At 42.2% G+C, this 144,179-nt stretch overlaps 1 protein-coding gene across 3 annotated transcripts; it reads left to right on the top strand.

Annotated features, from left to right (window-relative positions):
• Positions 1-24,953: 24,953 nt before the first annotated feature.
• On the top strand, positions 24,954-111,769 carry ELAVL4 (ELAV like RNA binding protein 4). Of its 3 annotated transcripts, none has more exons than XM_004438528.3 (7): positions 24,954-25,244; positions 60,144-60,384; positions 85,597-85,700; positions 102,125-102,278; positions 103,947-104,172; positions 105,765-105,803; positions 108,773-111,769. In XM_004438528.3, the coding sequence occupies exons 1-7, from the start codon at positions 25,236-25,238 to the stop codon at positions 109,140-109,142; spliced, it is 1,143 nt and encodes a 380-aa protein (XP_004438585.1). In that variant the 5' UTR covers positions 24,954-25,235; the 3' UTR covers positions 109,143-111,769. The 3 variants fall into 3 exon arrangements, with proteins under 3 accessions (XP_004438585.1, XP_087302100.1, XP_004438587.1); XM_004438530.3 differs by having other exon boundaries at positions 24,956-25,244; positions 108,815-111,769; XM_087445974.1 differs by lacking the exon at positions 105,765-105,803 and having other exon boundaries at positions 24,955-25,244; positions 108,815-111,769.
• Positions 111,770-144,179: the final 32,410 nt, after the last annotated feature.

Below are 144,179 nucleotides of genomic sequence, written 5' to 3'. Positions count from 1 at the left end.
TATAACTATGAACAGACTTTCCTTTCTCCTTTCCTCCCTCCCTCCCTACTTTATATCTACCTACCTGTCTACCTGACTGTCTACCTATGTTCCTTTGTACCTACTACCTCGTATTTATGGATCAACCTATGCTCTGTGCCTTGTGCCTAGTGAACCAACGTGAATCACAGGAAGAGCCAGCCTTTTGGAACAGGGTTTACCCTAGGATTTTGGCATTTTTGATGGAGAAAGGTGAAAGGCAGCCAGCCCTGGTGGTCTAGTGATTAAGATTCAGTTCTCTCACCACTGTGTCCCAAGTTCATTTCCAGTCAGGGAACCATACTAACTTGTCTGTCTGTTGCCCTACTGTGCTGGCTGTGTGCTGCTGTGATACAAAAAGCTATGCCCCCAGTATTTCATATGCCAGCAGGGTTACCCACAATGGCAGGTTTCAACAGAGCTTCCAGACTAAGATAGACTAGGAAGAAGGACCTGGCCACCCACTTCTGAAAAAATTGACCTTGAAAACCCTATGAATAGCAGTGGAGCATTGTCTGATACAGCGCCAGAAGGTGAGGGGATGGAGCAAAAAGACTGGGCGGGGTTCCACTCGGCTGTACACAGGAGCGCTACAAGTCAGAATCGATTCTACGGCTCTAACAACAAAGGTGAAAGGCACTGGCCAGCAAGTAACCTCCCTGGAGAATAATACCAACTACCATTTCTTGAGCACCTACCAGATGCCAGGAACTCGACAAGGCTTCTTAGGTACATTATTACTAGCCCAGCAAAGTAGTTCACAGATAAGGAAACTGGAAACTTAAAAAGATTATGTAACCAGTTAAGTCATCCAGAGTCATCAAAGGTGAACTATGACTTGAATCCAGGTGTGTCTGACTCCAAAGCTCCCTACTCCCTTTCTCTGGATGAACATATCTCTCACTACCTGCAGGTGGGCACCAACACTCATCAGCCTTTTCTAGGTCCACCAGTCAGTTTCGTTCTCATTAAACATAGAATTTTGGGCAAAAACTCCATTTTCAAGAAAGTAAGTTAGCAAATGAAGAATTTCTCCAGGGCCCTGCTACTAACATCTTCCTAGTTTCTGGGAAATCTAAAAATCAGTTGTATTGAAACAAAACGAAGAATTCTTACTGTGATTTTTTAGAGGTTTCTGAAGGTTGTTTTAGGAGCAAACTCGGCAGCCGTGTATCTTAATTTTCTATTTTGTAGAGAACCTGCGGCATTGTTGACACTCCTAAAAGGTCAGTAACAACTTGTTTGATATTTCAAGTTAATTGTGAGTCTCTGCATGTTTGCATAGTGGAAGCTTTATTGCTAAAGGTCTCTTATAAATGTTGCATTGCCCTCAATGTTTGGGGCTGCCTTGAATGCCTTGCACACCAATGGAAATGCATTTGTTACAGTGGAAAGGCATTTGATTTAACACAGTGTAGTTCATTTTCCTTTAGCCATCAAACATTTTAAAAACTAAAGTTCGTATTTTTCTGATTATGAAAGAAATAAGTTCAAATGTTAAAATTTAGGAAACTATAAAACAGCATAAAGAAGATACATCACCTGTAGTCCTCTTATCCAAAAGTAATGGTAGTAATAATAAAAAATGCTCTTTAAGTAAGGCATGCTTACTGTGTGTCAGCCATTGTTATGAGATAGGTAACATAATTCTAATTTTATGGATTTGGTGACTAAGTCTTAGAAAGGTTAAATAACTGTTCTCCTAAGTGGTAAGTAGTGAAGCCTGGGTATAACATTCTGTTTTTCCTAGTTCCAAAGCCAGTACTCTTTTTGTGCCTCTCCCACATAACCACTGTTAACATTCTAGTATGTTTCTTCCAAGTCTTTTTTTGTGCATATTTTTTCATGGCTGAGATCATACTGTGAACACAATTTTTGACCCTCCTGTTTTCACTTAACATAATGGCATAAGCATTTTCCTTACGTGATCTGGCTCTGCCTCTCTCTCTGACTTCTTCTCATACCTCCTTCCACCTTGTATGTCACACTCCAGCCACACTGGCTTTCTGTCTGTTCCTGGAACAAGCCAAGAATGTTCTTGCCTAAGGACCTTTGCACTGGCCGATCCCTCTGGCTTAACTGCTCTTGTCTCAGCTCTCAAGTGGTTAGTTTTTTCTCATCCTTTAGGCCCCAGCTTAAATGTGTAGGCTTCCCCTAAAGGTCTGTCTCAAATAGGTCCGATTCTCTTTCTTAGCTCCTATGTGTTTCCTTCTTAGCACTCATTGCAACTTACCATAGTTAGTTTTATTTGCCTTTTTACTGTATCCTCGTGTCACCTTCATCTTTGTAGGTCTAGCTTAGCATGGGCCTATACATGATTCTATACTGAACATTTTCATATATAAAACACTTTATTATGATGATGGTTTCATAGGAGTTCAAATAGGGGTTCAAATTGTAAGAACATTTTTAAGACTCTTGCTTCATGTTACCCAGCATTCTAAAATGTATATAACTGCAGGTTCTGTGTGAAGGTGCCGGTCTTACTGCACCTTTGCCAGTGGGATCAGTTTTAAAAGTCTTAGCTAAGTATACATCCATGGAAGCATCACCTCAATAAAGTGATTTAAAAATAAATAAATAAGGTTAAATAGACAAAAAAGGAAAAGTCTTAGCTATTTTGATAGGCAACTCAAATGATGCCTGTGCACTGTAGGTGCCCAGGACATTTTTGTTGAATGAATAAAGGAATCTCATTTGATAAGGGGATGATACAAAATTGACATTTGGCCGGAGTTCCAAGAATGCCTGAATCCTTTTCTGGACCCTTTTCCTGTGAGGTCACGCCGAAAAATGTTAAGTGCAGAGACTAGCGGTGAGCAGACGTGGAGTTGGGCTCCATCTTCAGCCCTCGTAATCTAGGCTGGACATCTCGAGGAATTCCTTTTGCTGGGCCTCGTGGAGACTAGAGCCTAAAAATAGGGTTGCCCCTTGCTCCTTTTCCCCTATATGTGCATCAAAATGATGAGGAAAGTCCGGTTCAGAGCAAAAGAAGACTATTTGCCCTATCATTGCTGGTATAGACCTCTCCAAATGCCATTTCAGTATGATCTCCATTTTTATTCCCATATATCAAATTAACAAAGACTTTAAAAATTGATAATATTTAATGCATGGCGTAGTAAAAACTTGACCCTCTGAGACTGTGATCCAATAAAAAGCTCTTGAAGCTGACTGGATTTACTTCTGCAAGCCTCTTGCTTAGGTGGGCAGGGAAGGGGGAGACAGATACTGAGCTCTTCCTTATCGATGTTGTTTTAATATACATATTTTTTAAGTCATGAGGTTAGATATTTTCCACGTTTGTTAACTAATTGTAAGTCCTCTTTTGGGTAACTTCATGTGTTTTGTCTGAATCTATGTTGATGTCTTTCGTAAAACATTTATGTTAGTGCTTTAAATAGTAAAAGCAATAATCCTTTTTTATATCTGTGGTAAATATTTCTCCAGCTTGTCTTCCTTATAATTTTTACTGTTTTGGACTTACTGGAGTTTTGAATTTACATGTAGTCAATTCCATCAAAATTTTTCCGTGTTAATTGCTTTTAAGCTTAGAAAAGTCCAAGATTGGATAATGGTTACTCATATTTTTTATTTTATGGTTTGATAAGCATGTCTTTTTTAGAAGGTACTTTTTAATTGTATAAAGAAAGGAACATTGACATTGTTTGAGTTGTAAATACTTGGTTCTGTAGTACCTCCCCTAAAATTGGTGTGAACTTTTTTTCCAGTTTGGCTTTGAAAAAATAGATTTCAAAGTGAAGTTTTGAGCTAGATAAACTTTAAAGGTATTTCTTTGTTTAGTTCTTTAGTTTTTTTTTCTTTGGTGAGGAAGATCAGCCCTGAGCTAACATCTGCCAATCCTCCTCTTTTTGCTGAGGAAGACTGGCCCTGGGCTAACATCCGTGCCCATCTTCCTCCACTTTATATGGAACGCTGCCACAGCATGGCTTGACAAGCGGTGCGTCAGTGCGCGCCGGGATCCGAACTGGCGAACCCCGGGCCGCCACAGCGGACCGCGCGCACTTAACCGCTTGCGCCACTGGGCCGGCCCCTGTTTCGTTCTTTAGAATCATTCAGCTTTTTTTTTCATGCTCTCCCTGCTATCTCCTGGAATAGTATGCAGAGGAACCCTTTAGCATACTAACGTGATAAGGATGCTTTTTATGGCTTAAGAGATCTTGGGAATCCTTGGGAAATTGTTCAGTGACTCTGCAACAGAATTAATGTTTTTAAGCCAGAAGCCTGCATTCTATATAAGAGATACATTTTCAGAGCTCTTCTTGCCGTGAGCTCTCCCAACCCCTCCCTCCTGCTGTCTGGGGAGTGATGCACCCCCAGATAATTAGATTGCAGCCAGTGTTCCTATTGTTTGCGTTTTAGAGAGGGGAGGTTGTGCTTTATATTCCGGAAGGGATAGGGGCTGCTGTAGTGTGAGCGTGTTGTCTCAGGGCCTCTGCAGATCCAAGGCCAGTCCTTCATTCTGGGCCCTTCAAGTCACTCCTTGGCCTTGGCTGTTCTTCAACTAAAGAGAGAGATTTCCAAATGCTACTAATTGTTCTCATCTATTTGTCCAAAGGGAGAATGCTACTACCAAGGAAGAGAGTGGACGTAGAGGGACAATCAATTATCTTGTGGGCTTAAAACTAAAGAAAGTGAGCCCACAGTTTAAGGACTTTTGTTTTATCCTCCATTATTTTGCTTATGTAGGCCCCTTTGGGACAGGAGATTCTTTTCCTAATCACTAGGAAAAGAATCCTAATACTGATTTGGATCTTCAAAACAACTAACCAGAAATGGAATTCTGAAACATGGTTTATTTTAAATTAATGTGTTTTCTTGTTTAAACCAGCTTGATATAATGAGGAAACAGAGGCACAGAGAGCGCAGGAGACTTCGCCAAGATGACACAGCTAGTTAGTTAGAGAGTACAGATGCTTGGTGTTCATGCCTTCCACTCCAGTACTTTCCATTGTCTCTTTCCTCACAATCTCCAGAGAAAGATATTTTACAACTTTGGCTATGAGCAACAGGCAGAATACATCTCCTAGTTTGTATTTTTTTAAAAAATCTTAGCTAAAATACATTTTTAATTTGTGAATTTCACCTTAGTGATGTGACTTAAATTGTAACCACCTGAAGTAGATACTGACCTCTCTACATGAAAGTTGCTATGGACTGAATTGTGTCCCTCTAAAATTCATATGTTGAAGCTCAAACCCCCAGTATGACTCTATTTGGAGATATGGCTTTTAGGAAGTAATTAAGGTTAAATGAAGTTGTAAGGGTGGGGTCCTAATCCAGTAGGATTGGTGGCCTTATAAGAGGAGGAGAGAGCGATCTTTCTCTCCGTCATGTGAGCACACAGCCGACACGAAGGCGATCATATCTACAAGCCAGGAAGAGCATCCTCACTGGTACCTATGGCACCGTGATCTTGGGCTTCCACCCTCCAGAACTGTGAGAAAATAAATTTCTGTTGTTTAAGCCACACAGTGTGTTGTATTTTGTTATGGCATTCCGAGATGATTAATACAAAAGTTTTATTGTCTTATTAAATTTTGGTTCCTAGACCCAGCAGACATGCAAATTACAAAATCAGTGAGAATGATGTGTGTTTAGAAAATTGTTATGATGGTTCCTTTGATACTCTAGATACCTTTTGTGTGTTTGAGTTGTGAGCGCTTCAGAGCACTTGCTTTACTTGTAAGAAATAGCTTGTTGTTGACTGGAAATATCCTAGCTGACAAATAGAACTGGTAGATGGAAGCTGGCCTATCCTCTGCTGAACCAGGAATAAAGGATGCGTTAGCATTGTGAAGTCACTGTAGCCAGAGGTCTTTGCTGGGCTGGGAACTCACTTCTGGGCTCCTGAAATCACTTAATTAAAGGCAAATTCTCGTAATACCTGAACAGCGTGACTGTGCTGGTTTTGTCTTCCCTGCCATGCTGAGTTATTCATTAACATTTATGTAAAACGTCTGAATCATAGAATCCTTTTAGGAGGTCATCCAGCTCATCCCTCCTCTCTGTAGACCAACTCTTCCACAAGCACCTCTAACAAAATTCTGAGCCTCTTATCTTGCCCACTGCAGAGCAGGTGCCCTTGCACTGATGGATCCAGCTGATGTCAAAATTGGAAACAAATAATTAACAGTGCAACCTTGGACAAAGTATGAGATCTAAAAATGTATGGCTTTATGCCTCATAAAGTTCTTGAAATAAAAGAAAGCTAGCTGCTGGTCTTCAGGTCTTAGCTGAGTGGTAATGCTAATTCTGTAATGTTAACCACCAAATGTCCTCCACCTCCAAGGAGGGACAGGTTCCTTGGATCACTCAGGGCACCAGAAACCAGGAAACTAGAAAGGGCATCCACCCACATAGCCAGCCAGCACCTCACATCTTCCCACAGACCCTGTTTTCCAAATGCTAGATGGTAGAATAATCAGTTAAATCTTCCAAGTGGCAGTGATGCCTCAGATCCATTCAAATGACTGTATTTGGTTCCTACTCAGGGTTGGCAGTTACTCTGTGAAGCAGCCTGAGTGCAGCCAGAGCCCCATTTTACAGCTGATGATGCTGACCCAAAGCAAGGATGGAGGGCTCAACAGCAAAGGAATTGAGCAGCTCTGTGACTACAAACCATCCTGAAAATGAACCAGCTCCTCAAGGATTATCTGGCACACTGCTGGGCACTGGGATGAAGAGAATCAGACATGGTCTCTGGCCTTGCAGAGCTTTCAATGTAGTGGGAAAGAAAGACCCATAAACTGATCATTACAGTGTGAAAAGTGCTGTGATGTTGGAAAGGAAGCAGAGGAGGCTATGGGAGCCAAGAGGAGGGCACCTAATGCAGATTCTCAAAAACTGCCCAAATTAAGTTAAAGAGATAAGGTATTATTACCTTGGAAGGTTTTCGTTTGATTCCAAGATGAACTTCATAGCTTCTAATGTGATTTAAAAAAAAAAAAAAAAAAACTTTTGATAGATGGTTTTTGAAACTTTGGTTTAACTTCAACATTCTCTCAAGTGTTGGCTTTTTAAAAACATCTTTCTCACCCTTTCTGCAGTTAGAATGGGCTGGGGGGTTGCATTTTCTCAGTGGATGCCAAGAGGGATGGGAATGATGAGGCTAGGTGCAAAACACAGCTGCTTACTAAGACCACTTGCAGAAGAACAGCCAGATGGGGAAACCCAATGTCCAAGGGACTCAGTTGTTCGTTTTAAGAGTCATGTAAAAACCTGGCGTTTGGGGTCCCGGTATGGAAAGCATAGCAAAACAGGGATTCTGAGGTTGGTGTTTGGGCATCATAGAGGCAGGTGGAGGTTCTGAGAAGATCTGTCCGTAGGAGGCAGTTGGAAGTGTCTGGTGCTGAGATCACTGGGAAATGGCAGAGGCCAAGCAGGCTCAGTCAGAGGTTATGTACATCAACCTGCCTGAGTTTCTGTTTAAAATGATGGTGATTCTGTCTATCTCATAGGGTTGCTGTAAGGGTTAAATGAAACTCACGTGCATAAGGAGACTGGTCCTTGAGAAAATGTGGCCTTCCCCACCTCTCTTCCTTCCATACCCCCTTCCCCTGCCTTCCTGAACTATTCCTTGTCACTTTTCAGGAGTTAGTAATACATGGAGCTATATTAAAATATTCTATACAAAGTGTGCCATTAAAGGCTTCAAGGGAGTTGGTGATTCAGTAACTTCTAAGACACTTAGTCTGATATTGCCATTTGAAAAAAACTGGACAAACAGTCTGTGTGTCAGAATAGGTGAATTACTGTAGCAAGCAACCCTCAAAGCTTAGTGGCTTAACACAGTCAAGGTATTTCTCACTCATATTACAGTTCAACGTGGATCTGCAGGAGACTGTGCTCCACACAGTCATTCAGAGACCCAGGCTCCTCCAATCTAGTGGCTCTACTCTCCTTCAGGACCCTGGAGTTCTCCCTTGTACCCTCTGTATCTACTCAGTAGGCAAGGGAAGAAGAGAAGATGGAGCATCATACAGAAGTTGTTTAGGAACCAGGCTTGGAAGCGATGTGCATCACTTCCACCCACATTCCAATGGCCAGAACTCAGTTACCCAGCCCCACTGTAGACTAGCTGCGTGGCCAGGCAGAAAAGGAAACAAGATTTGGTGGACACATGGCAGTCCCTGCCCCATAGCAGAGCTAACCCCAAATTGGGCAAATTATTAGAAAAATAGTGAGTGAACTCCCTCTCACTGAAGCTGTGTAAGCAGAATCCTGTGACCCTATGTTTGAAATGTTCTGCTGGAGTGAGGTGGGAGACATTCAAGCTAGAAGAATGCAGAGGACATTTCTCTCTCTGAGATTCTCTGATTCAGTAAAGTAGCAGAGAATTGGAGCTGAATTACCCAGCCGAACTTCCGGTGCCATAAACTGAGTTCTTGGAGTAGAAATAGAACGTTGAATTTCATTTCATAAATTGTTCTTCCAGCTTGACGTATTGGAGATTTTTAGCATGCACGCTCACACCTGGCCACCCGCCACCTTCTGCCATTGCAGATACGCTTACAGGAAACCGTAAGTGGATCTGCTTTTGATGCTGGCAGCATGGAACAGGAGTAGAATTCAGCTGGGACCAATAATGAGGCTATTTAGAAAGTTCTTTCCTCCACCCCCTGACAAGGCAGATGTGGTGGGGATTTTTCCACTCCCATTCTGTCGATGGTGGCCGAAATTAGTTCAAGGCCATCAAAAATATTTAGACCTCGGGAGTTGAAACCCCACACCCATAAAAAGGACAAATTGTCTTTCTCCTATCTAGCAAGAGAAAAAGAAGCTCACCCCAGAGACTGCCAACACAGAGGTTTACCACCTATTTGTTCTGTCAACAGATCTAGAAAAAGCATAGCCGTGTGTCAGTATGGAAGGAAAAAAAGTGTTGGCCTCCATTAAAAATATCTCCAGATAACATTACCATGCCTGATGCTTTTTTCCCCCTGAAATCATGTTATATTGAAACAACATTTTCTTCTAAGCACTTTGATTTCTATCATCTCATTTAAAACTCCCAGTCATCATCATGTGAGATAGGGATTTCATGCTTTATCCCCATTTAATAGATGAGACTAGTTGAGGTCCAGAGAGATTAAGTGACTTCCCTTAAGTCACTTGATTATATACTCTGTACTTCCAAACTCTTTCACTAGACCACATTAAGTTGTATCAGCTGATGCTTTTTCGGGGGGAGGATGGCCCTCCAGCTCATAACTGACTCAGTCTGTATGTTGATCACTCATCCATCTGTCCATTCACAAACTCTGTACCAGGCATTGTGCTTGAGATACAGTGATGAATGAGGGTCTTTGCCCTCAACGAGTTCATGGCTTAGTAGGAGAGATGAACCTCTAGATAAATAAATGATGGATACAGTTGAGTGTATAGACAGGGTAAAATGCGTATGTATGTGGGACAGGAGCAGGATTGGACACAGAGTGAAAGCATGGTCAGTTCTTCCTGGGAAGGTCAGGGACGGTGTCACAAAGAAGGTCACATTTGAGTTGAATCTTAATGACTATAAGATACACAAGGAGTTTAGGGGCATCCCAGGTAGGGCACCAGCTTGTGCAAAAGCACAGAAGCTTGAAAGAATGTGGCCCCTGTAAGGATATCCTAGCTTATTTGGGGATAGTTCTGCAGAGTGGTGAACCCCAGGGGGCACCCTGGCAGCATTGCTGGGCTAAAGTGAAGGATGATATTCTGTAATACTTGTTTTCACTCTTGTTCCTGGGCCCATGGTGGCATCTCAATTCTCTTAACTCAGGGAAAGTTTTGAGTCTGTCCTACACAATCTCGTCCTTGATTATGTACTCTCTTGTCTTTTTCTCTCCTTGTTCTCATCAGCAAGACTGGGCTCCCTAGTCTGATTATAAATGCTCAAAGGTCCTGAACCATATCACGTTCTTGCTGCATCCCCCATCCTAGCACTAAGAACAGTACATTGTGGATGCCAAGGAACTTCCTGATGATTTTAAAATATTCAGAAATCAAGTAGTGAACTCAGGGGAATGTTAGCAGGGTGTGGCATCATGAGAAGGAAAGTATGTGGCCTTAAGTTCAATTAGGTAACCCAGAACTGTGTCAGTCATAGGGGACATAGATGAAGATGGGTTCTGGCCCTCAAAGAGCTCACAGTCTTGAGTGGAAGGTGATAATTGCAGTTCCATGAGGATTGGAGTGATCTGAGGAACAAGTTCTGTGAAAGGTCAAATAGGGAACTGCTAATTCTGTCTGGGGAAAATTGGGAAGCATTATTGTCTGCTCCCAGTCCAGTGTAAACTCTCAAGGCAGGGGGTTTGTGTGCCTTGTTTAGTGTTGAATCCCTAGTGTCTGGCACATAGTAGGTGCTCAATAAATATTTGCTGAAGGAACTTATGGGAATTAATACTTGAACTTGATTTTGAAGGATGAGTATATGTTCACTAAGCAGAAGCAGCAGGGGAAATTGTGTTCTAGGCAGAGAAATTAGCTCATACACAGACAGATACGTAAGTGTACATTTTTATTTACCTAAATGTTGTTTCCCTGAATGTCATTCCAGAGAGTGTTCTGGTAAAGTATGGATATCAATGGGATTTCTAGATAATGGCCTTTTTTTAGTTTTTGACCCAATGTTCCTCACACATTGCTGTGCTAAGTATCTTAGCAAGGTTGACTTCACCAGTACATATTAGCCAGGGACTTTGTCAACTGATGTCCTTTGAACCACCTGCATAGGGTGGTCGCATTTTCATCCTCTGCCCACTTCCCTTTGTTGAAATCGTTAAGTAGGTATCAGGTGAAGTTGGTCATATTATTGACCATGTAACCTGGTTTGCCTTGGACAGTGCTGGTTTATGCCTGTTGTCTCAGTGTAATTATTGATAGAGCCTCTTTGTACTCTCCAAAGTGTTGAAGTTTGACCAAAAGAAGGAGAGGTCCCTTCTGTCAAGCATCAGTCAAGGAAAGTGGTTGATGTAGAAAGCCCCACTACCAGATTTCAGGAGCACTAATTCAATACTTATTCAGCAGATATTCATTGAACGTAATTCTATTCTGTATACTCCAGGGATCTCTAAGGATGAAGAAGACATGGTTTCTTCTTGACGCTTATTTCGAAGTATGATTGTACATATCTTGTCTTTCTCATAGTTGGTTGTGAGAATAGCATAGTAAACATTCTGTAAATGTTTGTTGAATGATTATAATGAGTCAATGTATGTTATTTAATCTCTCTCTGCCTTAGTTGCCCACATATGTGAATGCAGGGATAACAATAATAGTACCTACCTTATAGATTATTGTGATATTAAGTGAGTTAATGCATGTAAAGAGCTAACCCTAGTGCCTGATGCAGTAAATGCTCAACAGATAGTAGTTATTATGTGAAAGCACTTTGCAAATGAAACAGAGCTACCTATAGTTTTCTGCAGCTTAAAAAAATGAGAAAAGCGACTATTTGGAAGCTTTGTTTAGGGAAGGTTGCATTTGTTAATTTATTTATCCGTCATTTATTATGAATTTTATGTGTCCGACCCTCAAGGAGCTCAAACCTAGTAGGAAAAACAGACATGCAAAAGAAGACCATGAACTTATATACATTTGTGTCATGAGACAATATCCTGTAAACTTGTGGAGTCTGTTAGTGGTCTTCTGGGTACCCCTTAACAGACCACTCATTGAGAATCTCAGCTGAAGAGGGGATGGACATTTATTGATATTAATCAGAAAGCAATGTGGTTAGATTAGAATTTTAGAAAGGCAGTGTGGCTGGCTAATGGGGTTCAGTCAAAATTGGAGGGAAGGATATGTTGATGATAATAATCCAGGAAAGAGATGCAGAGTCTTGAACCAAGGCAGTAGTAGTGGGTACAAGAAAAGTTAAGGAGATAGAATCTACACAACTAAGTGGTTGGCAGGACTCCTGAGAAGCTTACAGACAAATTTTCTTGACTGGAGAGAGGTATATCTTGAAGGACAAGATTAAGACACCAGGTTTATTTTCTAAGCCCTCTCTGGGTACTTGTGAAACCTATGTTGTCACCCTTGGGTGTCCCCACTGTTAGTTGTTGAACTTTGTGTTTCTGTAAGTGAAGAATGATTGGGAAGTAGATTCATTGTGCAGCCTTAAGGTAGGTAGAAAGTATGAGAGGAGAAGCACTATTATTCTGTGTGCTTGGGAAGCCTCAGAAACTGAGGCATTCCATTTGGAATCTTGGATAGCAATTACCAAATGCTTTGAATTAGATGTAATAGATGAGGAGGCTTGGGTAGCATTGGTGCTAGAACCCAAGTCTTTTGACTCCCAATTCACTTTTTTCCCACTGTAGGATCATTTAGAGTAGACTACATGGGTTTCCTTACTGGTTGCTGAGTTCCTCAGTGTGCCCCAAGAAGTGGGTGGGTGTGGGGTAAATGTTTAGTGAGGCCCACTCTTTTCCCAACCAAGAGAGCAACACTCTTTTATTTGTTTATATATTAGGGGTTTTTGTAAAATTTTATTTACTTACTGGAAAAAAAAATTAAAAGTAAATCCTCTGGAGTTACAAACTGGCTAAATAACCTGATACTCCTTTGTGCAGAACTATTTACTCTCCTTTTAAACTACTTATTTATATATATATATATATATATATATATATATATATATATGTATGTCTATAATCATATAATAATATAATTTTATACACACAAACATATATATACATACATTAAATATTAACTAATGTTACTGTCTATATAGGCAGTAACATTAGTTAAATAATATTTAGAATACACTGTTAATTCTCTTAAGCACTGACACTTCCTAGAGTTTTTCCAGAGTCCTGGTAGCGTAGAGTGTGGGAATGTGGGCAGATGATGAATTCACGCTCCAAGTTGCAACATCAGCAGTACCCTCCTCATTTCCATACCTTCCACATCATCCAGGCCTTATTGGAATTCTCTGTGACTGAAGACCTCTCCAGCTATGGAAGCTCACATTCAGTGTGCAAACCCTCACATTATAGTCACTAAATAAGGTTGCAGCTAGAGCAGTGCCTTCTCTGGCAACAAAACAATATTTCTATTGAAAAATCATGGCTTCAGCTCAATGGATTTGTCCTGAAGAACGACTTCCACTTTAGAGTTTCTGATTTTAGTCACTTGAACATTTCAAGAGGGAAGAAGACTTGCCTTTGGCAGAGATTTCTCACATCACAAAAGTGATTCTGCGGAGAGGTAGATTCCAAAAGTTAATTTTTTTTGGAGTCATCTTTGGGATTCATCTATTTATCATTTATTTCTAAAAGAAGCCATATCTTAGCCTGCCATGTGAATGTATTCATTTTACTTTAACAAATATTTACCGAGCGCCAACTATGAGATAGCCGCTGTGCTCAGCTGGAGGGAAACAAAGACAAATAAGAACAGTCCTTGCCCTGGAGTACCTTGAAAACAGCTCAGGAGAAGACCTGTAAACCACTGTGGTACTGCTCTGGCATGAGTTCTATGAAGGCAGGAAGAATAAGCTGCTATAAAAGCTCAGATAATGAAGTAGCTAATTTTGCTTAGTGAAGTTGAAGCTTGAAGGATGAGTATGATTTTCCAGGGAGAGAGGATATTGCAAATGGAAGAAACAGCAGAAACAAAGACATGGGGTAGAAGGGCCAAGCGATATGGGAGAATAGACTGGCAAGTCTAGAGCTGGGTATATGGAAGGGAATATCCCAGAGGAGTCAGGAAGCTTAAATGAAGCCCAGACCGTAAAGAGCCTTGAATCCCTTACTGAATAATTGGACTTGATATAAACAATAAGGATCCTGGAAGGTTTTTTAGGCAGGAGAGTAAAAGAACATAGGTTAAACCATATGAAATTGACAGTATTTGCCTGCTTTTGACCTATGAAGATGATTTCATGTGTTTCAAGCTACTATAAAAAATAGTTAACATTTTTGAGTACTTAACAGCATGTCATATACCCTGTAGTGCATGCCTTACATGCATTATCTCATTTAAGCCTCACAACCTTGGGCATTATTATTGTCCCCATTTTAAATATCATGACACTGAAGTTCAGTGAGTATCTGGACTTAATCTGGACTTAATCAAGGTCCTAGTCAAAGTTGTTGGTTTTAATGATTTTAACCAACCATCTCCAGTTCTGTATTTTATTAAAATAACTCTGATGACTAGACTGGATATTGGAACATGATACTAACCTGGCTCTTCATTTGAGGCAGATTTTTAAATCTCCTTCAAAAGCTTGATTTCCCTTTAGCCAGCATTTTTACACTGTCAAGTCAGTTGACAATTGGAGTTAACCTTACTGAAAATTTTGTTTGCTAATTAAAAACTATTTATTTATAGACTCTGACATATTAGAGCTGGCAGAGTCTTCAGAAATCATCTAGTTTCATTTCTTACTTATTCAGGAAAATTCTGGTCCAAAGAGGAAAAGTGATTTGCCCAAGGTCATAGAATTCTTAGTGGTAGAGATGGAACTGGGCTTGAGGTCTCCTGGCTCCTCCTTGTATGTTCCCTAGTGATTTAAAATGGATCTTACTTTCAAGAACACATATCGAGCACCTACTGTGTTTAAGGGCCATTGCTCTAGGCAAGTTCTTCAGCAGTACCCTTGCACATGGAAATGTGAAAACTTCGTGTCAGGTGGATGGCACAGTTTGGTTATCTGCTGATACCAAGTAAAAGATATAGGAGGAAAACTCTGTCTTTTAGCTATCCATGTCTTGGAACTGGCACACATAGATTGTGTGGTCTTACTTGATAAATCTTTAACAATGAAGAAGCCCATTGAAATTACTGTTCTGAGCCCTGTGCATTTTGTTTCCTTGTACCCCAAGGTACCTATGTGCTAAGAGACAATAAAGAACAAATTTCAAGCAAGAGTTATATTATTTGAGTTGTGAAACCGTTAAGATGACAAAAAAGTTTCAAAATTCTTGAACAAGATGGAGTTTTAATAATATGCATAACATATGACATGTACATTTTACATTCCTAGGGTTTTTGAAGGCTAGCAAAACCTTTTGCAAGCATTCTCATTTCACTGACAACGTAAAACCAATCAAATGTTATGATTATTTGATTATCCTATGATCCATTTTATGGATAATGAAGTGAGCAGGTAGGTATCAAATAATAAAATCAGTAAGTACCAGTTTGGGGCAAAGTTGGAATTCTTTCTTATATTTTTCTTTGAACTGTCCACAGAACCTTAGGTTACATGTAATATAGTTTGTAAAACCCTAATGTAGGTTTTAAAAACTGTGATTTTAGTTCTTCACTCTTCTCAATAAGGGAACAAACTGAAGAGTGAGGTCAATAACAATAACCCTTTTAAAAGAACTTAAGTGTAATTTCCATAGTAACCTAGGATTAATGGTGACTTGATAAAATAAAAGTTATGTATTTGTGAATAATTTCAGAGCAGGCCCAGGGTTTGTCCAGGGACCGAAATTTCACGGGAGCCCAGCATCATTATGGTTACTACATAATATCATAAAGGAAGATTAGCATGAAATAGGTATTTGTAGCCTGCAAGGCTTTGGGGGTTGTAGTGTTAAAACTTCTATGCAAAAACCTTACATTAAAAAAAAATACTCATCTTCGTTAAGGATGTGATCCTTTTCAAGGAGGTATTTTGAACTAGAAGCTGCCGTTGCTAAGGGGTTGCTAAGGGAAACGAGCTACTCAGCACTAATGTGTAACTTTACTCTTCTGCTTAAAAGTAGTTAAATCATTCCCCCAGCTTCAGAGTCAGAGAGGGGAAGGACTAAAAAGGGTCAAGTGGAGAGTCGCCTCTTTCTGACAGTTATATAGCATGCCTCTCTTGTTTTTCAAGTTTTTCTTCACCTCCCGTGGAGAAAGGAAGCAATCTTCCTGGGCATAAGAAGGTTGAAAAGGTAGACTAGGCTACTGAGCAGAGCAGGGCTCATAATGAATGTAGACTGTCCGTAGCTAAGGCAGAAGGAACTGCCTGACCACTGAGAGAAATGCTTCTGCTGATGACCAACCTCGAGAAAGGGCTTTCTATAATAACCCAGCATTAAGGGTGACTTGATAAAGAAAGATACATATTAATGAATAAAGTACCAAATAATTGTGCCCTAAGCATTTTGTTCAAAAGTTTTTCTAAAATATTTGGAATCAATGATTTATGTTCTTTTATTGAGTGCCCATGATGTTCCAGGTACTGATATTCTACGTGCTGGGGTTATAAGGCAAATAACATACAATTTCTACCCTGCAAGCTCACAGTACTGTGTGAAAGTAACAAAGAACTATAATTCATTGAATACAATCTGTAATAGAATTGTTTGAAAATTGTTGAAGTTTAGAATTATGCCCACAGTTGAGTTTTTTGTAAATAAAATTTGGAAAATATTTGGAAAAATTAATGTCTTAGGGCTTTAGTGGATGATTCCATCTGAAGATCAGGCACTCTTTCTTCCACTTCTGGAGATGGAGGAGGGAATAGCACACACACAAAATTTTAGCAGACAAAAATGTGACCCTTGTAAGTCTCGTAGGACCAGGATTCTATCATCCCTTGGTGGCAGAATACTGAAATTGCAGGCATAGCTTAGTTGTTTTTTGTTTTGTTTTGTTTTGTTTTTTAATTGTTATTGTTTTAAATGTCAGCAGATGTCAAAGACATTTCTCTGAATGTTGGTTTCTGCGAGAAAATAAGACTTAAATTTCTTTAGATCTATGCTTTTCTATATAAGGTAGTATTTATGGTGAAAAGAGTGTGGACTAAGGTTGGACATATATAAGTTTGAAACCTAAATTTGCCTCTTACTAGCTGGGGGATCTTCAGAAAATCACTTACATTCTCTAATCTCTAGTTTCCATATTGGAAATCTCAGAGTTGTGAGGTTAAATGAGCTTTGTAGGCAAAGTACCTAGTGCAATGTCTGACACATAGTGGATGCCCAATAAATATTAATTCCTGTTCCTTTTATAAAAGTACTTACTGAATAAGAGGTCTGCTCTCCTATAGTCATCATATCATAGCATTCCTCCATTTTAACTTTAAAAAAATGAAAGAGGTTGGGATAGATTCAAAGGAGACCTCAGAGGAGTCTAGTTAGGATGAGCTGGCTACCAATATCCCCTTCCTGCCCTCCTCCCCGACCTTTATTCTTATATGAAATATCCTGCATTTTCCTAGATGAATCCTATCATTCTTTAAGCCTCGCCTCAGTTCCAGCTTCTCCCATGAAGCTTTCCCCCATCACTCCAGATGGCATCCTCACCATCCACTATCCTTTAGTATTTTATTTTGATGCTGTTATTTTAACATTCTTCCTTTCACACCAAGATTGATGCATAAAAGGAAAGCTCTTTTCCCAACCAGATTGTAAGCTCCTTGAAGGTGGGTATTATGACTTGTATTTCTTTTTATTCTTCACACTAAGAATTTAGCACTGAACTTTGTCCACAGGACTAAGTAAATGTTTTTCTGCAGCCAGCATTTTTCATTAGAACTGGAACAGACCATTCAGGCTTCCTTAGTTATTATTGTCTTATTATCCTCCAGTTGTTTTGAGAATGTTTGAATTGTATCTTGTTCAACAAGATTGAATTAGTACCTAGCTATAAGATAATTCATACAATTTTCTCCTATTCTCCATATTAATAATAAAGCTACCATTTAGAGTGCTGCCTCCACCAAGGCTAAATCTGTTTTAATCCTGGCAACAAACCTTAAGGGAAGTATTATTGTGCCCACTTTACAGATGGGAAAACTGAGGCTTATGGAGCCTAGCATATTATTTTCCCCTAATAGAAGGTGTCCAGTGACCCCTACCTGAGTCAAATGAAATAATCCCTGGGATAGTATTTGAGGTTATGATGAGTGGACCTCTTGGTCTTCATTCCTTCCCCATAACTGAGTGCTGCCTGGAGCCAGGCTCTGTGCTGTAAGGGGCTGAAGACATAGAAGTTCATCTAACCAGTGTTTGCTGAGCAGTGACTCTGTTAGGCGTTTTGCCAGGTTTGGAAGAGGAAGTAGGCAGTGGGGCTGGGGACTCAATCGGGTACTCATCCTGCCTTGTAAGATTTTTTGCTTTCCAGCTTTAATCCTTTGTATCTCTCTTACTACACATTTACAGCCTGGTCATGATGATAGATTAAATGAGATACGTTTTGAGGACATGCCTAGTTAGAAGCACATCACAAAGAAAGCTCTTGGTCATTTTTAGCTGAGAAAGAATTGAGCATGCCTTCTCTCCTCCCTTTGCTTTCTCTTCTAGTCTGTGCCCATCTTCCTCATTCATTCAACAAATATTTACCAAGCATATTCTTCTATGAAGTGCTAGAGGGAATATCTTACTTTTAGATGAGGAAAACACCTTTCTAGAAGACTGCGTAGATATAACAAGTGTCACTGCTGTGATGTTGTGTGAGATTGTGCATGTCAGGTGCCTAGTGCAGTGTTGGGTATGCAGTAGACTCCTGGTAAAAGATGGCAGTTTTTATTTGCTCTTTGTAAGTCCTATTATTTCTTTATTTCTTCTCCTCTTCCCTCTCCTCCCCTCCCCTTTTCCTCCTCCTCCTCCTTCTACAAATTACCTTCCTTGCCTTTTACGATACATCTATTTCTTTATTTGTAGTTACAGAATTGTAAATGAGTCCAGAAAAACCCGCTATTGAATTATTTTCAAAACTGTATTAATCTGGTTAAACACTGTATCCTTTGATGGTTTGAGTAGCTACTCCCTACTTACCTGCTCAGTGGACTTTGATTTGTAAAGATTTATATTTATACTAGGGTTTTTCGTTTGTTTCTTTGTGTTTTATTTTTAGTAAAGCTCATCTGAACTGAAATGAAAAGGCCTCAAATCCCTTAATACAGGGATCTTCAGAAATCTCTGTGTGTTTGCACGTTAACTCTGCTGAGTTTTCTTCGGCTATAAGGAAGAATAGATCAGCGGAAATGCCAGACAGGGACTTCACCTAAATTAGAGTTCTTGGATAAGTGTATATTTACCTTTTTCAAAATTTTGTAAGGTGGTTTTCCTGTCTCTTAAATTTTCTTTCCTGGAAAGACACCCTAGTGCTTTAAGAGTGCGGTCAAAGGCACATTTGAAAAAGCGTACATTGATTCTGGAAAGAAACCTTCTGCTTTCAGCTGCTGTTATAGCGTAAGGCTTAGGAGTATGGAAAGAAAACAGGAAGATCAAGTGTGAATCGAGCCTTAGGTTAGTTTACCTGCACAGGTGAATTCTTGGCAATTTAAGTGGACTAGACATCCATTTGTCACATTTCCCCATATAATAGTGTTCTTCTAGCTATTTCCCACAATCCATAGTAAACAAAACTACTTAGGAAAGAGAAAGGCATCACACGTTCAGGTCATATATCTCTAAGAAAACATCAACAGTGAATTCCTGATGCTTCTGGTAGACTCCGTGTCACTCTGGTACATCTTTCTTGCCTCTGTGGTAAGTTTGCATTTTCCTATAAAATTTGATTTGGTGTTTCTACAGGAAAAAGAAAAAAGACAAAACCAACACCACAATTCATCAAAGGAAAATTAGGCTTTAAATTTTATCAAAAGCCCTTAAATATAGTATACCATTGTCTAGGCACACTGATTGTATTTTCCCTGGAGGAAGAAATGCCAGCAGTTTAGGTTTATTTTTCAAGGGAAGAGAGGGAGGATAAAAAGAAATTGAACCACAGGAAAATGTCAGGTCATAGTCACTGATGACGCTATTTAAATGGTGTGCCATAATCATATTAGGGCAGAGCACATGGAATTCCCGATTTCTGCATGGCAGTGAAGAAGGGCCAGCAATTATCTCCGTGTGTGTGTGTGGATATGTGAGTGTCTGTTTGCTCTACCTTCCCACCCCATTTTGCTAATTCAATTGAGGGGCAAGAAGAGGTAATCCAGACACCCAGAACAGGAGGAAAAGATCTGCAGCTGTGTTCGGAGGGAGTGGTGTGAAGAGAGAGGCTCAGTCTGACTTGGAGTTTTGTGCTATTACACGTGAATGCTCTGGAACTGCCCTAATCGACTGAAAATGAGCCGGCTACAGTCATATGGAGCAGGTCTGTTTCGCCACATCACTGGGTAGCATGGCAGATGGTGGACCGTCAATGGGTGGTATTGATTGGCTGGATTTGCCTTAGGGTAACAAGACTATGGGTCCTTAAAAACCTGCTTCATCTTATTTTCCTTTGTGCAGCTACATACAGTTGTGGTTTTCTCTTCTCACTTTCCCAGCGCCCAATATCTCCTTTTTTCCCTTTTCAAATCAAAAGCCTTCCTTGGTAATCAAAATAGAGAGGTTACCTTGAGATAAACACTCTTTAAATTATCACCAAGACAAGAAAACTCGAGAATATTTTATTTACTAGGCTGATTACATTTTAATGTTTGAAGAAAGTGACATTTTTAATTAATGTTTAAGACATATGGTGAGTGTACAAATTAGCTTATTTCATACAACCAGAATTTGATGAGAGCAACTCCTCCTTCTCACTCCCCAGTTAAAAATTCTCACTTGAAACTTAATATATGCGAGAAGGTTAAATAGTATTAAGTGATGCAGCCTTGACTTAAAGATGAAGGAGACAGTCACTGTTGTGTGTAGCTAAATGTTGCTTGGATGAGCTGGAAAAATACTAGTATTGACATCTGTGTTTGCAAGGGGATGTGGAAGTTCAGGGCTTTAATTTTATCCAGCCAAGAAAACAAAATCCCAGGTATCAGTGTGTGTTGGTTTCTCTTTTAGATACGAGGGAACGTAGAACGGTGCATGCACGCTCTGTAAGTAATAAAATCCTCCTTAAAATCAGGCCATAGCAATATAAGTGATGAGATTTATTTGTCCAGGTGGGTCTTTATCCTTTTAACATCCCCCCTCCATCACTGGGGCTTTCAACTTGGGACATTCTATTTATTCCTGGCAGAGGAGCAGATTAATTGGAATAGAATTGTACAAAGGAGACACCAAGTTTTCTATACATCCCAAATAGTATACGACAGAAATGTTCCACTTCGAGGCAGGTCTTGGCGAAAACGAACAGCACTGGGAGGGGAGAGCTGATTGGTTTGCTCTTGTGGTTGTTTATAACTGTTCGTGTAATTGTGTTTTTAAGAGATGTTTAAGATTTTTTTTCAGTGTCTTTACTTTTAAGCTTTTGCTTATTTCCTATCATGAAAGACCATATCAAATAAACCTAATGTTTTACTCAGAAGAAAAGTTGCATTCTTAAACTCTTGCCTCCATCTTGTATGTGCTTCGTCCATATGGATACTTTTGAATCGGGTTTTTATCACGTGAGTCAATATTTTTCTCTTTTTGCAGAAGGAAAATATTTCCATGGAGTTTTTTGTGTTCCCCCTTGCTCTGTGTTGATTGGATTTTCCTTGTTCATCCTTTGCTGAATGAAACAAAGCTTGTTTGTGTTTCATTCTTCACAGTTCTTATTAGAATTGGTGATGGTGTTTTGTTTTGTTTCCTCTCTATAAGTCAAGAGAAGGAGTTTTATTTATTTATTTTCACAAGATACAGAGAGAGATACAAGACAAGATGCCTGTTAGGATGCTGGCGTTTCTCATGTCACATCCTACACCCAAAAGCTATTCCAAGGGGGAAAAACAGTCTTTTAAGATGGTTCATTTGAATCTGTGCTCTCTACCCACCTGGTGGTTATCTAGTGAACTGTTACTTTAAAGAGTAGTTTAAACACCAGCCATGTTTGGGGCAGGCTGCTCTTGCAAAGAGAGCAGTGCATATAACAGGAGTCTACTGTGTGTGAGATAAGGGGAAAATTCAGCTCACTGACTAGAGGTTTTAATGTGCGAACTCTAGGGAAATAATATATTGACTGTTGCGTGGCGTGCAAGAAAATTGAAGAACCCTTTGCAGACGGAGTGCTTTGCAAAGGATTCTATCTGTTTCTCTTAAAACAAAATCTGTGGCAAGATGTTTGAAATCAGCAGGACGCTTAATGCTGCTTTGTTAAATAATGAGGTAATATTTTGTCACTTTTTTCTGGGCAGCATCTGTTTCCCCCCCCCCTTCATTTTTTTCCCTATGTTTATGAAGGATTCTTTTTTTTTTCTTTCTTTCCTTTTTTTTTTTCCTCATGGAAGTCAAGGAAATATAATTCACGTTTCCATTTCTGTTCCTTCCTTTCAGTGCTTTTGGAGAATTTGGTTGTCTTTTTTATTTGCAGTTTCAGCTGGCTGCTGTTTCCTAGCCCATTGTGCCCCGTAAGGCTTCTCCACTGCGCGGAGTAGGTAGTTATTAACGCTGAATTGGCTTCTGGTACAGTCCATCTGGACTCTGTGTGGGAAAGCTGGCTGCCGGCGACTGATGCTGAGATATCTGCAACCTTTGGGATGTGTGCATGGTGGCGAGGGGCTGACTGATATGAGATTACTTCTTTTAAGGGAAATTGTTATTAATGAATCAAGAAACTGCTCATTTATGGTAAGAGGGATACAGCCGCTCCGGCAGCCCCACAGCTCTGGGATATCATTTTTAGGTTGCCTTAGCTGCTTGAGTGAGACAAGTTTCTTTCTGTGGTGGTGGAGGATTGTGGCGGAAAAAAAAAATCATGCATGACTGGGAGACTCGCCTGCCTGATTCTTGAGATAATATGTTGAGAATCTGTTGCTTTACAAATGTCACACCACTGATATAGTGGTCAGCCCCTCACTCTGAAAGATGAATGGTACTATTGGAAATGCAATAATAAGGTTGACTTTTCCCAACAATAGGATTCTGCCTTTGTCTTTAGAGAAAAAGCCTCTGAGGATATTTGTGCATTTGTTTGAGGATTCTGTTGAAAGACTTTAGAGTGGAGGTTTTTGGAGAAGTGATCAATATACAAAGTGTATGGATTTTTTTAGCCTAGCAAAACCAGCTAATCATTTATACTGTGATATACAGTTACTATTTTGGAAAAGTGGCGAGAATATCTTTTGATATACCTAATGTTAATTTGTGGCTCACTAAGTGTGCTGAGATTAATATGGGTGGGAGAAAGGGGTTTTAAGCCAGCTGTTTTTATTTGTGTGTTTGTCAGCACTGTGTTTATGTTTACTTTTCACAATATTTTGATATTGGTGAGATCGCACTCAGTTTCTCTTGTCTATTTGGGGCACCTGTACCTGCCCTGTGTATATCTGTTGAGCTCTTTACAACACTTAACCTGTGAATTCATCCTTAGTACACAGTTCAACAGATCCTATAGCACTATTGTGACTTGTAGGACTCTATACATTTGCTAAAGAAATTATTTTAAAGTTTCCTTAATTTAGTATTGTTCCTCTTGAAGGGATTATAGTTTTAACATTTCTACTTTCCTATTTTATGTATTTTCATTTCCAATAGCTCAATTTATTTAAATTCCAGTTTAATAGTTTAGATAGTGTACCCAACACACATTGATTTGTGGTGTATCTGTATTTTTTAAAGTGTGTATATATGTATGTATTTGTATGTGTGTTCATGAACTAGTAGTTTAGAAAAAATAGTTTTATTTTTTAAAAATGTAAAGGTTATTTTCTTTTCTAATAATTTTTCACAGACCCATTTATTCTTGGACTTTGAAGCCCAGAGTGTAGCATGATTTCTGGCCTATATTTCTACTCTGCTCGGTCCCATCTTGCTGTCAACTTCAGCCAAAGATTAAAAATTATGTTGAATTACGTCTTCAGTAATATTTGTTAACCTCTGTGTATTTATTGAGGAATAAATTGACTAAATTATGAATTAAATAGTGATAAGTTAACTTTTTGGGTAGAAGTAAAGCATAAACTCCTGAGGTAAACCACTTTAAAACTCAAACCAGAACAAAAAAAGTATCTTAACTGAAGGCTTGGTATTGCAGAGGTTATGAAATGTATCACATAGGCAGACAAACTATATACATCACCACACACTTGCTAAATGTCTCCTTGCAGGTCTTTTAAGAGGCCAAAGGAAGAAAACATCCTTTGAAGGAGAGATGCAAAATCACGTGTTCAGTAAAACAAGATGGGCACTCTGCACCGGTTATGAAATGAGTCTGTTGTCAAAAGCATGTTTTTACCTTTCTCTATAGCAATAGGGAAAGCAAAGAAAGAATGTGTTTTAGTGGATTTTTAAAAATTCAGATCATGCCCCTATCCAAGTTGAGAAATAAATTCATTTAAATAAATCATTCATCATTCTCTGTTTTGAAAAGCTCAGACAGAAGGCAGAAAGGTAGAGGCTGACAGCTGCCCCCTCCTCCCCCAGCTTTTTTTCTTTTTTGTTTATTAGGAAATAGTTTTCTGAAGCAAACTTGTATGAACCTAGTTCAGGGAGCAAGCACAATCTCAAACTTGCTTTCGTTTGAAACCTGGTCATGTGAGCTGCAGAAGGAGCATTACTTGCTAAAAATCAGCAATATTGGGAAATAATAAAGTTAAAATGTAGATGTATTAGCACATTAAAGTGCTTTTGTTGTTGTATCTTTAAGCCTAGAGGCAGATCAGTAAATATGCATTTCGCTAGAAAGCAACTGTCAAGAAAGATAAGATGATTGAAAATATTTTAGATGGGAAAAGCCCTCTGTCAGAGGGGTGGGGTGGTGCAGCCCTCAGGACAGGGGAAAGAGAGGACACTCCCACTGTTAAGGTTTGCAAGCCGCCAGTGACTTGCAGTTGTTACAGTACTTTTGAGCTGGGAGGAGGGAAAAGGTAAAAATACAAGTATGGCTGTTGTTGCTTCAGCCTGGCCTTAATTACCAGACACAAGAAGCAGTTCAGAAATCTGGTCTCTGTTGTTGTAGAGGTCACCAAATCATTAACATCGTCAATCTGGCAGTAGCTAATTTAAATAGCACCTGATGTTGCAACGCCTCCCTTCATTTCCCCAGCCAATCAGATCCTGGCTTCAGCTGACAGATGGTCCCATAAATGGATGTAAAAAGGGGAAGCTTCGAGCCAATTTCAGCAAGGCTCTGTTCAGTTGTTCTTATCTACATCCTAGAATCGGGAGTTTCGGCTCACTGCTCCTTTTCTTTTTTTTTTTTCTTTCTCTCCCCCTCATCTCCCCCCCACCCCCAAATAATTGATTTAATTTACAATCATCCACACTGTGTGTTGTGGATCTTTAAAAATATATAACAATAGTAGTCATTTAAAAAAATATATTCTGAAACCTTTGCAAATTTTAAGAGAAGAGTCGAAGCTCTGCGAGACCCAATATTTGCCAATAAGAATGGTTATGGTAGGTATGACTAGATTTATAATCTGTTGTTTGTGTTGCTGGAGGGAAGAGAAGCATCTACACTTTGACCAGTCTTATGCTTGCACAAGAGTTTAGTTCTCTGCTGCTGTTTGGTTCCTACATTTACTATCTCTTTTGTGTAGAGAGTGCGGGTAGGTCCTTGTATTGAAAAGCAGTGGGGAAATAGATTGTCATTTTTAAGAGGTCATTGTCAATTTTCCCTTCAACATAAAGGAAGTGGGGGGGGTGGGTTAGGGGGAGTTGGGCTGAAATAATTGCTGGTTTGTTGAAAGAGGTTATATTACATGAGACCATAATGCCAAAAGAAGGGTTTTATTTTTGCAAGGGAGTGGGGGTTTGTCTACGTGCCTGGGTTTTGTGGGGCTGGAGGTGGATGCAGCAGGGTTAGGAATCTCTCCATTCCCGTGCTGGAAATTTAAACCTCGAGAAGCAGCTCCTGGATACTGAACGTTGAGATGGGCAGTTGTGTTTCGGGGGACTGCGCAGTCAAAACGGCAAAGAGAGTGATTTATTTGGGCTTCAGTAAATGCTGCATCTTGTATTTCAAAGAGTTTCCTGTCATGACCTCATAAAAAAGAGGAGGCGGCTTGTATGTGTAGCGGTGCCTGGCGTGTTGAGTTGTTGCTTCCTTCTCTGGGCAGCAGCTCTGTAAGGAGGAATGTCAGCTTTTACATAACGTTCCTTTCCGCTTTTGACACACTGTGTGAGGGTCCATCTTCTTCTGATCACAGATGGAGTGGAATGGCTTGAAGATGGTAAGTGAAAAGAGGAAGGCAGCTTGGAGATTCCAGCTGAGTGTGTGTCTATGTGTGTGTGTAAGGATGGTGGACTGTGCATCATAAATCACTGTGCAGATCGTTTGTGTGTGTGTTTATTAGTATTTCTCTTTTCTGAAAACCAGAATCCACCTCCAAGTGTAATGGCACTGCATGCACACTAGGCACACACACTGCCTCTTCCATAGACACACATTTTAGCCAAGCAAGGTTGGTGTCTTTTTGACAATCACAATGTCACCGTCGCTGTCAGCTGGCGTGTCCACCGCCTCTGTGAGCCTTCAACAGAATTACACGACTGTTAAAGTTAAAGGCACATTTCATTTTCCGTCTCCTGCTAAGAGTGATGGGGAAGGCTGGGAATGAGGGGTGGAGGAGGTGAGGTTCAGTACCAGCAGATGTAATTGTGAAACAGGACTTTTGGATGTGGAAGGGGAAAACCTTTCTGCCAAAGTAGTAAATCTATTTTTAGCATCATCTCTTTCTGAAAAAAAAGAAGCAGGGAAACTCCTTGAGTGCCACTCCTGTCGCCTGATGTTGACCCTGAAGATATGGCACAAAATGGCATGATCAGATGCCGCGAGTGCCCACTTTGACTTTGAATTTCACCAGCAATAGCTTTCATGGGGTTTCAAAGCTGGGTATGGGGGGAGGCTGGAATTTCATATCCATCTCACTTATTTTTCACTAGAAAAGCCTGGGGAGGACTTTTCGCTCCGCATAGATGTTATAACAAAGCTGTGGTCTTTTTCCCATTCTTAGAGGATTGCCTTTGTCTGGCTGCTTGTTTTGATGGGTGTAAAACAAATAAGATTAGACCGAGCAGCCCAACTGAAAGCGATAGCTGGGAGGAAAACCCAATGAAAGGTTGCCGGGGAAACGAACAGAGGAAAAGCCGAGTAGGGAGCAGGTGGCTATCATGAGAACACACTGCAAACAGTGTAAAAAAAGGGGGGGGGGGGCCAGGACCTCGATTATCTTTGCTGTTCTTTGTGGCGGGCCCAACTTTAATTATTCTTTATAAATAGGTGTTAATTACATTTCTAACTCTGGTTTACAGTGATTTTTAGAAATCTATTTTTAAGCATCTGTTCTGTCTCCCCTGTTTTTTTTGTTTTTTTTGTTTTTTTGGTTTTAAAAAACAGAGAGAGAGAAGGAGGGGGGAAGGGAGGGTAGGGAATCTTGCTTTTTTTTTTTCCTTTCTCTCTCTCTCTTTCTCCCTTTTCCCTGCTGTGAAATTGTACGTGCGAAAAATCGCAAGGAATCCTGAGAGGCCATTTGAAAAAAATGTAAATTGTATTGAATGAAGTTGATGGAAGCATAATAGTGAACTCTCAGAGCTGATAGGTTCTGCAAATGACTTCTTAGAAATTTCCAGCAAATATCCATAGGAGAAATATAGGTAGAATAGATTTACCCTAAGCAATGACTTTGTGCTAGGTAATACTGGTATTTTTACTAAATCAGATGCTGATACTACAGTTCCAGGGAGTTCATTGTATCTCTCATTTTATATCTTGAGTAGAAATTACTTTTACAAATAATAAATAAAAAGCTGTATTCTAGCCTTTTTCTTCGCCTCCCTCTCCATGCCTTCAGCCACAGGATCTCTCAGGCTGCACCTTGCGACCACCGCCTTCCATTTAGCATTTGGTGCTGGTTCTGGTCTTGGCATAAACTGAGTGAAAAGCTGAATTCTTTTTTTCGGTATCTCTGAACGTCTGGGACCCATGTGTGCGCTGGGTGACAGGCACCTCTCGATTTTCCTCTAAGAGAGCTTTACTAGTCTCTTTTTCTCGTGATGGTGGGTACAGGAGGACTGAAAGGTGTAGTACTTAGGTGAATAGGAGGTAGCGTAAAAACCACTGCAACGATGATGTGTTACGATTTCTTCCTGAGACACAAATCAGATACATGATCAAGTAGCTAATTTTAAGCCCCAAAATGAGAGAATAAAAAATACTGAAATATATTAAAAGGTTATAAAATATAATTGGCTTTATTGAAAATACTCTTAATTTTTACTTTTTCCATTGCAAATCTCCACACCCCTCTCTCCATTCTTTTTTCCTTGCAGATTCTTCTTTTTGTTTTTTCTTCTCATTGGGGGATTTTAAAAATTTGTTTTGACTCTTGAGGTAAAAATAATTAAACTTTTATTTTTTGTCATACACTGGAACCTTGCTCTCATATCTTGAGTGTGTAAACATATGTCGCTATTAAAAATAGAATAGTTTTTTGGTTATCTCCACTATACTTTTTTCTGAGAATTTTATGGCATTTTTTAGTTAGGGGAAAATCATTTCCATAAGAACTGTCACCTTGTCTTGGGTTGTAAAAAAGACATGTGGTTCTACCGCTGACCTTTCTTGCTCCTTTGTCTTAAAAATATTAATGCCTACTACCTGCTTGTGGAGGTGTGCCTTTATGGAAGCAGAAGACTGAGTGTGCGTTTATTAAGAAATGAAAATCTGATTGGAAATATTTCTGCCTGACTATATCTCAGTTTTAATGACCAGAATGTCCATATATCTCATTGTAACATAATGGCTAAATCATTTAATATTTAAATTTTGAAAGGGTAAAATGAACATCAGTGGGGAAATAGCTGAAAAATTGCTTTGAGAATCATTGATTTACAAGACAATTTTAATATCCCATTTAAGGAAAAAAAAAAAAAAAAACTAACAAGCAACTTAACCATTCATTTGTGATCTCAGTCCCATTCATTCCTAACTGCCATTCATTCAAGTCATCCTCCTGGCCGGATACAGATGAACTTGCTTCTGTTTGATAGTTTTCCAGAGTCTTGAAACTTTTTTCTCTTCCTATAGCCCTTCCTTGGTCCTTCGAATTTTCAAGGATTTTGTTATGAGATGAAGGTTCGATTGTCGTGAGGTAATAAAAATAGAATTTTTTTTTAAAGAAAGAGAAAGAAAATGAGCTACACGTTTGTATTTTAGTTCTAAACTCAGTCTTGAAACAGGGTTTGGGACATGTTAGACTCCGGATATTTTAGACTTAGCATTTCTACTGGGGATAATCTATTTGAAATTTCAAATCTGGAAATCATTGCATGAATGGTGCTTTGTGTGTGTCTGTGTTCAATATCTCTAAAAGAATTTGTAGGTGAATGAAGGTGTTTTTCTCCAGTAAGAGTTACCGCGAACAATGAAAGGGTTTCCTCAGGGCAAGTCTTTTTCTTTGGTTTGGTTTCTTTCCTTTGCACATATTTCCTTATTGGGGGTGGATTCTCTTCCTACATGTAGACCTAATACTGTTCCTTCTGTGAGGAGATAATGCTACTTCAATTAGCCCTTGGCATCTTAATGCTTTATTATAATTAAAATAAAATCAAAACAAATTATCTGTGTGTACCACGGGTAAGGAATGGTGGTCTTTATAGAGGTCATTGTACATGGACAGAAATACTTTGGCCTTGATAAATTTCTTCATCAGTTCCAATGATTTGTGGCCACCAGGCATTTAATTTATATGCCTGGACACTTAATATGTACATCAGTTGGTGAGCTGGCCAGCGGATGCTAGACACATGAGTGTGTGCTGGCAAATGCTGCAATGCAGTATTTTTTCCCAGTGTCACTGGGAATTTTGGGGATGTGAAGGGACATAAACATTTTCAAGTTTTTATCTTACTATTCCAGTTGATGGGCCATGTGGTACGGAATTAGCCAATTCCCCTTTTGAAAGTGAAGTCAACCTTTTATTGCCCACTATCCATTCTTCCATCCATTTGATAAATATGTGGAAAGTATGTGTATGTGAGAGAAGGAGACTCTGTGTGTGTGTGTGTGTGTGTGTGTGTGTATGTGCTTTTCGGTGTAAGCGTGTGTGTTTCTGGAATCCTGCACCTGTCTTAGGCTTTCCTTATTTGGTATTACCCAATGTGTATACATACTTGCAAGTATATGTGCATCTGAAAATGGAAAGAAAACCAAACTGGGCTGGCTTCCCATAAGAAGTGGCTTCTCCTTTTCACAAATTTCAAGAGTTCTCTTATTAGAAAAATACAAAACTTCATTAAAAAATAGATATATCCAGATTCTGCAGACTTCCATTAGTAACCAAATACCTTTCCTTAGCTGCCACTAGAGAAACTATAAGTGTGCAATCCGTAACAATATTTGTGAGCTAGAAGCTGCCCTTTCAATCAAGGGGTTGGGTTCAAATTAAAATATATGCTTATGTGGAAGGAGAGTTGTTTTTTCTTTGGGAGCGTTTGAACCTAATCTTTAACATTGGTAAAAACAAGGAGGAGGTAGGGTGGCCATGTTAGCATCTCATGCTTTGTTTTGTGAGCGTGTGTGTGTGTTGTGTGTTTTTGGAACATCCTTGTATTTTTTAAATCTCAGCGTATTTTAAGAGTAGAGGGCTTTTATAGGTCAGTGGCTTTCTAAGGGTAAAAAGAAAGGTGATCTGTGGGTGGGTGGGAGTTGTCACAAGCAGTAGTTGTCATAAATTACCCTTCTAGAAATGGAAAGAAAAAAAAAAGACTGGAGGACAAGAGTGGAGAGGGATACCAACATGTGGATCTACACCTTGCCGGTATAAGAGATAATGAGTGATAAATTTGAACTGGTGCAGTGCGGGATGCCAGATAATTTCTGAGAACCTTGACTTTGCAAGTTCATTACTTCCTTGCTTGCTTGTTCACACCTTTAATTATATCCAGTTCGGGATGCTAGTTGGGGGCACCAAAGATGAGCCATTTTGTTTGTTGTTTACTTCATTAAGTATTCAAGCAGTGTGCTCACAATAGCTTGGGAGCATCAGTGTTAGGAATCAAGCACTTTGGAAATGGAATTGTTACAAAAGAACAAAAAAATGAAAAAGCAATCAGCCAGCTAGCTTGCTTTGGATGCTGACATCCACCCTGCTTAATGGTAATATTTATGCTGTTCCCTGTACATTCATTAAGAAATAACTTACGCAGTGTCAGTGCTCCCAACAGACTGGCAGCTTTCTCTCTCTCTGTCTCTCTATCTCTATCTCTTTCTCTCTCTCCCCACGCCTCCCCCCACCTCTGAGATTTTGCCTTTTGCTGGACCATTTTAGGACTGACCCTTTTTGCTTTGGGGAAGATCATTATTCAGATCCTTGTCGTATCTAATACCAGAGATATTTTCCCCCTCAATATGGATCCCTCTCTACAAGGATCAAGAAATGCTGAATGCCATAAAGAGATCCTTAAATAAATTTTGGTTGAGAAAGCGGTGAAAATATTGAAGAAATAAGGTCAGTGTAATTGGTGTGCTTGCGTTTTTGTTTTTTTGTTGTTTTTGGAAGGCCTTATTTTTAACCACAAAAGTCAAATGCAAAACTAGCATAGTGATTTTTTAAAAATGGGAAAAAATTACACGTCATAGGTCTCTCCTGAAAATAACTTCCCTTGGACTCTTGGTTTGAAAATAACATTTAAACTTGACTTTGCTTTTTTTAATTATTCATTTTAAAGCTATAAAAATGTAATTCATAAATATTTTTTCTGTAAGAAGTTTAGTTCTTTTTTCAGGATATGAGGAAGCAAAGAAACAATTCCAGCCGAGACAGCGAAATCTGAAAAACACACCACAGCATGGAGGTTTCCTCTCTCTGCACTTTGTGGCATTGAATCCACTCCTGCTCATTCTGTGAATCAGTTACCTTTTATTGTCTACTCTCCTGTAACAACTAGTCCTTGAGTTGTTTTGCCGACTGTGTTCATAGTACAGGCTAGCTATCATTTGTTGTTGGATGAAGATGTATTTTTTGAGGACTTACTATGTGCATTCCCCTGGAACATGGAATTCAAGGTTACCATTTCTTTTTCTTCTGACCCTGATCAAAAGACCTAATTAGAGGTTAAGTCCCTGTGATTTGGGATAAAGTTGGGGAGAGGGATTTTAAGGTTGGACATTACACAATGGGGTTTGTGTCGAATTATGAGAAAAGATCTGTTGGAACATTTAGGTACTACATAAACGTTTTTCCTTTTGTATTTGTAAGAGTCTAGGTCTGACTCCAGGATAGAAATAAAAGATCTTCAGAGCTTTTTGTCTATAAGGTTCCATGTGTCTAGATATTCACTGTCAGGAACAAGTAAAGTTTGGACACTTGGAAGGAACTTGTCTTTCCGTCATCTGCCTGTGGAGCATGGCTAGAACCTGTTAATTTTACGGAAATAGGAATGCCTTGCTTCTGGCACAGATGACCCTTTGAATACCTTTTCTTGTGTTACCGTCCAGGGAGGACCTGAGAAGATAGTGACCCTCTTGACATGCACCTGTGCAAACTGTAAGTTTGCTAGTGGAGCAGAAATCGTAGAATTACTTTGTCATACCCACCTAGATAGTGCAGTGTGTGTGTGGGGGGGTGGGTATAGATAGACAGCTGTGACCCCTGGTGTGCCCTGAGATGTACCAAGAATGGCTTCTCAAGTCGTCTGTGTTTTCCTAAGCTGCCAGTCTAAACCCTTTAGAGTTTTGCTTTCTAATCTATACATGAAAAATAACAGGCTGAATTGAACTTTTTTTTTCCACTGCCCCCTTTGAAGATGCAGCAGTAGTAAATACAGCTTTAATGATAAACTTTAGTTCTAAGTGCTGTTTAATAGTCTATAGCAGAAAGCCTGAGAACTTGGAATCTTTACTAATGAAACTTTCATTAGGAAAGTGCGCACTTGAAATTGAGTAAACAACTAAGTCCCTGCAATTTGTGATTTTGACCAGATTTGACTCATCCTCTTTTATGTTACTTTTGTAATGCAGCCAACCACACATCTAAAATTCTGGATATTGTGTGTGTCTTCAATATTAATGATCTCTGTTGATGCACTGGGTACAGACAGTGCAATTCCCACAAGTCCAGATTCTTACTGTAACACCAAAACAAAGGGATATTTATGAATAAAATTGGGAAAGTTGTCCTTGTAGTAACTGTTCCCCACAGGAAGCTTTACATAAATGTGCATTTATTATTCAGAATATTAAAAGGGAATCCTTAGCTTTTACTTTTTAATTTGGGCTAAAATATGTAAATTGGTTTTATTTTGGAGTTGCTCTGTTTTAGATGGCTTTGGGGGAGGATAACTTTCTAGCTTGATTATATTTTAATTGTCTCTGTAGTGGAAGAGGTTCCAATCCTGAAATCAACCTGGTTATTGTGATTAGGACCCAGAGGGCCAATGTGCAGATGGGGCTAAAAACATATTATGTCGACTTGTACACATGTAGAAAAATTAGATTTGTTTCTACTAGATAGCGTTATTCCCATGTCTTTATTGGCAGGGCCAGCTCAGAGGCCACGGAACCACAAGTCTGCCTCTGGACTCAGAGGAGCTTCGTAGTGTGATGTACACGCAAGCCTCTGGCATGATTGCTCTTTGTCTTAAGAAACCAGGAAGTGCGAAGGACTTTGAAGTCGTATGGATTTGGGTTAGAATCCTGACTTTTCCAGTTTGTAATTGGGTGATCTTCGATGAGATACTTAAGCTTTCTGAGCCTCAATTTCCTCGTCTTTAAGATGGGGATGATAATGCCTGACTCACAGGGTTTCTGTGAGGATCAGATGAGAAACAGTATTTGAAGCCACCAGTCATATACAGGACCTGAAAATTAAAGGTGCTTAGAGGACATTAGGTCTCTTTCAGTCTTTCTGCTCCTGCCAGATGTCCTGGGAGAAGTGACTTCGAGTGCTACCCTCATAGTCGTCATCCTCTCCCCAGAACTCATGGGGGTGGAGGGGGCGGATGACACGCTGTGGTTTTTAAACATAGGTAAACCCTCAGTTCTTCCCTGGAATTGTGTGGCTTTATTAAGTTTTTTGCATTCTCCTAGGGTTTTGCAAGGTCCATCCATGATCTCCTTTGGAATTAGAATTAACATGGGATTTTGTCATTAAAAGAGAAAAAAGGTGAACATAAAATTAATTTTAATCAGTGCTGTTTTTTTTAATTTCATGAAAGACTCTGTTAGGAAATTCAGAAGTCAACCAGAAAGAAAATAAAAACAGGTTAAGGTTAATTGATGTGGTCTCATCTTTGCTGTCTAAAATATGTATACTATAGATTTTATTTATTTATTTTTCCCCCAAAGCCCCAGTACATAGTTGTCTGTCATAGCTGCACATCCTTCTAGTTGCTGTATGTGGGACACGGCCTCAGCATGGCTGGAGGAGTGGTGCCTCGGTGCGCACCCGGGATCTGAACCCGGGCCGCCGGCAGCGGAGAGCACGCACTTAACCGCTAAGCCACGGGGCCGGCCCGTAAAATATGTATACTATAACATGTGAGTTATTTGACTTTGGTCCAGAAATCAACTTACTTTGGAACATTTTTTTCCCCTTCACCACGTTAGCTTTTTTTTCCCTATCCCTCTTGTTTCCCCAGTAGGCTGAATTTTGAAGTTCTGTTTCTCAAGCAGTGGTGAAGAGGTTGAGGCAAAAAGTGGCTTAATGAGATTTTTCTAACTTGCCATCAGTTTTCCTTCTCCTGCTTGGTGAGGCAGGATGATGGATGGCTTTGGCAGTGCAAACATCTTTAGAAGTGATCAGATTGACTGAAGAGGTGTGGGAGATGTGAGCAGAATGCTGGTCCTCAATTTATTACCTTCCCATTTGAAGGAAAAAAGAGAAAGGAGGAAAATCACCACAAAGGCCTTGACATTGTTGTTGATCACACACACTTGGGAAGGGGTAGTGGGTGGTGTCAGGATTGGTGTTAGGCCAAGGCTAGTTTTGTACCTTTTTCCCAAGGCTCTGAAGAGGTGAATAAATAGGCACATTAAATAAATTCACAAATTGTTTTAAACTGGGACCTGTTGCTGTCACCAGTGAGGACGAAGAAATAATACAAGTAGTCCTTGAAGAGATTCAAGACTTAAACTGAAAACAAATTCTTAGAACAGTATTTTAATGTCATGTATTTTGAATTCCACTTCATACGATCATGGGAAGGATGTGAAGGCAAGTCATTTTCTTTCCTTCAATTTAATCCTTAAAACTAGGAGAATGGGTTCTAAGTTGATCCGATCCCCTAAGTGCCATTTTGCAGGTCCTATGCTTTTATAAAAAGACCCTTTACTGTGAAACAGACAGACAATAGAACTTTTCTCTTTCCACGTGTGTCTATCTCAAGCCTTCACCAAGGTTCTTCTAAGGATTTTGTAAGCAGCCTTGTATGTGGTGCACAAGCTCTCTGGAAGAATTTGGTTGATTTTCGGAATGTGTTTGTATGGGCAGAAATATATCTGTGGAAGAAAGGGGCTTGAATTTGGAGATAGGGTTGTATAGAAGACGTTTCTGCATAGTTTAGCCTAGAAAAATCGCACACCTATTAATGAAGGACCAAAAGGAGATGATTGGGTGAGTGATTTGAGCAGGTGAATGGACAGGGGAGGGGCAGGTGGAGATTCTTAGGATCTTCTTGTTAGACAAGTGTTTGTATTATTAAAAAATTGAAAATTTATCCACATTTAAGCCAATACTTGAATCTCAATTCCTTCTTACTTTACACCTCTGGCTTAAGGTTATCTTGCTTAAAGAAAAAAAAGGCTTCCAGCTTAGAGAGCTTTAGTAAAAACTCTTAATCAGGTCTCTAGTTAGTGAATTTTGGAGACATGGGTGTGCAGTTGGTATAATCCTAACAGTACTCTTCCTGAACTATTCACTTTTCTAAGAACAGAGGAGCAAGTTTGCATTTCTAGAACTTCAGCTGTTCCCAGCACAGTTCTGCTGTAATGGACCTGTGACCATGGAGATCATTTCTCATATTCACTTAACATTGTATGATTTTTGCCCTATGGTGTCAGTTTGATCTTTTTAATATAGTTAGGACAAGTACTGTTAACTTCTTTCTATAGGAAATAAAGCTCGGCCACCTGTCTTATGTTAAATGTTTGGCAATATCAGAAGTCTTAGCTCCAGAGTATTTGGGAATACATTCAGCTTGGCCTAAGTTTACTTCTCTAGGGGAAAAAAAACAATTCCTTTTCTGGATCAAGTGTTTCAGTGTAGAATCAGCAAATACAATTGCATGTGTATGGCATATAAAACACATTCTGGATGCCTCCTGGAATGTTGCAGTATTTAAAACATATTCTAATATAGTGGGTAAGGGCAATGACAGGCAGAATGTGAAAAGTCTCTCAGCAAAGGGAGTACAATGTACAGAGGAGAGAGACATTCATTCTTGTTGGGGAAAGGAGACAAGGCTTTGTGGAGGAAATGCCATTTGAGTGGAGCCAGGAGAGATGGATAGGAAGAAAAATGAGGAGAAAGGGGAATTCCATGTGGAGGGAATAGTATGAGTAAAGGCACGGCAATGGGAACTTACAGGACTTGCTTAAAAAATGATAAGTAGTCTGATGTGAATGCAGCGTAGGATGTATAAAGATAAGCTGGAAAGACAGGTAAAGCTATGGTTTAGGAAGGTTAGGGTGTTTTGACTTTATTTGAAATGGTAGCTATGGAATGTCTTAGATCAGAGAACTATAGTTTTATGATTGTTTTTCAGGGTCAAGACCTATCTTTATTGAGCCATGATTTCTCAAAAGTTGAAGTCACTCTAAATGCTTTTCTAAATTAGATTTTGGTTATTTAGAAAGAATTGGCATTAAAGCACTCTTCTGGTCATAGTGTGATGTTACAATGATGATGCTTATTGGTGAAGTCCCATTGAAGATTTCTTTTAAGGTTGCAGTGCCAGAAAGCAGTAGGAGGAATAATTATCAACTTTATTTCAGATTGTAAAGAAATGTGCCATTAAAGTAGTATGCTGTATTTTCTCACCAACAGGTACCAGTGCTCATTTTGTGGGATAATGTGTGGCCAGAGAGAGGATGGTCGTGGTTTGGAAATAAGCTTATTTCCTCCAGAATAGGAAAGTACTCATTCAGACTTCCAAGTGCATGCTTGTCTCCCCTGGTAGTCTGTGAGCCCTGGAGAGCAGAGATCATGTCAAATGCTCTCTATGTCGGGCACATAGTAGGTACTCAATAAATGTTTATTGAATCGAGTTATCATAAATTTTAAAGAGCCTGAACTACAGAGTTAGAAGACTTGTGAGTCTTGGGTCTGTCATCAACTTGTAGGAGTCTATTTCATCCAAGTCACCTAAGCTTTCTGAGTTTCAGTTTCTTAATATGTAAAATAGAATTAATACAACTTCATAGCTTGATGGGAGGATCAGTTAAACTATATCCTTGATACACTCTAGCAGATAGGATAACAATATTAGTAAATTACTAGGTTCTAGTTTTGCCTACAATTATTTTACTGAGTCTTGACCAGAATTTGAAAAAAATAAAACAATAGAATGCTAGAACAGAATGAAATAGAAAAGAAAATATCAGTGGCTGGTACTTAGTAAAGGTAAGTATTATATCATGAAACTTTTGTTTCAGTTACCTGTGTTCTGAGTTGTGATATGAAGTTGCTGTGTTCAATATATTTCTTCCATTTTTTTGCTTTGTTGGATCATGGTCAGTAAAGTTTGAGAAGCATTGTTCTAGATGATAGTGAGCTCTGTGTTACTTATTCTAGATGATAGTGAGCTCTGTGTTATCCAAAGGCAAAAAAAAACCAGTCAGCTTTTCTCAGAGCTATGCAATGCAAGATCTCTAGTATCTTCCAAATTATTAAAGAAAGGATGATTTCTGATTCTTTTAGATTTAATGTGGAACATTGTATCCTGAATCGGTGAAAATTAATATCTGCATGGTATATGTTGGGGATCTTTATTAGTCAAAATATTTATTAACTAGCAAACCTCATTCCTTGGTAGTGCCACCTAGCTGAACCTGCAAAGTAATAATAATAATGATAACAGTAAGTAGTGGAGGTGACCTAGGAGTGAGACTGGAAATAATGAGATTAGCTTTCATTTCTTGAGCTCTTACTGAATCAGGCGCTGTGCCTTACACACACCATCCCTTTTAGTCCTTAGAACAACCTTAAAAGGTAAAAGCTAATTTTCCTATTTTATGGATGAGCTAACTGAAGTTTTAAAAGATATATTAAGCTTACATAGCCAGTAATTGATTGGGCTAGGATTTGACTTGAACCCAGGTTTTATTTAAAAGATTTATTCAGTTCCATGAAAATGTATTAAAATGCCTACTGTGTGTTAGCACTGTACTTCTCTACAAAAATAGGTGGTTCAGTTGGTCTCTGCCCTTGAGGATTTATTAACTGCCCTTAGGTTTTACTGTGCGTGAAAGTAAGACGTGATTTAATCATAACAGGAAGGCGGGCGCGAAGACTTTCATATTGTATATTTTATTTTGGAAGTACTGAGAAAAGTGCCTGGCATATAGTAGGTATTCAATGAAGATTTATTGGATTAAATTGAAGTTAGATTAATTCTCACCCGGGGATGGGGGAGGAAATGGGAGAGTATTGGAGAACCTTTGTGTGCTGAAGAATATCCTTACCTGCGGTGTGGCAGATCCATCTGTCCTAAAGCCATTCAGTGCCTTTTGGAACTCCCAAAACTGGCAGCAGGGAAGAGCCAACCAGAGCTCAATAACTCAAATTATAAACTTCAAGTTTCATTCAGGCAGAGAGAACCTTTTCCATCTTACTATGAAGAGAATCCTGTGGCAGAGACATTTGGAGAATGATAAATGGAGGGCGGGTTTCCTTAGAATGAAAAACTAATAATAGTTATTATTATTGTTGTCATTGTTGTTTTTACTGTACCACTTACTAACCTTATAACCTCAAGCAAATCATATTACTTCTCTGAGCCTCCGTTTCCACATTAGTAAAATGATTAATGCCTCTCAGTGTTGTTGTGAGGATTAACTAGAATCATGTGATAAATACTTCATAAGCACTTAGTATTTGGTGGTCTCTGAGGATTTAGTAGTAAAGGAGACATAGCCCCCTGCCTTCAAGGAGCTGAGTGTCTGTGAAAGTGCCGTGAGAGTGGCATTCAGACTCCCAACACGTGCAAAGGCCACTACTGAGAGAATGCCCCACTCTGCAGTCTGGCTTGGGGTATGTATATTATTGTCATGTCTCATTTGCATCATTAGAAGCTCAAGTTTATTGAGGGCAAGAGTGCTGTGATATTCATCTTTTTATTTCCTCCTACTCCTGGGCCACAGCCTTGCCCATTGGCATAGTGTCACCTTATGTAGTCATTGCTCAATGAATCCAGCCCAATTCAGAAAATGTTTACCAAGTTGTTCAGGGTGCTGTGCTGGGGAAGGAAAAGTAACGTTTGCTGAACAGAGTTGAGTTCAAAATGACTTTAGAGTACGAAAGGGGAACAGTATCATGAGGTGGTGATAAACTACACTAGTGCTAAAAATGCCTGTGATCTATTCAGGAAGAAAATAGGGCCCAAAAGAAAATTCAGCAATACAAAAAAATAATGTATTCTTTCTCTCTCAGTGCTGTTTTGTTTGCATTTCATGGGGAACCAATGTATTTGCTACCAGCACACCATTGAGATGTGATCTCAGAGATGGCTACTTAATTGGTTTGTGACTCAGGACCAAGCCCAGCTGGCTTCACAAGGCCCAGGAGACCCTCCATGGCCTGGCCCCTGCCCTCCTTTCCAGCCTCTCATCCTACAGCTCTCTGCCTCCCATTCATTCTCCACTGTGGAACTGCACCATAGGGTTCCATACCTGTGCTCAAACAGATCCCTTGGCCTCCTACATCCTTCTGCTTTTCTTCACCTGGCATCACGAGACGAATAGGAAGCTGATCTTGCCCAGGAAAGCTTCCCTGACTCACGCTGGGTTAGAGCCTCCTCTGTTAGTACTTTCAGCATTTGCCATCACTGGTCTTCCACGCTGCATAACCAATTGTTGATTTGTCTATGGTTCACCACACTTCAACGATCAGGAATGGGTTTATCTCTGTGCCTGGCACCTAGTAGGTGCTCATTAATTCACTGTTAACTGAATGATGTAGTTGGATGTTGGTTAGGTTGTCCATAAATAGGTTCCCATGAGGTGCCCTGTTAACCTCTGGCCTATGAGAGAGGTGTTGGACCCAAAGCCCCCTTGTCATAAAGACTGGCTTTGACACCACTGTTGCTCACCAACCATAGTTACACAACTATGAAACTTTTCCTGATCACTGTGACTCACCTATAATTTCTCAGTAAATCTTCTTCTAGATTTCTTATGTCACTTGCTCTGTGTACCATGAAGTTAACAATGATACCTAACAATAATAGCGACCCTTTATAGTGTATGTGTTAGGCTTTGCAAAAAGAACTTTACTTAGGTTATCTCATTAAACCTCACAACAACTCTAGGAAGCAGGTATTTTTATTCCCATGTTGAAGAAAAAGTACCATGTAGCTTCTATAACTTGCACAAGGTCACATGGCTAGGAAATGTCAGACTTGGAATTCCAAGCCTAGTCTGTTTGATTCCAAAGCCCATGTTCTGTCTGTCATTTTGTATTACTCACCTCTTAAAAGGTAGGGACTAATGAGAGGCATTTAGCCTAGTGGTTATTAATAGAGACTTTTGATCAAGACCGCCTGGGTTCACATTCTGACTTTATCAGTTCTGACCTTGGGCAAATCGCTTACCCTCCCTGTACCTCAATTTCTTCATCTATAAACTAGGGTTATTGTGAAGATTTGATAGACCAATGTATATATAAGTACTTAAAAACAGTGCTTGGCATATTAAGTGCTAGTGATCATCATCATTATTATCATGCAATATTAATTTGTGTCCCATTCTTCAAATATTTGTTGAGTGCCTGCTGTATGCCAGACACTGTTCTAGGTACTGGCAATACAGAGGTGACTAAGACAAGTCCCTGCCCTCAAGAAGCTTTCATTTTAGAAAGGGAAGACAGACAATGGAGTAAGTAAGTAGATATTAATAGATATTATATATTTTGTGATATTTTATAATTTCACATAATGAAATGCTGTTTAAACAATTGAGTGAAATAATGGGTTGGAGAGCGACCCCAATGAGTACTTGTTTGTGAACACGCAGTGAGGCCACAATAGTTCAGCCAATGTCTTGCTTCTGCTTGTTGAGCTGGGGCAGTCAATGCTCTGTTCTGAAAGGCTGGGCTTCATAAGTCCAGCTGCTGACTCTTCGGGTGACAGGCTTGCCCAACCTGTACTAGGTGTGGGGCGGTCATCCCTGGAGTAGCAGGAAATTAAATGATTGGGTTGAAGTGTCTGGGCCTTGGGAAAACCCACTGTAGAGAACTCATAAATAGGCCAGGGGTCCTCAGTCTATGAGGGAGAGGCTCCGCTCTGCTTCCCTAGAGTTGAGGCTGTGAAATGGGATAAATGTCCAGAGAAAGTCAGAAGGAAGGTTTGACTGATCATTCAACTGAGGACAGGGTCAGCAGGATGTTTGGTCAAGTAATGTTGCAAGATCTCCTGCCAGCTCTTTGCAGGAGCCTGGACCTAGAAAGTGTAGTATTCATTGGCATTATGATAGGATTCTTCATTTCCATGAGAGTATTCTAGTAGTTAAGAGCATGGACGTTGGAGTCAGAGAAATCAAGGTTTTTTTCCTTCCCCACTTACCTGCCTTGGCAAAGTCACTAACTTGTCTGAGCCTCAATTTCATCGTCTGTAAAATTGGGCTGATAATACCTGCTTTGTAAGCTTGTATAGAGGATTAATTGTTAGCACATGTAAAGAGTCTGGTTCAGGGCGTGGTACCTAGTAGGCATTTAATAAAGAAAAATTTTTAAAAATAGTTTAGTTGCCGTAAGGTGTGCGTTTTAGATATTGGTCATTTATTGCAAGGCTCACAGGAGGAGAAGATTTAGACTAAAATGTGTGAGCTACTTCCCATTGCATAACCTTCAAAAAGGAGAGTGGATAGTCTCAAAACTGAGGCTGTTTCATCCCAGAAAGGATTGTGGATACCAGAGGAAGATAAGATGTGATTTGCTCCAAATCAGTACCTTAGAGACTAGAACAGCCAGTCTCGGTCACAAAGCTGCATTGGCTCTATCCTCTTGGAGTCACAGGCCCTTAGAGGGCTGAGTCTCTGTGAATAAAGGCACTTGGTAAAAGGGCTTTGGAGTCTGAAATCCTGAGTTCAATTCTTAAATCTGCTACTTTCTGGTTTTGAGTTAGAGTACTTACTCTTTTTTTTTTTTCTTTGTGAGGAGGATCAGCCCTGAGCTAACATCCATGCCAATCCTCCTCTTTTTGCTGAGGAAGACTGGCCCTGGGCTAACATCTGTACCCATCTTCCTCCACTTTATATGGGACACCGCCACAGCGTGGCCTGATAAGCGGTGCATTGGTGCGTGCCTGGGATCCAAACCCGGGCCGCCAGCAGCGGAGCGCGCACACAACCACTATGCCACGGGGCCGACCCTAGAGTACTTACCTTTTTTTTTTTTTTTGTGAGGAAGATCAGCCCTGAGCTAACATCCATGCTAATCCTCCTCTTTTTGCTGAGGAAGACCGGCTCTGAGCTAACGTCTATTGCCAATCCTCCTCCTTTTTTTTTTTTTTCCCTAAAGCCCCAGTAGATAGTTGTATGTCATAGTTGCACATCCTTCTAGTTGCTGTATGTGGGACGCGGCCTCAGCATGGCCGGAGAAGTGGTGCATCGGTGTGCGCCCAGGATCCAAACCCGGGCCGCCAGTAGTGGAGTGCGTGCACTTAACCACTAAGCCACAGGGCCGGCCCCCCAGAGTACTTACTTTTGAATGTGTATTTTCATAGATCAAAAGTGTTCCAGCAAAGGCTCTTCTACTAACTGGAATTGTAAATAAACCTACTTGATGCTCTAGTGTAAACAACTGGAAAACATTAGTTTTAAAATATAGATATAAACTTTTATGTATTTTTATCTCTTCTCTTCATTGTGTATACTATTGCATAAAATTCGTTTAAAATCTTAAGATAAAAAAATAAAGATACAGATTCACGTCCCAAAGCTCCTTTGTTTTCATTAGCAATGTGTAAACTTAAAATTACTTTAAAAATAAACAAAAAACCTCTCCATCAAACGCTTTTAAGAGTAGACGTTTCCAAGCATTTGGCAGCACACCTTTTGTGCAGAGCACTGGATGAAGCCCTAAATATTTTCTTTCTCTTGTGGTTAGTGGCATATTAGTGTTGTGATTCTCGAAGAATTTATTTGACCCCCTTGGCCACTGGTTCACATTCGTTTTGATCTTAATGCCTACACTCATCTGAAAAAAAACAGAGCAGGAAGCATGAAGAAAAGGCTGAAGAAAAGGATTTAAAAATATCGAACCACACATTCCTCTTATGGTTTTCTCAGCACACTGTGGAGCTTGGTGGGTTGGGGAGAAGCAAGTCTCCTCCAGTGTCCCCACATCCCCTCCCTCTAAACTCTCCTAGCATCCTGCACCTGCCTCTGATCACTGATTCATTCAGCAAGTTTTGGTTGAATTCTTTCTGTGTATTGCATGCCAGAGCAAGAAATCAGCCAAAATTGGGGCCCTACTCTCAAGGAGCTCCCGGTCACTGGGGAGACAGGCAGATAAAAGGTGACTGAATGCGGGCTGGCTGGGGTGGCATAGTGGTTAAGTGCGTGAGCTCCGCTTTGGCGGCCCGGGGTTCACTGGTTCGGATCCCGGGCGCGGACTGACCTGCCGCTTGTCAAGCCATGCTGTGGCAGCGTCCCATGTAAAGTAGAGGAAGATGGGCATGGATGTTAGCCCAGGGCCAATCTTCCTCAGCAAAAAAAAAGAAAAAGAGGAGGCTTGGCAACAGATGTTAGCTCAGGGCTAATCTTCTTAAAAAAAAAAAAAAAAGGTGACTGAATGCAAATGGTGAGTGCCACAGCAGAGGAGAGAGAGGAGGTGCCCGAGACTGCATGGATCAGGGAGGTGGACTCCAACTGAGTTTTGCAAAATGGCAGAGTTATTATTAATTACCAGTAGATGGTAGTTAAAAAAACATTTCAGTGGGAAGAGGGGGAACACATATGCAAAGACATGGAAGGGACATACCACAGGAGGCGTTCAGAGTATGGCACTTGCCTTATTTATTTTGGAACTTTGTTTGCAGATCAGTGCACTAACCCCCCAGCACTGAATTCCTAGAGGGCAGGGATCAAATGCCACGGAACTGAGTTATCTAACAATAATAATACATTTAATCTTTGCCACACTCCTATAAACCCTATCAACATTGAGAAAACTGAGACATAGACGGTTAAGTAACGTGCCCGAGGTTACATAGCTGAACAAGAATTTGAACAGGCAAAAGTGCCTGTGTTCCTAACCATTATGCTATGCAACAGATATTTAATAAGTGTTTGAAATGATTTGGATTGAATGGATGTAGAAATAATTACATAATAATTTATTCACTCATTTGTTAAAAAAAAATAACATGCCAGGCATACCCAGGTCTGAGAGTTGCAGCAAACTGTTAAGAGCCCCCCTTGGCTTTGGCTTTGGCTCTGGCTCGTGTGAAACGTGTAGAAACTCTCATAGGTGGAAGTGTTCTGTGGGGCTTTTAACCTTGGGACTTTAGCCAGATTCAGACCCAAAGTGAAAATGGAATATGAGTTTAGGCCTGAAACAGAGGAGATCAGAGGAAGGAATGTGGGGATGAAGAAACAGAGGCTGTAAAGATGGCCTTACCCAGAAAATGGAAGGCCTTAGCCTTAAAAATACAGTCTTTGGGGACAGTTTGAAAGAAGTTGAGGGAGATGATAAGGGCAATATAGCATTAAAAGATGAAAGTGCTTCTATTTTTAAATTGATTTTGAAGAGGAAAGATACGAGAGAGGTTTATGATGAGAGTAGAGTGGTGAACAGAGCAAGACAAGCAGATTTAGCTGTGGAGAGCAGGTGAGGCCTTAGAGAGTCATCATTCATTCATTTATTCTGCCAACAAAACCTGGAGCTCTACGCTGTCCCTGAGATTACAAATGAATCAAACATTCCTGTCCTCGAGCTCACGGTCCAGTGATGGAGACAGGAAGACAGAGAGTCTCGATGCTGTGTGGCATTGTCAATGCTAGAAGTGTGTACAAGGGATAGAGGTGGGAGCTGCAGTGTGGGTTGAGGAAGGGCATGTTAGGCCTTATTCTGAGAGAGGAGGGCTTCCCAGGCCAACAGGAGTGCTTGTGCAGAGTGTAGCACAGAGAGATCACAGTGTGTTCTGGTTTGTCATTGCTGGCTGCAGAAGGATGTTGCCCGTGTGCTTTCCTGGGCTTATGGAGGTTTCAGTGGGTAAAGGAGGAAGATGGGAGTGAGTGACAGGAGGATCTTGGTTTAGATCCCAGCTCTGCACTTTGTGAACAGGGTAGTCACTCTACCCTCTGTTTGCTTCTTAACTCTTAGTTTGCTCACTTGTAAAATGCAAGTGATGGGGGAGGGGGCCCCAAATCCCACCCATCTCTCAGGGTCTTCGTGAAGATTAAATGGGGTGTTGGGTGTGAATGTGCTCACAAAATCCCCTGAGTCTAGCATGTGATTTTTAAGGCTTTTTAAGGGTTCATCTCATTTCTGCGGGGAGATAACACTTGCTGTGTTACCTCTGCAGTTCCCGCCACACCTTTCTGATGGTGCCCTGGAAAATCTTCTTGAAGCGCATTTGGTCAATGTAGCTGCTCCTTAGGGTCCACAGGAAGGAAGGAGCAGTCCAAGTGGAAAGTGGACCGAGAATAATGCCTGATCTTCCACCCTGAGCAGGTCCACGTGGAAAGGCAGAAATGCCCTCTGCCATCAGTATGCAGAGCACTGTGGCCATTTCCTGAAATTTCTCATGAAAATAAGAAGATTTTCCTTTACGGAAATCAGAAATCCTACTGACTGCGCTTATTACGTTTGAAGTATCTGACTTGAACTCATTCACGTTAGAGGGTTTTTTAAAAGGGCAAAGTATACCAAAAAGTGTGTTTGTAAGTGTTAAAAATAGTGCTTTCATTATTCATTTTTTAAGGTTCACTTAATCCCTCCCCCTTTGCTTTGTATTTTTCCTGACTGGTGTTATTGTGAGAACTTATTAGTTAATGTTTGTGAAGCATTTTGAAGATGAAGGAAATAGCTATTGACATAGGTGATGAGTAGTAACGTTTTTAAGTGTTCTTTTCTATTTCAGAAATTAAATTCCAAGGATAAATCTTACCAGCTCTTGGATTACTCAGCTTTGCCACCGGCAACACATTTTTTTTTTTAAGTTTATTCCTTTTGTTATTGTTGTTTTTGTGAGGAAGATCAGCCCTGAGCTAACATCTGTTGCCGATCCTCCTTTTTGCCGAGGAATATTGGCCCTGGGTTAACATCCGTGCCCATCTTCCTCTACTTTATATGGGATACCGCCACAGCATGGCTTGACAAGCGGTGCGTCAGTCTGCGCCCAAGATCTGAACCTGTGAAACCCAGGCCACCGAAGTGGAGCGCTCGCACTTAGCCGCTTCACCACTGGGCTGGCTCCTGCAGCACATTTTTAATGGGCACATATTTTCAGAATGTTACATTTTGGACAAGGGGAATGAACATGTATTGAGTGCTTACTGTGTGCTGAGCTCTGAGCTAGATGCCTTGAATTTGTTATTTTTAATCCTCGCCACGACCCTGCAAGGCAGATAGAAGAGTTGTCTGCATTTCTCAGATGAGTAAATTTAAATTGCACCTCCGACAGTCCTAAGTGGCTAACCCAAGGTCAAGGCTGGAGCTGATTTTCAAACCCAGATCAGACCAACACCAAAGCTCATGCTCTTTTCATTACACCATTTAGAATTTTGAAGTAAGATCTTTCCTGTAACATCCATTTATTTGGCAGTATTTACCAACTAATAGCAGATACACAGCGGAGAATGGTTTTAATCAGATTAGATCATTTTCTTTCTCTAAGACTCTACTGTGTTGCATTTTATGGTGATAGGAACTCTTTCCTCCGACTTGGCGATTTAGGAAAGGGCACAGAATATGGTTTCAGACTTGAGTTCAAGTTGCAGCTCTGGCTGAGTGACAGTGGACACTGCCTGAAGTGTCATTTCGCCATCATGTTTAGAGTGACTTCACTTCTTCAAGCCTCAGTTTCCTCAACTGTAAATGAGGGGAATGACAAAAATCACCCCAAAAGTTGTGGGAGAATTAAGTAATGTAGGAGAAGACACTTATCACCATTTATTCTGTGCTGTTGGTAGTATTGGATGGAGTTAATGGTAATTGCTTGCCTAAACATTTTCCTGTGTAACCCAAAGCTTTTTAATCAGCATTATCACAGGATCTTCATTTATTGAGCCTTTCCTGTGTTCCAGGCAGGGACTTTGCTAGGCACTTTGTATAACCTTCTCCATTACTGCATTTATGACATTATATGTAATTACTTATTTACTTATTTATTAACTTCCTTGAAGGTAGGAACCCCTTTTCTCTCCTTCGCATCCCTGGCATTTAACTTAATGGTTTCTGGCCCATTGAAGGAACTCATTACTGTTAAGGAAGTTAGCTTGGCTTTTGTTCCTTTGTACTGTTTTTCTTTTTTTAATTGCTAACTTTAGTCGTGGGGAGGGGCTGTTCAAATGAAGCAATATTTTATCATTATTAAATTGTGACTTAGAACTTGCTTTGAAATATGTAACTAAAGAAATTTTATATTGCACTAATTTGACAACAGCTGATTCTGAATACTTGTTAGCCTTTCACTTTTTTAAAAGGTCAATTTCTGGGATAAAAAAGATTATATCGAGAGTTGGAAGAGTTTGCCAAACAAATTTACTTTGTATCTGTGATTTCAAAGGACATGATTACCCTACACTAAGAAGTAAACTCTTTTCAATACCTTAGTGTATATACAGCCAGCTCCGGTGGTCTAGTGGTTAAGATTCACTGCCGCGGCCCGGGTTCGTTTCCAGGTCAGGGAACCACACCACGATCTGTCAGTTGTCATACTGGGGCGACTGTGATGCTGAAAGCTATGCCACTGGTATTTCAAATACCAACAGGGTGACCCATGGTGTATATACATGTATCATATCCACATTATTCTCAGGGACGTGTTAAATTAGTCCTGAGAATTATATATCATGCAGCTTGAATTTTAGTATAAAGGTAATAATTTTGAAATTTTATCGTGTGTTTTAAAAAGTCTTACTATTTCTGAATTTTTAAAATGCTAATTTCGGGCCGGCCCCGTGGCTTGGCGGTTAAGTACGCGCGCTGTGCTGCCGGTGGCCCGGGTTCGGATCCCGGGTGCGCACCGACGCACCGCTCCTCTGGCCATGCTGAGGCCGCGTCCCACATACGGCAACTAGAAGGATGTGCAGCTATGACAGACAACTATCTGCTGGGGCTTTGGGGGAAAAATAAATAAATAAAATCTTAAAAAAAAAAATAAAATAATAAAAAAAATAAAATAAAAAAAATGCTAATTTGGCTCTTGCCCAATTAGTACGTGTTAGTGAGATTTCAAAAGCATGTTTTGAAAAAGACAAAAGATTGTGAAGACAGAAACAAACTTATTTATTCTCTCTTCTAATCCAAAATTCTCTGTTATGAGGCAAATCATAAAGATACATATAGTAGGAGCTTTCTAGAAATAGTTCAATGAGGAAATTGAGGTGAAGGAAAAATAAGAAAAGCATAAGATAAATTCAGATGCAAAATTTGTGTTTAAAAAAAATCAAAAGTTTGCAGTGAGGTCCTATGCTCTTTATTTACACACCAAGAGCTACAGGTTGGGTGCTCATTTTCCAAGCAATATAACGAAGAGGAGACCTGATGAATTACAAGATGCAGAGTCCATAAAACAAAAGCAAATCCATCACACAGAGGACAGAGAATATTAGTGGTTCATTGTCATAATAAAATATTTTCCTCAAAGCAGACAGAAATATTCTGATACTTGGTATTTGTGATTTTTTTTTTTTTACCTCTCCACTTTGCTTCTTGTTCATGATATTTTTAATAAATATGTATTAGGAGGATCTCCGTATGCAGGAAAGAGAGAAAGAAGCATGGCGCAGAATGCTGCTTGACAGTGTCATACATTCACAAGATGTCCTTGAAGATGGAGCACAGAACTGAGATCAGGGAAATTTTGGCAGCTGCAGTTGGGAAAATAAATGGCTGTTGTGTGATTGGGCAGATCCTGAAAGCAGGCTCCTGCTCAAACCATGTAATTAAGAAAAGTGGGAGCTTTTGTCCAAGTGCAGAATGTTCATAATATCGGAGTTTGTCAGCAGGAGCTTTTAGAACGGATCAGTAGCTTTCACTCCCTGATCCAGGGAATGGTTTTCTTATAAATCATCTTCTCTCCTTGCTGTCCTCGTGAAGGTTGCTGCCAGGCAGTAAGGCAGACTTGGATTGTAACCTTGCTAATACACCATGGTTTCGTTGAAGGGGGAACCGAATCTGAGACTGTTTCAAGAAATGCCATTATTCTTTCTTTGGGCTCCTAGGTGTCCTCTCGTGTAGGAACAAATAGAGTGTGGCCAAGGAGAGATCCTGCAGGACAGTTCTGAGAAAGAGATGGAATCATCTTTAATACGGTGGCTCCAAACTGGTTTGACAGACTTGGCATTTTCTTTCTTTTTAAAAAATAACTTCCTTTCAGATTATAAAAGTGCTATATTTTCACTGTAAAACAAAAGACTTGGAAAATAAAGATGGAGACAAGTGTATCAATCAGCGATAATCCTACCATTATTGTTAGCATTTTTATTTTTCCCTCCTACTCTGTGCATGTATATGTAGTTGAGATAATAAATTTTTTATTTCACCTTTTTTCTACATTGATCATACACATTTTCTTATGTTATAAAAACTTATTATAAATGTAATTTTAACAGTTGCAAAATACTGTATCATAAAACTATATAATAACTTAGTCATCCCCTTGTTGGGCCCTTAGGTTGTTTCTATGTTTTCACTCTTCTAGATACCCTTTGATTAATATACCTTACTGTGCATACTTTTACTCTACAAAATTTTAGATTCTTTTCTGAGTTTCAAAATGGATCATTGGGTCCAAGAATATGAACATAAGGTTAGAAAGGTTGTGCCAATTTCTATTTCTACCAACAATGACGAGCGAGACTATTTCGCTGCACCTTAAAGCTTGACAGTTGCAAATCTTGAATCTCTGTGTTCTCTGTAAACATGTTGTCCACAAATAATTCAAAGACACGCTTCTCCCAGCCCAGGTCTACATTCTCACCAACACTGATTTGGTAGAGTTCAGTTTTACTTGTACCCATCTACCTTCTCAGAGGGTGTCCAGGAGGAATGGTAGTCATAGTTTGAGGTATAAAGTTCTCTTCTCAGGCCATAAAGTCCTTTTTTCTGATGTTTCTTTCTTATAAAAAATAAAATAAAAGGAGGAAGTCAGTGAAGGAGGAAATTAAAAATAAAATTCCAAATGTGATAATTTTCAAATTTAGAGCTACTCTATCAGAATGATGTTCAGGTTCTTTTCACTAACGAACATGTAGATTGTTCATATGTAAATTGTTCTGTGTGAATTGTCCATGGGTCTAATTTACCATGACCACTTATATATACGTTAAGGTTCTGAGAACTATTTTATTTGCTTTAGAAAATCTCTTTACTTTGAATTGCACAATTGGAAGAAGAGCTGTTGGCTTTATACAATTCTTAACAAACAGGAGGTTGCTTTGTGCATATTTTTCTAGATACTAACTCCCTCTACTCCCCTGCACTCTCCTCCCCATCTTCACCCCAGCTGTGTTAAGAAAACAAGTATTAATTTTCAAAATAAAAAATATTTTTATGTAAATTTCTGAAGAATTTAATCAGCGTGTGCATAAAACTTAAATTCAGAGACGTGACCCAAGGCTTTAGATCATGATATAGATACAAAATGACACATGGCTTTTTACAGCTGAATCTCGGTGAGTTTGCTCACACTCTGAGCCACTAGCCAGGCATTTTATAAATACACAATATTTATGTTTACATGAACTGTGCCATTGGCTATTGTTTATGCATTTAATCAGAAGATAAGTCTGACTTAATAAGGATGTGGGCAGTTTTACAAATGATTCATTAGTGTTTTGTATGGAAGATGAAAATAACATATTTACCATCACAACTGGTTCCCATCCCAACAGGTACCTGTAGCTTATTATTAGGCATTTTGGTTATTTTGCCCATATTAAACATTCAGAGTTGGGCTTAGGGGGAAGGATGGGAAAGGAATTGTTTTCCAATTGATTTTTTTTTATTAGAGTTAATATTTTTTGCAGGAAGCCTGAGAGCTTGCCCACAAAATTGTATTTATATTAAATGAAAACCTTTGTCATTTTTGAATATGCCTTTAACAAAGAAAGGTTATTGAAAGTTTGAGCTTGTATTTAATTGGCCATTTTGGAAAAGAGGACTGCATTGGGGGGATGGTGGTGAAGGAAAGGTTTCCTCATCTTTATAATGAGCTGGATCATCAAACCATCCCTTAGCTCTGGAGAGTTTGCTGTACAAGTCTGTTAAAACCAAATACCCAGGGGTTTTACCAGGGCTGCCCCAGGATGGGCACACCGGGAAATCGTTGTAGGCCCAAACTGAAGCCCTAAAGAAACACTGTAAGATATAAAGGAGACCAGTATTTATTTAGGAGGAGAAATGTGTGTGATGTGTCTGGGGAAGAAGATTAAAAACTTGGATTTCTGTAAATTTGAGAATAATGCCTAAGAGAAATTAAATTTTGATTATGATTTTCATGTCCATGCTGGCCCTGCTATTTTAAGTATTAATGCCTCTTGTTCTCTCCAGCGGCTGCTGATTTTTTAAAAGCCCTGACTACCACTACTGAGAATATTTTTGGCATGCCTGGTGTTCATCTTCAGTGAAGAAGACGCTGTTTCAAAGGAGGAATGCCTCAAGTTTACCTCACTGTTACAAATAGTCATTTGTTTAGGACGTAAGCATTTAGACTGGAAACAGGACTGTCAGTTCGGTATCGGAACGCCCTCCGACTAGTCTGTGTTTATATCGTTTATGTGTTTTGGTGAGGAGGGGGAGTCATCAGAGAAACTCTGGAGGGAATTGCTTAAAAGGAAAGGGGTGTATACAAGTGATTTTAATTAATTATTTGTTTACCTGCCCTCCTCTCCCATCTTCCCATCCTGCCCTTGAATCCTCTAAGGGCAGGGACCAAATTATTTTTGTTTCCCTGATTCCTAGAACAATGCGTTGGTCTATAATAGCATTCAATAAACTTGTGTTGAATGGAATACACTTGTTTTAAGGATATGCTGAGAATTTATTACCGCATAACTTCCTAGAGTAAATAGGTCTTTCACGTTATTTGTGCATCTGCCCAAAGGTATTATTAAACTGTCGGCATGTTTTCCCCAGTTGAAATTAAATATTTTTTCTAGAGTTTTCTAGTTACCTTCCAGCAGAATCTACAGCAACTTGGTACTAATGGTTTTGGGGGACATGTGTGTAGTCTTCAGCCAGATTCCCCTGGTGCAGGGGTCTCTGTGAATCCTCACCTGTAGTTTGGTTAAGGAGGGGTATATTCCCCAATTCTCTTTTCCTAGAGTGATCAGGTCATCAGTTGCAGCCCCTCCTCTTGGGCCCCGTTAATAACATGTTTCTCCTTCCCAGTCGAACCATAACCAGGAAGGCGTTGCATTTAGGAAAAAATATTAATCTGAAGGGACTTGAGGAAATTAAAGCCTCTTGAAAAGGAGAGGAGAGTTTGGATTTTGTGAGCTGATGGACGAACCTTTAAAGAAATATGAAATTATGGGGTTGTAAGGACATTTTTAGTATCTTTCAAGGAGCAAGAAGGAGAAGAGAGGAATTATTCCTAAAAATAATATCTATCCTCAAGAACACAGAGCCTGCTGTGTAATTTTCTAACTTTGGGGATTTGTTTTTCAGGCTTTTGAAAGGCAGGTGAGATGCAGTAGTCTGGGCTGCTCCGCCAGAGTCTAACATATTGGTGTGTCAGAATTTCATGAGGGTTAAGTGGGAAATGCCTACAAAGAGAATTAGGACTTTTATTTTTGTTCTCATGAATAATTTAAATCTATTTCTTTAATGGTTCAATTCAGTGACTGCCCTTGGTAAACATTATTCTTCATGCTCTTGGGAGCACTTATTCTATTACATAAGGGTTAGCCTTTACACATACATTTTCAAAAATCCTTCCAACATAGTAAATGAAAACACCTTAAATACTCCTGAAAATATTTAATAAAATACATGTGTGTGTCTTAGAGGTACACACCTGAGACATGTTTGCAATCAGTACATTAGTACTTTAGCATCTTTCTAGTTTCCAGGAATGCTGACCTTTAAACAGTGCTGAAAGTAGACGGGAGAATATTTGGAAAAGAAACATCATATTCCTGTGACCTTCTTAGGTTCTTTTCTCTTGACCCTTTTGCCTGAATTGAGCATGGAGGCTACCCCTCCACCAGAAAAGCAGAAGTTGAGGACTGCCCTATGATGGGAGCACAGGGGCCCTGCCCTGGGCTGTTGAATGATGAATGACAGTAGTGAGTTCTGCATCAGCACAGGTTCCTATAATGTAAAGTTGTAACCTTGTATTTGCCTCATAAAGTAAATCCTGAAAGTGTAAACCAGGTTAATATATGTAAATGCAAGACCATACAGTTGATTGTCAGGCTGCCATTTTTATGGAAATTATCGGAGCAGGCCACATCGTGGTGTGGCTGACAGGATTAGTGACGGAGCTTTGGTAGGAACTCTGATGTGGCTCTCTGGGGCCCAGGACAATAACTGTCCTCAGTTGTGAGGAGGACGACCAGCCCTATAACTCTAGCCTGACTTCCCCCAAACTTGAGTAAAGGAAAGCCTTGTACAGAGTGGGGGACAGAGAGAGCTGTTAGGAATTAATGAGCTGATGGAAGAAATATTGAAGGAGGCTTTAAGTACGTTTTTAGAATTTTAGAAAGGTCTTGCTTAATACACTTAAAAGACTTTCTTGCCACTGGATGTGTTTGCTCTCTCCTCTGACATGTGGACCCTTGAGCAATAAATATTTGTTTGGTTAATAAATGAATGAATTCTGAGAGCAAGAAATTATATGAAGAGAGTGATTTGGGAAGAAAGGGAAGTTTTTGCCCTTTGATTATATTGCTACTCTTAGAATCAATTGGAGGATTTCAATCTGAGATAAAGGATTGGCTTTAGTGTACGTAAAATGTTGTGTGTGTGTGTACATTTTTCTGGGGATATAGGGCAAAAGCATTTAGCAGGTTCTTTCGGGTGTCCATGTCAGCCAAAGATTGAGCCCTCCTGCTTGAATGAATGCCTCTTAAATCTGCATTTGCAATAATATCTAAATGTATGCCTCACATATAATAGGTACTCGATATGTGTTCTGTCCTCTTTTGTTATATGTAAAATGGGGATGACATTAATACCTTGTTGGCTTGTACTTTACAGGGTTGTTTGAGGGAGCTAGTGAATTATTGGACAGGCAAGGATTTTCATTCATTCCGTAGTCCTTTATCCAGAACCTACCAATTGTCAGGCCCTGTTCCACACACAGGAGATACTATAATAAACAAAACAGATGTGGTGTGTGTGCCACGGAGCTCAGAGTTCAGATTGCCATTCTTTGTGAACTGTAAAGTGCTATACTCAGAAAAGTATAGAGGAAGACACATCTCCATACCTCTGTTCAAGTACATTTCTGTGATATGGCCACCCTTCACCCGCTCCCCGAAAAGAAGGAGAAGTAAACCTCACCCAAATGGCCATGTCTGCATTGTCGCAAGAGTACTCAAGTGAGGTAGTCTGTAGACCTGGGCTCAAGTCCATCTCTGCCTCTGACTAGCAGTGTGACCTTGGGCAAGTCATTTCCACTTTCTTGTCCTCAGTTTCCTCATCATTAAGATCATGGCATTGGGCTCTGTGGTCCCTAATGTTTTCTGATATCTGTCATGCATCCACACCGTGAGCTCAGTGAAGGGCCAGCTCCTTGTGTCTCTGGCACTCCGGGGCTCCATCTCTGTTCATCTAACATACCTAGATCTAGCCATAATGGAAACAAACCCTTTTCTATGTGAATGTGACCTGGCATGTCCAGAAAGTAGTGTTACAGATACGTGGGGTAGACCATAGTGAGAGATGTGATTGAACAGGTAGTTAGCACCATGGGGAAGGACTCAGGATGGTGGCGAGGGAGATGCAATGAAGGGCAGAGAGGGTTGGCCCTTTTTTTCAGGAGTACCCTGAGAAAGAGGCTGGCCCAGCCTCTGCTTTTTACCTCCCCTCCGCAGAGAGATAAACGACCCTGGGTGATGATCCAGCAGCTGCATGTCTGAGGTCTTCCCTCTTGCTTTTGTTGTATGTTTTGCAGAAAAGAGTGGTGGGAGGGGTGAGGTTAATGCGTTGAGTGTGAGTAATTAGTCATTCAAACCATCGACATTTACAATGACAGGATTTGAGTGCCTGCATTATTGTGCTCTGCTTTAATAGTTTATCCATGAAATTTTCTGCCTGTATAATGTTTCTTAAAATATATCACGGCAACATAAAAGACTTAATGCAGTGCTTTGTACAACCATTAGAATTTGAAGTCAACTGAACCTCCTCAGTGCTCTATCCTGGATGCTGACTGTAACCCTGTTTGTTATTGCCATTCAGAAGAGGAAAGGAGGGCAAGTCAGGGGTTTGGAACCTGGTCAGCTGCAAAGTTGGCTGTGAGACCCACACAGAATGTTTCATTAAAGTACATATCGAAACTTGAGTAACTGATATATTTATTTGCAATGAAAATTGCACTGTTAGAATACTAAAGGCCTTAGCCTGGGGAAGCAATTCTGATTTTGCCAAGCCAGCCTCTGTGCTTCCTACCAACACACGTCTACCTCTGGTCTGATTCCCAAGTAGAGATTAGAGATGTCCTCTCTTTAAGATCTATCATGTAACCTTAAAATGCTGTAGTTTCATATTCTTGGGTTCAATATCTTTATGTCTTGGCAACCTCTCTTATTTTCCAAGTAGTGTTTTAAAATCCTCTTGGTTCACTTCTATGTCAGATATGATTCTGACATTTTACATTTCTGATTCTTTTTTAAGCCTGTCTTGCATCCTGGAATGCATCATTAAGACCAGTGAGGGGTCTTATTACATGATGTATGTTAACACATTTGCAAATGTTTCTCAGCTTTCAGACTGTACATTTTTATTGAGAAAATTCCGTGTGTGTGCATGTGTGTATCTTCATCAGTTCTTTCTGAATACACAAAAGGATAACTGTTTAGTTGTGTGCACAGAGCAAAGAGAGCTCCATCTCCATCAGACAAGAATGACTTGACATAACTTACAGGTTTAGTCAGTTGAAGCAGCTCAGTACTGAACATTGCGTCTCCTGGCTCCTTATAAAAGGTTTGGACCCAATTAGGATTTTCTGATCTACAGATAGAGCTCAACTCCAGGAGTCAGCATAAATTAGGAAATCCACATAGGACGTAAGGAGATTCAGAAAGCTGACTGGGGAACTGAAATTACTTTGCTGCAAGCTTGATGCTTCTAAGCCTTTCTGGAGCAGGGAGACCTGTGAAATGTTCATGTGGAGAGGTGCTGGCTTTCACATGTATCTGTGAGACCAGCATCCAGTGAACAAAAGATGAACCTGGCTGTCAGGTGACCTTTAACAGTCTTGGTCCCACAGAATTTCAGCATGCTTAGGTATGACTTATGTTCTTCTTTGTACTCGATCATTAGCACTGAAAAAGCTGCCTTGGTGCTGGATATTTTCTAGGTGTCTGTGGGGAAGCTGTGAGAATGGTAACCTGAGAAAGGTGGAGAGCAGGGAAGGTGTTCTATAGATTGTGGGACTGGCTTTTTTGCTATTAAATCAAAATGTAGTAGTTGGGCAGCTCTGTGGTTCTGCCAGCTGAGCCTCCTGAAATGGATAAGTTCTGTTTTTCAAGTTCCTTATTGAGTTGGCAGTGCTCCTTGTGTTTGTTGCCTGGACATCTGATTCAGTGAAGCAGTGAGACAACAGCAAATGGAGGCACTGCACAGACCCTGGAGGCCCGACGGCTTGGCAGAGCAGAAACCTGCCTCCCAGCCAGGAGTTGTGATGATGCTCAACAACATCATCTCCACTAGCATGACCCCCTCCCTGGGCACATCTCCCTCCTTTTTCCTGGACCCTTGCCTCAGGGCAGAGCAGCTGAATAGGCTTTGCTCGATGTATTTTCTATCAGTGCTGAGGAGAGCTTGATTTAAGATTTTTCTCAGAAGCTTTTTGCTTTCTCCTTGCTGTCTAGACCAGCCTTCCAGAATCCCACAGTTGACCTGAAGCCAAGAAGAAAGTTCTGGTGATTTGCTAAGTGGAGCCACTTAAGTTACTTACATGACGGTAAAGAATCTTAGAAGCTCCCCACCTTCCTCCATCTGCCTTATTTCCCTGACTTCTCTTGAGACTTCTTTTTTCCTTTTGGTTTCATTTCCCATTTGTGATCATCAGAAGAAGAAACAATTAGAGTAACACTCACCTGTGTAGGGCTTGATGAGAAATAATAGTTATGATACCTCTAGGCACTTTATGTTCTAAGCACTTAATAAATATATTAATATATAATAAATATCATATGTAATAATATATATGATAAATATATATATGCTCATTCTGAAGATAACCCTGCATGGTAGGCTTTATTCCAGTTTACAAAGAGGAAACTGAGGCTGAGTGTTAAAGTAACTTCCTGAGATCACACAGCTAGTGAGTGGTAGAACTAGAATTCTAAGTCAGCCTTGACTAAAAGCTCATTCCATTTTTACTATACTACTCTGCTTTAGATGAGAAAATAAGTGAAAAACAAAACAAAAACAAAAAGTCTCTGAATGCTGATGAGGATGTACAGCAACAGGAACTTCCATACTCTGCTGGTGGGAGTGTAAATTGGTATAACCACTTAGAAAAACTATTGACAGTATCTGCCAAAGTTGACCATACATATATCCTATAACCCAAAAAAGAGACTCTCGGGAATATTCCCAGCAGAGATATGTGTATATGTACACCAAAAGACATGTACATAATGCTCATAGCAGCATTAGGTATAATACCTAAAAACTGGAAACAACCAAAATGTTCATCAGCAGTAGAAGAGAGAAATAAAATGTGATATTTTCATATAATGGAATTTTCTACAGCAATGGAAAAGATCAACCTACCACCACATGTAACAACATGGTTGATACGCAGACATAATGTGTGAAAAGACATAAAATAGTGCGTATTGTGTGATTCTGTGTATATAAAGTTCAAAAACAGATAAAACAAATCTATGGATCAAAAGTCAGAATAGTGGTTACCTTTGGTGTGGTGTGAATGACGGGGGACACAAGAAAGGCTTCTGGGATGCTAGTCGTGTTCTATATCGAGATCTGAAAGGTGATTACTCAAGTGTGAGTTGTGTTCACTTTGTAAACATTCTTTGGGTTGTACCCTTAAGATCTGTACACTTTATTACATGTATATTATATGAAAATGCTTATCCCCCTAAAATTCTCTGAGCAGCCAAATGGTAATAATAATGGAAGTTACTAGTTATCAGATATCTGTTAAGCCTTGGTTTCTTCATCTATAAAATGTGGAGGATATTAGAGTATGCCTCATTGCCTTCTTGTGAGGAGTCAGTGAGAGACGTCACATCCAGGTGATTGGCGTCAGAGTGACTTTAATAAATATCAATAGTTGTGGTTATGTTCCTACCACCATTCAGGCGCTTTACATACATGATGTCACCAGATCCTTCTTACCACCTTGCAAGGCAGGTGGCATTGTTGCTGTTTTTCAAGTGAGGAAAACCAAGGCTCCTAGAGTTTAAGTCCCTTACCCAAGGTCACACAGCTAGTGAATGGCAGAGCATGATTCCATTTCCAGGGATTTCAGAGGAGACAGAAGCCCATATGATGAAGGACGAGTAAGGGATAGTGAGAGGATAGAATAGAAAAATGGGACAGATTAGCTGCATTTGGGGCCAGGAAAACTAAGTTCAGGCCCAGACTCTGCCCTACTTTCCTGTGATGACAAAGAAGTTGTTGGATGTCTCTGGAATTCATCTCAAACATGAGAATTTTGAACTAGATTTTATTCCCTTAAGTGCCTTCTGGTTGTGCAATTTTGTGATTCTCCATGTTTGTCATACTATACAGGACATCTTTATGACCTGGTTCCATGAGCTTAAACCCATTTTTCATGTAAAACCTTATCCTAGCATCATCTTCTCAGTCCTTTCCCCAATCCCCCTGTCTTATAAGCAGGGTTAATTGCGCCTGCTGCACTACATGCCTGTTGTCCTGTTGTAAACTGTTTGCCGGTCTGTGTCCTCTAAAGACTGTAGGCTCCTTGAAGGTAGAGACTAAGACTTATTCATCTCTTTATTCCCGTGCATCCTGCCTAGAACAGTTCACACATTCGTGGAAGTCTTTGTTTAATTAACTATTTAAATCCAGAGAAAGTCCCTTTTGGGTAATGTGTGAGAGGACAGCCTCAGGCTGCTGGACCTGAGGTAGAGAACTAGAGAGAACTTTTCCTTCATGTTTTTAATTTTATTAGAGGTCCAGGAGAAACAGTAACAGAGTGGCAGGGGAGAAAAATCATGAGAAGACTTTGTAGCTCCCCAGCATGCGCTTATGAAATCTGAAGTCTGATCAGCGATTAAGCATCAGTGAAAACCTAAACTCTTCCCGTATGGAACGGCCCCACTTAATTTAATGTCATTTTACTTTGTGAGATAGTTAATAAACAGGTACTGTATTTGATCTTGTGAGCATAGCCCTCTATATTTAGCTTTTTCAGCTTTAATGGAACTATAATTTTAATCATCATTATTACTTTACATTTTAATTATAATTTGGTGTGGCTTAAGTATACATTTCTGAGAGTGATTGTGTAATGAAAACAGGAATTAGCTTTTCATTAACAAAATAATGGGAGAGTTCCCACTGCATTCTAGTCTGTGTTCAAAATCTATGGGCTGGCCTAAAAATAGCAAGGGGAGTTTCACATTTTGGTTAAAAACATGCTTCTAAATTGGCTGTGTTTACAACCCAGTCTCTTTTGCCCCATCTTGCTTTATCTTGTTCTCTTGCTTTTCAAAAAATAAAATAAAATAAAATCTTGAAAGATACTTTGTGTCTTTGAGATTTCAAAAGGCTTATTTTTATTATTCTTATTTTTATTTAGATAATTAGCACCATGGAGCCTCAGGTGTCAAATGGCCCGACATCCAATACAAGCAATGGACCCTCCAGCAACAATAGAAACTGTCCTTCTCCCATGCAGACAGGGGCGGCCACAGATGACAGCAAAACCAACCTCATAGTCAACTATTTACCCCAGAATATGACCCAAGAGGAATTCAGGAGTCTCTTTGGGAGCATTGGTGAAATAGAATCCTGCAAACTCGTGAGAGACAAAATTACAGGTATGCTCTTCTTCAATATTCTAGGCTTGGGATTTGCAGCTGCGTTGTTGCATTAGCTTTGCATACCTTAGCGGAAATGCCCATGCATGGTGATGCATCCAAGTGTCTGCAGAGTGTATCCTGCATTCAGTGAGGGTGTGGGTACACAGTCGTAAACTCATGGTTGTGTGTACACTGCGTAAAACCTTATTGCAGATTGCTAGGACTGGGAAGCAGAAGCAGATTTTGGAGCTTCCTCAGCTTTCCTTTATATGAAATAATCCTTTGGTTTTATCTTCTTTTCTTCTCAATCACAGCCACCCTTTCCCCTTGTTCTTTAGTTCTCAGTTCTGCCCTCTGCCCTCCCTATACTCCCTGCTAGTTTTTATCTGTTTATTCCTTTCATCTCAAACATTTGGTTTGTGTGTGTCCAGTGTTCTCCCATGTGTCTGAGACAGTGTTTTAAAGGGGGCCGTTGTGGACTTGGGAAAGGAGGTCACAACTGCCCATTGTCCCTGGGGAGAAATAGGCCCTAAAGATAGCAGATTATTCTGGAATAAAACTACTCTGCCGTAGGAGGGAGATGCTTAATGAAGACCTGCATTTGAGATATTTTACTTTATTTTACTTATTTGTTTGTTTTGAAGATACTCTTTGAGACGTCAGAGACTTTTTACTTGAAAGTGAAACAATACCCTATACAACTTCAATACTTGAGATTTTTATGTTCTGATTTTTTCCTAATTGACAGCCATTCATCGAGGATCTAATGTTTGCCAGACATGGACACTATAATTCTTTGATAGGAAGTTTCCCTGTAATCTTTTTGGAAGTGAGAATATTTTCTTAGAAAAATACCGGGCTACGTCATGACAGCAGTGAGGCTGCTGCGCTCTGACACTACGCTTCTATTCTTCATTCACACTCAACTTTGAGAATTTGTCATTTTTGAGTGTTGACTTTTGTATCCCTTTCTCTGGATAGTTTAATTGATGAGCAACTGGTTTATATAAGAAAAAGCAAACTGTATAATTAAAATAGGGAATACGTCTTCTTGACTTTAAATCAGAGAATCCAGTGTATATGTGTGCACGCATGTGGCTATATAGATTCTCCAGTTCTCCTAATTCACTTGTAACTTTGTCCCCTACATAAATGAAGTACTTTGCAAAATCATCAAACTAAAATAACTGTTGAAAATATATCACATACCCCTCCAAACATAATTTCCTCATCTGTAAAATTGGAAAATAATGCTTCTCTCAAAGGGCTTATTGTGAGGACTAAATGAAAGACTAGATATATACTGCCTAGCACAAAGCCTATTGCAGAGCAATCTCTCAATAATTGGGGGATATTATTATAGATACAGTTAGTATGTTTCAAGGAGAGTGGCTAGAATGGAGAAATTTTATCAAGGTCTCCAAATAGAGCCAGGACTTGCATGATCTTGTCCCAGAGCACTGATCATCCATCCTTTAACGGAATTGCCTATGCTCTCGGAAAGCCAATGTTTAGATTCCTGGATAATCTTTATATAATAGGATGATAATTTAAACCAAATTAAAACCAGTTAACCATATGATTCTTCCACCCACTTCTATATAGAAAATGTATTTTTGGTGTAGCCTTACCTTCTAAATAGGGACTCTGCCAGCTATATTAGTGAATGTTATTAATCACCTTTTCAAAAGAGTTCCTTTAGAAGTGTAGTGAGGTTTTTGAGAAGTACTGATTCATGGTGTTGTTCCTTGTTTTCTAAAGACACATGTTTAAACAAGCAGATTCCTTTGCTGTAAGAATGCTAATTTGGTAGTTCACCGAGTGGATTTGAATAGGAGTGACAGCTTCGAAGACAGCCTTTAATTTGGTATACAAAACCAAAATTGTCAACTTTGGTTTGTTTAGCACCCTCTCCAGCACAAGCAGAGACATACAGTAGCATCTGAGCTTAAAGAAGAAGCTCATGGGTTGAAAGCAGAAATACAATTCAGGCATAAATTTATAATTATGCATTTTTTAAAATTCAGGCAAAAAAAAAAAGACTTTTATTTGCAGAGAACTTATGGGAATGAGGCAAGAAAATATAGAGAGACCAGAGGTATTTGCCCTCATTTGGTAGCAGTGTTTAATAAAAGTACAACTTGTGGTTGTAAAGAGTGCTTATTAAATTCTTCATTTACACTACCTAATTAATTCTAGCATTTTAAATTAACAGTGAAACTGGTCCCTGCTGTACCATTCCACAGATGCAGCATATTTCCTCCATCCACCCGTTGTTCAGGTTTAATTGACTACGCTAAAAGTCAGAGAAAGAGGGAGAGAGAGGGCTGTGGGGAGGTGGAGAAGGAGTGAGACTCGCTCTAATGGAAGACCCTCGGAGGTCTACATTTGGGGTTAAGTGATAACACAGGCTGGGAGAGGTGAAGTATCACACCAGGCAACTTGAAAGGCTGCTGCTGGTGGTTCAGAAGTCAGGGTAAATGACATCATAGGTATTTTTGTTGCCCTGATTTTTAACATCCCAGTCCCCACTTTTCCTCTAACACCTCCTACAGATCTCAATGCATCTCAATCCTGTGAAGTTTACAAGGAGTTCTAAATATCCAGTGGGAGGATTGGGGGGTGGGAAGTAGCAAAGAGATAAGAATTCAAGATTAAGATTTTCCAGCCCAAACCACTCCCTAAGAGAATATAATAGATTCCCTTAGAAGATTCTGGCTTATAAAATTAAGAGAGGAGAGAGAGAGAGACTGTGTTGATGGTATTGCCGGTAGGTTAGATTGACTCCTGGCTGTGGGTTGTCAATGAATTCTCCATTTGAGAACACACAGAGGAAATTTGGGCATGGATGTAAGTGTGGTGGTGCTGAGGACATAATTGCCATCACTGATCAAGTACTTACTCTATGCCAGGTTCTTGCTAAGCACTGGACATACCTTTTTGCATTTAACACTGAGAAGAGCCTCCATTTTCTTAGATGAGGACGCAGAAGCTTAGTGAGGTTGAGTAACTTCCCCTGGCAGCACAGTTATTAGCAGGTGGTGGAGCTGGAATTCACCCTCCATTTCCAAAAGCGTGATCTTATGCAGAAGCACGTGCAGGATACCCCTGCCTGTGTTAAGTGAAGATCCCCGCCTCACCTTCACCCCCTAACCCAGTGAAACATTGTGTTCCTCTGAGTAACGGTTGCTGGCCACCCTCGAGAGTCAATCTAACACACCATGGCTTTAAACAAGACTCCTGTGTATTACGGGAGGCAAAGATAACAATATTTATCATCCTCTGGGATACAGCTCAGCCTTCAGAGTGGAGCCAAATATACTGAAAGAGCCAGGTTTAAGATTCCCTTACAGTGCTTTTGCACATCTCTGTTACTTATCTTCTCAGAGATATTAGATTTTCTTCAGGATAATCTAGGTACCAGGGAGAGAAAATGTGTGTCCCAAGTTGCTTTTGTGTACAGCCGTGGATGGCACTGGAAGCCATGTCTTTTATTTTTCTCCTTTATCCACCTGCAGCCTCTGCTGCTGGAGAGAAGGGTGGCATGTGGCCCACAAGGATCTGTGCAACCTAGAAACTCAGGCAAAGAACACCAAACCCCTGGTAGAAATTATATTAATCCCATGGACTGCAGAGAATTGAAGTCGTTTCTTATTTTTTATTTTGTTGCCTTTTTGTTTTTCAGGCTTTGAGACACCATTATTGAATCCAGGTTCCTAGCTGATCAGTATTTTAGGGGAGGAAACATATGTCTTAGCCAGGATAGAGTTAGGTGGCTCAGGGTATGTCTTAACGCCAGCAGAACTGGAATGTTAAATTGCATTTTTATAACTGTCTACCTTATTATCACCCCTCTCCAAAAGGAATAGAGAAAGGAGAAAAAGAAGTAACAAAGAAAAATCCCCAGAAATAAATCATTGTACAACAACAAGCAGTTGTTATCTGCCTATCTAGATTGTGTGATTATTGGCATCAAAGGGATAAAAAAGAATTATATTTTTACTTGATGTCACTCTCTGTGTGCCCATGCAGTGTAGTTTTTAAGAATAATTTTCTATCCATTTCAGGCAAGTGAGAACTCTGAAGGGGAGGGCGGGAGATTGAGGACAGGGTGGTCCAAACTGAACATTATGGATTATAAAACTGAATATATGGAGTGACCGGTGTATGGAACAGACTTTAAAGGCTGTGGATGGTTGGAAAATGGTGGGGTCTGTGCTAGCTGGAGCTATTGAGGGAGGTTTGAAAGATGTGAGGATTTAGGGGTTAGGCTTTAGGCAGAGGGAAAGAAAGCAAAGGAATTGAGCTAAAATTCCAGTCTAAGAACAAAATCCTTTTTTATTCCTCTATGCTTTAAACAAAGGCCGTAAAGCTGGGCTGGACTCTTTGGAAGCAGTAGTCTAATATGAAGCAGCATTGCGAAATGAAGTTACACATACCAAAAAATTAAGTCAGTTAGAGTTTCACCCCAACGGACAAAGACAACATTTCCTAAGCCCCGTCTCTAATCCATCTCTTCATTTCTTCCTCTATAACACATGTCTTTGGCTTCGTTAATATTATCATTCAGTGGAAAAAGCAGAACAAGGCAAAAAAGACCCTTCACTACTGTGGACATCAGGGTGAATACTTTGCCACCAGCTTTGTATCTGGAGTCACATCTCTAATTAGAGGAACCAACTCAGTTTTGATTCGGTGGCACCGGCTAACTTCTGTTCTTTCTTAGATAATCCTGTGTGTCCCTCTCCATGGGTGAGATGTGGGACAGGGACTGCCGCAGGGCGGGGAGTGTCTGTTAGAGCATCGAGGCCAGGAGGCATTACATGGGATACAGGCTCTTGGGTTGAAGAGGGAGAGGGGAGGGAGGGTTGTGGATTGCTTTATGTTACCTTGTGTACTTTCAAGGAACTGGATTTATAGGGACAATATGGGAATTTGATTGAGTTTTAGTTCTGAGATAACTTTATAAACAATACAAAGCTCTGAAAAAATCCTAAAATATGAAAGTGCTTTGAATTGACTCCTGAAATGTGAATTCAGCCCTAAGGAGAGTTTATTGGCATAATTTCTTACAGCACCCAGCAAAAACAAATAAAAATAATAGCAACAGCTTTGATATGCTTTTGTGTGCCTTATGTGTGTTCTGGGCACTATATTAAATGCTTTAAATATAGTAGCTTATTTAAATAGTAAGGTGGGATTTCTTGGAGATTCATAATAATAGCCAGTGTTTATCAAGCACTTACTATGTGCTAACCATTGTGCTGAGATCAGTAGATGGAGTTCCATGTAATCCTCATGACAGTCACTTTACAGATGAAGAAACTTGAACTTACGAACAATTGAGTAATTTGCCCAAGGTGACTTAGCTTCCAAGCATGGATGTTGGAATTTGAACCCAGGGCTGTCTCGTGAGTTGTCCAATTTATAGTTTATCTTTGGCAGTTTCCCTAAAAATGCTAAACTAACTTCTTTCCTTTACAAACCAACTCAGCTTATATTACCTAGGAAATGAAAACTTTTAGTCCAGAGAAAACATAATTAGAGTTCAAAATCTTTTGTTTTGGAAAATTGCACACCATGCATTAAAAAATAAGAAATACCAGTGGTTTTTTTAATTAAGCAAGTCACTGCTTAGCTGAATAAGGAAGAATGGACTTGAAGAGGTTTTTAGCTTCAGATTTTCTGTCTTCACGAATTACCCTTCACTATCTTCGCCTTTTCTTTATTTTGCAAGCACCGTGTTGAAATGGATGCTGCCTTAAATTTAAGCACAGTTAAAACCCAGCCTCAATTATGCATATCCAAGAAAATCCCAAGATATTGATTAGCTAAATGAACTTTTCTTCATGCACATCACAGGGATATTCGTTAGTGATGGGAAGGGTAGAGGAAATAGCATTTATCAGCACACTTTGCTGCTGATTTTGAAAATGTGCTTGGTACAGTACAATGTGTCTCCTGAATTCAGAGGAAAATCAGGCAGATTTGCATCTGTCATTTTATTTATCACCGCCCTGCAGTCATCTTATACATATTCCACAAAGAAGAATAAAAGAATTTTTGATTTGTTGACTTGGGGAGGGGAGTTGATTATTGTTGGAGGTGGATGGAAAATTTTGAGGTATGGAGAAGATTTGGCAGCCTAGTGGGATTACAAAACGGGAGAATAGGGGTCTGCCTTATTAAGGGGAACTTGGAGAACGTCAGAATGTTAAGTGCAAACAGCAAACCACATAATCATTGTGCCTCTTACATGCCCGTCAAGGGCAATCAGAGACCTCCCACCCTTTCTAATTAGGACAGGTTGGCAGTTGAGTTGGAGCTGTGAGGTTTAGTTTGTGCAGGTACATTCCGCTTCTTTCAACACAGTTTTTTTCCCAGGATGGCAATAGTCAGGATTACAGATTAGGTATGGTTTGCCTATGCCCCTTGGCTATCTTTTCCTTCATCTTCCCTTCCAAATCAGACCGCTCTGCCCTGCTTCCAAACTCCGATAACCGTAGGAAAGTATTCTCATATCCCAGGAGAGATGTCTCAAAGGATTTTTACAAGGATGTGAATCACGCCTGGGTATTTTAAGGATTTTCTATTTCTGTACTTTAGCTGACTGTTTGGTTCATAAGACCAATTCCCTGTTCACCCAGTCTCCCCTCCTCCTCCTTCCCCCAACACATACACACACCCCACACACACACTCGCTCACTCACTCCCCCCTTTTCTGTAGATTGACCTGGTTGACTGAGACTAGGAACTAAGCAGGAAGGTAATGTCAAACTGAAATTTCCACACATTATCTTAAAATGTAATTCATCAGCTTCAGGGTAGGAGGAAAGTGCTTTCTGAAATGTGTTAATGGGAAATTCATTTTTTTCTTGTCTTCTGTGAGTGTGGTAGTAGTGATTTCTTTTTTCAACCTGCCCCCCACCCCTGTTCCACATCTCTCTTACTGCTCTTAACAAATGAAGTCTATATCTGTCTTTATTCCATATAAGAACTAAAGATCTTTAAGTTGCCTTTTCGTTTTTTCTACAGTCCCAAAATTGAGCTTTGATGGGAGAATATATGTCTAGTTTGGAGAGAAGATAAAATTCAGATAGAGACCATATATTTGTATAAGGCTTTTACGTTTGTAAAACATTTTCAATCAGCCAATAGTATTTATTTAGTGTCTGCTCTCTCAGACCAAATAAATGTTATTCCTTTCCCTTCTCTTCTCTTAAATTCTATATCAGGGTCTGTGAGGAAGCCAAAGAGGGTAAGATATAGTTTGTGCCCATATGTTACTGCTAGCAGGGCCAGTGAGTGGGGGAAGCCAGGACAGATTGTGGGGCCCTACTGCAGCCTGCAGGTCAGGTCTGCTTACGATGCATGTCACTACACGTCCACCTTTGCGGTTTTGTGAGAGTTTTTTGTTTTGTTTAGTTTTCACCAAGGCCCAAGCTCACCCTTCCTGACCCTGCCTATTAATTTCATTGGAAGGATAGCACGAAAGGACTCATAACAATACTATCAAGTTGGAGGTTTGATGGAATGCCTACTATGCATCAGCTACAGTGCCAGGCAAATTATTTATGTTAAATCTCATTGAAGCTTTATATCAGCTGTGCATGATCAGTGATGTTATCCCATTTTACAGATAAGGAAGCCAAGGCTTAGAATGGGTTAGCTGGAGAGTGGGATTAGATCTGTTTGATTGCAAAGCCTATGGTCTTTCTGTTACCTTACCACTCTACCTGTGCTGAATGAAGATGAAGAAAACATCAGCTAGGGGCATTCAAAGGAGAAAAAGATGACAGTGGGCTGGAGTTCTCAGAGCAAGTGTCAGATAGGAGTGAGCCTTGAACTTTGTAGAGAGTAGATGGTAGGAGACCAGCCCATGCAGAGGAAACAGCTGAGCCAAGCTTCAGAGATATCTTCAAGAGATAGTGAATAGAGCAGTCAAGCCTACTCTGTGGGTAAGTGTTAGTACTCGCTTTGTGTTGATGAAATAACTGCAGCTCAGAGAGGTTAAGTAATTGATCCAAGGCCACGGCTAAGAAGCAGTGGAACTGAGATTTGAATTCAAGTCTGTTGGACTCCGAAGTCTGTGTTCCTTCTACTTTGCTAATAAGTAACCTGACCTAACACAGGAGGCGGTCAATGTGCAGACTTTCCATGGCATCCATGGTTTGAGAATCGTTAATCTCACTGGGATCAGGTACATGTTCTCTCAGTGACTCTGTTTCTACCTCCTTCAGTTTCTTGCTTACTTATAAGTTTGGTTTTCTGCTTGGCCCTTGTTTTGTAGTTGGACGTCTAGTGAGATGTGAGGCACCATCAACACTGAGTGGACACAGCTAGATAGGGTAATTTACTCTAATTCCTATGGCTGCCAATGGAATTTCTCATCACAAACATCTTGAATCAGATTAAATCATTTTATTGGTGGTAAGAGCATAAACTATATACTTAATAATCCCCAATATTCGCCCTTCATGTCTGTTTCCAAAGGCTTTTGTATTCAATCCTTCCTCTGACCCAGTTGAAATCACCAATATAGGCTGTATCCATACTCACTTTACAGATGAGGCCTGTGCAGCCCAAAGAAGATTTGAGTCAAGAGCACTTGGCTTATTTTCCTTGCTTTTACTTCCTCTCTTTTTTCTTTTCTTTGCTTGTTTCCTTTTCTGCCTTCCTATTTGTTTATATGCCAGTTGATCTAAAAAGGACTTGAATTGACTTGTAGTATGGAAAAGAGCTAAAATTAAAAGAGCCGTAGATTTTTTTTTAAAAGCAAGGTAGAGGGAAATCGGTGTAGAATGGTAAAAGGAGACCAGAAGGAAAATTCATGAATTAAATGTGGCATGGTGCCTGGTCTGATAAGTTACAGACCACCCAGCCTGAATTTTCTTTACATCAAGGAAAAATAGATGGTGACAAGCTTGATCCTGTTCTCAAGTGGTGACCAGGATCCCAGCCCCACCCCCCTTCCCACCACACTCATATTAGCCCACAGGCCTCTGATTGTGCAGACAGTTGCCAGCTGTAATACAGAATGGGATATGAAGCCTGAAATCACATGCATAGAGTTTTCCTTTTTTCATCTTTTTTTACTTGAACCCATGTTGGATTGATTGACTTGTTTTTTATGGCCAGGGCAGGCAGTGACACAGAGAAGCTGCCTGAGTGGAGTCCCTGTTTTCATTAACATAGAGTGTAAACAATGTGCCAAAGGAGGTGTCCCTTGCCTGCTGCCCTTAACTGAAGTATTACTGGCTTCTGAGTCTCTTCAGTCTTCACCCTCCCTTTGGACCCCAAGGTTGGGCATGCAGGAACTTTAGTCCTCTGCTTCTGTCTTCCTGGCGAGGGTTCTTGGTGTGAGTTCTAGCAGGTTCCCCATTGCCCACGACCCTGAGCTGGACAACAAACAGGAAAATCGAATGTCACTCTCACTTTCGGGTCCTGACCCTAGAAACTGGAACTAGTCCTCTGCCACCTTTTCTCTTCCCAGTGCCCCATACCAGTCAGTGGAGTCTTCCCAGTGAGACAGACTACCCTCTAAGTACAAAAGAAATAGAGCACTACCCAAGAGTTCCACACTCCCCAAAACACACACACACACACACAGACACACACCCTGAATGCCTCCTCGTCAGAAATACCAGACACAGTGCAGTGAACTAAGCAGAAGTGAGACAGACTTCAATGCAAGTCCTGTGCCATCCCTCAACCACCCCCTCACACATACACTTAATAGGTGTGTGCGTGGCTTTACATAAGTCAGGTTATCTCCTTGGACCTCCGTTTTCTCGATATATAGTAAGAAGATAAATCCTTCCCCTGCTGTCTTTAGATGGCACTACTGAGTTCAAACCAGGTGACACATGTGAAGGCACTTGTAAACTAAAGCAACCTATAAATGGGAGGGGCCCCTTCTATCTCATAACCCCTTCCCTCTTCTCACCAAGGGTTCTACCTGGCCAACAGATGGATAAAGAGAGAGGAAAGGGAAAGTGGATATCTGTTCCTGATTCAGTCCTCGGTTATGTAGTTCCACGTAGGAAGTGGGAGACAGCATACAAGAAGAGAGGAGAATGGAATGGGAACTTACATTTATTAACCACTGCTGGATGCCAGTCACTCTAGATTTATCATCTCATTTAATCTTGACCACAACTTCAAGAGGTAACAGTGGCCCCATTCTTTAGATGAGGAAACCAAGGCTTATGGAGTTGAAAGTGACTGACCTGAGGTCAGACAGCTGGCAAGTGGCCAAGCCGTCTGTGCACCCATCTTTGTCTGACCATATGCTGCTGCCACTTGGGACAAGAGACCTTCACAGAGAAGGTTCCCCACGTTCTTGTTGTTTCATCCTGAGTTGTGGACGTGGCTGTGTAGGATATATTCCAGTAAGCTGCAGAAATAGCTACAGTAATAATGAACAAGAGTTTTAGTGGTTCTGGAAGATTGTAAATTAAAGCCTTCAGTTCAATATTTGAAAATTTCAGGATGATCTCTGAGATTGTTTTTAAAATCAGGCCACTTTTATGAGTGGCAACATCATAAAATGGAAGGATCCACCAAGTTCTCATTCTGGCTCTAGCTGTGAAACTTTTTGTGGATCAAACCATTCTGTGCCTCAGATTGTGGTGTATAAAATAGGGATAATAACACTGGCTCTTTCCACCTTACTTTGTGTTGTGACGTCAGACAAGCTGCTAATGTGCTTGGTAAGTCATTAAAATACTATACCAATTCAGGATATTACTATGGTCACCTAGAACATTGTAAGCAGGGGATTTATGAGGGTTAAGCAAACACTAAACCCCCTGTGATAAGCTAGCTTTGCTTTCTAGTCTGCCTTCCAGATGTTTTGTTCAGTTATCTACATACATCTCAGCAAAAGCTGATTAACTCTCTCAGACATCAGTGTCTAACCGTTATTAATGCTCAAGCTGATCAAATTACAATGCCACAGATCCTACTTGTGCTGTTAATATTAGATTTTGGATTCCGGTCTATAATGAATGATTTTTCCTCTATGCATTGGAAAAATTGGTTAGCAGAGTTCATAAGAAAGTTTAATTAGCAGGCTGTTTGTGAAAATAGCGGTTGTGAGTCATCGTTCAGAATGAACTAACATTTCTCAGGGTTGAATTTGTTCTTCTGTTCCTTGAGCAGCCACATAGGATCCTTGTGTTTGGGAAGCTGGTGTCTGCATGCTGCACTCGAGCTGCACCATGTAATAAACTAATGACAAAAACAGCAAATTTTAAAAACCAGAGAGGAAGAGGAGGTATAGGGTGTTTGTGTATTTGTGTATGTGTGCCTGTGTCTTCCAGGGGAATATCATGGACCTACTATAATCCAGCGCTGTGCTAGGCAGGACGGCCTGCATTTGCATCCCAGCTCCACCACTTACTAGCCATATAACAGGCAAATTCTAACCCTCTCTGTGCCTTGGTTTTCTCATTTGTAAAACAGGGCTATTGATAGAATTATTGTGAGCATCAGCATATGGAAAACACTCAGAATAGCGTATAGTAATATAATTCTTACAGTAGTTCTGTGAGGTGTGTAGGTATAATTAGCCCTGTTTCACAGATGAAGAAATGGGCTCAGAAATGTTAAGTAACTTGTGCCAGGTCATACAGCTTCTAAGTAGCAGAACAAAGTTGAACCCATGTTTTTTTGACGCCAAAGCCTCTATTTTTTATCTGCAATCCTATACTGCCTCACAGGGTCATGTGCCTAGTTAGTTAAGGATAGATAGTGTGCATATATGTGCCTGTATGTGTGCACCTACACATGTGTGCTCCTGCTTGGATGTCCGTACAGCCACATGCAATTATGTTTTGGTTTTTCCTTGGGTCTTTGGTCTTCTAGTGAAACTTCTTGAGCTCACTGTATGCTGACTACTGACACATAGTAAGCTAGAACAAGACTTGTACCGACATAAAAATATGTCTGCAGATGTCTGACCCCCTCCCCACTATGCATCTCTGTCCTCTGTCTAGATTATCCCAGAAGTAAGTCTGTGTAATGTGTTCTGAGAAACAGAATCATAGACTATTACAGGAAAGAGACCTTAGAAGTATTCTCTGGTTTGGTTTCCTTTTTTCTGCTGGCCCCTCTGGTATCTCAGGACCTATAGCTCCGAGTTGGGGCCCAGACCCCCGGCTTGGGGTGATTATATCCTGAGGCACTATTCAGTCCTGTTTCAAAGAGTAACGTTCATTTGGGAATCCCATCTAAGTCTTTCCCAAAGGTGTTTAGTAGTAATATGTTTTTTTAAAACTGTGATCAAATGAGTTTGGGAAGCTAAAGTGAACAAAGTTAAAAAGGGGTTTCTTTTTATCACTACTTCTCTGAGTCTGTGCTAACGTGCATTACAGATCTTAAAAGGAATGGTATAATACGTAGCATTACCCAAGGAACCCTTGTTTCTCTAGCATTTTGTGGACTATACATTCTAAGCCAAGAGGGAGGAATGGAGCACCATTAGGGATGAGTTTGCAAGTAGAAGGGAAGCAGGCAGTTCGAGACATTTCCTACCTAATGACTTTATTTCTTTTGTTAAGAAAGAGGTGGGGTCCTCTACTGCACATGGGTACGCAGAGGGAGGCCTTGGTGTCCTAGGAAAGTCTTACTGTCTCCCAAGAGGAACAGAAAATGGTGCCATATGTATCCATCTCGCTAGCACCAGCACAGTGCCATCACATACTAGGCATTTTGGTTGAAAATTATTGAGTACTGAGCATGTTCTGGACATGATTTAATTCATGGGTTTGTTTGGTTTCCTGACGTCAGGTGACATTTCATTTTCCATTGCCTGAAAGAGCTGAGCTCTTAGAAGGTGTTTACTTTTTGTGATTCTCACGCACATTTCCAGGCGCTCCTTCATTTTCCCCTCTCCCAGGTACTTGACTCAGCGTAATGAGGCTGGTCATTCTTGCTTGGTGTAGCCATTCCCTGAGAAGCCCTTAGCTTTTAAAAACATCAAGGAAGATGGCTTCCCTCCTTAATTCCTACTCTGCAGACCCATTTCTGCATGAGTTCTTTTGTTCTTGGGTTTTTATATCTTTACTTTGTCTTATTTCTTATCTGCAAGCTGAATGGTGATGAAAAGGGAAAACATACTTTTGTTTCTTGTTTCTTTTCTTTTTCATGGATCTGGGGGATTTCCTTCTTTTTTAATATTTGTCGGAACCAAAATGAGCTATCAGACCATGTGGTGAGCTTCACATCTGGTACTTTACCATCAGTGAACTCCTGACATTAGGGACGGGAGTCTTCACCTCTGCATTTCACACAGATAGTAGTGCCAAGTCCAAGGCCAGAGAACCCTCTTATTTCAGAAATGACACACTGACAGAGGTTCTCAGACAGAGTCCTTCTCCAGCTCATGTTTGACATCCTGACTTATCTCTGCACAGACAAGTTATTTATCTCACCTCCTTCACTGAGAGCCATGAATTTTCTTTTATGTTGAACAAAGGCAGTCTTAACAGATTTGTATTCGGTTAATATTTATGAAGCTCTACCTTGTGCCGAGCCCTCTCACATAACTTATCTCATTTAATCTAAATCCCAACATGATATCAGGAGCCTCTACATGCCCTTTGTAAAAATGATGTTCGATGGGAGTTTTGGAAGCCATTGTCTTATGTTAAATACAGCAATTCCTTTTATTCCCAGACACTTCACCCACAGACAGTCTCATTTTGCCCAAAGGCTAATTACAGTGTATGTAATTAGTATTAACCTGATAACTTTTTCTACCTCTTCTTCCTTTGTTGCCAAATTGTCGTCTAACATCAGCTGCATTTCTAGAGTCACCTGTTGGTTGGCATCCATTCTGGGTGGAAAGTCTTGTCTGTCTGACATCCAGACTTTTGTTTCATGTGAGAGTAAGCCAACCAAGAATTAAGAATTCTGGTTCATTTGTCTGGCTACCTGGGAGTTTGCCAAAATCCTCCTCTTTTTGTTTCAACTCTTGTTAAAAATATTTTTAAATGTGTGACTATTCTTTCCTGTCTGTAAGAATATTCTGAACAGAATTTAATTTAACGTTGCTTCGATTAAGAATCTTTCGTTGCCCCAGGGTCATCAGACTGAACACTTCTTTATGTGTGATAAATGCTGAAGGTGAAGTGGTTGTTACTGAGGCTTCTGTTGTCTCTGGTACATTACCTAGAATATTTTTTCCTTTCACCTTTTTTTTAAACTAAGTACTTGGTACTAGCTTTTTATTTTATGAATCGCCTTTCTTTGCTGAACAGACAGAAGAAAAATAGAGTTCAGATTAGTTCAGTTTTTTCATTTATTGAGGTTTATTATTGAAACGTATATTTGAAGATCTGTCATGTGGAGCAACTTATTTTATAGAACAAACCAAAAGAGGTTAAAAACAAAACAAAACTCCTTTGAGAATTCGTTGCTTGGCTTTCTTTATGGAATAGTGTAGCTTTGTAACTGGTCCCTCTTGCTTGGGGATTGCTGGAAATCATTGTACATTCTCTGTGAATTTCCACGTGTGTTACCCCAGTAATAGAGGCATTGTTTTACATATACTTGAACAGTTTGGTTGATATCTTCTCTGAAATCAGGAAACTCTATTAAAAGCCTGTGTGGGGGCCGGCCCGGTGGCGCAAGCGGTTAAGTGCGCGCGCTCTGCTGTGGCGGCCCAGGGTTCGCCGGTTCGGATCCCGGGCGCGGACCGACGCACCACTTGTTAAGCCGTGCTGTGGCGGCATCCCATATAAAGTAGAGGAAGATGGGCACAGATGTTAGCCCGGGGCCAGTCTTCCTCCGCAAAAAAGAGGAGGATTGGCATTGGATGTTAGCTCAGGGCTGGTCCTCCTCACAAAAAAAAAAAAAAGCCTGTATGGACTTTGGAGCCAGATGGACTTGGGTCTTGGGATCTGAGGCCTCTGGACGTTGGTCTCTTTGATTGTCAATGACAGTGATAATGCCTACCTTGTAGGATTGTTTTCGGGAGTAGATGAGATGATAGAAAAAAAGCACTCAGGTAGAACTCAAATGTTCTCACCAAAAAATAAAAATTAAAAAATAAATGTGTACATATATATATGTGTATATATATGTATATGTCAAATCATCACGATGTACACTTTAAATATCTTACCATTTTATTTGTCAATTATACCTCAAGAAAGCTGAAAAAAAGAAACAAAACATGTGGTACAGTGACTGCACATAATAAGCACTCAAAAAATAACTATTTTTGTCACTATTCATTTGCTTATTGAATTCATTCATTCATCTATTCAACATTGATTTATTGAAAGCCTACTATGTGCCTGACATTGATCATACCAAGATTAGTAAGACCTGTGTCACTGCCCTTAAGGAACTTAGGGTCCACTAAGAAATGCATTTAGTTCGACAAGCTTATATTGAATGCCCACCAGTCACCAAGTGCTTTGTTTGTTTCCATCCTGATGTCACATGATGACTTATCAACCCCTGGGAAATTACATCTACATGGGAGAAAAAATGTAGCCTCTGGAAATAACCAAGTACTAGCTGAATGTGATTGTAAATACTTTGGGAATTTAGAACAAGGAAGGCTGGGTCCTGTCTTTGTTAATAGTATTTGTTGTTGGCAGAGAGCTGACACACTCAAAATTTCAGATGCCTAAATGATTCCTGAATCTCTACCAGAGGTATGGGGAGATCTCATATATGCATCTGAGCACAGATTCAACTTAGAAACGGTATTGACAGCTCAGGTTGATGTCAACAATCAGTGGCCTACTGGAGTGATGGCTGTAAACTGAGTGACAGTCCTCTCTCCTCGAGGGATGGATGCCTATGCTGTCCCCTCCTCCTGGAATGCCTTTCTCTGTCTATTGCCTACCTATCTCCTATCAATCTTTTCAAATTAGTCTCAGCTCAGGTATATCCTCCAGAAAGCCCTCTCTCCTTCTCACTGTCATAACACTGACCCATACTCCACTATCATTCTTGATTCATAGGTCTGACTTGCCTACTAGACTGTGAACTTCTTGCTTCTTCCTTAGTCCTCAGCTTCAAGAAGTGATTTGAAGATGATTGACGCTAAGGTCAATCATCTGTCATTCTGTGATGTACCAGATCCAGTTTGACAGGCACAACCAAGTTGGAAGATGGGAGTGGGATACTTTGGAGTATATATTGGAATTAAATGGAAAGAATGAGGACTTGGAGATAGGACTAGAAAACCCAGGCTCTCTCAAAGTCGCAGGTACACTGTGCTGTGTCAGGGCAGGTGTTTTGCATACAAATGAGCACATATTCAGGAAAACAGGGCACAGCAGAAAGTGCACAGGCTCTGGAGTCAGATGGGCCTGGCTGCTATTCTCTAGCCAAATAACCTTGGGTATGTTACTTATTACTTTCTGGGCCTCAGTTTCCCCTTCTGTACAACAGGGATAGAAATGCCCCCTTCAGAGGTTGTAAAGATTTAAATAATTGATATGTAAAGTGCTTGGCCCATAGTAGATGCTTAATAAGTATTCTCTATTACTTTTATTTTCTCAGAAATCAGTATAAACTGAAACTGGTTGTGAGCATTGGGTCTAAAGTAAATATAATTTAGAACTTCAGGGATCTTATGGGTCCATCTTACTGACTGCTGCAGCATCTCCTGATAAAACGTAGATCTGGCCTCTCTTTGCATATTTCTAGTCATGGGGCCCTTACCACCTCACAAGGCAGCTCTCACCCTTATACAATCATTATTAGAAAGTTCTTTCTTTTATCAAGGCAAAAGTCTACTCCCTAACTTTCTTCTACTGCCTGATCCTCATTCTCTCCCTTGGGGCCCCACATAACAGGTCTACCCCTGTCTTCCCAGGACAGCCTTTCAAATATTAGAAGGGGCTTTGAGCACCTCTGGAGTCTTCTCTCCTTCAGACCAAAGCCTGCAGGTCTTTCAGATATGTTTCATGGGGTCTGGATCCATACCTCTTACCAGCATCCTCTGGACACAGATGAGGCCCTGGTAAAAGATTTTGCTTCTCTTCCTGGTCCCTTTCTGTTTGGTATATGGGAGATTGAGTGTGGTTAAGAGGATGTAAATATGCGTATGAATAGATAATACTCATTCATTCATCCAACAGACATTCCCTGGATATCCAACAATGTCAGGGACCCTTTGGTAGGTCCTGGTGTTACAAAGATGAATAAAATATCATCTTGGCCTCAAGTTTTCCCCAGTCCAGTGGGGAACAGAAACACATTAAGAGATGGTTTTGAAAAGGTGTGTCACTGAGAGTGTTCACCTGATCTGCAAGGCTGAGGGGAGGAGGTGGGGGTGGTTTTCACAATTGTCTTACTCATAGAATCAGCTTGAAGAAGTCAGGGGTGCCCCTTTCCTTTTTTTGGTCATTTGACGAGTGCAATGGTGGGTTGCCCTCACGTTCCATTGCTCCAACATGTCAATCATGCATATCTACCTCAGGGCCTTCGTACATGAGATTCCCTCTCTCTGGAATGCCTTTCCCTCAGGTAGAGGGGACTGGCTGCCTCCTTTCCCTCAGGTCCCTACTCTCCTGTCACCTTAGCAGTGCAGCCTTACCTGACCACTCTATTAAAAAATTTGCAACCCCACCCCCCACACTGCTTTTCCCCCTTCTCTGCTTTATTTTCTTCCTAGAACTCATCATCATCTGTCAAACTTTATATTTTATTTATGTTTCTTAACTCACTGCCTCACCCCCAATCAGAATATAAATTCAGTGATGGCAGAAACCAAATATTTTTTGTTCTCTGCTATATTCCCAGTGAATGGAACTATGCCTGGCACATACCAGATGCTCAGTAAATATCTGTGGATAAATTAATATAGTGCTTGGATTCAGCCCTCAGGTTGGAATCTCAACCCTTTGATAAGGGAATCTTGTCAAACTTCTACTCCTTCTTCAAAGCCCAACTCAAATACCCCCACCTCTGGGAAGCCTTCCCTACTCTGCTCAGTCAGAATCACCTCCTCCAGCTCCTCTCTGTTCCTGTATATAGCTTTAAAAGAAAAATCTCTGGTAAATTTATTATTTTTGCCGAGCTATAATTAATTCTTACATCTGTCTTTCCATTCTACGTGATAAGTCCCTTGAAGTCAGGAACAATTTCTTGGTCATTTTGGGGCCCATCATAATATCTAGCATGTAGTAGGTGCCAGTTACATGTGCAATTTATGTGCCTATTGCATATTATGTGCTCCAATATAAAAGAAAAACATCAGAAACATTCCCTACCTTCAAGGAGGTTGGGGCCTCATTGAGGAGAGAGCATCCTTATAGGCAATGTGTAAGGCAGTATCTAATGGGGCATGGGAGAAGAAAGGGAAGGAACCAACATCTGTTCAGCATCTGTTATATGCCAGGCACTTTACATTACATTATCACTTCTAATCCTCGTAATAACTCCATGCAAAAAGTAATATTAAGTCCATTTTACAGATGAGATTACTGCAGCAGAAAAGAGCAAAGTAGGAAAGCAAAAGTTGGGGATGAGAAGAAATAGCTTATATTAAGAAATTCTGAGAGCTTTCCTATTAGAGCTTCCCTTCCCTGTGACTATGGGTTAGATGTGTAGTTTTCTCAGAAACCAAGGTGAGGGAAGGTTAATTTAACTTAGCTAGGGTCACATAGCAATAAGCTGAAGCTGCATTTCTTACAAGTCCCCAGATGATGCCAGTGATGCTGGTACCGGGACCACACCTAGAGCAGCAAGACTTATACCATACTTAGTTTGAGGCAATTGTGTGAACTAAAAAAAAACAAATAAATTCTTTGACTAGTTGGCTCTAGTAACACTGAGTTTGCCAAAGACAAGCCACGAGTCAGACTGCCCGACACTATGTAAATACCCAAGAAGTGGGATGGGAGGGAGCAGAGCCACGGATACTCCAGAATCTCAGAGTATCCCCAGCCAGTGTTAGTGTTAAGACAGGGAAGAGACCCCGGCTCAGGTTGTGTGCATCCCCTTGAGTACTTACCTGATGCCAGACACTCTGCTGTGCCTCTGCACAGAGCCCAGCCCTGTGGGGAGAAAGCATGAGCTGGGACATCACACAGACCTGGGCTCATTCAAATCCTAGCCATCGAATCTACTTGCTGGTTGACTTTGGGCAGATTAGTTAACATGTCTTAGCCTCATTTTCCTTATCTGCACAATGGGCCTGATGGTAGCCATTTCATACAGGATTAAATTAGGTAACGTTAGTAGGCCACTTAACATTTGTGCCTGGCACAAAGCAGGCACTGAATAAATCGTAGCTGCTGTTAGTCTGTGTGTTAACCCAGTTAATCCTCACAGTGATCCTTTGATTGTGAGGATAAGGGATCATCCCTGTTTTTCCAGATAAGGGCACCAGCTGATGAAGCTTAAATGACCTAGCCAAAGTTATACAGCAAGTACGGTTTGAGCCACACACACACGTATATAGGCAGTAACAGCCACAGTTCTCTCTGACCCTCTTTTGGGTGTGTTCAGGTAGATTTGAGGCAGCTGGCAGCAGGGAAAGGCATCTTGGGACTGGCAGGGAGGAAGTCCTGGAATGTAGAGTTGGCTGTGGTTAACCTGGCTTGTAGATTACTGCCACGCAGGTGATCTTGAGGTGACTGGGGATTTTATCATGTGCTTTGAGAACAGAATTTCAGCCTGAGCTAGGGGTTCTAACACCCACGAAAATTCCTTACTCAACTCAGAAGTTTTCAGCAACAACAGCAACCCATCTGGCTGCCCCCTTGGGGGCTTTGCAGATAAGGGAAGTAGCTGTGAGTTTTCTAGAGAATGACAATTTTTGAAGAAAGAAAGAGCAAGGTGTGCAGGTTGGCAGTGCAGAAATGCTGAGGTTCTTTCTGGCCAGCCCTGCAAGGGGACAGCTTCTCTGCTGCTGCCATCAGCCATGAGGATGCCACATTTGAGGTCCTGCTGTCATAACCCCCAGGACCCCAAAGGCAAGGGAAAACAACTTCTATCCAGAATGACTGGGAAAATGAGGGGTTATTGTCAGCTATGATGGTGACACTTCCTAGAGCTTGAATATAATAAAAATGCTTAATACAAACTATTGAAGATAATTTAGTTTTTCTTAGGTGATTCAACAAAGCCTCAGAGGTATTTTAGGGTCTCAAAACAGTTGTCAATAACATTTTAGTTCAAATGGAGTAACTGTAGTTATGGCAAAGGTACTGGATTTGGAGTCAAAAGATCTAGACCAAGGGGTCAGCAAACTATGGCCCAAAGGCTAAATGGAGCCCACTGCCTGTTTTTCTAAATAAAGTTTTATTGGAACATAGCCACACGCATTTGTTTACATATTGTCTATGGCTGCTTGCACGCCACAGTGGCAGAGTTGTCATGACAGAAACCAGAAGACCCACCAATCCTGAACTATTGACTGCCTCACCCTGTACATAAAAAAGTTTGCCCTCTCCTGACCTAGACAAAGATCCAGCTCTGTAATGTAGGGCAGATCACTGTTCTCTCTGCACTTCAGTTTCCACATCTGTTAAATAGTGGTTCTCTCTCCCACAGGGTTGTTGTGAGAATCAAGTGTGACAGAATGGGTGGGAGAGCACGGGGAAACTCGAGTCTCTGTGGAAAGGTGGGCAGGAATGGTTTTCATTGTTCCTCTGATCTGTGCTGGAGGAGATCCCACCCAAGACAATTTTCTAATTTTTTTGTGTTTTGTGTTCCAATCCCTAGTGTCAGCTTGTCGTATTCTCCTTTTCTCACGAATGCAAAATGAATTCCCCAGGTGCTCCCTCTTCACCTCTTCTCCCCCAAACAGAAAAACATTCTGGTCATATGCTTCCAGAAATGGAGAATATTTGTTGAGTACCTACTATGTTCAAGCATGCAAATGTTTATAAACTAGTTCTTGTGGGGAGAAGTGTTTGGTTTCTAAGGGGAGAAGTCAGATATGCAGATTATTATAACAGAATAGAGATGTTGTCATATTGTAGTCGGAGGACACATCATGTGTTTGTGTGTGTGCATGCACATGTGAGTGATTTATAAAAACAGAAATATTCAGGTTCACATTTAAGAAAAGCTTGTTAAAAACAAGAACCCATTTAACGCAAAATACACTGAAGTGCCTTAAAATGTCACCATTATGTATAACAGTTTTCCCTTGGAAACTACATTCTAATTTTAAATTTCCATCCCAAACTGCCAAGAAGGCATTTCCTGCCCATGCATGGTCGCTGGGGACCCCTCGCCCATGCCTGCTGGACGGGACTGTTAAGGACTGGTCACGTGGAAGGGTTGTAGATCACCTGGGCATCAAGGAGACAGGTATTCACTATAGTTTCTAAATTTTGGAGGCAGTCGTCATTTCACAATATCTTATCTTTTCTCTATTGATTTTATTTTTTGTTTATTGATGATTCAAGAAACATAACTTCAATGATTTAATTTTTTTATTTGTTCAACTTGCTATCAAAGTTAACTCATAAACTGAGAACAAAAATAAAGCTTGTTTTAACTTTCTGTTCTGAAAATACTGTCGCCATACCTACATAGTCAAATCTTGCTGCTACTGATAGAGGAAGAGGCTGTAGTTATTTGGAAAAAAAAATAATAATAATAATGAAAGGACCTGATCTATTTCTAGGATGCAGATACACACACACTTAGCTCTAGGCTCCAGATTCAGTCCCCTGGGCCTTCCCAGCGTGCTGGCTCTCTTCGTCCCCATGGAAATAGTATTGGTATTCTTTGTGAATGTGTTTCGTCTATATTTTTCTATGTGTGTTTAAATACAGAACTGCAGATCTAAAACCCATCACCAATATATGGCCACCAAAATTAAAACATAAAATTCTTCCTCATTTTACTCTCCTCTACTGCTGAAATAGTTTCTGAAAGAAATGAGGCTTGAGTTTTTATATTTTCTACCTAGGGATCTAATCCTCTCCAGAGTGTTTTTAAAGAGAATGCTTAGTTCCAGAGTGTTTTAAAAGAAAATGCTTAGTTCCATCAAGTATTTTTTATTAGCCTAAGCTGAACTCCTCCTATGATGGCAAGAAGCACGTGAAGAAGCCTGTTCCTGAACTAGGCTAACCACAGGTCTTTTCATTGTGCTCCCAGTTTATCTCACATCTTTCAATTCACAGGCAAGTCTTCCCACTTCTGTCCTCCTCTTTTCAATGCAGTATTGTGTTTTAGAGTTTGCAGTTAATTATTTTATATTAAGGAGACTCTCCAGTCTTTTTTCTCCTTCCTTTCTGAAATGATATTCTTCTGGTTTGTAGTTTTCTCAAAAGCACCCTCATTCGATGTTAAATGCAGTCTCACTCTAAACCTAGAGCAGATGATGAAAGCACAGTTGTGCTAATTGCAGTCAGGTACTAAGGTGATGGTGGATTTGGGGCTGATACAGGCAGGTGGGTAGATATGACACATCTTGCTGGACAGGAGTCCTTTCACTTGACCTTCAGAACCTTCCTAGGACCTGAGTGTTTTCCTTCCTCCTGAAGGAAAGGTTTAAAACAAAGATAAAATATAGAATGTAAAAATCATACCCACTGTATTTGTTTTTTGTTGTTGTTAGTGCCGTTAAGTCAATGCCAACTCCTAGGACCCTGTGTAGAGCAGAGCGGAACCCTGCCTGGTCTTTTTGCTCCATCCCCTCACCTTCCGGTGCTGTGTCAGACAGTGCTCCACTGCTATTCACAGGGTTTCATGGCCACTTTTTTTCAGAAGTGGGTGGCCAGGTCCTTCTTCCTAGTCTGTCTTAGGCTGGAAGGTCTGCTGAAACCTGCCCACCACGGGTAACTCTGCTGGTATTTGAAATACCAGTGGCATAGCTTTCAGCATCACAGCAACATGCAGCCACCACAGTATGACAACGGACAGATGGGTGGTGTGCTTCCCTGACCAGAAACGAACCCAGGCCACGGCGGTGAGAGTACCGAATCTTAACCACTAGACCACCATAGCTACACTATATTTATTTAGATTTCTATAAATATATGAATAATTAGAAAGAAAGATAGTATAATAGGGAATATGCATCACTAGTAGGCATGATAAATTCCTCCACATATATTCCATCAGTGTGATGAATCATGAACTAGTGGAATTTAGGTCCAGTGTTTGCAGTTAAGTGGTAAGTGTTTTGTCTATATTTTTTCATATTTAATTTTAATTTTACACAAATCAAATTTAGCTGGATAGATTGACTATTTGACCCATTTCCTAGAACTCATACATAAGGTTTATCATTGAGATTATTGCTTTAAAAATGCCCTTTAAAGCAGCTTAACCTGGTACATGACTGTTTAAAAGCAATAATTGTAAGAATATTTTAGTACACAATTTTTACGGCTTCTCTCATGTAGAAGGTAAATAGGACTGATAAATCTGCATGATGAAAATGGATTTAATTAGGTGAATTTAGTTAGGCTTGATAAGGTGGAGCCAAATTTAGGATAAATGATATTTTTAAACCAATGAAAGTAGTCTCTTGTATTTTTGGATTTGAAAAATGTTTCTTGGAACATGTGGCAAGATCTTGTAATTCACACACACCTCTCTCTCTCTCTCTCACTCTTACTCTCCTGCATACACACACACCCCATTGACAGACACACCCCACGCACACACCACATATGCACAGTGACATGGAATGAGAAGGGTCCCAGCAGCTGGAGTGTGCTCAACATTCTCTCTTCCTTCTTCAGTTACTAATTCTGGCTGGTGAGGGGCATTAGTAGCAAAGTTTGCCCTTGTCTTTCCTATTCTAACCCTGTTATTCCAAAACACAAAGGAATATCTTAATGGAAAATATTGTCGTTTTGGGTTTCCCATTTTGGGGACAAAAATGCAATTGAGTTTCCTCATGATTCTCTTTGCTTCCATCCTATAAAGGATAACAAAGTCACCCATTTTCTGATCCAGAAGCCAACTTGTTTTCCCAGGTTCCCTCCTACAACCAACACAAACACAGACATTTACCAGCAAAACAGAAGCTGTTGGAAAGATTTTTTGGCTGCTGAAATGGGCTCCTGTCACCAGGACATGGCAGGCTTTTTGCTATATTGTCTCCCAGCCCTGGCCCCGGTATTCCTGAGAGAGCTTTATGTAATCAGTCTTCCCTGACATGTGACGTGCTGTCATTTTCCTCCCTTGTGGCTCTGCTGCCACCCACAAATCAATAACATTGCCTGGGAAGTTCAAGCTGGTTTTGCAGCTACCCTAAGCTCTGTGTTTCTTAAAGGGTATGTCAGAAAATGTAAAGTTTCCTAATGATATTTCTGGCTGATGACAAATGGCAGAGCTGATGGACTATTTATAATCAGTGGCACGATTGCAAGCACATTATTTTTATTTCACTTAGGGAGGAGCCCTGTCACTTGCTACCTCTCTTTGCAGACAAGTTGATGCCATCTCCACCTAAAGTAGCTAAATCTTCTTTGCAGAATGCATTTGCACTCTCCACTTTGTGTCGGGAGCTCCCCAGTTCTTTCCAGTAGAATTCCCTCCCTTTTTTTCTTATTGCTCTTGGGCTGGGGGGATGATAAGGGCAACGAATCATGCGCAGCAACTGCTTTAAATTCTGGCCATGCCTTCACTATAACTGTCTCCAGTGTTGGCTGCTCAGATCCTGCTACATTCCTCCGAGTGTGGGCATGAGTGGCGTGACCGAGGCAGCAGACACAGCCACTGCATCCAGCACTTACCCCAATTTAACAGGACTGAGCATAGCATAGCTGTCTTTTGTTGAGCAGCTACTATGTTCTAAGCAGCGTACTTGGTCGGCATTTTATATACAATATCTCATTAACCCTCTCAGACCTGTCTGTGGCAGGTGCTATTATCTCCAGAGAAGATATGTGGGGAAAACACAGGAGATGAAATGACCTCTCTCCAAAGTCACACAGCTGATAGGGAAAGCCTGGACTCCTGTTCAGATTTCTTCTAACAAACCACACTTGCTCTCCTTCCACTACCCTGTGCCGCCTCTTCCCGATTAAGTGGACTCTTGTGTGTATATATGGTGTGGGTGTGCAGGGACACTTACCCATTCCCAGCTTGGGCAGCTCCTGTGAGTTTAAAGGCCGAGCAGAGTAAGAGATGGAAGAATTGGAAACTTCTTACCCTGGGGGTAAACCCTGGTGTAAAAGGAACCATATACTAGAGGAGGGTTTGACTCACTGCAATGGAAAGTGTTACTTTTATAAAGATACTGAGCTCTCTCTCTCTCTCTTTTAAAAAATGTTTCCACAGGGCAGAGTTTAGGGTATGGATTCGTTAACTATATTGATCCAAAGGATGCAGAGAAAGCCATCAACACTTTAAATGGACTCAGACTCCAGACCAAAACCATAAAGGTAAGAGCTGATATGCCGGCTCCTGATTCGGAAGGCACTGGTTAAATTTCATCTCTTTGATCTAACAAATCCAGGCTATGAGGGAGCTGGAAGTGGTGTTCTGTATTTATTCTAAGGACAGTTACCGTCCTCTATACACAGTGGGGGACACAGATCGTTACAGAAGAGTCAGGTGAGGGCTGAGTAGAGGGAAGGGACCACAAGCTATAGGCTCTCCAATCCAGAGGGCAGGTGGGGTATCAGGATGTCAGCCCCACCAAAAATGCCTGTGAGCCCAAGTCTGCAAAGATGGCCAGAACTGAGTCACAGGAAGAAGCTGAGGCAGGGAAGCTGTTCCAGGCAGAGGGAAGAGCACATGCAAAGCTATGAAAACGTACGTAAACCTTGTGCGTGGGGAACAGCATATAGAAGAATATGGCCTCAGTGTGGATGGGGAAGTGATGAAACGATGAGGATGGGAGGTAGGCAGGGGCCTGTGTGCCAGGCCAAGCAGCTTGGCTTTACCTAAGAGCAGAGAGAACCCTCCTAACTGAGACTCAAAAAGGAAAAAAACAGTTGTAAATAAACATACTAGTGTAATAGGGGTGGGTACTATAAAATTAATGGGAGTATAGTAAAGGAATGACAGAAAAAGTAACATTCTAGCAATCCGAGAATAATAGACCAGTAGATGATATCTCTGTTTTAAGTCGAAAAAGAAAACAGTTACCCAGAGCCTGCTCCTCCAGACGGAGGTTTCTGGGGCTGGATTGTCACTCTCTTGGTTCAGACTTTACCTTGTGGAGATCCTTCAGGAAGTAGTGCTGTTTGCTTCGAGGCCCCCGTCTGACAGCCAGTGGTGGTCTCCCAGATGGAGCCTGCGTCAGCCTCCCTCCTCCTTCTTCCCCACCTCCAGGCAGCGTCCTGTTTGGGGGCAGCAGCCAGGCGATTAATGAGTCCCATCCTTCATAGCCTATTAAACCACGAGGAGGTGTCTCCTGGGTGCTCTTATCCTCACGACAGCAGGTCTGACGCAAAGTAGGACAAAAGAGAAACCTCTCCCAGAATGGAAATCTATAGCTGGCACCAGCTCTCAGCATCTGAAAACACAAAATCAAAACTTTTTAGTTCAACAGAGCTACTTTTCCAACATCCAGACTGACAGAGGTGCCTGCTGGTGTAAGATAATCTTAGCTGGGAGGTAATCAAAACAAAAACAAAACAAAACCTTCTCTTTTGGGAATATATTATGTGATTGCCTTTCTTTTTTTCCTTCTTTCTTTCCTTCCTTCCTTTGTTCTCTCTCTCTTTCCCTCCTTCCCTCCCTTCCTTCCAAGCAGGTTTACTTTTGCAATTGTGTTTAGCTTATTTCTGAAAATGGTTGCTCATCTAGTCCATGGTACGCAAAGACCCCAAAATGGTCCTGATTCAGTTTGCCTCAGTCTCAGCTTAGAATCAATCCCTATGAGTTCTCTAAGGGGGAAATAATGGAGAGTTGTTTGATTATGGGGTAGTCCTCTGAGAGGCAGGAGGATTAATTTCTTTCAAAGGAAAAACGTACCTGTTTTCATGCTTTAAGTAAAGATGGGATGTGCATGTCACCTGACTCTTTGATGAGGCCACACCAAGTTGAGAGCTGTTATTTGTGATTTCAATTGATTTTTCTGAGCTATCCAGTTCAGCATTAGAATGTCAGACATTTACTCTTCCCTTGATGGACACCCTGACCTTGAACTAAGAAAGGTACTTTTCTTTCCTCTACAGTTTTCTTGAAACTCAAACCTCCCCAAGAGCTTAGGATCAAATCATCAGCCATCCATTCTGCTTTTTTTTTTTTTAAGTATTCCATGAAACCGTTGGGATTTCCCAAAAGACTGAATGGACCCAGCTTTTCTGATCTCAGAAGGCACACCCTGGCCCATCACGCCGTCAGTGCTGGTCTAAGTGGATCTTAGAGACAATGAACATTGATTATTTTCTTTCTGTGAAGAGCCGTTCTGCCTCCTTCCCTTCTCTATATCCCTTTCCCCACCCCCTCACCCACCCTGTGCTCACCCTGCATCAAAATGCTGCCAGCACATTTGCACCCAGCAGTAACGTGAGCTTCCGAGGCACTGTAGGATTCAAAATGCATGATGCCACGGCTGAATCAATAATTTCCATTCTCTACTACAAATGAAAATTTAATGTGCAAACCTGGGTATTTCAGCCCTTTCATTAAAGCAGTTTATTTGCCATACTAAAAATTAAGTTTGAGTGATGGGTTCCTTTATTAACTTTTCTTCCCTTTCCTAAAGGGACACAGTGTTTAAGGTAAAAATCATATTAAAGGGGAGAAAAAAAGCAAACCCTTTTTGTGTGCTGTTAGTAGTCTCATCATCTATTAATTTTTTTAAATTGCTTTTCTGCCTTTCAGGCTACTGTTTACTTCTGCTTCAGTTTGCTTTGATAAGTGACATGAGATTTATCTCTTTGCTCTGACTCCCATGAAAGAGTAGATAACTTGCCTATCTGGAAAAAACAAGTATCTTCTCTGGAAGCATGCATTACAGAGATCTCTTCAGAAATATCTAGGGCCGGCCCCGTGGCTTAGCGGTTAAGTGCGCACGCTCCACTGCTGGCAGCCCAGGTTCAGATCCCAGGTGCGCACCGACGCACCACTTCTCGGGCCATGCTGAGGCCGCATCCCACATACAGCAACTAGAAGGATATGCAGCTATGACATACAACTATCTACTGGCTTTGGGGAATAAAAAGGAGGAGGATTGGCAATAGATGTTAGCTCAGAGCCGGTCATCCTCAGCAAAAAGAGGAGGATTAGCATGGATGTTAGCTCAGGGCTGATCTTCCTCACAAAAAATAAAATAAAATAAATAGAAATATCTAATACATGTTTGCAAACTTTAGTCAAGTTTGTCCCTTCTCTTCACGTTTCTGGAGTGCTTCATGCAAAACACACTACTTTAAACGTAATGCACACATAGATGCAGGCAAACCAAGGGTTTGAAGGTTAATGATTAACAGCTAGATTCAGGGATAGTTCTGGAAAGCCTTGAGGGAGTAGTGGAGACTAGTGAGCTGGAGAGCAGTAAAAAGGGCAGCGATTCTTCAGCTACTGCTGATTGTTTAAACCTAGATTATTGCCAGATCTTCCAATTATTCAATAGAAACTGAAATGTAATTTTTTATGCCAAATCTCCCAATTTTTAAAGATTAGAAACCAACTCAGAAAATTTTAAAGCATTATGTAGGCAGGCAAACAAAATTTAATAGTCAACCTGTAAACAAGCAGTTTGCAGCCTCTGAACTCAAATTTAAATACACAAATACTCTTGCCTGTTGGAAGTGAATGATATATTACTGGGCTGCTAGTTGAAGGTGCCCACAACTGATGGTTCCCTGTTAACAGATATTCATTTCCCCTTTATTAAGGGTATGTGATGTGACTGTGTGCCAAGACTGAGGGCATGTAGAGGACAAGGCCAGACCTCTGTCCTCAAGGAGAGTACAGTCTTGGTGTAGATACAGCATCAAAGCAGAGAAGGAGCGTGATTCGTTAAATAAGCCCCTGTGAGTGGTATGGATGACTGCAGATAACTCGCCTATCAGGAAAAACCAAGTATCTTCTTTGGAAGCATGCATTACAGAGATCTCCTCAGAACCATCTGGTACATGTTTGTAAACATGTGACCGCAGAGGAATTGTTCTTTGGATTATAACTTCTTTAGTGGAAGGAAGTGGCCAAGTTCCCACCTTTCTTGGAGATCAGGCTCAGAGATGAAGTGATTTGTCCAAAGGCACACAAGTGGCCAGCAGTTGAGCTGAGTTAGCATCCAAAGGTCTTGTGAAGGATTCTGCCAGAAGAGGAGCTGCTTAATATGTGAGCATGAGGTTGAAAGGAAATAAAAATAATAATAATTAATCATAGTAACGCTACCTTATAGTGAGTATTTACTCTGTGTTCAGCAGTATTCTAACCCTTTACATGCTTGAGAGCATTTAATCCCTGAAACATCCCTCGGGCTATATGCTTTACACGCATCAGCTCTAGCCTCAGAATAGCCCTCTGAAAAGATGCTATTCTCTCCTTTATACAAATGAGGAAACTGAGGCCCAGAGAGGTTAAGAGACTTACCCAGGATCACACAGTTGCTAAGTGAGATTTGGAGTAAGAAAAAAATGTTTTAAAAATAATTCTGGCAGTAGTTCGTAAGTGTTGGAATGTCACAATGCCTGTTGGCTCAGCAGCACGTGCATTCTGTGAGAGTGTGTGGGTGTGTATTTGGCTCTGCACACACACGGGTTATACTCTCTGGCATGGGAAGGAGCTTTAAAAAGCAAACGAATGAATTGCATGGCTCCTCCAGGTTCTTTAGTAAACAGACTTGTGGTTCGGGGCTTCTGCCGTCAAGCTGGGGACAGACCTGACTTCATATGGCTTCTTCTTGGACGCCTGCTTTCTAGGCTCTGTGCTAGGTCCTGGGATTTAGGTGACCCAGAGATGGCAGTGCTCTGGAGATTCTCCCATCCATGTGTGTCAGAGAGGCATGGGGTATGGACCATGGGCTTACGTTGTTTAGCCTGCCAGAGCAGCCTGGCTCCCCACTGGGGAAACTGGTTCTTTTCTCAGTATTTCAACCCTGAACCCAATGGAGATGTTTTTCCCCTTTTAGGGCTTTGGGAGTGCTGTTTGTTGAGCTTTTTTATCCCCACTTGTCTCCAACAGAGGTCACTTTAGACTCTGGGAAGCGTTGGGTGAAATGGCTATGGATTCTGGAAAATGATTCCCGGTACTCTTTGACACCACACCAGATGCCTGTCCCAATCCTGAACCTCTCCATGGGTCTAAAAGAGCAGCTTCTGAATTTACACTGTAATTCCAGCCTCTTACTAAAAAGCACTCCATTGAATTCAGTTGCAGTGGTTCAGCTCTTTGTCGCATTAATTAGGAACAAAGAAAATTAGATGGTTCTATAGTCCCTTCAAAAGAGGGGATATGTTTACCAAAAGGTGGGATTAACGTTCAAGTTACACTGAGAACCTTCAGTAAAAAGTGATCCAAAATGGAATGTGAGGATTTAGAATCACTCCTACTAAACCTTTCAGAGGAGTGGGATAGCTGCTTGGATTTTAACCTGAGTTTGAGGAGCAGGATTAGAGAAGTGTTCACTGCTCTGCCTCCAGAAGCTCCTATCTCATGAGGACACAGACGTGCAAAGGACCGACTCTCACGCAGTGAGATGGGGATGGTCATGGGGCTGCAGGGGTCCCCATTTGATTTGGGGTAGGGGGCCGGGGAATAGGGAGCTGTGCAAAGTTTGAGGAGGAGAGGGATCTGGTCAGAGTAAAGTTCCAAGAAGGTTCATCTGGCGATGGTGTGTCACTTGGGGTGTTCGGTGAATGAAACCAGTGGCTTGCAGGCTGCTGTAGTAGGTTTTTGTCAGCCTCAGACATTGGTTTTCGTAGCTCTGTTAGCCTCTTTTTTTACTGATTTTAAAAGCGAAACCTGCTTATTTATAAATAATTTGGAAAATTATCATATAATGAAGGCAATATCAGACATTCCCAACTCAATGCTGTTAACATTTTTAAATTTTTCCTTCCTTTTCTCATTGCATTACATGTGTACAAATGATTTTGTCTTGTCTTTTTCTATAATTGCATTAAGCTATTACTCAAATAATAAAAATATGACTTTAAAAAAATATTCCCAGAGCACAGCTCTTGTGCAAACTGGAGGTGTGAGTGATTTCAGGACTAGGTTGGGGAAGAGGGAACAAAAAGGCTGCTTCTACCGCTCCGAGTGAACCCAGGAGGGTTGGCACTCAGTCAGGAAAGGGGGTGAGAGAGGAAGAAGGAAGCTTTATCACGAGGCAGCAGCCCAGTTCCGGAGAGAGCAGCACTAGAGAAGGCGAAGGTGTGTGAGTGAAGGCTTTTCAGAAGGGAAAAAGCTCCCTTCTCCTGGACGGAGAGGGAGCTCCTTCATTCCAGCCCGTCTGTGCCGTGATGCTGCTTAGCCATTTCTCCATTTTTGCTTTATTCTTCTAATAGCGCTAACGGTGCCTCCAGGGGATCTTTCCACACTTGAGTTTTGCAGGTTCCGGTTTGCCCCTCCCGCTTATTTCTCTTGCCGGGGGTCATCAGGGAGCCGCGACTCCTTCCCCCGCCGCCCGGCATCCACCTGCCTTGCTAAAGGCCTCCATTCCGCTGAGGCATCTTTTCTTTGCACTCAGCATAAGCAATTATTTCTCCTATCACTGCTCTTACTGCTTCCCGGAGAGTTAGCAGATCATTTTTTGCTGACGGATATCACCCCACCCAGAAATAATAGACTGCCTCCCTCAGTCTTGTTAATAATATAAAGGCATTTTTCTCTCCTCCCCCATTTGCTATAGTCATAGCCAGTGTGGGAGTGCTTCCCTGCCAAGGTCAGCAGGGGCGGCTGGATCACTGAATCCCCCAGGAGCCAAGAGAGGGCACATGGCAACGCCAGTGGAAACTGGTGACCCATCCACCCCAGTTGTACCTGGCTGCTCTTTCTCTCCTGTGAGAGATTCTGTCTGGCTGCACTGCTTCCCAGTGCCCTATTAAATTCCTTTGAGTGAATAATTTCAGATAGAGGTGAGGAGTTTGAGAGCTGGAAATACAGTTCCCCTGCTCTCTCTGCCCAGTGAGGTTGATATGATCCCAGTATCTTAAAGGGCATCCACAGTATCCTGTGTCTAGATTACAAAAGAGAGTTGGACAGGTACAGGTTCGGAGGACACCTAGGTTTTCAGAAGCTTGTGGAATGAGGCTTGGGGGCTTTAGCTGTCTACAAGTATAAAAGAAGCCAATAGTGTGATGTGAGCTGCTTAAAAAAAAAACAAAAAACGAAGGAACAACAGGGGCTGGCCCAGTGGCATAGCGGTTAAGTTTGTTTGTTTATAATTTTATTTATTTATTTTCCCCCCAAAGCCCCAGTAGATAGTTGTATGTCATAGCTGCACATCCTTCTAGTTGCTGTATGTGGGACGCGGTCTCAGCATGGCCGGAGAAGCGGTGCGTCGGTGCGCGCCAGGGATCGAACCCAGGCCACCAGCAGCGGAGCGTACACGCTTAACCGCTAAGCCATGGGGCCAGCCCAAAGTTTTTTTTGGTGAGAAAGATCAGCCCTGCGCTTACATCTGCCAATCCTCCCCTTTTTTTTCCGCTGAGGAAGACTCTCCCTGGGCCAACATCCATGCCCACGTAGCGGTTAAGTTTGCACGCTCCGCTTGGGCAGCACGGGGTTCACCGGTTCAGATCCTGGGCACGAACCTATGTGCCGCTCATCAAGCCATGCTGGGGGGCGTCCCACATAGAGCAACTAGAAGGATGTACAGCTGTGACATACAACCATCTACTGGGGCTTTGGGAAGAAAATAGGAAAAAAGGAGGAAGATTGGCAACAGATGTTAGCTCAGGGCCAATCTTTCTCAAAAAGACAAACAAACTCAGCACACCTTGGCTGTGTTAGGAGAATTGTGGACTCCAATTCACAGGAAATAGTGGTCTTTTCTCGTCCACTCTGGTCAACCCATCCCTGGTGTCTTACGTCTCGTTCTCAGCTCTGCATTTTGAAAAGACCTGACACTCTATGGGGTTGTCCAGAGGCAAATGAGGATGGATGGCAAAGATGGTGTTGCGGTCACATATTCACCCCACAGTGGTTGCTTCTCCATTCTCTGGGGAAAAATAGTCTTCAGTGACCCTGAAGCTCAATCCTATATTTCAAGAATCTGGGAAGAGAACCTATGCAGCTATCAGGGTAGAACATTTGCCTTGGGTGGTAGTGAGTCCCTGATTATCAGAGACCTTCAAATAGAGTCATTAGAGATGATGTAGAAGGGATTCCTATACCAGACTGGGGTCTGACAAAATGATCCCAAAGGTCCCTTCTAGTTCTGAGATGCTGTAACTTTGTGTTGTTTCTGGGCCTTGAGCTGTTCTGTCCAGTGTCGTAGCCACTAGCCACATATGGCTATTTATATTTGAATTTAAATTAATTAAAATTAAATAAAATGAGAAGTTCAGTTTCTCAGTCACACTAGGCATGTTTGAAGTGCTCAGTAGCCACAGGTAGCTAGTGGCTACCATATTGAACAGCACAGATCTAGAACATTTTCATGATCCCAGAAAGTTCTATTGGAGAATGCTGGCCTAGAACCAGTTGCCCTGGTGAATAAAGAATCACTTCTGCATGGTTATCATGAAGCCCCACGGCAAATCAGCTGGTCTATCAAAGATCATAGAGCCACATCCCTCTTCCTTTCCCCCAATGTCCATGCAAAAGAGCTCTGAGTTAAGATGGAGAGTCAAGTCCCAGATCTGTCAAAAAGTACTAGGGTGACCTTGGGCAACTTACTTTACTTCTCTGGACTTACTTCCTCATCTGCAGAATGGTTTCTTCCAGCTCTGACAGTCTAACTAATAAAATATTATAACATGATCTTTCCAGCTTGGTAACTTTCCAGAAAAAGTAGCAATTTATGCCAAGCACACGGCTTTTATTTCACTGTCCAAGTTAGCCTGGTATAGTGGAAAGATCCCAGAATTTGGAGTCATATCCAGTTTTGTCTTAGTTTGTTCGGCTGTGTGATCTTGGACAAGTGCTTGACCTCACTGAGCCAGAGTTTGTGATCTGGAAAATGGAACTAATAATATCTCACTTACAGGTAATCACGGCTTATAGTGGGTTGGTCAAGTAATGCTTCCCAGAATGAGGATGACAGTGAACAAGATTACCCCTAAGGTGACAATTCCATGAGGAAAGGGGAAGACTTTTTCCCATCTGCATGTTTCAGAGATGCCTAAGAAAGTAAAGAATGAGTCAGTTTTACTAAGCTTCAGGCAGCGTATATAAAGGCTTTGTATGGTGGAAAGTATTATGGAGCTTCCAGGCAGCCACAGTAATCTTTCATAAAGCAAGAGTCAGGAATTGCATTTTAGTGAGGAGACTGAGTGTCTTAAGCCCTGAGTCTGAAACCAGCTCTTCCACTAACCCATCCATGAAACCTTCAGCACGTCTCTTTCTTCTGGGGGCCACTAGACAGACAGCAAGATCCTCGTACTAAGTAAGCCCCCTGGATAATTTGCTGGACTTTTTAAAAGAAGTTGTAAGGCACATAAATCTATCACCACACCATTTTTTTAAAAGAAATATTTACCCTGCCTACTGTGTGCCATTTACTCGCATGATACTCTTGGATACTTTTCAACTCCATGAATGCCTCTAGCTCCTTCTCCACATCAGAGTCAGCTCCTGGGAAAGGAGCTAAACTACATTGCATATGGTATATTATACATTTTCATTTCATTTCAGAGAGTAGTTATTGAGCTCCTGCCCCATGTAAGACTTTGAGACTAGATGCCACAGGGGGTCTGCAGAGACCACCAGAATGCTCAGACTATTCTGGCAGATGAGGTGTTAGCACAGATGGCTGTGATAGGAGGCAGGTTGTGATAGCTGCTGCCGTTGAAATGGATATCATCTGTAGAGTCCAAGGAGAGAACAGTCATCTGTGCCTGGGCCTCATGGAGGAGGTGGCATTCGGGCTGGGCCTGGAAGGATGGACAGGAGGAGTTCATTTTGCCATGATAATGAACAAATAGCAAAAACAAAGACATAGAAGTAGAAACTTTAAGTGCATATTCAGAAAACTGACCTTTTTTTTTTGGAACTGAGTCATGGGGGCACGGAGGACTTAGCAGGAGATAAGACGTTGGGCCACATCCTGGAGGACCTTGAATGCTGATACGGGATTTGAATTTCCATCACAAGGTGCTGGAGAACTTTTGAAGGCTTCAAGCAGGGAGAAGTGGCACCATCAGAACTCATTAGAAACGTTACCATCAGGTCTGCCCCTGATAAAAAAAAATATCATGTATCAGGTGGCAGGTGGGGGAAGTATGAGGAGTAGGGCCACATAAGCAGACACCTGTCCTGCCTGTGGGCCGGGCTGCAGTCACAGCTACAGGGTAAGCCAATCCTCACAATCAAAATTAGTGTTTCTAGGAGCCAGCTGGCTTCTTTCTTCTCTCCCTGCTCCTGGAGGTGGGATCGGAGGTCCCTGGGAGGGTTTGCTCCTAGAAGGCCCTGGCAAAACTGGAGTCTGTTCTCTGCTGCCATTTTCCTAGTCTTTTTGGAATTAGTGTCCCCCAGGGATCTGTATGCTTGGGGAGTTTGTGCTCACTCTGAGAGGAGGGTGTTACAACAGATTGGGGAAAATCTGCAGCGTGATTTTCTGAAATGATTGGTCTCTGTGTGTTTCTCCTGCTAGACTAATAGTCCTACATGTCAGGGACTGTTGTAGTCATCTCTGTACCTCCAATGTGTAGCATAAGGCCTGAGAACATAGCAATCGTATCAAAGCTACTGTTTATTGAGCGCTTACTGCGTGCCAGGCATAGTGCCTAGGAATCTTAGATGCGTTTAACGCTCAAACAGCTCTATTAGAAAGCTTCTAAGCTATGTTATTCAAGCGATACAGCTCAGAAAGTTTAAGTAACTTACCCCAAGATCACACAGCTAGTAAGTGGTCGGAATTTAAATTCACGTCTTCAACCCCAAAGCCCTTGCTCTTCTTAAACTCTGTCTCCTTTCCATTCCAGAATAGATGCTCAATTTCAGTTAAAGTAACATGAACAAGAACTTCTCTGGAGTGGCCTGTCTCAAAATACAGTTGCCTGGTGCTCTAGCTGGCACCTCTCACTGAGACCCACAAGATAAGGGATGAAGAGGACAGGAACCCTAGTGTGTGCAGCTAGAATAGAAAGAGGAGAAGGATTGAAGCTATGGGGGAGACAGGATTGAACTCAGTAGAAGGAAGAACTTTCCAATAATCAGTGATGGTGTAGGATGTCTCATGAGGGAGTGAGCTTCCTGTCCTTGGAAATGTGTAAGGTGGGTGGCCAGCTGTCTTGGATCCTGTCCTGAACCCTTGAGGCCACTTCTAGCAACAACTTTCTGTGAAGCAGATTTCAAGGATAGCGCTTTCTGCTGGGATCACCAGTGTTACCTATCACCTTTATTTCCACTTATCATGAACCATGGTTATAGAGATTAGCAGTTTTGTGAATAGAATGGCTAGCTCATGAAAACATCCAGTCAACAATAGAGGTCCTCATTGTATCTCGAAAGGGCCCAACAAATGACACCCCTGTTTTCCACATCCAAGTTCTAAATCAATTAAGAGATGAGATAAAAGAGAAAAGCATATGGAATCCTAAGGTCATCATTCTTACTGATTAAGGCCCAGATGGATTCTGTGGACACAGTGGGCTTCCTAACATGGAACCCACACTTTGACAGACTGACACATCCTGTCACAGATGCTATGGACCCCACAGGCCTCCCCATATGAGAGCATGGCCTGCTCTCATAGAACTTAGAGCCTGGAACAAAAAGTGTGCCTCCGGCTGGCATCTGGCTCTCAGAGGGAGGAAGTAGGCAGCATCTGAGGCTCACGTGCCCATTTGCTTTACTGAAGCCTCTTCAGAGCGGCCACTCCACTTGCTCTGGAGAAGAGGGGGTGAGAGGGTACAAAGAGGCCTAGACTGGTACTCCAGGGGGCTCCCTCCCCATGGAGGGAAATGCTGGGAGTGGGAAATGAGTCTCCCCCTGTCAGGAGCAGCCCTGCATTGCACCCTTCACTTGTTTACTTCCGTGACTGGACCGTGGGGTCCTTGAAGTAGAGACACTCCCAGCACCCAGCACAGGGCCTGGCACACAGGAGGTGTTCAGGAAGGGGATGAATGAGTGGACACTCATCTTCTAATGCCAGCATTTTCCTAAAGGAGCACCTTCCAGGGCAGAGGAGGATGCCTTTCCTCTCATCTTACCCTCCTCATAGCACCCAAGATCATGCCTTTATCATGTTTCCCAAGTCCTCTCCCTTTTCTGTACCATGGCGGGTGAGATGAGGGGAAGGTGTTGCCAGATGATTCAGGAAACGTTTTTCCCCAGGCCATGCTGTTCCTCCCACCCTACCCAGGCTAAGCCCTGGCTGAGAACAGGTGAAGGAGCCTGTGAGTGCTGTGTGGGAAGGGGCAGCCCCCAGCCCTTGTCTTGCTGCCCCCTCTGTGATAAATGACAATGCCTGCCTTACCACCTTGGGAGAATCACTGAGAGCAGCCTTGTGAAGTCACTTTGGAAAATGGAAATTACTTTGTGGATGTGAAGCAGGGGCATCTGTAGGAATGTGCTAGAGGAACTTCATGGCCATGAAGTGGTAAAGGATGATCCAGATCCCACCAGGCTGAGGGAGGAGGACAGTGCCTCTGTAGGCGCTCACCAGTAGTGTTCCTGGTGTTTGGTGTGTGGTAAAATTGAAAGGTATGTCCTACTGTGGGCTAGACTTCCAGGCTGGCCCACAAAAGCCTGTGTGAGTTATCACATAATAGTATTGACTAAGTATCTACTAAATTCTAGGTATGTGCTGGACACATTAAATCTATTATCTCAGTTCTTTGCAATAACCCATCAAAGGAGAATTGTCCCCCTTTTTACTAGTAAAGAAATTGAGACTTATCAAGATCAAATTACTTGCCCAAGGTCACACAGCTAGTGAGTAATGGATCCGGCCCATCGTCATGGCTCATAAGCTCCTTTCTGTACTGTCACTCTTGTAGAGGGTAGGGGTTATTGTGGGCCTCCAGGGGTGGGGAGGGATGGGGAGTTTAGAGGGACTGCAGATCATCCATCAAGATCATGTGTTAAGTCAGCTGTTCATTATCACCTGCCTTTGGGCCACGCTTACCCAGAGGGAGGAGTGGCCTCCCCACACCTAGCTGTTTCTCCAGAGCAAGATCAGTGCTGGCCTAGAAATGCCAGTCGTGTCTTCAGAGATTCTGGATAAATGAAGCAAGCAGGGTCCTGATTGAGGCACGGGCTTCTCTAGGGCGCTGCCTCCTTCGTTGGAAGCCCTGGGCTCTAGGCTGCTGGCTCAGTGGGGTTAACAAGCCAGCAATGGCTGACTATCTGCAGGGGCTAAAATTTGGCAAATTTTTAGAAATGTTTCAGCCTAACGAAGGGCCTGACACCTGTAGTCACTCAGGATTTAGTAAATGTCTAAGGAAACTTGAAAAGTTCAGATACTGGGACGAGCATTTGGACATTGAACGTGGGAAGATCCTTTTTCTGTCATGTTTGCCCACTCTCACTTAGGTTTCCTAGACAGTGGACTAAGAACAATAGACTTAAGGTTCCAAATAGAGGAGAAAAACTAAGCAGGAACTGGGCTTGGTGAATGATCGAGGTGCTATTCACCTTGGGGATTTGTGACTGCTCTGTGGCTGGGGTCTGTCGCAGTAATTCTTCCTGGCTGAGATTCTGCCTCTGTCAGAATTATCTTTTGGGGAAATGGTTTTGGTTCTGTCATTGACCCTCCAGGCCAGCTCCTTTTCCCTAGCAGTTCTGTCCTGAACCTGCTCCCCTCTGTACCCCAGCTCTGGCTGCCCCGGATTCATGGGAACCAAGGTCATTACTATCCACTGTGCATTTATTGGGTGCCAGGCACACACTGCACTAAGCCCTTGACCTTCATCATCTCGTTTGTCCTCACAACAGAGGAGGGTTGTCGCCAGGCCACTGTTCCCTGACCCCACCACACACTGTCACACCACCTGTCTGACTACCAGTCTCACCTCAGCTCTGTCTCCTTCCTGGCCCTTTAACCCTAATTAAAAGGGAGATTAGTCTCCTCTTCTCTGTGTTCCAGCGCCACCTATATAGCCCTGGAATAGCACACGCCTTGTGGCATTGTGATAATTGGTCCATATGTGTACCATTCTTCCACTCAACTCATTTATTGAGTACCTCCTGTATGTTGTCTTGCCCCCATGGGACTTAAAAGTCCTTTAGGGCAACAGACCATGCCTTGTTCTTGCTTGTTGTGTATCCGCAGCATATGGCACTGTGCCTAGCTCACAGTAGATCCTCAGGAAATGTTTGCTAAGAGAAGGCCTCTAAGTGGTGTCTAGTCCTAGAACAATCTTCTTTCAGTCCCTCCAACCCCAGACACTGGAAAATGGGAAACCTGTCCCTTACCTCTTAGCTTAGTAGGGAAACACAGCTGTGATTCTGGATGCTTGACTCTCAGTGATCCCCCTAAGTGGAGGAATCCAAGCTGAATTAACCCCAAAGAGCCATTAATGCCTGCGTCATTCATTACGATCTGTGAGTGTTCATTCGTTCTTTCAGTAGATGTTGAGCACCCTGTGGGTATCAGACTCTGTGCTGGGAGCTAGAGCCACAGAGCTGAATAAGACACACACACAACCCCTGACCTCAAAGGGATCAGCAGACTAGAGAGAGGGTGAATCAAGGTCAGAACAAGCTAAGTGCCATGGGTGTGGTTCATTGCGAGCACTGCTAGGGGGACTTTTAGGAGGAGGTAAGAACAGAGAAAGCTGTCTAGAGAAGGTGGCATTTGAGCTGAGCCTTAAAGAGGAGTAGGATTGGGACCTGAGGAAGTAGGTGGAAAAATTTTCCCCATGAGCGAAGGCGTAGAGGAAGGGGGTATGTTTTGGGGGAGTGCAAAGGTCATTCAGATAATTAATTTCTCAGTAATTGGCAGGGGTAAGACAAGGGTGACCCTCATTACCATAGACATATCACTATAATGTTTTTATTTCCTTCTCCCTACCACTCCCTCTTCATGCCTAAAAAATAGTTCTGCTAGCTTATAACCTGAAAGGCTGTCCCTTAAAGGACAGGGGCAGAAGAGCCTTGTGTGGAGTGAGACCATGTCAAGGCAGTCACATAGAGTTCTTGCTCCTTCAGCCCCCACCCCTAAATGCACACACAGGGACCCTCCATGTAAAGGCCCCTCTGCCTGACAGCCATGTGCTGGGAAGGAGCCTACAGAGGCCACCCATGAGTTTCTGGAAGATGTCGACACTGCAGGTGGGCTGCCTTGCTCCATTGGCAGGAGGAGGCCAGCGGGGCAGATTAGTCACATCATTTTATCTGCTGAGTCAACATCTATTTTTAGTGTGGGACCCATAAAGGGCCCTGGCATCTCTGTCATGGAAAGGGAGAGAGTGCCATGGGGGAAGGAGTTGCTCATCCTTCATTCCTCTTTGCTAGATCTGCTGCTAGACCCATACTCAGACGCAAGGTCCGCTTTGCTGCCGGAGGTTTAGTTGTTAATGCCAAAAGTCCAGTTTATCCTATACAATTCCTTTTGCACACATGCTGTTGTATGTGTACAGTGCGTGCACACACACACTCACTCACCCCTATAGTCTTAGCAGGTCTTGCGAATTGGTTATATAGATGAAATAAAACTCCCAACTGAAAAATGCTAAGGCATATAGGTCCCTTCCTGTCCAACGTTGTCAGATGTTCTCTGAAATGACTGTTTTCATCATCTATTCTGAGCCATAACCACCCCAGAAATAGCTTTAGCAGGAAAGTGCTTTTGTTAGACTAGATGTAAATTATATTTCAAATGTCTGATGTTGTTTTCTTAAAAAAATAAATAAGTAAATGAAAGTCTAAAATTAATGACTGCTGGGGTTTGCTTTGCTTATGTGTACTGCTACAGATTTGGCTTCTTACAGATGGAATTTCAGATCTGTTTACACTTCTGTGTTAGCTTTTTGGGGGAAAAAAAGCAGTTGAGAGATCTGGGAGGACAAATTTACAAAGTCGAACTTATTATAACCATCGGTGAGGCTCCCTCCTTTCTCACACTGCCCTCTCCCTCCCTCTGTGCTGCAGTGCCCTCATTTTGTTTATTGTGGTTTTATCTGCTCCACCTCAAAGTTAGAAGGCAACTGGTTCTTGCAGATGTTATGACAAGGTCACATATCCAGTTTCACAAGCAGATGTTCATTCAGCCCCATTTCACCAGCACTTTGTCATTCAGCGAGAGCAGACCCTGTGGGAACAGATTGGAACAACACAAAGGATGGGACATAAAAAATCTTGCAAAGAACCTGATCACTTTTATGTGTTCAAGAAGAAGAGGATGGGGGTGGGGAAAGTGGCAAGGAGAGATATCGGCAGAGCAGAATTTCATGGGTTTTTTTTTTTTTCCAGTTTATTCAAAGATTATTATGAGTTGGATACAGTAAATCATCTATACACCCACATCCAGAAGGTAAATCTTCAGAACTCCGTGCGTGGGTAGTTCTGCACTTAACAGCTGCCATACAGTAGCTATTTTGTTCTGCACTTAGAGACCCTTATCTGTGCATTTGTTTTAAGTTATCATCAACTCTCCTTTTGTTCCTCTATTGCTGTTCTCCAAGTTCTCATTACTATTACAAGAGTAGCTAAAAATCTGAACTACTGAGTTATTTAAACTGACACCATGAGTTAGAACAGTACACGAGGGGCTGTCATCGTGGTTGTTGACTCAGTCTCTACTTGGAGGGTGTTGCCTCTAATGGATTTAGCTCCTCTTGCCTTTTCCTAGGTCTCATATGCCCGTCCGAGCTCTGCCTCAATCAGGGATGCTAACCTCTACGTTAGCGGCCTTCCCAAAACCATGACCCAGAAGGAACTGGAGCAGCTTTTCTCGCAATATGGCCGTATCATCACCTCACGAATCCTGGTTGATCAAGTCACAGGTTAAGTGTTTCTTTGTCATTTTCTTTCCTTGTGTCTTAGTGTCACCAGCCAGTGCCCTGTGACCCATAAGAGCAGAGGGATAATTGTTACTTAGGGTAAAGGATATGGGTCATGAGTAGATAGATTTTTGACATAGGAGAAAGACATCTTATCAATCAACTGTCCAAATTTAAAATGGGCCATCTTGGAAGGTAGGAGATCTCCATCGTGGGAATTGTTCCACCAGCAGCTAAACCACTTGGCAGGATTGTAAAGAGGATTCAGGCATCAGGTTGAGAGTGGGACTAAATGACCTTCAAAGTCTCTTTCAACCCTCAACCAAGTAACATTACTGTTGTATGTGAAAATAACCTATAGCTCTGGCTCCAGTGATAGCATTATAGAGCTAGAGGGAACCTCAAACTGCCTCGTTTCACACGTGAGGAAACAGAGGTCCAAGGCGGGGGATCTGACTTCTGTCCAGCTAGTTAGCTGCAGTACAGGGATATGAACCCAGGATCTGGTACTGTGGTACTTTGTCCATAATAAAGAAAGGCAACTACTACCTCTCAGTAAGAAATGTAAGGCACCCCAGGTTGCATTTTTAATGACGAAATGTTTTCACCTACTTCAAATTTGATCCTAATTTAAAACACCCCCTGAGAGCAGTTCAACATGTGTTTATCATTTTACTGATGCAACAAACCCTCACTGAAGCCGCCTCTGCCCCGGACACTGTGCAGAGGGACATTGGGGGCCAGGAATGAAGGAGGCACAGTCCTGCCCTTGCAGGATTCCAATGTGATGAGTGCCTGCTATGGGCTGTCCAGTGCACCACAAGAGCTCGGGAGATGGTGTACCATGTCTGGTGGGCATTGTTGGGAAGGTTCCATTGAGGAGGTGATGTCTGAACAGGGTTTTGGAGAATGACTTGCAGTTATCTGTCAAGAAGGAGGGATAGAGCATTCTACGTGGATAAGATGTATCCTGTAGAATAGGTGGATAGGACATATCCTAAGGCATGGACTCGAGGAAGAACACAACCTGTTCAAGCAGTATCTGCCAATTCAGTATGACTGGCACGTGGCTCAACAGGGGATTTGTTTTTGGGGCCAGATCATCAGGGCATTAAATGCCATGCCAGGAAGTCTGGACTTTATCTCTATGCAACACAGAACCATGGAAGAGTTTGTTGTGGGATTTTTTTGTTTGTTATTCTGTTTGGGGGATGGAGGGTGACAATGAGGAACAGGTACCATGCACAAGGTAAAAAATTGAAAAGGTACAAAAAGGGTATAATGTGGTCAGAGTTTTTTCCAAATAGATTACTTAGTTGGCTAGGTGTGGAGGACGTATTGGAGGACTGGAAACCGGGCAGTGGGTGATCAGTTATAGTATCTAAAGGGAGATGAGGACTGAGCGGGGTGGTAGTGGAGGGGTGGAAGGGACAGATGTGAGAGATGCCTGTATTCTGTGGGTGGGAGTCGCCTGTCCAGAGCCATGATGGCAGAAATGCAAGCAGATGTGTTTTGATGGGTGAGAGAGATTCAGGGAGCCAGACTCGGCCCTGGCCCCACAGGTGGGCTGACTCCCCACAAAATGTCCATGAGGCCCAGCCCATCTCTTCCCAGAGATATTTACCAGTTTGGTTTGTTCACTCTTTATGAAGGCTCTTTCTCTTTCCCCAGGAGTGTCCAGAGGGGTGGGATTCATCCGGTTTGATAAGAGAATTGAGGCAGAAGAAGCCATCAAAGGGCTGAATGGCCAGAAGCCCAGTGGTGCTACGGAACCGATAACTGTGAAGTTTGCCAACAACCCTAGCCAGAAGTCCAGCCAGGCTCTGCTGTCCCAGCTCTACCAGTCCCCCAACCGGCGCTACCCCGGCCCGCTTCACCACCAGGCTCAGAGGTTCAGGTAGGCATGCCCACAGGGGAAAGCCCTGCTACACGAGTACAGAGCTGTGTGAGGGCCAGGGAAGCCCACGGCCCTGAAGGATGGGCAAGGGTAAGAACCTCCGCCCCCAGGAATCACTGTGCCTCAGTTTTCACTGCTGTAAAATGAGATGATTGGACCAAATGCTCTTCCAAGCCCCCTTTTAATTTACCACTGTGACGACGGTTAAACTTCAGATTCTTTGGTCAAAACAAAATTTCTGTATTTAACCAAACAAAAAGGTTCAGTTTCCACAAGAGTTAATCACAGATAAGTAACCACATTCAGCATCTTAGACTTAAGGCTAAGGCAGTAGCTTTTAATAAAGTCAAAGAAAAGAGTAGACCAGGAAGCAGGTCCTTGCCAGAGGGAGTAGTTTGGCCTGTCCTCCTCTTTCTTCCACAGGTAACTCTGTTGGGTTGGGGGAGTTACTCTCTTTTGTGTTAACTTTGCTCTGACTGTTAAGTCAGCAGACTCTGGGAAGATAAGGAGGAAGATGTTGTCCAAGCCTTATTAGTGTTTCCTTCAGGTACCCAACCTCCAGGAAGCTTCTGGTGCAATAGAGCATTTCCCTTCTCCTGGGACATTCCTGAAGGCCGTCTGGCCTTGACTGGCCTCTGTTGTGCAAGAGATAATATTCTTGGCCTATCCATAATAATTCTAAATAATTATTTTATTCACCCATGTCCCAACTTCCCTTTAATGAAAGAGTTTTTCTTCTTTTCAAACATCACATGGAAAGATAGTAGGCCCTTCCATCTGGCCACATGAGGAGAAAAATCAGCCACTGAACTGGCTCCCATGCCCCATGAATTTGAAATGGTAAATGGTTTCATGAAGAGTCCAAGTCATCTAATTTTTATTTTGTGTGAGAGCACATGCAGTATTTATGTAAAAAGCCTTTCCAGCCGGCTTTTAATGGTGGAAACTATGGTTACTACTGCCCCATGGTGTGAAGAGCTTGTCCCCAAGTAAGGTACTGAGCGTGAGGGAGATTAAAACATAATGGCAGTTTGCTGGGAGGTGCTTTCAGGTTGTAAATAGGAAGCTAATTTTTAAAAATCTTAACCCCCAAACTCTCCCCCCACCAAAAAAAAAAAAATGTTTGGTAAGAAGATTTAGTTAATGTAGCCAGGCTAAGAGAAAAGATCCCTTGTAATATGCATTGCACGTGCACATGTATTGTTAATCTGGAACAGAGACCTGTATTCACAAGTTTAATTGCAATACAAGGTGAACAATTTAAGAAGCCGCCCCTTTTTAACAGTTTCACACACAATATAAAACAAAATCCACACAAAGGTTCTGAGAGGTGGGGGGAGTGGGATTAATTCAGACCTTGAAAGAAAGGGAGATTCATTAGACACTTGCTTTAAACTCTAGCATTGACCTAAACATAAATTACTTTGGTTGGAGGCAAGAAAGTGGGAAACTACTGGTGGATAGACTCCTAAGCCTTGGGGAAAGTTGTTGAGCTTTTCTTCATTGAAAATGGAGCATTCTTATTAATAGTTCCATTGAGCGATCTTACCATCTGTGAGGCATTAACCCAGAGACCCTCCTTCTCTTTGCAGGCTGGACAATTTGCTTAATATGGCCTATGGCGTAAAGAGGTAATTAAAACTCCACAGATTGCCAGATGTCCGTGTTGGCACAGACTGGGGCTAGAATTTTTTTTTTTAATTCACTAACTTTACTTTTTTTTTTTTTAATTCTTCCTTTTTCTTCCACCAGCATGTCAAATTCTTAATTTTAATTTCAGACCTCAGTTGGTTTTGTTTCTTTTAGGACACACACAGTGTGTTTGTGTGTTTCACTTTTTCTTTCATTTGCAGGTGGGCTTCTCCTATGGTTCAGGTGCCACAGCTACCAAGCCCTTGATAATCTGGTCCTCTGAATGACTCCCCTAAGGGGGATGGCTCCAACTCTTTGCCAGCTGATTTTGCAAACTTGCAGAGCAACTGTTTTGCATTAGCAATGCCAAGATTCAGTTAAGAGGGCAGATTCCAGCAAATCAAAATTAGAACATTTTGCTAATCATGGTTGACAATTTTATGATTGTCAGTGGAAAAATTAGATTTTGGACTACCATCACTAGCCAGACCATGAATAAACATGTAGATGACCTTCTGATTCCCACCCCCACCTCAGTGTACATTTCAGGCACAGCCTGAGAACGAAGTGTATCTGTGTGCACCTAAACCAAGGGTTTCTTTTGTTACAGGTTTTAACAGTTATTATAAATCCTCCCTTGCTTATATATGTATGTATGTTTTAAACTTGCTGTTTGTTTCATTTAAAGCCTTTTTGTGGGGTGGGGGACTCAAATAGAGTCAAGGTTTTGGGGACTCTCTGAATGCAGTCATAAGGGTGTTCCAGACCTAGTCTGAAAGCTGAATCTCAGGAAGTTGAGTGCGTCATGTCACTGTGGCCATAAGATTCCCATATGTGCTTTTGATAAGCTCCACTGAGCTGCTAGGGACATAGCATCTTCGTCATCCTGCTCAGTAGAGCTGCACACTTTAATTCCCCTTCCTACAGTCAAGGGAAAGAGATGTGGTCTTTAATAGCCAAGTCACACTCCCTATACGAGGCAGTTCTTGTGCCACTTGGCCATGCATGGTAAGTACCCTGACTCTGGAAACTGCCACGCAGTGGAGGAAATCACTTGACTTCAGGCTTCACTATCAGAGCACCAGCCTCTTGAATCTCAATCCCCACACCAGTGAGGATAACTGAATTATCTCCATGTGTCTAGCACACCGCGTGCTTGTTCTCATGCATTTTACGTCCTTCCCAGCTCTGTCCCAAACCTTTGCCCCTTTCTTAACTTTAGTGAGGTAGCACCCAAAATTATGAAAAGAGTGATGCCCGTCCATAGATAAGGCCAGGGAAGACACAGCTGCAGCATGCTTGCTGCCACCTCCTCCAGTTCCCCACCCATAGTAAATACCACTCGATAAGGGCATTCTCTTTTCCCATTAAACCCAAATTTGGATCCAGAATCCTTCCTACCAAAGTGCTCCAGCCGACCGTTACCAGAGTTGAGGCTGTACTTGAAACCTCTTTGCTGGCCCTGACTTTGGCTTTATAATAAATACTTAGCTGTTCTCCACCTATAAACTGAAAGGGGTCAATTCACTCAGTTGGAGGAGAGAAGGCTGAGAAGACAAGTCTTCAGAAATAGTGCAAATAACAATCAGACATGGATTTGCCCTTCTAAGAATCCTTACTGTGACGTTTTTTGGTTTTGTCTTGTTATTTGTTTTTAAGCAAGAGGGAAGATTGACGTAGTGAATAATACCAACAATAATGTTTATTGAGTTGTTATGTTTAGCATATCTTTAGCAGCCATTTGATTATGTAAATTCTAGTTAGATACAGAACTATTTTTTCATAGGACTTTCAACTTTCCAAGAATATTTGCTTATTTTTAAAACAGCCCTACATGACACTTTATCCTATCCTTTTCCCCAGTTTTTGCTTCCTCTTCTTCTAGCTCCCTCTTCAGAAAAAAAAAAAAAAATGAAAAGCAAGATACTAGTCAGTATATAGGATCAAAATCCCTGTATAAGTTTGGTATAAAACAAAATGTTAGCAAATATTTTTCTGCTATAGGCACTGGTAACCTAATTGTTTCATCTGATGCATCCATCGTGAATCATACGTGAATACATTTTATCAGATAGTGAATGGAATCTGAAGGGTTGTTTTTATTTTCAAGATTACATGAAAACTGAGAAGATTTCGAAGCCTAATACAAAAGTATTTGTAATAGGGCAAATAACAGTTTTCTGCTGTTCTAATGTACGGTGATTCAAGATATATAAATGCACAAACCACTTGGAATCTCTCTCCTGTGTCCTTAGAAATGAATTCCAGATAATATAGCATCAAGGAGTGATACATCTTTATTATTATTGCTCAGAGTTTTTTTTGGAACTCTTTTGAGTACATGCTAAATGAAACATGAGCCACTCATCTGATCAATAACAAGACATGTCTGTTCATTCTCATGTTATCACCATCCTCAGTAATATCAAGAGATCTTTGACAGCCATAAGTCAAAGGAGTGCAAGATGGTAGATTTGAGCACTTAAGGCTTGAGCACTTTAAAATTTCCCAAGCATTGATTCCACCAATGTTATTCACTTATTCAATCAATAAACATTTATTGAGTGTTTTCTGTGTGTCACTATGTCTGTGAGATTCACATATGTGCTCCACTGAGTGAATAAGTAGAACAGAATGAATGAGAGAGAGCCCCTTCTCCCAAGAGCTCACTGTCTGTTGTGGGGAGGGAGGGGAAGGGTCAGAGTGGGTTCCCCTGTGAACATATACTGTGATAGAACTATGGTAGAGCATGGCTTTGGGAGTTCCTCATGGTTTTTAGGAATTGATGTAGGCCTTTCTCTTGGCATATACATGCCTTAGCCATTCTAGCCATTCCCATCAGAAGAAATACCACAGACATTAGCTTTTGTGTTTTGGTTTTTAAAACCCTGAAGACTCTCCTGCAAACACTCACTCAGCCCTCTGCCCCATGTCTGTGTCTGTGCATCTCTGTGTTATCCATGGTCAGACTGATGTCTGGACCAGTCCCCCCTTCTGCTTGTCCCCCCAGGTTCTCCCCAATCACCATTGACGGGATGACGAGCCTTGTGGGAATGAACATCCCTGGTCACACAGGAACAGGCTGGTGCATCTTTGTCTACAACTTGTCCCCTGATTCTGACGAGAGTGTCCTCTGGCAGCTCTTTGGCCCCTTCGGAGCAGTGAACAACGTCAAGGTCATCCGTGACTTCAATACCAACAAGTGCAAGGGATTCGGCTTTGTCACCATGACCAACTATGACGAGGCGGCCATGGCCATCGCCAGCCTCAACGGGTACCGCCTGGGAGACCGAGTGTTACAAGTTTCCTTTAAAACCAACAAAGCCCACAAGTCCTGAATTTCCCATCCTTACTTATTAAAATATATATATAAATATATACGAACAAAACACATGCGCGCACACACACACATACACACGCACACACACAAAAGAGAGGGAAACAAACTTTTCAAGGCTTATATTCAACCATGGACTTTATAAGCCAGTGTTGCCTAAGTATTAAAACATTGGATTATCCTGAGATGTACCAGGAAAGGATTTTATAATGCTTAGAAAAAAAGAAAAAAAAAAAACAAAAAAATACCTTTGATGCATTGAATGTTCTTTCATAGCCGTCGTTGTTGAATATAATATACATAGATAGCGATGTGCAGGGATTTTTACCCAGCCAGCTAACTTTACTACCTTCCTTGAAGGTGGGTCTTTTTAAGATGACCATTCGCTCATTTGAAGAAGAAAAACAAAAAACAAAAAAAAATAATAAAAATAAAACAATTTTTACGAAGTAATGGGATTCAAGAAAGAAAAAAAAGATTTTTCTTTTTTGTCAAAATGTTGATCCAATCAGATTGGTAAAAAAAAAAAACAAAAAAAACCCCACACAGATTAAAGAGGAATAATAAAAATTGCAAAAATGAAAAAAAACTTTTGCAAATTTTTTTATTTTTCCTTTTTTCTTTTATATCATGTGAACTAAAACAGTCTTCTGTTAGGGGATGGGGGCAAGGGGGATACCTGATGACATTAACAATTTAATAACATTAACATTGTTGCCAAAGAGGTGGTCTCTTTGCTGAAAATGGGTTTCAAGAAAAATCTATTTTTATAAAATATAAAGAATTTTTACAAGAGAATCTGGATTTGAGAAAAAAATATTTTGACTGGCTAATTTAGGGGAAATTGACAACTTTGTTGCGTTCATACTGCACTGGTAACTTTTTAGAGATCAAGATGTGTGTTTTAAACTGGATTCGTAGACTGTTTTTTGAAGGATGGGCTATAAACAGATGATCTTCATATCTTTTCATAGCATGTAATAATAATTAAAAAATTATTAATTACTAGGGGAAAGGAGTGTTCGTTCTACCCAGGGTACCACAGTTCCCCACAGTCAAAACCCAAAAGCAAGGAGATGAGTTGAAAGACAGTTTTTCTTTAAGTCATCAGTATGGGATGTCAGCAGAAAAAAATTAAAAAGATTAATTTTCCTTTTGATCTAAAACTTCCTTAGTTTGAGCAGTAGGTGCTACGAAATTATTTACATATCTTAGTATCATAGTTAAATGTAATGTGTTTAGGAGAGGAAAACAAAAGATACATTTGCTTTAAATTCATTAAGGAATTTTCAAATTCACTTTGTAGCCCATGCTGATAGAATTGGGCTGTGTTGGTACGTTTGAAACACTGTTTATGTTGCTTGAAACACTTATTTATTTAATCGCAGACGTGATGATGCCTATGGCCGAGATCAAATATAGCTAGATTGGCTAGACTACTTATTTGTTTACTTAAACTATGGGAAGAAGCATATTATTGTGTCATTCTGTTGTGTGTGTATGTGTATATACAATATAAATATATATATATAAAGTTATTTTTTCTTTGGATTAATTTATTATAAATTGTAACACTTGGCTAGTTTCGTTTGTATGTGTCTTAAAATGTTTTCTTATGATATTTAAGTGACAGTTCAAGAGGTATCAAGGTAACTTGTGTAGAACTATTGTTTGATATATTGTCATGTTTGTTGTGAATATTTTTTCTTACTGCACAGTAGAAAAATAAAAACAACTGGGTCTTTATTTTAATGTAATTCAGATTGGGGAAAACAAAACAGAGCTAAGGGAACAAAATGACTGAGGGAGCGTTCTCCCACGTCCAGTGCACTGATCATTTTAGTATGTTTGTGCTTTGTACGGTTATATATTTAAACAAAAACAAAACAAAAAAAATACAAGGGTTCATGCTCTTCCCTGGGTAATAGAAACAGTTACTCGCTATGCATAATCTAGTTGATAGTTAAATTTGCTATTGCTTTTCTTGTCTTGTTATATAAAATCTTTTCAATACAAGTTTAGTCTTAATGGTAATAAAACGTTATGGTTATTTATAACTTGTGCTTATTTTGTGCGTTTTTTCCCATGCTGAACCCACTAAGTGCATGTAGACAGAACTGTTGTTTTCACACTGCAGAGGCAAACTTTGTTGTAGTAGTCGTAGTGGTAGACAGATAACGAAAACCAAGGCTGCATCATAGACTCCTCCTTTAAATTTTTTTTCTGTTTTTTTTCCTCTTTTAGGTTTTGAAAAAAACAAAAACAAACACCAGATTTCAGTTCAGAGAACACTCGTTCAACATTCAGGGAAACCTTTTTACATCACCTGCTATGAATGAACGCAGTTTGCTGGCAAAGTGTTGATGCATTTGCTAAGCATTAATGGGAAAGGCATGCCAAAATCTCTTCTCTATAATGTGTTCACTCTTGGGGGAAAAAAAATGAAAAAAAATCTTAGGACCAGGCAGTTGTATACTTTAGTTATAATGAATGACCTCATGTTAATCTTGCTAGTTTAGATGACTTCTGAGGGAAAGTACTGTAAATGTTTTTTTTCCATAATCTTGTTGTGTTTGAATTATTTGTACTTTATCTGTCCAGACAATAAATGAAAGTGTGTAGAATGGATTTGAGCTTCCCAGATTTTTAAATGTGTTCACGCAAACTTTTTTTTTCTGTAGCATCTTCAGATTTCCCCAATGTTTTTATCATTAAACAAACAAACCAAAAAGGGTAGAGTAAAATTCTGTTTTGCAACTTAGCCCAGTCTCTCAAAGTCAACTCAATATTCAAAAGTCATTTCCCTAGTTCCATGCTACTAAAAGTGTGGATTCCAGTTGGCAGTATCGGCATCATCTAGGAGCTTGTTAAAATGCAGACTCTCGGGCTGAATGCAAATCTATATTTAACCAGATCCCCAGGTGAATCACTGGTACTTTAAAGTGTGAGGAACACTGCCCTGGTTGATGACAAGCTGGCACATTAGGCATTACATTTGACATTAGGATACATTAGTGCCTGATATTCATTTATAAGCATATTTGTGACTTGTGCAGAAGAAAGGGAGTCATTATTTGGAGAGCTGCTGTCATGTGTCAGACAGGCTGGATGGTGTCCTCTGCATCCTCACTTTGTCCTCCAGCAGTCTGGGAAAAGTAGATAGCACCATCCTCATTTCACAGATGACAAGACTGAGGCTCAGTGAGATTAAGTAACTTGAAACAGCTAGCAGGTTTCCAGCTGGGATTTGAACCTGAGTCTGATTCTACTGCAGAGCACCTCGGTGTTGAGATGCAGAGCGTGAGCAATATTAAGCAAACAGACCATTTGTATACTGGAAGTGACAGCTAAACAAGAAAGGTCAACTTTTTATTCTAGCACTCATTTTTGCTTAGAAGTGGCAAATATTTGACTTTCTTACCTTTGAATAGAAACCCTAAAGAAGGACTTATTCATACACTGTGTAAAGAATGTGATGTAAGCTCAAGCTAGTGAGGAGGAACTGCCTAAGGTACCAGGGATTCTTAGTAAAACATGCCCTGAACCTACACATGGGCTTTTTAGTAGTGATTTCCTGATAACAATCACTCATTGATGATCTACTGTCTATTTTCATTTTCTTGCTAATTAAATATTCGTAATACCCCATAAAACATCACCACCCAGAAACTGAGACTTGCAGAAGAAATGCCCCTGATGAGCCAGATGAAGGAATAGTCAGATTCTCTTCCACTTCTCTTAGCCCCCTTTTTATTATTATAGTAAATTACCTCAATGATTGGGATAATTAAATTCAGGGCAAAAAATGAGACTTAATTAACCAAGCTAAATATTAAAACTCCAAGTCAGCCTGAACTTCACATAGTTGAACTTAAAGGTTCTTACTTTAGTTTTATCTTAAAGACAATCCCCTATGTTTCTTTTCTGAAGAAAAATGGCATTCAAACTAATAGTTGCCCCCAGGAATAGCAGAGCTTCACAAACATGTATAAGATCTAAAAATGTTGCTGCCAAACCTGTGATAGTTATTACCAATCATTACCAGCCCTGCTCCTTAAAGGTGTCATTTTATTGCACTTTAAATGAATGGGTACGTTATTTTGGAATATTGGAAGTTGGTGAAATCATACAGTTCATATAGTTCATTCCCTAGCCTCCAACAGATCTATCCTGGAAGTTTCACAAATAGCTGTAGGTGTTTAAATAGGTCTTTAAAATATCTATAGAAGGACATTCTACATACACTGTCTTGGCAACACTTCCTGACATGAGCACAATGTGTCTGCCTAACATCTAATAAAAAATTCATCTTGCTGCGAGTGTAAGCCTGTTACCTTAAATCTCCAGGCAGACATTACACAGTTTCTGTAGGTCTTTGTGGGACAGGGCTAACAAATCACAAGAATGCAGAGATGATTAAATTTCTTTTAGGTCCTAGGTACATTACGTTTTGCTTGGATGAAAAATTGCATGCCAGAGAAGGCTGAAGGCATTTACTTAGTGTTATTTCTGTCAACATGCTAGCAAGGGAAGAGTGCAAAAAACATGCGTTTTTGTCTGTAACCATCCTCCATCATCACAACCAGCATCAAACCTACTTACATCTATTACCAAAGATTAAACACTGGACAAGTGATAGTTACAGCCATAAATTTTTATCAACTTGGGTCCTGTTTAAATTTCTTTCATCAAGATCAATCATTATTTGTTCATTTGTAAATAAAACATTTAAACCCCAAAGAACAACATTTAAAAGTACATTTGAAACTCAAAGTCTTGTGGGGCCCATACTCAGTCAATACTTGGGTCTGGCTACCTTAACCTTGTCAAAATTCAGCACTTAATTGCCTTTTGCCATAGGTGATTCAGGAAATTCCCACTTCTTGAAATTGTTTTACCCTTACTTTCTGTAGTTACTATGTATTTGTTCCTTAATGGACATACACATGCAAACACCCAGAATCAAGCATTTGTACAACTGAATAGGAAACGGGTTTTTTACTTTCACCTGCAGATTCAAAAATCATTTCTTGACAAGACCGCTTTAACAGCAAGAGTGTGTTTTCTAAATGGACGAGTCATTAAAATCTTAATTTGAGGCCATCCTGCCTGGATCCCTTCCACAGCCTTCATAAGAGCTCACGGAACACAGCTGTATAATATCCTTACACCTTTCACTGCCTTTGTTCTACCTGGAAAAGAGAATAATAGAAGGAAATTACATTTTATTTCCATGAGCTAAAATCAAGTTTTAATATTGTCCAAAAATGACTCGTACCGTTCCTTTATCTTATTAGCTTTTCGGTATATTAGGTAATAAGATAATTTCTCATGGTACAGTATTTATGTAAGAATCATATTTCTCTCTGTGCAGATCACTTACAGAAGTGTCTGTTAACAGGAGAGAATGATGCATAATCGGCACTTAAGATTAAAATAGACCTGAGAACATAAAAGTGTTCCTTCAATTAAAGGAATAGCATTTCTCCAGTCTCATCTTTTTTGTTTCTGCAGCAGAATGAAAACTGGCTTAAAATCACCAACCCCGGGTTAATTATCAGAAGACTTCCATGTGCAAGTCCAGCTTCATCTACTAGTGGTTCAAATGCAAGGTGGACTCATATGCCACTCCAGGATGCCATGTAGTTATTTTAAACAGTTTCCAGGAAAGTCCTTGAGGTTTAGGAAATTGTTTCTAGAAAGAGCACTAGCCTCTATTGTCTTTCCAATATGCCAGGCACTATACAGTTAGTTAGCACTTAGTCCTTCCGCCAACCAAGGGAGGGGTATCATCTCCCTTTTACACTGAGTAAAAAGAGACTCAGAGATTTGGTATCTTGTACAAGCAAGTAGGTGGTGAAGGCAGAATTCAAACGCAGGCATGCCTGACCCCAAAGACCCCAGTTATAGCTACGAGCCAATTCTGTCATAATCAGAGCCAAAACAATTACCAAGTGGTCCTCACTTCAATTAAAGGTGGAGATGAGTCCTGCTACGGAAGGAACAAGGGAAATGACATTAATGTACTACCTGGGGCTAACCCCCCTCCCCAAATCGTTAATGGAAAAACAGATCCAATAACGTTGGTTTTACAAGCGAAGTGATAAAGAAAAGCTAAAAGTGATAGCTTCTAAACACTTGGTCAGCAATTTTTGTTGACAGATCTGTTTAAACCACCAAAATCATTGAGGTAGAAAGGAGTTGAGGCTAGAACTGGAAGGTAAGAATCTCTACAAGTCACCTAGCTGCCCTTGGAGCTGGCCACATGGGTCTCCCTAAGAGATGAAGGCCCTGTGCGAACCAGTGTCACTTTGGTGAGAGCTCCTTTCACTATCTGTATTGCCCCTGAATCCTCAGAACAATCCTGGGAGGCACATAGTATAATCCCCACTTTACATCTGACAAAAACAGGCTCAGAGAAGTTAGGTATCTTGCCCAAGGTTGTACAGCATGTAGCAGGATCACACCCATGCCATCTGGCTCCAATCCAATGTCTTTCCACTAAACCACATTGACAGCCTTTCAATGTGACACCACCATTTGTTGAACACCCACGAACCTGTGAGGTACGATGGGGTGGGGGTGGAGGAACTAGCCTAAGCCTTGTCTACACTACTCTGAACATCTACCATATGCCAGGCCCTGAGCAAGGGGCACCTATTTTGTGCATGGCACTGTGCAGTGGGTTATGACAGGAAACCAAATCCCCCAGCCAAAAAAACACCAAGAATGGAAATTCAGAGTTTTGTTACGAAGACAAGACATATAAAACAATATTTAGCCATGCCAGGTAGTTTCTGTGCTGGAAGGCGAGTTACAGGAAATTTTGAAAATCGGTGAGGAGTGAAAGGAGTTTTCTGGGGCCCAGAAAGGAAAGAGTGTGGTCTGGTGGGAAGAGGACAAGCTCTGGGGAAAGCTCTGGGTTTGGATCCCTAGGCAAATTGTTCAACGTCTCTAAGATTTCTGGTCAGAGAAGGAAGGATTAGAGATAAAACACGTCCAGTTCCTGGCCCTCGATGAAGAGTAGTAGGAATTAAACAGCAGCAGAAAGAGTTCCCAGAGGAAGAGAGCTTGGGCCGGGCTCCTGGCAGGGGGAGGGGGTTTGGTGGGTGCCTCTGGATGTGTGGTGGGTGTCTCTGGGTGCCTCTGGAAGAACAGAGAAACCTTCCAGTAAAGGAGGGAGGAGACAGTAGGATGTGTGTGGGAATAAGCTCCTGGAAATCTCACTCGGCCTCGTGGAACTTGAGCTGCTTTTGATATACAACAATAATTCCAGCCACACGGTCAGAGGCTCTGACTGCCCCTCAGCAACCAGAGACCCCATGATCCCTCCTCTGGTGCCCAGCCACCACAGTGACTCGGCCATTCTGCCTCTCCTCCCTGTGACTCTTCAATGATGCTCCCTTTACCAGGAAGCCGTCCAATTCTCCCCGAATAAACGGGTTCGAATTTCAGAGAGAAAGACCATGTTGGCCCCAGTTGGTCATTGTCTACAGGCTGCTGGCACCAGTAATTTTCCTTTGCATAGACCGAATAGTCCAAACAGCTGAAGCCAGGGCTGGGGTCACGTGCTATACCTGCTGGTAAAGAAAGGCTCGGGGGAGTTGCCCTGAGGAAGGCGCTTGGGGCAGGGCAGGCTTGAACAGCCTGTGCAGGACAGTGGGGAGTGGCTAGGCAAGGTGGAGCTGAGGCAGGCCTTCCTGGGGTTGGGGACAGGATGGAGACAGGCGCTAAGGAGCTTAGGTAGGCAGTGGTAGGAGGACAGTAAAGGAAGAAGAGAAAAAGGGTTGGACATTCAGGCTGAGGCCGGGGCCTTCTTTAGGACAGCAGGGTCCCAGAAGGCTTTTGAGCAGGGAAGTGAGGTCCCTCCATTCATAAGCAAATACCTGGGAAAAGATGACGTCCCCAAGCCCTACTCCTCTTGGCTGTAGGCACAAGAAAAGAGTCATAAGTTCTGTCTCACCCAACATGGGAAACAGATCCAATGGACCTTTTATAAAGGGCAGCCCTCCCCCACTTGTCACACAGTTGGCCTTGTCATTGTCTGCTCAGGTAGCTATAGAAAACCCTTGGAAATCAGTTTAACATCTTCATTTGAATCTTTGGGAAAAAAGGGCTTTGGGTTGCCCAATCCCCACCCCACCCCATGTGACTAGCTCATTATCCCACTCCACAAACTTGAGAATGCCCTTCCCACCACCACCAGGCCCCATTTCATTCAACAGGCACACAAACACACATGCACCACCCATGTGGCTAATCCTGTTTCTTCAGCTCATGATTCACTGCCTCCTGAGAAACTTCCCTGACCCTCGGGCTGGGTTAAGGATTCCTAGACAATCCCACGTCCCTCTGCTTTCCTGTATCACGGGTCCACAGCACAGGTCCCACACCACATCTGTGCTGCTGCGTGCACGCCTCCCTGACAGAGGAATCAGACACAGTGCCTGCCTTGGAAGAGCTCCTATGTCAGCAGAGCACTGAATGGCAAGATCAAAGCTAGAGGGTGTTTGGGGAGCACAGAGAAAAGAGCAGTCAATTCTAACTATGGCAGAGTCGGGGGAAGTTGAGGTGTAACAAGAAAGGCATCCTAAAGATGTTTAGGACTCAGCTGTATCTTGAAAGAGGAATCAGACTTAGACAGGTAGGCATTGGGGCAAGCTCAGGAGCATCACACTGGGAACCACTGAAGTGACCCAGGACCAGAAGTCAGAATCCTCAGGTCTTCCCTACCTACTGTGTGACAGTGGGCAAGTCACTGCACCGGACTGAGCCTCAATTTCCCAGAAGTTAAAGGATGGTGTTAGAGTAGATGATCTCTGATGGTCCTGCTCCTGCTCACTTCTAGACTCTCATCTTCCCCTATATTTTTCATTGAGTCAGCAAATATTTATTGACCACCTACTATGCGGCACTGAGGATACAATGAGGGGACAAAAGAGATGTTTGTATACAGTTGGGGGTGAGTGCTGTCAAGGTCAAGTACAGGCTGCTTTGACAATGAGTAACAAGGACATCTGCCCAGCTGAAGACAAGGAATGCCCTGACGGTGTGGCATTTGAGCTGAGATCTGAAGGATGAGGATGCTGTGTCCGTTCCTAGGCAGTGGGGGAACAGCATGTACAAAGGGCCACAGGTGGAGAGGAGTAAGGCTAAGCTGAAAGGAGCCCAGTGACTCAGAGGTGGAGGTGGGAATGGGGCTGGGATGGGAGTAGTAGCAGTATAATCATGGGCCTCAAAAGCCACAGAAAGGACTTTGATCTTGACCATAAGCGTAGTGGAAAGGACCTACATTTCAGCCAATGGATCATATTCTCTCAACCTCAGTTTACTCATCTATAAAATAGGGATGATAATGTACCCACCTTATATGGTACTGAGAGGATCAAATGCATTAATGTGTGTTGAGTGCTTAAAACACAACCAGGCAGGGGCCGGCCCCACGGCATAGTGGTTAAGTGCGCGCGCTCCTCTGCTGGGGGCCTGGGTTTGGATCCCGGGCGCGCACTGACGCACCGCTTGTCAGGCCATGCTGTGGCAGCATCCCACATAAAGTGGAGGAAGATCGGCACGGATGTTAGCTCAGGGCCAGTCTTCCTCAGCAAAAAGAGGAGGATTGGCATGGACGTTAGCTCAGGGCTGATCTTCTTCACAATAAATAAATAAATAACTTAAAAAAAAAAAATAAAACACAACCAGGCAGATAGCAATAACTATGCAAATGTTTGCTTTTTTCAATTCCCAGCTCTACCACCAATTTCTTCTGTGATTTTGAACAAATTACATACTCCAGACCTGCTCCTTCTCTTGTGTTCCACATCCTAATTAACGGTGGGAAACCCAGGAGTATTCCTAAACTCCACCCTCTTTCCCCAACCATTCAATTACCCAGTCAATTACCAAACCCTGTCAATTTTACCTCCTGAAAATTTCTCAAATTCATCCCCTTCTCCCCTTCCTCATGGCAGCTATCCTGGTTTAAGTCTTATCATCTCATTCAGAGACAATTAACAGGATACCTTCTATGTATGTATGTGGCTTCTGGCACCAACCTCATAGGAGACCTCCCCTCCTCACCCTCTGTACCCCCCAACCCCTCAGCCAGAATGATCTGCCTAAAACAGTAATCTGACCAAGTCCCTCCTCTGCCTAAATCCCGTCAGTGGAATCCCATCACCCAGATGATACAGTTCAGACGCCTGCGAACAACTTCGAAGGCCCTGCATCCTCCAGGCTCTGACTGCTTAACTAGCCTCATCCCTCTCCTCCTCCTGCCTCACAGTCTGTGGTCAAGCTACACAAAACTATTAACTGTTCCCTGAAACAATGTAGTGTTTGCCACAGCCCTACTCATATTAATTTTCTTCTTCCTTTCTAACAGAATTCTGATTTTATCAGGGCAACAAAATGCCTAGCTACAAAACATCTTTCAGTTTTCCTTACAGTTGGAGGTGGCCGCATCACACAGACCTGGCCAATGAGATGTAACAAGTCCATGGTAAGGGTTCCTGGAGAGCTCTTTAAAAGAGAGCAACCTCGGCTGGCACACTGTTTGCTCTCTGCCATTGCCCTCCCCCTCCCTTCCTTCTTCTCACTTGGAATGCTGAAGTGATGTCTGGAGCTGCAGGTGCCATATTGCAACAATGAGGGCAACAACCAAAACCATAGATGGCAGATTAGAAACACATGAGGTGCCTAGGTCCTCAATGGCATCTCTAAGCTGCTACAGCAGCCCTGGATTATCTCCCTTGTATTTCTTATTACTTGAGAAAAATACACTCCTTACTGCAGAGCTTCCCAATCTGTGAACACATTTTTATTGATGTGCTAATTTTATTTCCTGAACCCTCTGAGCAGCCAGGTGGGGTCCTGGGTAGTTAGAGCCCCCAAGTCATTCATCTCCGGTTCCAAACAGCCTGTCCCTCTACCTTTCTGAGACAAATGAGTATTTTTGTATGTATGCCACCATGTGAGAAAGATTAGACATCTTTGTCTCACTGGTTTGATTTTGATTATTATTCTGTCCCACTCGGCATTGCCTGTGCCCCTCAGTTTGACCATGTTGATGCAGCCTATATTGGTCTTCAGACCCACACTAGATGTCCAGTGCCGCTCCAAATGCCTGCCACCTAGAGGCTGGGAGTTCCATGACCATCTGCCTCCAGGTTGTCCTTGCTGTATTGCTGCCTGCCTCAGTCTGCCATGCACCTCAGGCTCCTCTTGGGCTACCCATCCGATGGCACTGACCTATCTTTGACCTCCAATGCTCCTTGGGGGCTCAATTCCTGCCACCCCACCTACTGGAATATGTCAGCATCGTCGCTGCCCTGCAGATCTCCAGGGCTCATCTCTCTCTCTCTCTTTCTTGATCTCTCATTCTTGTTCATCATTAAGAATGCACCCTCCCTTTCTCTTATCGCTTTTGCTGGGGAAGGAACAGTTCTACCACAGAGTTGCTTGGACCCCGTAATGACTTAGTGAAATTGCTTTTTGGATTTACCAGGGAGCCAGGTCAGAGTGGACTAGGAAGAGCTTTACTCTATGCTCACAATTAATGCTCCTTATCTTTGAGTCAGTTTGCTAGCCTGGTCCTCTGTGCCAGACTGCCTCCTCACTTATAGTGATGTTTTCTCTCAGGACCCCACTGTCCTCATTGTAATCTGGCTTCCAGTTGTCCCCTACCCTCATGACCTCAATGCCCATCAGATATGCTTACATAGCCCTGAACCTCAAATATATGAACAAGCCAAGTTCTTACTCATGGAGTCTATGCCAACCTGGGGTTGTAGGTAGACACCAGAAAGGCATGGAATGTGTGTAGAGTCCTGAGCCTCCCGCTATAGAATAAATGATTAAACTCTGTAGGCCTCAGTTTCCCCATCTACAAATGCAGGAGCAGGACTACCTGATCTCAGCTTCATCGGTTTGACACCAGAAACCCCGGGGCAGGCTTGAGGCCCCAGGATCTATTACAGCCAGTGAAGGAGCCGGGGGAGGGGGAGAAATGAGGGGGAGAGGAAGTTTTCAATCAGGTGCTGAGTTTCACTGCCAAAAAATTTCCCACAAACAAACCCACCCCAGCAAAGGAAGCTACTGTCGGCTGGCACACTGCAGAAAAGAAGGCGGACACGAGGCCTCATTAATCCGGCAACTGTGGGATCAGTTGCAGATAGCCCCAGCCCACCCACTCCTCACCATCTGCTGCTGCTGCCGCTGAGCTGACGGCATGCGGCTCTGGTGGGAGTCCAGCCTGAAAGCAGCAGAAGGACCTGGACTCTAGGCTGTGGGGCAGCCTCAGCAGCAGGGACCCGCATATTCCCTTGAGGCCAGGCTCACGCCCCAGTGTGTCTCCCAACCCCATCCCCACTCACGGTGCAATGCCACAACCCTCCACAAAGCTCAGCTTTGGAAGCAACTGAGAGAGAAGCCCCAGCGCCCTAACAAATATTAAGCAAATAAATGACTAAACTGCATTGATTGAGAGCCCACCGTGTGCCAGGCACATACCCTGTCTCCCGTAAACACTCCCCCAAACCATACTAAGACTCTCTCCAAAACTGATCTGTCATAATTCTTGATGATTTCGATATGCACATAGATGATCCTTTCAATATCCTGGCTTCTCAATTCCTCAACCTCTGCTTCTCCTTCCGTTTCATTTCTCCCTCCCTGCTCATTCCTTAGACCTTAATACCTTAATTTCAGTTTCAAGCATCTCCTTGAAATACTTCCTCTCCCATTCCCTTGAGTAAACTGACTCAAAAAAAACTCTTCAACCCCACTGGGACCTTCAACTCACTTTTTACTGTCCCTTTGTCCCTACTCCCCAATGTCCTCACTTCTCTTCCTATCTAGTTTAAATCCCATGGTCAAACACCTAGCCCCAGCCTTGCATACATTCTCATTTTCCTTGCCTCTCGTTCATTTCATTGTGGTTTTTTGGCTCAACCAAAGCTTTCCATCTGCTCTGCGCCTGCACCTTCATAGCAGAACATGGCAAGAGACAACACATATTAATGCTGATCAGGAACCCTTTAAATTAGTGACCACCAGCCTCACATGGGCCCTAGAGCTGCCTGAAAGTCACACTGTATTTCTCTAGTTCACTCACTCTCCCTCTCTCCTAGACGACATTTTCCTGCTTTCTCCTCTTTCTTCAAAATTCCAATACCTCTTCCCTCATCTTCATTCTCAAGTGAAGACTCTGCTTCCTATTCCTATCTCTCTGGCCATCTCTCAGTTTCTTCCTTATCTCTTTGATCTCTAAATGTTGACGGCTGAGTTCTTGGACCTTTTCTCTAACTACATTCACTCCCCAGGACCACTCATCCAGGGTCATGGCTTTTAATACAATTAGTGCTCGGATGACTCCCAAATAATTTCCATCCCAGATCTCTCGCCTGAACTACGGAGACATATATTCTGTTACCGAGTTGACATCTCCACCTGACTGTCTAAAGAGCATCTGAAACTTAACATAACAAATAAACAATTCTTTTTACCCTCCCATCCACCCAACATGCTCTCATCCCCATTTCCACAAATGGCAGTACTGCCTTCCTGTCGCTCAAGCCAACACCCTTGGAGTGACACTTAATTCCACTTGTTCTTCTTCTAACCCCTAGAAAGTTGCCCCATCATACAGAGATTTGTGTCTGTTTTTTTCACTATTGTAACCTCAGCTCCTGAAAAAATGGCCCTTAGTAGGTATTAAAAAAAAAATTTGCTAAATAAATGAATAATTAAATTAATTCAATTGAATGACTTAGGTACGCAATTCAATAAATAAATAAATTCATCAATAAATAATTACAGATTGTGATAAGGGCTGGGAAGGAAGGTGCAATGGAAAAAAATAACAGAGGGGTTCTCCTTAGGGTAGTCTTTTCCCTGAGAAAATGACTTTGAAATGAGACCTGAAGGATAAGAAGGAGTCATTGCAGAAGAGCCAGGCAAGGAACATCATTGCAAAGGCCTGGAGGTGGGTAAGAGCTTAATGGGTTCGAGGAAACAACAGAAGGCAGGAAGGGCAGAAGTGGGGGAAGGGACAGAGGTGCCAGTAGATACTGGAGAGCTGGGCAGGGCCACATTGTGCAGGCTTTTGCAGACCCTAGCAAGGAATGTGGATTTTATTCAAGGTCATGGTTTTCATTCTTCTTGTCAACTTTCTAAATAAAGAGTGTAGAGTAATGTTAAGAGCTGAGGATTTGGATCCATGTTCTGTCAGGCTTAAGCTATGCGGCCTGTAACATAGCCTCTCTGAACTTCACAGCTATAATCTAGGGATAACCACTTCTGACCTTCTTACCTTGTACCATTGTCTTCAGGTTCAAGTGAGATTAGCCAGGGATCTTCAGAGGTGTCATTGCCAGAACTTGAAGGACATTTTAACCAGATTGTTAAAGACATGGACCAAGCAAAAGTGAAAGCTAGAAAAGGTTTGCATTTAAAGAGGTTAAATGTGGTTAAAATCAGCAAGGGTGGGCCGGCCCTGTGGCTTGGTGGTTAAGTGCGCGCGCTGCGATGCTGGTGGCCCGGGTTCGGATCCCGGGTGCGCATCGAGGCACCACTTCTCCGTTCATCCTGAGGCCGAGTCCCACATACAGCAACTAGAAGGATGTGCAGCTACGACACACAACTATCCACTGGGGCTTTGGGGGGAAAAATAAAATCTTAAAAAAAAAAAAAAAAATCAGCAAGGGCTGCTTGGCTATGGTAAAGGTTAAAAGACACTTCCTAGCAAAGCCTGAGGGTTTCCAGCCAAGTTTCCAGCTAAGTTCCTGGCATTTGAGAAGGTGGGTTGAGAAGTGCTGATGGGAAAGTACCTAGAGGCTGAATTCTGTCCTGTTAAGGCCACAAAGTCGGGGCTCACTTTGCCTATCCCCCACCCCTGCCTTGGCCATTAACCTTTACCCCACCTTCTCCCTCTGCTAAGGCTTGCTGGGCCAATCTCTGTGCTTAGGGAGAGTTAAACATAAACCTATATTTTGTAGCTACTGCTGCCTTGAGATCAGGACATCCCCAAGAAGAATTATACAGGAGTAGGACATCTGAATCAGGCTGGCCAGTCGTCTGTGCCTTGACCGCCTGAGAGAGGCCAGCTGGAGGTCCAGATCAGAGCCAGCTGGGCAGGGTGGTGGCTACAGGTGGCTGCAGCTCCTTCTCTATCTTCAGACAGTTGCCTAGGGCTGCTCAAGGGAAACTGAGGCAGTTCAGGGAAAAGAAATAGACTATACACGCCAATACGGCCAGGCCTGGCCCAGGCATGACGTCTGGGAGCTCAGAGCAGTGATAGTATTAATAACGCACTTTTTCGTGAGTACAGACCAGGAGCCAGGGGTTTTATACGCTCTCGGTAATCCTCCTAACACCCCTTTGAAGTACATAGTATTTTTCCCACTTTACAGGTGAGGAGTCTGAGATGCAGAGGAGTCATGTGACTGTCCCAGCATCTACAGCTTGTCCATGGGGAAGCTGGGATTCTAGCCCAGTCTGTCTGACTCCAAAGCTTATGAATTCTTTCTACTAAGCCTGACTACCTCTCCCAGGGATATTCGCCTCCTCCTTCCTCTTATAGAGCCTGAGGAGGGGACAGCAAGGGCATCTTTCAAGCAAGAGACTTTGCCCCTTACAGGTGGAAATTTAAGAACAGTTACCTTATCAGATTGTTGGGAGCATTCAGTGACTCGGGACACAGGCTAGCACATAATGAGTTCCTGGTAAATGTTGGTCCTAGTCATGTCTGTTGTTGTCATCGTCATCGTCGTCATCATCATCATCATCTAACCAAGGTTCCTTCCTGTGCAGCTTGTGCTTCTACCCTCAGCAGACCCAAGATTATGCCTCTCCCATTGGGGTAAAATCTTCAGCCTGGTGTAAGAGTTAAGACAGTGATTCTCAAAGTGTTGTCCCCAGATCAGCAGCACCAGCATCACTTGGGGACTTGTTTAAAAATACAAATTCTCAGGCCCCACCTCTGGACCTATTTACTTGGAAATTCAGGGTGGGTCCCAGAAATCTATGTTTTAACAAGCTCTGCTAGTGATTTTTGGTGCACGCTGAAGTTTGAGGATCACTGAGTAAAGATATCTGCCAGCTACTATAACAGATAATCTCCTCCACCCAGTGGCTTAACACTTAAGTTTATTTCTCATTCACACAAAGTCCTAATGAGTGTTCCTGATGGATAGGAAGCTCTCCTCCAAGTGGAAACTTGTAGACCCAAGCTCCTTCCATCTTGGGCTCCTCCATCCCCTAAGGCCCTGGACTCCTCTGCATCTAGACAGCAGACAGGGGAAGAGAGAGAAGATCACATGTTAGAGATTTCTATGGGGCCACCCTAACTGCAAGAGAGGCTGGGAATGCAGTCAAGCTATGTGCTCTGGAAGAAGAGGAATCACTGGGAGATTTTGGTGAACATAGCAACGACCTCATCTGGCATTCGAGGCCCTTCATGACCTCGCCCCTGCCTACCTCTCAGATTCATCTCCTGCCTTCGTTCCTTTCACTCTGGAATCCCAAAGTCCTCAGTGCTGTGATACACCAGGAATTCTATGCCTTTGTACATACCGTTTCCCCTGCCTGGGATGCTCCTGCCTCACTGGCCTTCTCCACCCTCATTCCCACACTCATCAGCTAGTGAACACGCTCAGGGTCATGTCTCCTATGAAGGCCACTCTGCTCCTCCCCCACTTTTGGCCCTGGAACAGGCCCCAATGGCAATTCTCCTTCCCTCACCTTCTCCTCCACCTCACCCACCACACACACCTCAGAGTCATGTCTGTCTCCTCACTGGAACGTTAGCTCCTGGAGAGGAGGGACAAAGTCTAATACATTTGTGTGTCCACAGAGCCCAACACAGGCCTGACCCAGAGTTTGTCTCAGTAAATTCTCCCTGCATAAATGGATGGGAGAGTGAGTGACTAAGAAGAAACTCGGGGCCAACAAGGGCCAGGAAATTTCAGCAGCAGATTGTAGGAACTGCTCCTGCAAACACTGGATGAGAAAAGCATTTCCATTTGCAAGTGGCACATTCTCTCCTGTCGCTGGAGGGAACAGCTAGAACCTGCAGCCAGACCTGCCACTATGAGGTCTTTAGGAGACGTATGCTGGGATGACACTAGTGACAGAAACAGAACTGTCATTGGGGCCTCTTCCAGGGGCCAAGGAGGATGGAAGTGGTGGGTTAGAGAGAGTGAATCAGGAATGTGAGGTGTAAATACTGGGAGGGGTCAGAATATCTCCCATGGTAGAACTTGGCCATTTAGGAGGACTGGCAGCTACAAATAGGACTCTGGGCCTTGGGTTGAAGATCAGGATGAGTCTCTGGAAGGAGAGAGAAAAGAACAAGGCAGGGCCCAAGCCTGGGAGGGGTCTAGTGCATCAGGATGGTCACTAAACATGACTGGGCAAACAAGGCCCCATGCTGAAGCCTGGTTACCAGAGCTGGGCATTCGGTTCAGAACTTCTCTCTCAACAAAGGGGACTTAATGCTCATCCCAGAAGGCATGGAGCCAGGACAGCCAGGCCGGAGTGCCTCCCACAGAGGAGGTGTTAGTTAAGCCTCTATCTTATCTGAACTCTAAGCTCCACGAGGGCAGGAGCAGTGTCTACCTTATTTATCACTAAAACCCAAGCAATGTGATAGGCACATACTAGGTACTCAAAAACATACTTGGTAAATGAATGGACGGACAGATGGATGGATGGATGGATGGCTAGATGGATGAACTATCTCAAGTTCATTTTCCCATAATTGCAAATTGGTTCTGGAAATTGGAAAGAAGTCCAGGAAAAGGAAAGGGGACTAAGATTAATTGAGCTCTAATCATGTGAGTGATACTGTGCCAGGAACTGGCAACAAGGAATTGAAAGCCCTACAAATAATAAAATATAATTTTTAAGACTCATTCTAATAAGAAAAATCTAACATCAGATCTTTCTCAGTTCTCAAACTACTAAATATGTCTCTGACCTACTGCCTAATTCCTTCTCTCACAGGCCACCTATTTCCTCTTTTGGGACCAGGTTGGGCCTGGGAAGAATGCCATCTATGAAAGCAACAGGGGATGAGAGTTCCCAGGTATGCAGAGAGTCAGATGAGGGGCATTGAGTGAGGTGACCCAAGGCTGCCCAGAGGGGGAAATGATGGGAAGCAGCACATGGGAAGACCCAAGATGAAGACTGGAAAAGGAAAATAAACTAGTGGCCAAGTGGATCAGATGTCGATAAGAATCAGATGAGTGGAATGGATTGTCATGAATGGTTCTGGGTTAAGGCTTTGGAAGGTAGGTGAAGTTAGAGCTCCCCAGTTTGTCCCTGTTTTCAGGTGGACCTTCAGCTTCAAGAAGCTGAGCAGACTGGACAAGAATGACTACAGGGAGGTTCATATTTCTTGGCACGAGAGACTCCTCCAGATTCTAAGGTCTACAGCTCCTGCTAAATAGGAACCCAAGGACTAGAGTGGCCTACTCTCTTGGTCCCATCCAGGGTTTTACTCCAACAACTAATTGAAAGTGAGAGTGAATGGGTTATTCTAACCTGCCTAACTATGTATCTAGTAACTGCTTGTATTTGGCCTCATGTGAAACAGTGTGACTGTCTCTATGGGTGCCCCAGAGGGCAGAGACTGTCTTCCAACTACCAACCACAATCCTAGGCTCTCCTACCCCCAGACCTGGTAAGACTCACTGCTATCAACCAAGTCCACATAAGATGGCATTTAAAAGCAGCCCCTCACACACTGCAATCCCTGTGTTCTAACACGGAACCTGGAGAACGTTGGGGGGGGGGTGCGGGTGGGCTCCATCCCTGCCATCAGATCAAGAACTCCTTTAGGGCAGTGACCAGAGGCTAGCACAAGGCACTCAATGGGTGCTCAAAAATGTCTGTTCAACTAAATAAAAAGAAGGAATAAACTCACCATCAGTGAGAGCTGGATGGATGACTGAATGCAAGAAGGAATGAAACCCTTCAGCTTCTCCCATTCTTTTTCTTCCTGTAGCATGCTCAACCTCTTCCATCCTAAATACAAACAAAAAAAGATGACCTCCCTGGACCTGCATCCTCTTCCCTCTAGACGTCTCCTAGGCCTCCTTCCTTTCAAGTTCCTTTTATAGACAAATTATTGGGTGTCTATTCTCACTCTGCCTGGAGGATTTTACCAAATACTGTGACTTTAAGCACAATTCATATTCTGATGGTGGATACATCTATATCTCCAACCTAGACATTTGAACCCATACATCCAGGTACCCACTGGACCTTTTCACCTGGAAGACCACAGGTACTTTTCAAACTCAACAAGTCCAAAATAGAACTCAATATTCTTCCCCCTAAAATCTGCACCTGTTTTAGTGTTGCCATTTCAGAGACTGATACCTCCAATCACCTCCATTTATCTGGGTGTTGCCCTTGAGTCCCCCTTCTCCCTTACCACCTACATACAACCAAATGGTAAGAATCTCTAGATTCGAAATCTAGTCCCTAGAATTAGTGGCATCCTAAATATCAGTTCCTCTTGAATTCTTGCTGTAGGAGGCATTGTCATCAAAGGTGACTCCAAACTCTGTGAAGGATACAGAGGTCATCCAGAAGTTCCTGGGAGCCTGAGGGGTGGAAGAGTCCAGTGGGCCAGCAATACTTGTTCCCTGCTGGGAGCATCCTCAGAAATTCTCTCTAGGACAGTGGATCATGGTGGCACCTCTACAATCCCTCCCCACCTACCAACAGGGGCTCTGGTCAGAAGCCCATGTGAAATTATGTCTTGGGAAAGATGTGAGGGAGTTCACAACACCTGGGAGGAGGCAAAGGTAGACACGATGTACCTAGAAACCAGAAAATCAAGTTGAGCAGATGGTTTACCTTTCCCACTACTACCATTGTCCAATATGGATAGATAGAGATACATAGATATAGATACCTATATCTAATCTTTATCTACATATATAGATAGAGATACATAGATAGGTATTATATCTTTATATCACACTAGAAAGAAGATCCATTAGAGTAGGATCTTGACCTTGTTCACTGCTTTATCCCCCTTAGCCATAAAAAAAAGAGTTTGATACACAGTTGAGGCTTAATAAATTTTTACTAAATAAATGAATAGATAAATGAATAGATGGATGGATGGATGACTGAATGAATCAGGGAGAGTGTGTATGATATGAGAGTGAGTTTATATGTAAATTGAAATGTATAATCAGTCAGAATAAGTAAGTTATGCTGCAGTAACAAACAACTCCAAAGTTTTGGTGTTTTAAAACAAAGGTTTATCCCTCTTTAGATATCCATGTGGATCACCAGGGAGGCTTTGATCGTCTCAGTCATGCAGGGACCCAGGATTATAGAGGCTCTATCTTGATGCAGACTTTCACCACAGGAGGGGAAAGAGAATGTGGTAACTCATGCATTGGCTCTTAAAGCTTCTTTCTGCATGTGTTACTTCCATTCACATTACTAATTAAAGGAAGTCACATAGCCATGCCTAAATACAAGGGATCTGGGAAGTACCTGACAGGAGAAGTTAACTGGAACCTCTAAAGACAACCTAATGACTACCACAGGGTGAGTGTGTTACATCCTGGAGAGGCATGTGTGTGACATGCAGTTAGTGTCAGTGACATTGGAATGAATAAATCTGTGTGCAACTCCAGTGGAAATAAGTAAATGCTTCAGGGGTATGTGAGTCAGTCATTGTTTATATTCTCTCCCCCTCTTGCCTAACCCTTGCCTGACATCTGGCCTAGTTCCCCAAAGCCTTCCCCTGGGTCAATCCCAGTTTTGGAATACTCTCTGTACTAGGGAGAGACAGACTAGGGCTCCACAATATCCACACCAATGTCTGCCTCTCTTGATAGGACCTCTAGAATGTTGGGCCTTGCTTTGATTAAAATAGAGGCCCCTAGACCTCTAGAACTTGGTGATTTTCCACTTCCATAGCAGACCAGAAATTCTATCCCTTTCAACTTCCCTATTCCCTATCCTAGCCAGTTTCCTTTCACTCCTTCTCTTTTCTAAGAACTCCTGATATTCCGCATGGTTGTCCGTCTCTCAGCCCACCCGACATACATGTACCAGCTCTCCTCTAAAGTAAGACACGGGCACTGTGGAAAGAGCATGAGTTTGGGGTCAGACTTAAGTTCAAATCCTGACTACGTCACTTACTGACCATGCAACAGTTAGTTTCCTTGTCTAACAAAATAAAATTAAAAGTATCAACCTCAGTGGGTTGCTGTCAAGTTAAATGAGAAACTGTATGTAAAATCACATGTCGTAAATAAAGAAAGCTATTTTTGTTGTGGCCATGTGTCAAATCTTCCCTACTAGACTAAAAGGTCCTTGATGACAAGGACATGGCTTCTTGTGAACACTGACTCCCCAGCGCCAGCATCTAGGGCAGTGTCTGGAACCTAGTAGATGCTTAAGAAATATTTGTCAATGAATATAAAGAGTTTTGTTAATATATATAAAAAAAGACTCTAGTACAAGGCAGGTAGCACAGACACACCAAACCAAGCTTGACCCATCCTCTCTGAAACTGGTATCCAGTTGTCATAATCCTTGTAGACACCAAGAATTGGACACACTATTAAAATCCCTCAAAGTGACTTCTTTCCCAGCTGTCCTTCAGGCTGCAATGAGATGACAAAGATCTGACATCTTTATCACACAATTAACTAAAACATCCTTCTTGAGTTGCCATTTTAAAATATTTGCCTAATTTAGCTGGAGTTTGGATCTAATTATAGGAAGAATGTAGGTTGAATTGGATTCGAGGAAGGGAAGAGCAGATAATTGGGTCCTTTGCACTCACTGAAAGCCTGTTGCTGGCCAGAGAACTCCCCAGTAAGACTGGGCCAGCCAAATAAAGCAGGCGACACAAAAGAAACTTGTAAACTTCTTTGGAAAGAAAGGGAAGGTCATGGAGCACGAGTCTGAGAAGGCCTCACCCAGCTAAAAATCCTTCAGTGTCTCTCCACCGCCTCAGGCGAGACTGTGAAGATATTTCAGCCTTCCAGGATCTGGCCATGTCTCCAATCTCTGCAACTTTGTCTCCTCCTCCCTACTGTCACCCCCACTGCTATGCACCCCATAGACTTTATGGACCTCGGGGCTTTTCCAGCTTCTCTCTCAGGGCCCAGTTTTATTTCTTTTCCTGTGCAGTGGCCTAGACTGGGCTGGTCTAGTCCATCAGCCAACAAATATTTACTGGGGACTTACTATGCAACCAAGATGGTTCTAGATGCTGAGATAAAGCAGTTAACCAAAGAGATAAAATTCCCTGGCCTCAAGGAGGAAACAGACAATAAAAGTGACCACATAAATAAATGATATAGTCTTTTAAATGGTGATAATTGCTTACTATATAAGTTCCTTTTCTCTTTTTGCTAGGACTGGCCAGTGAAGGTGGCAAACAAAATTTGTACTTGATTCAATGTATAGCTTTGGAAACATCTTTCTTTGATATTCTAAAGACACAAGGAAACATCCTGTACCTTCCCCTACCATTGCACTGAAACCCATTAACTGATATTTACAGCACATTATACTGTCCTTCCAACTAGATAGGGAGGTGCTTGAGGGCAGGGACAGATTTTGGTTCTCATGAGTACACTAGAGACTATCTGCTGATGAATGAGGGAAGGATTGTGCCAACTCTGGGCTGTCTGTCCACTTACCCCTAGTTGTAAACCCTTCCCAACACTTTTTAAACCTTCAATTCTTTACTGCCCTATAAAGATTCTGCTGCTCTTTCAGTGGACCTATCCTGGTTTCTAAAGGGGTCTATTGGGAATAAAATCCCTTTGAGCTGAGATCCCTGATGACATTATAACATCCTGGAAATAAGCATGGCTATTTTCTAACCCAACTCCATGAAAATAATTATTGCAAAAGTCGTCATCTAGTGAGCACCTTATATTTTCAGGTACTGTGGTAGGCCCTTGACATAGACTATCTTCTTAATAAGTAAAACGTTCTCCTTGGTAATCCTCACAGCGCCAATAACTGTGAGAAATACACGGAAATTACTAGCTGCTATCAATATTACTGTGTCTAAAACTACCGTTTTCCCCTGCATTAGAACAATCTGAACATTGTTAGGAAAGACATCTAAGCAATTTTAAAATTATTTGAGTCATGACAGAGAGACTCACAACTGAAATATTTACCTTTCAATTTCAGGTGAGGATGTTCCCAGAGATGGAAGATGTGACAATTCCCGCATCGTGTGAGCATCAGAGAAAAGTTCCCTTGACAAGTCACGTGCAGAGATGGGAACCGCTGATTAAGGAGAGGATTAATTTTATCTTCCAAGTATTTCTGCCTGGGAAATACTCTTAGATTTGTAGAATGGTGAGGCTGGAAGGGCCCTTTGAGGTCTCCTGCCCAGCCCCTTTGCCTTATGGATGGGGAAACAGAGGCCCAGGATCAGAAGTGCATCCTAATTGCTCAGACTGCCTCCTTACACTCCCCTCTCCAATCCATCCTCCACACTAGAGTTTATTGAATGAACAAATGAATAAAAGTGAAGGGGGTGTTTGAATCTTGAGCCATCCATTCATTTATTCAACAAGTATTTGTCCAGTATTCACCATTTGCCAGGCACTGTTCTAGGCACTGAGGATAGAGCAGTAACAAAGCAGACAAAAATTTCTGCCCTCATGGAGCTTACATTCTAGAGAGAGGAAGTAGACACAAAAAATACATCCATCCATATATAAGTTGCATAGACTGTTCAATGGTCATAAAAGCTAGAGAGAAGAATAAAGCAGGAAGGGGATAAAGAGGGCCAGTGGGGGAAGAAGTGGAAACTTAAGTAGGATGGTCAGAGAAAGCTTCACTTAGAAAGTGGCAGAAGCAAGGAAGGGAGCCGTGTGGCTATCCTGGATATCCGGTGGACAAAATCCAGACAGAAGGAACAGCAAACGTAAAGGCCTGGTGTGTCCAAAGAACACTGAGGAGGCCAATGTGGCTGCAGCACAGTGAGTGAAGTGTAAGATTTTGGACATGAGTCCAAAGAGAATTTGGGGGGCTGGGGAGGGGTGCACCATATCCTGAAGGTCCTGTGCCATCAGTGGCTGGTTTCCTCTCATATTCATCCTTCTCTGTCCTTCTCCCTTGCCTTCTGGCTTCTGGCTAGGCTTGGCCAATAGGATGCGCTGGCAGGAGACTAGAGAGAGGGAGGGAATAAAAGCCAGGTATATCTCCCGCTCTCTCGTTTCAAGTGGTATATCTAGCAAGGGCCATAGCTCCCCATGGTTCCAGCTCCCACCAGACAGGCCCACCATGGTTCCAGCTCTGGTGAGGCAGCTCCAGGCCTTGGGCTTTAGTTACATGGCCTCCTTCCTTTATTCCTACATCCCTAGGGGGAGTGGCAGCCCCCCGCATTTGCTAATCTCAGAGTTGTCTCTCCTTCTCTTGGTTGCTCTTTCAGCTCTTCTAACGCCTTTGTAACTAACTCCCTGCATTAAATGGTCTCTACTAAATTACCCAGTGTGGGTTGTGTTCTCCCAGCTGGACCCTGACTAATATAGGCTCCAGAGGCCCCTGTAAGACTTGAGATTTTACTCTAAGTGAAATGGGCAGCTATTGGAGGGTTTGAGCAGAGGTTCATGAAGGGCCTTGAGAGCCTGGAGGAGGCATTTGTGTTTCCATAAGTGTTTTTCGAATTGAAGACACCTGTCCGAAGACACCTGTCCAAAGTCACAAAAAATTAGTGATGGAACAGACCCCTGGTCCTGCTCCTCTGCTCTCCACTCAGTGTTCAATAAATGGCATTGAGGATTTAGAAATTTCAAAGAGCAGGAAAGGTATTTGCATATTCTTAAGCAGTTTTGCCCAAGACTCCACCTCTTTGAAGACCTTTGGAGGTCAGGAGGGGAGATGACACTGCACAGGGGAAAGCTTTTCTCTCTTTGATTTCCCTGGAGTGCTAGCAGAGATGGAGAAGAAAAGCTAACCCTTAGGGAGCCCTTGCAATATCCTAGGCACCCTGCCAGGCAATTTCACATCCAATGGCTCATTTCATCCTACAAGAACATTCCTCAGTGGATATTATTATCTTTATTTTGCAAACAGAGCTTCTGAGTTTCAGAGAGGTTAAGTAACCAGTCTAAGTTTGCATATCCTCCTATTTCATTGACAAGTGGATCAAGGATCAGTCCAACCCCCTAGGTGGCTTTCAAGGCAGTGGAGTTGGGGAGTCTTGGGGCAAAGTCATTGGACAAGAGGCCAGGTCTTTGGACTAAAAGTCATTTTGCCTCTCTCAGTCTCAATTTCCTCATCTATAAAGTAGGAATAATATCAGTGATATTCATTTCAAAGGATGGTTTTGAGAGTTAAAATAAGCTACTGCATGATAAGGCTTGATACTTTTTTTTTTTTTTGGTGAAGAAGATTGGCCCTGAGCTAACATCTGTTGCCAATCTTCCTCTTTTTGCTTGAGGAAGATTGTTGCTGAGCTAATATCTGTGCCAATCTTCCTCTATTTTGTAAGTGGCATGCTACCACAGCATGGCTTGATGAACGGTGTGCAGGTCTGTGCCTGGGATCCAAACCTGTGAACCCCAGGCAGCCAAAGCAGAGCATGCGAACTTAACTACTATGCCACCAGGATGGCGCCCAGGACTTTGTATATTTTAAAGCTCTATACCGAAAGTTCTTAACCTGGGGTCCATGTCTGAGCTTTGAGGTCCATGAACCCCTTGAAGATGATGCTAAAATTTGCATGTACGGGCATAGATCTGCTGATCCTGCAAAAAATCTGACTTTCCTCATGCCTCATGCTTCTTTTATGGGTAAGCATCTTGCTATGTGGATGGTGATTCTATTATTTAAAGAAAGGCTTTTTTATACAGCGTGGTTTCCAAATGTAAACCAACTAACTATAGTATAAACTATGTACTCTGGACTTTAGGGGCAATCCAAGGGATTTTCAAGGATAATTTCAAGTACATGTGATTTTTGCCTCACAGACTGTCTTTAGAATCCAACCCCTGCGTAAGATGTGACTCCTCTGTTTGTAGATTTGTGGCAGGAGCGTCTGTGACTCCCAGCAATAGATTCTCAAAGGAGAAGGTCCCCCAAAGTTGGTTGGGAAGCACCATTCTAGACAAATATTGCAAGTATTACAGTGTTAATAATGATGAACATGCTATGATGATTCTCATTACCTATACATTTACTGAGCCCTACTACGTGTCAGGTATAATTCAAGTGGGAGTTAGAGAAATCCATGTCCCCACAGGGCTCATAGTGCTGTGGGGATAGCAAACCATACGTAGCTGGCAGATTTCTTGGAGGAGGTGGGATATGAGCTGGGTTTTAAAGGATGCTAGGAATCTTAACAGGTGAAGATGATAGAAGGGCCTTCCAGGCAGGAGGGATGTCTTGAGCAAAGACATGGAGGGGAGATGGTGACAGGGCCTGCTTGGAGAATGTTTAGGTGTGACTGGACAGGCTGACATGTAGGATGAGCAGGGAGGGGGCTGAAGACAGATGCAGGACCTGCTTTGGAGATCTTCAGTATCAGCCAAGATACAAACTCTCCTCTCTGTCTCAATTTCCACAACTCACTCAGCTCTTTCTCTCCCCAGTACCCATTCCAGGGCTGAATACCTGTGGATGCTTTGGGAGAGTGAGACCCTTAACCTAGGTAGAAGCAAGACAGTTTTGAATTCTAGTCCTGATTCATCTGCTATCCAGCTGTGTGACCTTGGGCAAGACCCTTCCTCTCTCTGAACCTCAGTCTCTTCATCTATATAATGGGAATAGTCCCCACAATAGCACCCAATAGGGTGTTTGGCACTTAGTGGGAGCTCATCTCATGTTAGTTGAACTGGGCCCTTGGAGGGCATCAAATGAGGTAGTAGATTGTCAAGTGATTAGGAAGAAGGACCAAAGACAGCCTCAACGTCCTGCATTATTGCCATGGTCACTGACCTTGAGCAGCTCTCACTCCACCCGGGGGCAACAGATTCTCAGCCGTCTCCCATCACGCCGGGCTCCCTCTGCTGCAAAGGAGACAGGAAGGAGATTCATCAATCTCCTGAGCTGATGTCAGACATTGGAAATTTCCTAATGCATGTTAATGCCATCGACCCTCACTGAGATGTGCTAAGTTTTCAAACAAGCTTATTTGACTCTGATTCATCTCTGGAGAAAAGAAAGGTTACATTATTGATATGAAGAAATACCAGGAACAAAGTCATCCAAACAACAACAGTTCTCCCCAGGCTTCAACTTTTACAACTGCTGTTTAAGTTTAGGCGACATGCCCTTCTTAGAGAGGCCATCATGCCATCATCCACTCACTTGATTATCTAACATATGCTCATTTTGAGCAGACCCTGAGCCAGGCCCTGGGAGCACCAGGAGAACAGAGAGCAGACCCTGTGCTAAAGAAGCTCCCTGCCTACGGGCAAGAAAGGGGCAGAATCATGGACCCAGACAAATGCAGACATTAAGGTGTAATGAGGCATAGGAGGGGGTAGACCAGAGTACAGTGGGAGCCACAGAAGGGAGCACTTACTAGCTTGAGGTGGGCAAGGTCATAGAGGTTTGGAAGATACCAGGCCCTCTACAGGCTGGGCCCAGCTACAGCCCCATGCTCCCTTTCACCACACCTGGTCACACCATCTGCACCACTATGCCAGTGACTTGCAGCCTTTCATCTGCACCAGGCCATTTCATGCACTCACACCCATGATAAGGCATGTACAAATAAGCCTTGGGAACCAAGGAGTGAAGCCCCTTCCTGGAAGAGGGTTCAGACAAAGTCTCATAGGGAGGTGCTTGAGCTGGCTCTTGGAATGAGTAGTTCATCCAAGGAGCTGTCCAGGGGCTCCTCACGCCATGTGCGTAGAAAAGAAAGCATATTCAGGGAATGGTACAGAGTTTAGTGTAACTGGAGCATAAGGTGGGGGAAGGTGGGAATTGAGGCTGGGGCAGGGGCAAGGTGGCCAAGGGCCTAGGATGCCAGGCTATGGAGTTAGGACTTTATCTTTTGGGTATTGGGGAACCCTTCACGGGTTGTAAGCAGGATAGTGACTTGGTCAACCACCATAATGACCCCCGGGGTCCTTGAAGTAAGTTCAGAAGAGGCCAGGCTTCTATAAACTGGTGGAGAGACAGCTGAAATCTGACCCAAAGGCAAGAAAGTACATTCCAGGCCCCAGCAAAGCCTCAGCCAGCAAGCAATCCCTCCCCCTGCTAGCCCACAAGGGGCTCAGGGCTTCCCAAGGTCACCCTTTCCCGCCGGCCTTTGATGTCGACAGCATTTCTCCCCTACCCTCGGAAACCTTCGCCTTTCCTCAGGTTCTGCGCCAAGGGCAGATTTGATGGCGAGCAAATGGCCCACTGGAGAAATAAAATGCTTGTGTTTCTTCATCAGGGAAAGCTGTTGGGGTTTTTTATTATCATTATTATTATTTTTCTCTGAGCCGAACAAGTGACAGGACATAATAATATCATTTATTCTAACTTGCTCTTGCAAATCAGAACTTTTTAATATTTTCCTTTCAAATGAAAATGCCATTTATCATTATCAAATGAAGTGCTAATGAAAACAACGTGTATAAGAAACACATTCACACAGCAGAGCATGATGGAGCACCTTGTCAGCAGTCCATAGTCTTGCCGTTAATTTGATTTCTGCCAAAAATCACTTAAGTGAGACTTGGGGATTTTTTTTTCTCAATGCTCCAGGCCCTTCGACTGAGGCCTGTTTATTCCCCTCTCCTGAGAAGGCTCTGAATCCCGAGCCAGTTTTAATCTGACTTTTAATGGAACTTCCATTGATTGCATGAGAGATGCACGCGTGTCCGGGAGCATGGGGGGTTACGCTTGCCTGTCTGTGTTATTGCTCATCTCGTTCACCCAACACATATTCGTCTGGCGGACGTTGGCCGTGTCCTTGTTTAGGTACACGTGTGTTTGTGTGTTTCAGTCTGGGTGTGCCTCTGCAGGTGATTATGTGTTTGTGTCCTCAAGTCGTGAGGACAGTAATTACGTCTATTTGTTCCTCACTGTAGGCCCAGCATCTGGCCTATTGCCTGGCACACGGTAGGCCCTCAATAAACGTTTGTTAAGTGAATGTGTCTGCATGTCTTCACGAGGCATGTGTGTTTGTCTGTTTGGGTTCATCTGTGTGTTTCTATTTACATGTGTGGGATCTTTGGCCCAGGAATTATCTCTGAATCTCTAGTGCTTCCTACAGCGCCTGGGCCATGTAAGTATTTGTTGAGTGACTATGTCTATGGGTTTCTATACATGTTTTTTTTCAATCATGATAAAATTTGCATAACATAAAATTAACATCCTTAAGTGTACAGTTCAGTGGCGCTTAGTACATTCACGATGCTGTGCAACCGTCACCTCCATCTAGTTCCAAAACATTTTCAACATCCCGAAAAGAAACCTTGTACTCTTAAGCAGTCAGTCCACATTCCCCTACCCCCAGCCCCTGGCAACCACTCTGCTGTTTTCTGTCTCTATGGATTTACCTACTCTGAAAATTTCACATAAATAGAATCATACAACGTGTGACTTTTTGTGTCTAGCTCATTTCACTTAGCATAATATTTTCGAGGTTCTCCATGTAGGTGTGTATTTATGTGTGAGATATTTGGTACCACTGCTTTGTCTCTAGGACCTATCACAGGGCCTGACAAAGAACAGCTGGGCAACGAGGAAAACTTCTCTTGCCATTCCTCCATCCCCTTCCTTGCCTGGCACCTCTTAGCCTCTGAGCAGGCTGTTCCTCAGCCTAGATCACCTTTCCTCACCCCCACCTCTGCTGTTGCCAGGCAAACTCTGAATGATTCCTCAGTAATTTGTCCAAATGTTATCCACTCCAGGCAGCCTTTCCCGACCTCAGGCTGGGTTGCACGGCCCTCCTCTGGACTTCCACTGCCCTTGTGCTTTCTTTTGTCACTGCCCTAACCCACTGTGCTGTCATTGTTAATCTACTTGTCTCTGTCTCTACTAGATCACAAGTTCCTAAAGGCCAGGGGCTGTATCTTCTTCACCTTTACAGTCCCAGGGCTTAGCATGATGCTTAGCCTATAGTGGGTGTCCCATAAGTGCTAGTTAAAAGAATAAATGAATTTTTAATGAAAGACATTCCACATAGAGAGAACAGCCTGTGCAAAAGCCCTGAGGCATGAGAGAGTGCATTCATTTTTAAAAACTGCAGCAGTTTGGTATGACTTGAAGCCTGGTATGTGTGAAAGAAGAGGAAAGTGAGAATTTAAATAGGAAGCAAGAAGTGAGAATGGGCTTTCATGAATACAGATTTATGGGCTAGAATTATTCCTCTAGCTACTAGGTGGAGAATGGGTTGGAGAGGACCAGAATGGTTGAGGATGGACCATTTAGGAGACTACTGCGGAAGTCTAGGCAAGGTGATGAGGGTGGCTCAGGCCAGAGGTGTGCCAGTGGAATTGAAGACAGCGACTTGAGCAGCGCTCAACAAAGTGTGATCTGCAAACTGGGGCTGATCTGTGAACTATAACTAGTCCAAAATGAGAATAATACAAAAAGGGAAAGGTGAGAGTAAGGACTTAGAAAGCTTTACAGCAATTTGGCATTGCTGAGAAGTTTTTACTATATTTTACAAAAGTATTGGTCCGGAACGTATTGGAAATGGAAAAATAAAAGGTCCTTCACCACAGATCGTTTAGAGGACATGCTAATGAATGGGGTATGTTGGAGAGAGGGAGAGGAGGTAGGGATGCCCCCAGCAAGACTGTCAATGACAAGGGCCGTGTCTGAAGCATCTCTGTGTCCTCAGGACCCCTGGAGGAGGAAAGGTTCAGAACTCCCAAGATTCGTCAGGAGCTGATGGTCCTGAACAATGTCAAGACTCCCACAGGATACCACGAAAGGTATGTTAGTCTGTTCAGGCTGCTATAACGAAATACCATGCACTGGGTGGCTTAAACAACAAAAAAATTATTTCTCACAATTCTGGAGGCTGGAAGTCCAAGATCAAGCCACCAGCAGATTTGGTGTTCAGTGAAAACCCACTTTCTGCCTCATAGAAGACCTGGTCCATCTTCTCACCAGGTCCTCATATGGAGGAAGGGCCAAGGGAGCCCTCTGAGGTCTCTCTTATAAGGCCCCTAATTCCATTTGTGAGGGCTCTGCTCTCATGACCCAATCACCTCTCAAAGGCCTCACCTCCAAATATCATTACACTGGGGATTAGTTTTCATAATACAAATTTTGAGAGGACACAAACATTAAATCTATAGCAAAAGTGAGGACAAAAAGCTGGGTCCAGAAAGAAAATGGTGTCTGAGCCTGGGTGGTCATGAGCCACTGAGCAGTCCAGCTGTGCTTCCCTCTCCATCTTCTTCCAGCTTTGCCCTTGCTCTGCTTAAGGGCACAGGATAGTATGAGCTTCTATGGAAACTGAGAGTCACAATGGACTCCTCCCTGTCCTTCACCCCCCACTAATCAGCCACCAAGCACTCGGGAGCCAAACTGCCTGAGTTCGAATCCTGACTCTACAATTTACTAGGTATGTAACCTTGAATATCACATACACCCCTCTGGGCCTGTTTCTTTCGGTTATTGGGAGAACTAAATGCGTTATATGTCAAGCGCTTAGGCCAGTGTTTGGCATATGGTGAGAGTTCTATGTGTTCATTGTTTTGGTTGCTGTTATTACATTGGTTGCTTCCACTTCCGAAGTATCTCTTGAACAAACCTGCCCTTCTCTCCATGCCTTATGTCACTGCCCAAGTCTAGGCCACCACCATTTCTCCCCAGACACAGCAGCATCCTCCTCTCCAGTGGCCTCCGTGTCTTGCACTGGGTCATCCCTTACTCCACTCTGGCCCCAGAATGCTCTTTCTGAACCACGAATCTGGCCATGTCACTTCTTTGTTTAAAATCCATCAGTGGCTGTCCACTGTCCCCGGGATGAAGTCTAAGCTTGCAGACGTAACTCACAAGGCCTTTCATGATCCAGTCCTTTCCTGCCTCTCATAGCCTCAGTGTTTACCACAATTGCTTTCGTTCTTCATGTGTCAGCCCCATGAGCCCTTCTCAGTTCCCCAAATGGCCTTTGCATATTCTGATCCCTCTGGCTAGGCCACCATCCCCAACTCCTTCATCAAACCAGCTCCTCTGCCTCCTCCAACTCTCAGCTCGGTACTCGCTCTTTCTGAGAGGCCTTCCCTGACTCCCCATGCAGAATTAGGAGCCCATTTTCTGTGTTCCCACAAGCGCTGGGCCTCCTCAATATAATACTGACCACACAGTGTTGTCTCTCTGTTACGTATCTGCCTTCCCAGGCTGTGAGTTCCTCCAGGGTAGACCCTGGGCCTGACCCATCTACGTAGATGCCAGATAAATCCATCTGAAATGGGACTGAATTGGAATGAGCCCAATATTGCATTTTAAGAGCCAGAAAGCAGAATAAAGTGGCTGGATCCAACTTCTCCAGGAGAGGCTCATGCGTGGGCAAGGGGAGCATGAGATGTTCTTTTCTCACACCGTCCTCTTCCTGCTGCCACCCCCCTCCCAGCCGCGTGAGTCTCGTGAGTCGACTCCAGATGGGATAGGCTGGGTGGTGGCTGCTGGCTGTGTGCCCACCACCCGTGGGCGCCCAGGAAACACTTGCTGAAAGGAGCTGAGCACCACCCAGCAGTCCAGCCCCCCAGCTCCTACCACGGGGCATTGGAGACAGGAGTAGGTGGATAGCAGAAGGTAGCTCACCTGAATCTACAGTATCTCTGAGCCTCAGTCTTCTCCTCTGTGAAACGGAGTCAACAATCCCTACCTTAAGGGTTGTCATGGAGAGTTAAGCAGATCACAGACGTAGGCACATAGTGGGCACTTTCTGCTCCCGCTTGACCCCTGTTAACTTTCTTGTCATCATCAGGGAAATTGAGGGGAAAAGAGTGAGGAAAAGCACAACTTTGGGTAGGATCTCACTTTGGTGCAGCGCCGATGGGAAGGTTCTCTGCAAATGTACAGTATCTTCTGAGGATCTGGCTTGTTTTTAAAAGCCCCCATTGGTTGTGAACCTGGGCACTGATTGGCAATGGTTAGAAAGCAGAGATAAGCAGTTCAAGAAACATAGGACTCTGTGTGTGTGGAGGGGAACTGAACTGACATGCACTACTGCCAATAATAGCTAACACTTATAGAGAGAACTTTCTATGGACAAGGACTCTTTTAAGTGCTTTGCATGTATTTCAGCCTCACCACAGCCCTATGAGGAAGGTATTATTATTATTATTATTATTCCCACTTTACAGGTGAGAAAAATAAGTCAGAGGGAGTTAAGTAATTTTCCCAAGGACCCATTAATGCAGAGCCAGGATTGACCCCAAAGCTATCTGATTCCCAAGACCTTGCTCTCTCCATCCTGTACTGGATGTTGTCACTGGTCTGCAGCCCTACACCTGCTGTTCTGTACTCTTCTGTGCACCACTAGGGCTGGAAACCTGAGGACTACATTTCTCAGGCTCCCGTGCCAGCTGGGTTCCAGTCTGGTTCTGCAATTGGAAGGCACACATGGGCCATAGAAGGCAGGAAGAAAATTGAAGCCATTTTCGAGTTCTGGCATCTGTGAGGGTGTGGACTCTTGGACTCCAGGAGCTGCACTGACATCAGTTCCAGGAATATCTGCAGGGGTGCAGCCTCCACTCCCCACCTTTCACTTCTCCACACCAAGGAGCAGTAATGGCTTCGTTTCAGTGACTGATTTCTGGGGAGCACCCCCTTTACTTCCCCTCTTGCTCTCCAGTCTATCAATAGCTTTGTAACAAAGTCTCTCTCCTTGAAATACCTGCGGGGGTTGGCTTCTTGACTGGAAACTGGCTGACACAGTATTGCTCTTCCTACTCCTTCAATCAGAGGCTATTGCTGGTTATAGGATCAAGGTGTCAGCCAAGACGGCTGAGGGCAGGGCTGAGGTCTCTGTCAGACACCGGAGATGCATCAGGAAAACTGAGGCAAGCAGCCACTGGGCCAACACCAAGAAAGGAGGATGCTGGTCAGAGGGCTCCCAGCAGGTATCCAACATGCTAGGCTTGGGCTGTGAGCCTAGTTCTAGAATCCTCCCACTATTGAGGCTGAGCCCAAAAGCCATCTGCCAGCATTAGGATGGCTCAGGGCTTGGGTGATGCAAGAGAGCCTTGGGGCCGGCAGCTGAGCAGGCTAGGAGAGGCAAGGCCAACAGAATATCCTCTCCCTACCTCAACTACACCTAGAAACCCGTATACTTGGTGTTGACGGTTCTCTTCATTTGGAAACTCGACTGAGAAGAAGCTTTGAAAGTTTGACAAACCTGGGTCCACCTTCCTTACCAGCTAGTTCTGTCTTAGCCCCTCCACTCCAGCCTCGGTCTCCTTGTTTATCAAGTCACACTGCACAAGAGTGAGGACTGAGTGAGGTAATGTATGTAAAGTACCTAGCTCAGCTCCTGGCCCGTTGCAGACACTTAATAACTGTGCATTCTCACTCTCCCCACCCCACTTCTGAATCACAAGCTCTCTTGTTTAGTTATTTAACATAGCCTGTACGTGTGTCTCTCAAGCTCCATTAAAGGTCTGGGAAAGTTAAAGATCATGTCGTAACCTTCTTTGCCTTCCTCTGAAGTTCATTTAAAAATAATAATATGCCTTTAATAATAAATAAATGTTCACATGCATAAAAAATTAAAAAGAAGAAGATGGGAAAAGAGAAATGAGGTTTCTCCATTCAGCCTAAATATGACGTGCTGAGTAATTATTGCTAATTACCAAACAAGAAACAGTGAATAATGAAGAATCCAGTCCCGCCTCTACTCCAACACACACATCCATGAGGTTAGAACCACCCAGAACACAATCAGGCCAATCAGACTCACCAGATTTCAGTGAGCCCCTCTCAGCTCACATCTCCATTGCTTTTTTATATCTGGGACACCACAGCATTAGAAGAAACCATCCCTGACTTTCTTTCTCCCTTTTCAAACTGAACAAGTTCCTGAACTTGTCAAACATCAATGCAAAATTATGAAAAACAATCATAA

The sequence above is a fragment of the Ceratotherium simum genome, chromosome 22 (genome assembly GCF_057802395.1).
Source record: "Ceratotherium simum simum isolate JZ-2026a chromosome 22, ASM5780239v1, whole genome shotgun sequence".
Taxonomy (NCBI): Eukaryota; Metazoa; Chordata; class Mammalia; order Perissodactyla; family Rhinocerotidae; genus Ceratotherium; species Ceratotherium simum.
The sequence above is the reverse complement of the archived record's forward strand: the minus strand, read 5'-3'. Positions and strand labels throughout refer to the sequence as shown.

Excerpts from the sequence above, each read along its gene's own strand:
- ELAVL4 (XM_004438528.3), top strand. Across the intron at positions 60,385-85,596 it reads CGTGAGAGACAAAATTACAG|GGCAGAGTTTAGGGTATGGA; the intron begins GTATGCTCTTCT and ends ATGTTTCCACAG. Across the intron at positions 105,804-108,772 it reads ATGGCCTATGGCGTAAAGAG|ACTGATGTCTGGACCAGTCC; the intron begins GTAATTAAAACT and ends ATCCATGGTCAG.